Source organism: Vombatus ursinus, unplaced genomic scaffold, assembly GCF_900497805.2.
Source record: "Vombatus ursinus unplaced genomic scaffold, bare-nosed wombat genome assembly UNPS02000577.1, whole genome shotgun sequence".
Taxonomy (NCBI): domain Eukaryota; kingdom Metazoa; phylum Chordata; class Mammalia; order Diprotodontia; family Vombatidae; genus Vombatus; species Vombatus ursinus.
In genome coordinates this window covers 23,440,438-23,584,616 of record NW_020940355.1, presented here as the reverse complement: position 1 = coordinate 23,584,616, position 144,179 = coordinate 23,440,438, and the positions used below count along the sequence as shown (strand labels likewise).

Here is a 144,179-nt window from a genome sequence, read left to right as displayed (position 1 = left end):
ACTCTGCATTCCTGGAGCAAATCCAACCTGGAGAGTCTACATAATCTTTTAAATATACTGTTGAAGCCTCTTTGCTATTATTTTATGCCCTATATTCTTTCGGTATATTGGTCTACAGTCTTGTTTCTCTTTGCTTTACTTGTCCCTGGACTGGGTATGAGGACCACATTTGTTTCATAGAAGGATAATAGTAGGATATCTTGTTTCTCTATTTTTGCAAATAATTATGTAATAATGAAATTATCCTTTGAATGATTTATAAATAATCTGGCCAAGTTATTTTATCTTTGGGAGTTCCTTTATGGATTATTTGATTTCTTTTTCTGGGATTGTTTTCTATTTGTTCTGCTAATTTAGACATTTTATATTTTTGTAAATATTCATCTATTTTATTTATCAGGTTTTTTTTGTCACACAACTGGGCAAAACAGTTTTGGAATACCCAAGAGTTTATTAGGGTTTGGGGGAAAACTGTTACACTGTTTTGCTTATCAGTTCAAAGGGTTTATTTTTAATTTTATCTCTTTGAATTTTAGAATGTTTTCTGTGTGTTCAAATTAGGGTTTTAGGATATATTGCTTTTCTACTTTTTTTTTAGTTGCACACTAAATTCATTGATCAACTGTTTACTTATTTGCTGATGAAAGTGCTTAAGAGATATGAATTTTTCCCTTAATAATATTAGGTTGCATCCAAATGTTTTGTTCTGTTGTTGCACCATTGTTCTCCTTGAGGAAATTATCTATTGTTTTTTATAATTTGTTCTTAGAGTCATCAATTCTTTTTTGTTTAAACAATTCTGTTTTTATAAAGGTATCACACACAGCCGAGAAATACTAATATTCCTTTCTATTCTCATTTTGCAATCAACCATGATCTGCCACATCTAGCTTTTCCAAGATTCTATTCAGGACCTTATTTGTTTTTTGGCTGCCTTTTTCTCCTTATAATTTAGTTTTTCTTTAAAGTATTTAGATATTATGACATTTGTTGCATATATATTAAGTATTATCTATGGTGCTTTAAGCCTAACATAGTTTCCCTGTTTATCTCTTTTAACCATTTCTATTTTTCCTGTTGCTTTGTCTAAGATCATGATGGGTACACCGGCTTTTCTCAGTTTCCCTCAAGTATAATAATTCTTCTCTGGTTATTCATTTTTTTTTCATTAGGCTATGGGGTTAAGTGACTTACCCAGGGTCACACAGCTAGTAAGTGTCAAGTGTCTGAGGCCAGATTTGAACTCACGTTCTCCTGACTCCAAGGCCAGTGCTCTATCCACTGCGCCACCTAGCTGCCCCCATGGTCATTCATTTTCACTCTGTGTGACTAACTCCATGTGTTTTAAAATTTTCTTGTAAATTCATCATTAGATGCTGCCTTCTAGTCTGTTGCTAACCTCATCTGCTTTATGGGTGAGTACATTCATAGTTATAACTATTAATTGTGTGTTTTACTCCATTATGTCCTCTTATAATCTTTTTCAAATTAGGGATAAAATTCCAAATACATTCAGATTCCTGTAATTGTGACAGATCTTAAATCTTGCACAAAAAGGACAGAAATTCTGATTCATAAATTATCTAATGCCTCTTCTCTGCTAGGCATTAGCTTTTCTCAGATATTACATTAAATAAAACTGTATTACATTTTTGTGAATTTTCTGCCTAATTCATAAGTTAACTCTCACACACAAACATGCACACACCCCCACACACAAGTGTGTGTGTGTATTAGATATATATCTATCTATAGATACATATATATATATATTTGTACCAAACTATCTGAACTGTGAAACTGTTCAAATTATGAAATTGCTCTTAGGCTTTTGGAAAAATTAAAGTTTAAAAGTAGAATTGGTAGAAACATCATTACAAGAAAGTCAATACAGAAAACATAAAAATTATCTTTCCCTTACACATGGAACAAAAGTTCTTTAAAAATATCTTTTCCATAATCACCCCATCTTACAGCAAGTAGCATAGTATAGCCAACTTCAAACATTTCACTTTATTATAGGAAAATCATAACCCTTTAGTTACTCATTTTAGTATTTTTAGAGGACACAGCTTTAGGGGAAAGCAATGAGAATGAAGATTACAGCTGTGAAAACAACAGAAAGCGTATTCTCTTAAAATAGAGAAAATTTTCTAATAACATAAACTGTCATGCATAGTTCACTAAACTAATAATTTTGCTACTGGTGTAACATACATATATGACTGGCCCTCTTATCTCTTCTTGTTTCGAACACAAAGACTCTTGACTCTTACTTTACTTATTTTTTTCCTTGAAAAATGAGAAATTTGCAAACTTACCTACTATATGAACAAAGCTGGCATTTGTAGGGCCTTTCCCGTGTGTGGGTTCTAAAATGTCTGCGCAGGGAACTGGCATCAATTGAGGCATAGGAGCAAATTTCACACTTAAAAGGTTTTTCACCTATTGAGACATGTAAAGCCACAAATGGAGAGGTCAATTACATACAAAATATCAGCTCTTTAATATGGAAATAATATATTGCATTCTAGGATTTTAGAGGATCAGAACTGGAAGCAAGTTTAAGTGGTTTAGCTCTTACTGGCCATTGCTGCAAAATAATTCTAAAAGGAAGAAAAGGGAAGGAAGGAAGGAAGATGGAAGGAAAGAAGGAAGGGATGGATTCCTAAATGGCCACACTATCTTTTTGGGCAAGTGCTATCAATACTATTAGAAACTCAGATGTCTTGAATAAGTCAGTTCCACGAACTTTTTCTATTTATTTTTCAAGGAAGTAAAACAATTTAGTATAGCTTAATCACTTGGGAATTAAGTTGATGATACTTCTGATCACCATAAATCTAAAGATAAAAACATCAAGAATACACTCAAAATGACTATTAGTTAAAATCATTCTGTGATATTAAGGATTTTGCCTTGAATTTTATTTTTACACATATCCAAATATAGGCCACATTTAGCTTCTGAAAAGCAGGTCAGATTTGGACAAAATGAGTTTGACATTATGGTAAGCTAATAAAATAGAAATATTTTATAAGCAAGCTGAAAACACCCAAACTGGAAGCTGGAGGAAAAGATTGCTAGAGATGAAAATCTGAATATCACTGATAAAGAGGTGAGAGTTGAAGTAAAAGGTATGTTGAAGTAAAAGGTATGGACTGATCCCTGGGAAGACACTTACAATTAGAGACAGGGATAGGAAGAGAGGTTGAAGGAAAGTTAGTATGGCACTAAAGTCAAAGTAGGAAACAGTTTCAAGAAAAAGGTAGTTTTAAAATTCTGAATGACACCAAAAGATCTAGGAAAATGAGACTTTCAAAGGCCAATTTATTGTTCAAAGAGCAATTTCAATAGCACTAGGAGTGGAAACCTCATTTTAGAGGATTAGATAGACATGGAGGCAGTAGTTATAGTCCAGTCACTCAAGATGTTTGATAATAAAAGATAGAGAAACAGCAGTTAGAGAGCAGTAGGACCAAGAGATTTTTAATTTTTTTTTAAGGAAAGGTAGATCTACATGTGTTTAAAGACACAGGAGAAAGGGAAAGATTCAAAATAAGGAGATGAAAGATGAGAAGAGGTGATCTAGAAGTGGGAAGGAATAAAATCTAAAGCAAAGGTAAAGTCAAGGAGGATTGCTTTGAATCAATTTAAAACTTTAAACCTTTAAAACCATAAAATGAAATTTATTAAGGAGTCACATGTACAAAAATATTTATAGCAGCTCTTTTTGTGGTGGCAAAGAATTGGAAATTGAGAGGATGCCCATCAATTGGGGAATGGCTGAACAAGTTGTGGTATATGAATGTAATGGAATACTATTGTGCTATAAGAAATGATGAGCAGGCAGACTTCAGAAACACCTGGAAAGACTTGTATGGACTGATGCTGAGTGAAGTGAGCAGAACCAGGAAAACATTGTACACAATAACACTAACACTGTGTGATGATCAACTATGATTGACTTAGCTCTTCTTAGCAATGCAATGATCCAAGACAATTCCAGAAGACTCCTGATGGAAAATGCCATCTACATCCAGAGAAAGAACTGATAAAGTCTGAATGCAGATCAAGGCATATTATTCTCATTTTCTTCATGTTTTTTTTTTCCTTTTGTTCTGTTTCTTCTTTCACAACGTGACTAATGTAGAAATGTTTTACATTATTGCACATGTATAACCTATATCAGATTGCTTGCCACCTTGGGGAGGGGGGAGAAAAAAGAGGAATGGAGAAAAATTTGGAATTCAAATCTTTCAAAAAATGAATGTTGAAAATTGTGTTTACATCTAATTGGAAAAATTAAAATATTATTAATTTTTAAAAATTGTAAATGAAATGTATTTAATGGGTCATCATGGCCAAAGAAGTAATTACCATGTGATCAACCCACACAGGTTCTCTTAATTTAAAAAAAAAGGGTTTAGCATTTATTATGCAAACAAAGGCAACAAGAAACATCATTCCGTGGGATATTTGGTTATTGTATATTGCATTACTGAATAAGTATTTACAAAAATACCACTATGAAAATCATAGTTTATGCATCATTATCTGATATTGAGGATGAAGAGGTACACAAATTCTATAAAGTACTCAAAATCCTTCAAATTAAATCAGCATATTGATATTACGATAATCATAACTTCAACACAAAGGCAAGAATAGGTAAAAATGGTGGAAAATAACTTTAAAAATAGGAATCTGAAATAAGTAATGAGTCACAAGTTACACAGAAACTTCACTCACGTTATAAATAATTTCTTTGAGAAAATGAAAGGTGCTAGATGAGGTGAGCACCTAATAACATTACAAAAAAGTGAACATGATTATACTGATAGGAAACTACTCATTATAAATGTGGGTGTCATTTTTTAATAAGCAGTGTGTAGGGGGCAGCTAGGTGGCGCAGTGGATACAGCACCGGCCCTGAAGTCAGGAGGACCTGAGTTCAAATCTGGCCTCAGGCCAAACACTTGACACTTACTAGCTGTGTGACCCTGGGCAAGTCACTTAACCCCAATTGCCTAACCAAAAAAAAAAAAAAAAAAGAAAAAGAAAAAGAAGTGTGTATACAGTTAAGTCCACCAATTTGATCACCGTACAAAAAATGGAATATGAAAATAAGAAGGGACTTAGATACTGAGGGAATTGAGGAGACTGGAGCAAGTGGTGGTGGGAATTGAGTGAACCACACGGACACAACTCTAGAGATCGCTCAGTTCCCTTTCTATTCAATTATGGATCTACTCCAATTTCTGTCTTGTGAGAAAACTTTATTCAACTGTGGGAACTGTGAGAAGACTTTATTGCACTGTTTGAACCCAGCCTTATATGACTGGGAAACTGGACCACCTCTACTTGCTGCTTAGAGACCCTTAACTAAGGATCTAGGTTACGCTGATCAGAAACCTGGTCAGATCCAAAGACTGATACAAGGAATTTTCTCACAACTATACATCTCAAGCAAACCATATTTCATATCTGAAAACTAGACCCATATCAATCAATTAGTTTTGACTGTTCAGACATTTGGGGGAAGCGGGACAACTTTTTTTCTGATTTCAGGGAATTGTACCTGTTTGTTCTCCCCCTCCCAACTTGGAAAGTCCCTAATCTTTCCTCCAATTAGAAATCAGATTAACCTAATGTTGTATTCTGGTGTTTTCTTTTAATTAATTGGTCTTTGATTAATTGCTTTTAATATATAAGAGTCTGTCTCCCCCTGTATTTGGGATCCAATGCCAAAGCTGAGAAAGGCGACTGGTACTGATTTGTCATGTAATTGGCATGCACTGCTTAAGAAATCAATATGCTTGGAAGCTCAAACCTTTGTTTCCTCACACATTTCATCTTTTACCCACTACAATCTCAATTACAATAATGTCACATGGAAATCTAAACTGAAATAAATTGCCATGGCAAGGGTATCAAAGAGCCTAAACACCATTTCAAACAGCAACACTTGACTTACTTGCCTAGAGGAGAGATATAGCAGCCAATGGCAACAACAATTTAGAAGAGAATTCTACTTATCTATAAAATCTTATGGAGATGAATGGCAAAAGATTTTCAGTAGTATCATCTCATAAAGCAGAGAAGAGCAATGATAGATTTAAAAAAAATTTTTTTAAAGAAATCTGGCAAGAGACTCAACTAACCAGTCATTCCAAGGGCATTTAGGGATAAAGATGGGGCAGAGTCAAGATGGCAGAGTAGAGGCAACAAGTCAGGTGAACTCTCCCAACATTCAACTCCAAATAACTTTAAAATCATGCCTCAAATTGAATTCTGAAGTGGCAGAGCAAACAAAAGATCAGGGTGAGATCACACCACCTTGGAAGCACTGGAAACTTGCAGACCTCCAGAACTAACTCTGAAAACTGCTGCAATGAAGAAGCCTCATAGAACAATGCTGATTGGACCCAACCCAACAAGAAACCCTAGAAGAGTAAAAGAGAGAATGGCAGAGGAAATGTTGGGAAAAGAAATTTCTGGCACAAATGCCAGTACTAAGTCTGTATCCCAAAGAGATCAAAGGAAAAGGAAAAGGTCCTATTTGTACAAAAATATTTATAGCAGCTCTTTTTATGATGGCAAAGAATCGGAAATTGAGGGGATGCCATCAGTTGGGGAATGGCTGAACAAGTTGTGGTATATGATTGTGACGGCATACTATTGTACGATAAAGAAATGATGAGCAGATGGTTTCAGAAAAACCTGGTAATAATTATATGATACAAAGTGAAATGAGCAGAACCAGGGGGATAATTACATGCTTTGTAGTGGATGGGGGAGAGCTAGAGAGAGAATCTGGAACTCAAAAAAATGTTTTAAAAGAATGTTATAAATAATACTCTTTTTTTAAAAAAGGATAAAAATGGAAAAAAGACAATAAACAGATGAAAGATGGAAAATATCTATAAAGATTTTTATAACAAACTTGTCTCGCCATGAAAAAAAAGCAGAGCCATTACACCTTGGACTCTAAAATCATTGTTCTGGATATGTTTATATAGAAAGTAAATATGGAGCTAGAAAAAACAAAGATGGGAAAAGTCACTAGATTAAATCATAAATAGATGAGATCTGTGACAGGATTGTGATGGCATCGAGGAATTGATTTACAGATAATAGAATATGTATCAGAAGGTGGGTGATGTCAGTCCCTAAGTTCCTCCCTCAGCCTATTCCCCAATCCTGTTCTCTTACCCCTAGAAAGCAGTGGGAACAACACCTATGGCCTCTGCGTGGGCTTATGGAACTACAGTGTGAGATGCCAGTGGAAAAATGTAGTCTAGTTTGTGAGCCCAAGGATGAACTCTGGGATAGATGAAACTGTTTCTAGCAGAATATAAAAAAGAGGGGAAAGCCAGGTGGTGCAGTGGATAGAGCACCGGCCTTGGATTCAAAAGGACCCGAGTTCAAATCCAGCCTCAGACACATAACACTTACTAGCTGTGTGACCCTGGGCAAGTCACTTAACCCCATTGCCTAGCTAAAAATATATACACACAAAAGAGGAGCCACTGCATATTATCAGCAGCAGCACAGAGATTGTTCAGAGTTCTGTCTTCAAATGTGATTTCCAGGCTGAGACAAAGAAGTTTTTGGACATCATTATTTAGTCATTGTATTAAAGAAAAGGAAGTATTTATATAAGAATTGATCTCCAAAACTAGTAATACCTTGGAAAAACTGTCATAAGTTTTTTCAAAAGACCAAAGACAGCCAGAAATATAGATTCACTTGCAGAAAGACACTGATAAATGCAACATCATAAACCAGGTCTTAAACAGGAACACCAAGGTCCACAACAATCATAGTTTTGCTGTCTTTCTCCATGCAATTTGATTGGCATTTCCATTAGAAACTCGAATGATGGGCCAGTTGGTGCATGTGCATTGAGTACTTATGTTGTTTTATTGTCTACGGTATATGGTTTCCCTGTTTTATCTTTTCTATTTCTATTTTTGCTGTTGTTACTTTGGGATCATAACCGTCACCTTTTTTAAGATACTCTAGTTTTTTAGCTATATAGAGAGTTTATAGAATTCATTCTTCAGAATGAATACAAACATATAATATATGCTAGATAAACACTGCAAATAGAAAAGTTGGGTACATAATTAAACAGGAAGAGCAAAGCAAGCTTGACTGACTATGGAAAATTAGAGCACCTCTTTCATGAACTCAAATTTCTTGGTAGAATGAAAACCTATCTTTTAAATGCCAATATTCTATCAGTACTGTAGAACTGTTACTAACAGTCTAACACTACATTCTCCAAAGAATTAAGATTGAGGATCTCTCAGAAGCCAATGGAAAGAACAATGGTGGGTATGAACAGGTTGCAACCCATAACAAACAAGGAACTACAAAGAAGATGTAAGAAGAGCAAAGAAATAACTAATGGATATCCCGTGTGTTTCACTGGTTATCTTTGACATTTCAAGAGAAATCAAAGACAATTCTAGTGTGCGGGGCGGAACCACTGTAGCAAATTTATGGAAGGACATATAGGAGTGGACAGAATGGACAGCATTGATGAGCTGCAATCTATATCATTGAAGAAAACACACAAAAAAGTGACCAGATACAGTTGAGAATTTGTGCAAAAAAATACAATTGCTCTGGCCAAAGCTATTTACATACTAATAACACACATATCTAAAGGTTTTTTATATGTTTATTAAAATAGGAGTCTAAAATGAGGGACTTGGCTGGACTTCAAGGTGTGGGTGATCAACTACACAGGGTGGAAAAATAGATTACATCTTATCCTCCCAATTTCCTGTATCCACCACATCTACACTACCCTGTTCTTCTTCCTCGCACAGTTGGCCTTCCATGGCCGCACTAGTCATGAAGTATTCAGGGCAGGAAGGATATAACCTAACCTGACCTAAGTATTATAAAGCACAGGCAAATTCCTGCCACTACATGTCACTGTATAATGTCTCTTTGATCATGACAGCCATGGGAGCACTGCTTATCTCCATGATCTATATATCCAACCCTAATTTCTCTCCAAACCCATCCCTCTTTAAAATTTTCCTATCATTGTCAAGGACACTACAACCTCTAGTCACCCAGGTTCTTAACCTTGGAGTCCTCTTTAATGACTCATTTTCTCTTATATCCAATCAATTATCAAATCTTGTCATTTCTACCTTCAAAACATCTTTCTCATCTGACCCCTTCTGTCTACTAACAGCCCCATACTCATTTGAGTCCTCATTACCTCTCACCTGGGCTACTGGAATAGCCAACGATCACCAAGAACATGAACTATTAGGGAAAGAACACTCTCTTTGACAAGAATTTATGATAAAATTGTAAAGTAGTTTGGCAGAAATTAAGTTTAGACTCAAATCATACACAACAATAAACTCCAAATGGATACATACTACCTAAATATAATAATTCTCTTAATTGGTCTCTTTACCTCAAGCCTCTTCCCACTCCAATCCATCCTCCACACAGCTTGCCAAAGTGATTATCCTAAAGTACATTTTGACTGTCACTTCCCTACTAAAATTCCAGTGTCTCCCTATTGACACTAGAACAAAATATTTCATTTTTATATCATTAAAATTTTTTATTATTTTTTAATGTACACAATTACTGGTACAGTAATCCGACAGGAAGTAATCAGAGCTAAGAAAATATCATACACAGGGACTATAACAATGTAAGTGAAAAGAACAACCAATACAAAACAATCAAAAGTGAATGCTGCAAAATTATAAAGAAGCAGCATAGTTCCAAAAAAGAGATATGAGAAGACAATTCCACTCCAGTCCTTTACAGAGGTGGGAGGTCCACGGGTGTAGAATATTGCACACATTTTCATACTTTTTCCAATTTACTGATCAGTTTTGCTTATCTTTTTTCTTTTATTCCTTTTTTTCTTTAAAAAAAAATTCTGTTACATAAAATTGTTCTCTGGGAGAAGGTATGAGGAAAGCTACAGGGTAAAATTCTGGTGGGGTAAAAAATAGAAGATAGAAATAAAATGTACTTAAAAATAAAAAAGTACCTTTGCTCATTATTCTCTACTAATACAAAATATTTTTATTAACTGAAGAATATTTTGGTCAGGACTTTTTCAGATACCTTACTATCTGTTTAAGTATATAAATGTTGCCTGAAGTGGCTAATTAGTGTTATATGCATCAGAAAAAACTATACCATAAGAGGAATTAAATTCAGAGCACATTATAGAAATATTTGTTCAAATTAGGCTTAGGTCAGTCATTAATAGAAGACAACCTCTTATTCACTTTATATCATCCAACACCATGTCTTTTAACACGGCGATATTCTTTTTTTTTTTAAATTTATTTATTTTTAGTTTTCAACATTCATTTCCGTAAGATTCAGAGTTTTAAATTTTCTCCCCCTCCCATTTCTTCCCCTCCACTCCTGATGGTGTACAATCCAGTATAGGCTCTACATATACATTCATGTTAAATGTTAAATTTTTAAAATACATTCATATTTTCCCATTAGTCATGATGTAAAGAACAATTAGAACTAATGGGAGGAACCAGGAGAATGAAGCAATGAAACAAAACAACAAAGGAAAAGGAGAGCAAACAGTATGCTTCCATCTGCATTCAGACTCCATATTTCTTTCTCTGGGTGTGAATCACGATATTCTTTAAAAGAGAAAAATGAAAATGGCCAGTGCCTGGAATGTCCAAAAATCCCATATGAAGCTAAATTAAAAAGCCACTGTACTGTGTGGTAATCCAAGAACTCTATGACTCTGCCACTTCTTTTCATCAGGAGGAAGGAAGTGGGTGTAACCATGGAAATGTTTCCATAAACATAAATCTCAAACAATCCCCCAAACCCAGCAACACCAATGAAACAGAGTCCCGGCTCTCTAACAGAGAACTCAGCATTATGTGAAACAAAGCAAATGAAAAGAAACCTGTTCCTGAAATGAAAAGTTCTTCAAAAGATCCAACCTCATACTTCTTAAACTGAGGCAGATGCCTTTTATCTGGGGAAATAAATCATAGTTATACTCTGATACTTCAGCTGTTGGGTGGATTTAGCTATTTCTGTTCTGTTTGCTGATATGAGAAAGGTGTGTAGAAAAGTTAATAACATACCTTAATCTAAACCTACTTTGAAGCACCTGGAACCCAGGCAAATTCATGTAAGCTGGCACTTTGTTGTGCCAAGGTGGCTGGCTGTCATGTCAGAACTTACTTTTTCCTTTCAACCAAACCACTATGATAAGGAAGAAAACAAGATGCTCTTTCTCAGGACCATTTGAGAATGGGGCTTAAAGAGTATTCCTCGTGGGCCAAAAGTGGGCAAGAAGAATTCACAGAAGAAGTGAATAAGTAACTTAACTCGTTCACTTTTTGAGTCACTATGGACTTTCCAAAAAGCTGTTATTCTTTTAAAGCCTAGTATACACCATCATATAGATGGTTAAATGAACACTAAAAAGTGCCTAGTGACAAATAATAATAATTCATATTTTGAAAGGCACTGTGGTATGCAAGAAAGAGCACTGAATGTGGAGTCAAGAGATAGAGCTATATAAATAGATATATCATTGCTAGTAGAAAGGAAGAAGGGATTATCTATAATGGCTGTCAAAAGCTACCAGCACTACAATTCTATTACTCCTTATCTTCAGACAAACAAGTTTACTAGCTAAGTAAGTGAAGGTTCTCCAAAGACACAAAAGATAAATGAATGAAAAAAAAATTTATTAAGTGCTTGTTTTTGTGAAAAATGCAGAGGATACTAAGAAATGAGCAAGATGTCATCACTTTATATGTGTATAAAGCTTACAAGTTTTTAAACTTTCACATCCATTATTTCTGACCTCATTTTAATTTTAGAGAGCAGAAGACCAGCCTTTTTCAGAGTAGAAAGAAATAATTTGCTAGCAAGGTAGAAATGGTTAATTTGGGTAAAGTTGGCCCATAGGATTTATGCTAAAACTACTGATATTTCCACTTTAGGCAGAAAAATTTTAAAACAAAAAATCAACTCTTCAAAGCTAAGCTTTTGGAGGAGCATGGGAGAAGAGAAAGGACCAGAATATTAGTACTTTTCTGCAACTCTCTTAACTACTCTAGACAACAACAAAATAATCATAACTTAATGCTTCAAAATTATAAGGATTGACTGAGCCTGGCCTCAAAAAAGAGATATGAGAAGGTACCTCCCCCTATATCTTTGCAGAGGTGAGGACTGTAGGTGTGGAATACTGCATACAACTTTTTAAATATGTTGGTTAGTTTTACTGGATTTTTCTTCCTCTTTTTTATTCTTTAAGGGATGGCTCTCTAGAAGGGAGAGAGAAGAGGGACACAATGGAAATTGTAGATAATATAAAAACAAAACATATCGATAAATTTTATGGTGGCACAGTAGCACCAGCCCTGGAGTCAGGAGGACCTGAGTTCAAATCTGGTCTCAGACCAGATACTTGACACTTACTAGCTGTAGGACCCTGAGTAAGTCACTTAACCCCAATTGCCTTGCCAAAAAAAAAAAAAAAAAAAAAAAACCACCAACAAAAAACCAACACAATCTTTCTGGGCCTTAGCTTCTTCATTTATAAAATGAGTGGTTTGGATTAGAGCTGCTAACATCCCTCCCAGCACTAACACAATGTTAATTTCCCCTGTGAGAGTAAAGGACAAGAGAGTTAGAAGAGCAAAAATTGGAAAGGAGATACTAGCCACCACAAATAAGCCTTTAGGATTTATAGGTCTGTATGAAAAGGGAAAGAAAGACCCTTGATCCTAGGGTCTGGGGCAGAACTCAAGAATCAGAATTTAAAAGCTAAAGCTCTTAAGTAATTTCACTTGGGCTCCTACCTACAGCAAAGGCAAGATTTAGATAGCTGTCAGAGGTAGGGAAATAAAGGAAAAGAGAAAAATAGAAAAGAACCTTTCAAAGTACCCAGCTGTTGCTCCCCTAGGCAAAACCATAAACTCTATCATGTCACTGCATTAAAGAGAAAGAACAAAAAGAAAAAAAAAACAAAATAAGGAAAAAAAGAAGCCTGTTCTAAGAACTATAAGATAGCACAAGAGCACCACCTACTGTAAAAGGACTGGCTCACTATAGAAAACCATGACTTAAGGAAAGGATTTAAAGGACTACTGTTGTTGAAAGGCAGCTCAAGCAGGCAGATGAAAACTACTGGCTTACCAGTATGGATCCGCATATGTTGTATCAATGAAGCCTTCAGTCTTGTTTTATAGTCACAGTGCTGGCAATGGAAAGGCTTAACTCCCGCGTGTATACCCATATGTCTCTGCAAGGCCAATTTGGAAGAACATTTCCTATTTGAAAGGAAGCAAGGTTTGTCAAAACTTAGTAAAATAAGGTCTTAGTTCCTCCTCTTTAAAATGGAGGGGTTAATCTAGGTGAACTCGAAAGTATCTTCTAGTTCTAAATCCATGATGCTAACATATTAAGGCTGTTTCTCACTTTAGTAAAGAACATGAATCTAAAGATATGGCTGCTATTTAAAAAAAAAAATCACCTGGGAAAATATCAAAATACCACTGCAAATGTTACTTTTCTAATCTAAATGTCTACCAAGAGGATTCTTTAATTAGTGCACCACAGAAAGTAACTAGTAGGTGGTAGAGTGAATACAGCACTGGACTTAAAGTCAGGAAGACCAAACTTCAAATACTATCTCAGAGACTTCCTAGCTGTGTGACCCTGGGCAAGTCACTTAAGCTCTCTGTGCCTCAGTTTCCTCATCTACAAAATTAGAGGGTTGGACCTGATAACCAGTAAGTTCCTTTTTGGCTCTGAGTCCATGATCCTATCATCTCACGACCTCTAATGATTTTTTAGCTTTCACATATGAGTGAGCACTATCAGAAATGCTTATCAAGTGGTCAGACTGCCAATTTGTCATGGAATCTTGTTTAAAGTATTAACTCAGAACAGATCCTGTTACAGGAAACAACTTATTGACAAGCAAAGCATATTCAATTGAACAAGCATTTATTAAGCACCTACTATGTGCTAGTTGGCATAGCATGGTGGAGACAGTGTCAGATTTAGTGTCAGGAAGACTTGGGTTCAAGTTTTACCTTTGACTAATACAGCTATGTGACCAGGGGAAAGTCAATTAACCTTTCAGTGTCCTATGAACTTCTCAAAGACTAGAAATTATAGATCAGTATCTGATCTGTAACAAAGAAGGAAGTTCCTGTATCAAGTATTCATTAGAACCAAATTATAGTTATGCCCCCCAATTTTTTTGCCCTCAGGCAGTTTACATTTGCGTAAAGTGGTGACAGTAAAAAGACTGTATGGACGATACAGTATTATTGATTAGTTTTAAGTTTCAAATTTATTTATGTTTATAAGAGCAGAGTAGAGAAATGATAGCAGAAGAGCATCAGAAACAATAAAAATTATGCTAAAAAGCTTTTGTCATTCAGTTGTGTCTAACTCTTCATGAATCTGCGGACCAAAGCACACCAATGCTGTCCATAGGGTTTTCCTGGCTAATAAACTGAAGTGGTTTGCCATTTCCTTTTCCAGTGTATTAAGGCAAATAGAGGTTAAGCGACTGGCCCCGGGTCACACAGCTGTCTGAGGACAGATTGGAACTTAGGTCTTCCTGACTCCAGGCCTGGTGGTCTCTCTAACTGAGCCACCTAGCTGCCTCCGAGTCACCGACTAAACTTCAAATTGGAGAAGCTCAAAATCTTCCAGAATTTTTATGAAATCCCATATGATATAATTCTAGTGCTTATAAACTAGAAAAAGATAAGCAGCCAAAAAATTCTACTAACTTAGCAAATTGACAAAATTTAAGAGCAAACACTAACTAAAAGTATTCAGCCTTATGTACTGACTGAAATTCCAATGCAACTACTATGGCAACGTCATGTATTTAAACAGTGGCTTTTATGTGACAATCTAAAGAGCTAAACCAGATGTCCTTTAAGGTCCCTTCCAGCTCCACAGCTATGATCCTATCTATACATATGTATAGTACATGACTTGATGAATACAACTAGCATCTATGACTAACCCTAGCTTCCTATCCTCCTGTGTTGTTCCCCTTCCTTTTTTTAGTCAACTTCTATTGTACATGGGGCAGCCAGTTGGTGCAGTGGATAGACTGCCGGGACTAGAGACAGGAAGACTTGAGTTCAAATCTGACTTCAGACACTTACTAGCTATGTGACCTTGGGTAAGTGACTTAACCCTGTTTGCCTCAGTTTCCTCATCTGTAAAATGAGCTGGAGAAGGAAATGGTAAACCATTCTAGTATCTTTGCCAAGAAAACCCCAAATGGGGTCATGAAGAGTTAGACATGACTCAAACAAATGAAGAACATTTGTTGCACACAATACCCTACTAATCATTTCATGACTAGCACTGAGCAGGGAAGGGCTAGAGTGTATTGGGGTTATATAATGGCTGTTATATTTGCTAAGTGAAGTTATTAGATCCCTCCATAAGATGAATGCTTCTCCTGACAATATCACTAAATCCCTGTGCTTGTTTCTTCATCTGTAAAATGGAGATAACATCCACAGCTTTACAGTAAAATCTTGCCAAATTAACCTTTACAACATCTCTCCCATCAGTCATTTCTCTCTACTCACAGTTACCATCCTAATTTATAACCTCACTTACCTCTCACCAAGACTACTGCACTAGCCTCCTAATTATCCTCCCCTTCTCCAATTCTTATTGGTCTTCCTAAAGCACAGGTCAAACCATGTCTCTCCCATACTTAAGACACTTCAGAGGTTCCCCTTTTTCTCTAGAAAAATATGCCAACTCTTTGGTTTTTCAAGCTCTTTACAATCTCGCTCCAGCCTACCTTTCCAGACTTGATGTACATCATTCTCTTTCATGTATACTGTATGGCACAGACTGGCCAGCTTGTTGTTTTGTTGCATGGACTTTCCCCATGTCCAGAATGCACTCACTCCTCATCTCCACCTCACAAAATCCCTAGCATCTTACTCTGACTTCAGCTCAAGTTCCGTCTATATAAGGAGCCTATCTTGATCCTGCCCTATCCCTAACCCCTAGAAGTAATGCCTTCCCCCTTCAGAAATTGTATGTTATATAAATATAAACAGGTTACATGTATTATACACATAAATTATGTATGTGTTGTTTTTCCCCACTTAAATGTAAGCTCCTTAAGAGAAGGTACTAGTTTTTTCCTTGTATTCCTAGCACTTGGCATAGTGCCAGGCACATAAGTAGATCTTTCTAATAAATGCTTGTTGATCTGAACTGAACTGGATATCAGAAATGATTTCAACTTTGACATTTTTTAAAAGCTCCTTCTGAAAACTTACAATGAAGTTTCCTACAAGAAAATTAGTATATTCTCATAAAAGTGGAAGCCTTTTCATGTCCACTTTTTAAAAAAATAGTTTTATTTTTAAGTAACTATAAAATTAGCTGGGTTCAAATCTGTCATCTGTTAAATTATGCCATTTCCTACTTAAGTGACCTTGGGCAATTCACATAACCATCCTGAGCCTTCTATATCTACAAAATGAGGGAGTTTGACTTTATGACTTTGTAAGTCCCTTCCAACTATAGGTTTATGATACTATGAAAGCTTGAACAGCTTAAAGACTCACTACATAAAGGAAAGGAAAGTGCTTACAAGACTTGCAGCTAGCATAAAGAAAAAGATCCAAGAGGATTTAAACTCAAGGAGAAGAAACTCTTTCCAATAACTCTAGGCTCCAATACCAAAATCACAAAGGGGACTAGAGAGACATTGTGAATGGCTACAATATTTAAAGTTCAATCCCACCACTGGAAAACAAGAGAGCCCAACTACATATGTAGTAACATAACCTTCCTGGAAGAATTACAAAGAGATAAAAGGAAAATCACAAAAAACAAAGAAATGAAAGAAAATATAAGAACTACCAAAATACTGCATAATAGCTTTGAGTATCTCATCTAAGCACAAGAACACAAAGTTACAGCAGATGAGTCTCATTTAATTGAGGAAAATGGATTTCCTTGTTGGTACTTTTCACTCTGCAATCAAAATATGATTTTGAATAGCTCAAGTGGTTCTGATACTGAATGTATCATTATTTGAGCTATCTACATTAGTTACTGCACAACCACAAAATACTGGTGATGCAGTAGAAAGACTTCATGGCTCCTTTTAGAGCTGGAAAATAATCATGAGACTGCTGCAAACATGAATTTGTTTTCATCTGTGGAGAGCCTTGCTATCAAGAAGCACTGGAGTATTTGCTGAATGAATGATATTTTCAAAGTGTAGCTTCTTGGTTTAGATAGTGAACTCATGTTACTTTTGAACTTAAAGATAAACATCCCTTGTTCTATTCAAGAAGAATGGTTGGCTATCCAAAACCAAAAAGGGTGAGGAGACAGAGCTCCACAAGTAGGAAATAAAAGTGCTACTTGGGGAAAGCAGGTGAAAAACTACGTATTTTCTTCACAAGTTACTTCTATGAGAAGTATTTGTTCCTTAGTTCCTGAAGCCTACTTCTAGTGACAGAAACAGACATAATAAAAATCAAAATAAAGAGTATCTTAATCAAACCACATGTTTAAAAAAAATAAAAAGAATAGGATCCTAGAACACCCACAATTCTAGAAAAAAAAGGAGGGGCCCCATTAAGAAAACCAATTTAACCTCTTACCATAAAGAATCATTTATGGATAACAACTTATTAACCCATTATTTTAGAAAATTATGTCCAGCCACAGCACAACTTCCATTAAAACCTGGGCACAGAAAAATTTAAATGGTGAAAACTGTTAATATTGACTGCATATTTTCCTTTATACAATATAAGATTGATACTAAAAAAAATGGAGCAATCATAGTAACAAAAACCTTAGAAACAAAAATATAACATATCCAGCATGAAAATGTTACGTGATACAAAAGATTTTATTGGATTGAGAGCTGACATTGAGTCCTGGACTTGCCATCAAAAGACCAGAATTCTTAGGATCATAGAACTAGAGTTAGATGGGTCCTTACAGATTATCTAGTTCAACCTCTTCATTTTATAGATGAGGAAATCGAGGTAGGAAAGGTTAAGTAACGTGCCCAAGGAACACTAGCAGAGCCATGTCTTGAACTCATACCCTCTGACTCCAAAACTAACATTCTCCCCATACCCCAACACTACCCCCCCATCCACATCTGCTACTTCCAAGCTGCAAGACTCTGCACAAGGGCACCTATTAGATACAGGGCACCTCTCTAAACCAGTGTCTTCACATATAAAATGGGAATAATACTTATAATAGTGACTTCATTCAAACGGTTGTGGTGAGGTACAAATGAGAGTTTATATAAGAAGTCACCATAACTATTCACTGTTACACAGTTTTTTAAAACTGTGTGTAATTTATACAATAGGATTATAGATTCCTGTGATGGTCTTTCTACTTTTTCAGTGATAGCCGGTGGCAATTACAGAAAAAGAAGCTCAAAATTACAGTTTTTAGATTGTCTATAAATACTAAGTTAGTTGCTGGTCCTCTAAACAAAAGATTAAAAGTTGAAGCCAAATAGGATAGCTTACGAGTTCCCCTCAGAGAAACAAATAGAGGTGCTGGCAGAACGGGCTTTATTGTACATCAAAATATGTGAATATTTCACAAAACCCTTGGTCATTTTGTATTGTAGTGCTCTTCCTATAGCGCATTTGCAAAATTCCACCATGAAAATAATCACATCCTAAGTTCCAGTATTTGTTGAAATTATAGAAAGAGAAATCTTACAAAGAACTCAATTAGTACCTTCTGATCCTTCCCCAAATTAAATTAACATACACTGTGATATTTAGTTATTTTGGGGCAATGACGGGCACAGGTGGTTCAGAAGAAATGAGAGAGGCCAAAGGTTTGCAGATTACACTGAAATCATACCCTATATATCATGAATATGAGGATGAAGTCAGAAGGCATTGAATACAGCAAGTGCCAAACAACAGAACAAAAAAACTGAACTGATTATATTTTAATATATGGTAAATTACTGGTTAAAATATAGCAATCTTTTCCAAATCATGCTGTCAGACCACTAACTTGTTATTGAAACAAGATCAATATTCAGTTTTAAGGACACTGAACAATTGGTTCTAGAAGACAGCTGAAAGACAGAAAGATACCTAGAGCTTGGGAAAAAAATCATGTGCCTTCAGACAATCAGGAGAGCTTGGAAAGCTACAGGTTTATCTTACATACCTAAAAATAAAAGCAAGCTGTACATAACAAAGATTTTCAATTTCATGTATAATCCTCTTTTTCTCTTCCACTATGTATCCATTACGTGAGATGTGCAAATTTAGAGCCATCTCCACTCCAAATATTCATATGGACTATTTGTGCCCAACCTGTGGTAGAGCCTTCTAAGCTTGTATTGATTGGTCTGACCTGTCAAAGCTGGCCACACTGTACCCTGACTCCAACATACTGATGTCATTTTGGTCCTCTTTGAGAAAGAAAGACAACAACTATATAGAGGCAAATGCCTGTTCGATTTAGCATTTGAGTTCAGGAAGAATAAAAATTATTTTAAGAACTGTAGACCTTATTTTTAATCCAGCCCCCTCCTCGCCTCCAAGGCAAAAAAAAAAAATATATATATATATATATATATATATATATATATATATATATAAAAATATAAATACTGAGCCATGTGCCCTTTGCATCTCTTTATGACAATAATACCAAATCTGTAAGACATTAATCTACAAATACATTGACATCACTATTAATGAAGTTTTAAGACGAGACTAGGAAGCCTTTCAAGAATATTAATATGTGCCTTGCCCATAAGAGATACTTAATAAATGTTTGATAACTTGAATGCCATCTCAATAAGCTGTTATGTGTACTTCAAGGGCCTTTTGTCCTTTGGAGATTTGAGAATAGGAAAGAAGAGGAAGAAGTATTTTCATATTATGTTTTAATTATTTTTTAATTGACTTTTCTTTTTCATAAACTAAAATTATGAATATATTAGTATAAGGAATTCTCAGCAAGGAAATTCCCTCTAACATTTCAGGCTGGCATCTCCCCTGCAACATGTAGTCTTTTTGAGAGGTCTTTTTCCTTTTTTTTAATTTATTATATATTTACAGCATTCTTTTTTTTAAAATTGAGTTCTAAATTCTTCCCATTCCTCTAGTCCCTCCCCCACCCATTAAGAAAGCAAGCAATATGCTATCAATTACACATATAAAATCATGCAAAACATAATTCCCTATTAGCCATGTGCAGCATGTAGTCTTAACTTCCTGGAACACTGACTGCACTGAGAGATTGAGTGACTGTCATGAAAATTTAGAGGAGAGTTCCAATAAAAGGAACATAGCAACTCTAGGATGGGTCAAAATGGTTTACTGATACTCAAAGCCAAGCATGGCATAGGAGGATATAGACAGATGGACAACAATTCAGTCAAGGATAGAGTCATACGCCATCTACCTTTCCTCCATCCTCCCATGGGGCAGCAGACAGAGTGACAGCCCCAGTGAGCTGTGATATGGGCACTTGCTGAGGACCTGGGTTTACATGGGGTTTTCAAACAAAAGGCTTACTACGGTAGCTGTCACACTGCCAGTGGGGTAATGGGGTCATGAAAGACAGACCACAGCAAAAGACCAGGTCTCTGAAGATTAAACAGGAAGACCAGGATGTGGAAGGTGAAATCATAACTGTGCCACACCAACAATTTGAGGAAGAGTCTAGCAGATAGTTCTAACTACAATTGAGTGTGGTGAAGCCTTAAGCATACCAGTAACCTTATAAGAATAGCAGACTTAGAAGAATGGGCTTATAGACTCCTCTGGCTATTAAGTTACTTCCACAGGATCAATCAGTGTATGTCAGATATGGGATTTGAACCTAGGCTATCCTGACTCCTAAACCAATTATTTATCCTTTACATTGAAGTACCTCTTGGAACAAAAATTTGTTTCTTTCTGTTTGAAGGCAATTTTATAGGGAATATGATTTTCCTACCTCATCCAAAAACTTAAACCTCAATCTATGAGCATCTATTAAATAACTAAATGGCAGAGCTAGGAGTCAAACTCAGGTCCTTTGACTTCAAATCCAGTGTTCTTTCCATTATCAAGTCAAACAAGCATTACGCATCTACTGTGTACCAGGCACTGTACTAAGCACTGGGGAAACAAAGAAAGTAAAGATAGTCCCTGCTCCCAGGGAATTCAGTCTAATGGATGGAACAGTATACAAGCAACTATGGCACAAACAAGATTCATACGAGATAAACTGAAGAGAAGCAATAGAGGGAAGGCACTGGCATTAAGGGGGAATAGGAAAAGTTTCCCAATTCTGTGAAGGTAGGAACTTGAAGGAAGTCAAAGAAATTAAGAGATGGAGATGAGAAGGGAGAGAATATCAGACAAAGGAGGATAATGAGTCAAAATGCACCAAGTCAGGAGAAGAAATGTTGTGTGCAAGGTATAGCAAAGAGGCTATTGTGGCTGGATTTCAGAGCACTTGGAAGGGAATATGGTGTAAGAAGCCCGGAAAGGCAGGAAAGGGCAAGGCTATGAAGAGATGATCTTGGAGGTAACAAGGAGGTACTAGAGTTTATAAACAATGTATGTCTATATGGAGGGAATATGTGTGACATGGTCAGATTTACTCTTGAAGAAGATCAATTTGACTGATAACTGGAAGATGGACTAGAGTGGGGAAGAGCCTAGAGGCAGGGAGACCAACTTGAAGGTTATTGCAATAGTACAGGCATGAAGTGATAAGGATAGTGGCAGTATTGAGGACAGGAGCAGCATATGAAGAGATGTTACAAGAGTAGAATTGATAGGACTTGGAAACTGATTGGATATGGTGGGGGTGGGGGGTGGGAATGAAGAATGAAGGGGAAGCCTAGTGATTAAAAGAGTCAGTAATTTCAGTATGGGAATTAGGAAGAGGGGAGGGCTTGGGGGGAAAAGATAATGAGTTTGGTTTTGGACATGTTTAAGATACCTACATAACATCCTAAAGGTTAACAGATATCTTAAGATGTCTATTAAATACAAAATGTCCAATAGGCAGTTGAAATGTGAGAGGAGGTCAGAAGAGAGGTTAATGTTGGATAAGTAGATCTGAGAATTATCAGCAGATAGATAATTGAATCCATAATGAGATGGACAAGGGCGCAGTGGATAGAGCACTGGCCCTGGAGTCAGGACGACCTGAGTTCAAATCTGGCCTCAGACCAAACACTTGACACTTACTAGCTGTGTGACCCTGGGCAAGTCACTTAACCCCAATTGCCTAAAAAAAAAAAAATGGACAAGACAGAAACTGATAAGATTACCAAGAAAAAACTGTATATAGAAGGAAAAGAGAAGGTGGTACAGGACAGACATTTGGAGCTACATAAACAGATAGTTTGACTTTGCCTCCCTGTTAGGCAAGGAGTTATTTTTAGCAAAGACAAGAGACTGTAGGGTTTCTACAAATCTTTGTGTTGTTTATAGATGGCTTATTCCTATTTCAAAGTCAAAAAAGCCAATACTGTAGGTAAAATTCTAGTGAATTGTACACTTTCTGGATGCCAAGGGAAAGTTAAAATCTTAAAGTCACAAATCTATGTGAACCACTTTGTTCATAATGATAGCCATCAAAGTGTAAAGAGGCCACAGATGTCCCACCCACCTAGTTCTCTTTATGTCATCTTTCTGGCTGAGATTTTATAGTTTGTTTTAGGCTGAGATTTTACAGTTTGTTTGGTCATAAAACATAAAAAGTGTTAAATTTATGTTTCATGGTTCAAAGGTTTATTTTGAATTTATAGTTTATTCCTTGAGGTTTGCTGAGGTCAGGAGTGGGGAATTATTTTTTAAGGGAGGGCTTTTATCGATAGAGAAATAAATCAATTATTAAAAGCAAGTTAATTTAGGTTGGTTTTAAAAAGTTTTGGAGAATAAGAACTATAAATATTTTACCTACCTGGTTTAAAATTAAGACCAGGATTCACGAGAAGAAGTATGGATTAGCAGATAGGAAAATGGATTTGGAATCAGGAATTAATGGAAAATATAAAAATATATGGAGTCTGATATTACAGTATTTCAAACTATATTACAAAGTATTAATTATTTTTAAAAATGGTACTGGGAGAAGTAGATCCAGGAATCAGATTAGACAAGCAAGATCTAAAAGAAAATTAACAATATTGCTCAATGTTTCATAATTTCAAGAACAAACTAGGAAAGTACTCCATTTCACAAGAATGACTAGCAAAACCAGAAAGTAGTTCAGCAGAAAATAACTTTAGGCCAGCATCTTATGCTTCTATCACAACTGCTAAACTATGACTACTGTAATTCAATCCATAATGTCTTATTTGAGGATACTATAATCTTTCCTATAATGATATTTTTACAATTTAGGATTTTTGTAACAGCAAATACCCTCCTCCTTTTCTCATCAGCATGTAAATAAGCTGACAAGAAAAATGAGTAAATTTTGTACAATAAAACCACAGAATAAGAAGGAAAGGGTGATTTTTTTTGTTGTTTTTTTTTTTGTTTTCTGCTGAGAGAGAGAAACAGAGAGAGACAGACATTCAGACAGGCAGACAGACAGACAAGAGATAGAGACAGAAACAGAGAGAAGAAATAAGTTCAGCATACATGCCTAAGCTCAGCCAAGGATGATTAAGACATAATATATGATCCTAGAGGGCAAGAGTTATTTCACTTTTTGTCTTCATACCCCCAGTGTCTGGCACATAGAGGGTGCTTAATGTTTATTGGATTTATTATGTAACTTGTAGCAAGTCATATAAGCAGTAGTTGTTGGAGTCAGGATTTGACTTGGATTCCAAAGACAGTACTTTTTCTAAGATAACAGCTATGACTGAAAGTGTTAAATAAAAAAATTTGGGCATGTAGGTACAGCTTTATTTTTAATTATAAAACTTAGTAATAATTTGAACATATACAAATGAATAAGATAAAGCCACAAAAGCTCAACTATTCATATATTTAAAGGAATTTGAAACCAGAATAACCACTTATTTGAAGTCTTCCTGTGATCTGCTTGAACTGTATTTAAAATTACATATACATATAAAATATTATAAATAACGTATATGATTTTTAAATTTTTTATCTATTCCTCTGCCTCATCTTCCACATTTCTTTATATTCTTATGACATTCTTATATTCCATTACATTGTTATACCACAATTAATTTTCATATCCCAATTGTTAGGCATATTAGTTCTTTCCAGTTTTTAACAACTATATATGTTGTTGTGTCGTTGTGTATTAATACATGACAGTTCTTCCTTTTTTTTTAACAGCTTAACCTGTATAACCTCTGAATTTTTAAAAAAGTTTTTATTTATATTTTCTGCTTCTTAAACTGTCATAATTATCCCAGGTATCCTTGTACCCCCTTGTCTTCCCCAAAGAGTTATCCCATATGACAAATAGTATCTTTTAGAGAGAAAGAAAATCAGCTCAACTGATCATAGAAAAATTCTGAAAACATATGCAATACATATTATCTGTCGATCTCCCACCTCCATGAAGGGGTGGGTACAAATAAGTCTTAATTTCAACCTTAGGATATAGCTCTTTAATAGGATCATTGAATAGAAGATACAAATGTGTGTGTGTGGCAGTCATTCCCCAATTGATAAGTAATCAAAGGATATGAACAAACAGCTCTCTGCAAAGTGTTAAGAACCACATGAAAACATGCTTGAAATCACTAATAATGGTGGAAATATATATCAAAATAACCCTGAGATTTTACCACACACCCTGCAAAATGGCAAAAATGACAAAACATGGCAATAGTAAATGTTGGAGGAGTTGTGGAATGATAAGCATACTAATACAATGTTGGTGGAGCTATAAAATGGTAAAATAGAAAGCAATTTGGAATTATGCAAATAAAGTAACTAAAATATCCATAGACCTTGGACCAGAGACTCTATTACTGGGTTTATATCTCAAGGAAGCCATAGATTAGAAATCCTCATAAATTCCAAAATATTTATAGTAGCACTTTTTGCGATAGCAAAGAAGTAGGAACAAAGTAGATTCCCATCAACTGGGGAATGGCTAAACAAATTGTGGTATATGAATTAATAGCAATAGAATATTACTGTGATGTGTGAAAAAATGACTGTGATGACTATAGATAAGCAGAAAATAATATACAGAACTACAACTCTGTAAATGGAAAGAACAGCTAAATACCAAAATAACATAAAATAAAAAGTAAATGTAACAAAATTATAAAGGTCAAGCAGGACTCTAATAAAGAGATATGATTGAACTCTTCCAACCCACTCCTTCATAGAGATGGGAGAATGACAGATCTAATACACTGCATGTGTTTTCAGAATTTTTCTATGTATTGATCTGATGTATTGATTGTATGCTGATTTTTTTCTCTCTCTAAAAGATACTATTTGTCATATGGGATGGCTTTTTTGGGGGAGGAGAGAAAGGGGGCACAGGGATACCTAGAATAATTATGATGATATAAGAAACAAAAAATATCAATAAAAACTTATTTTTTAAAAAGTCAGGGTAGATGAGGTTAAACTGTTAAAAAAAAAAAAGAAAAGAAAAAGAAAAAGAAAAGAAAAAATAAAAGCAAAAAATAAGTTCATAGAACCCAGGTTAAGAATCTCTGCTGCAGTCTATTCCCCTCCTTTTATAAATGAGGAAACTGAGGTCTGGAGAGATTAAGTGACTTACCCAAGGTCACACAGGTAGCTAGTAACAGAAATGGAATTTGAACCTAGGTCCAGTGGACTTCAGATCTAGTGCCCTTTTCACTGTACCATGTCTTCAACCTATAATGTGATCAATTTTATAACTAGCATCATATATTATCAGACAACATGTTCTCCAAAAAGACTGTGCCAATTTATATATCCACTAATAATGTAATAGAATGCTTATTTACCATTAGACACACCAACAATGAATTTTATCATTTCAAATTACTTTTCCCCAATTTTATGGGAATGCCCCAGTTTTAATTTGCATTTTCCTCCTCTCTGCCCTCTTAGCTGAGTACTTTGTCTCATATTTTACTGAAAAAATTGAGGCCATTCACTGAGAAGCCTTCTCTCCTCATATTACTTCTACTCTCTCATCTCATATTACTCATGTGCCTTCTGTCACTATCTTCTTCATTAATGTCTCACCTGAAGAGGTGGCCCTACTCCTTGCTAAGCAAGCGACTCCATTCTATCCCATCTCCTCTGGCAGATTGCTCCCTCTATCATCCCCACTCTTTCACTTCTCTTTAATCTCTCCCTATCTACTGGCTGCTTCCCTACAGCCTATGAACATCTCCCTCATTCTCAAAAAAACCTTCATTTGATTCTCTCAACCCCATAGAATATCATCCCATATCTCTTCTGCCATTTGTGGCTAAACTTGAGCAAGCTATCTACAATAGAAGATTCCACTTCCTCTCTTCTTACTCTTCTTAATTCTCTGTAACCTGACATTTGACCACATCACTCAACCAAAACTTCCCTCTCCAAAGTTCTCTTGACTTTTAAAACCAAAAATCTCTTCACAAATCTCATCCTTTGACCTCTCTCTAGCCTTTGACACAGTTGATCACACTCCTCTCTCTAATATTCTTAGAATTTCCATCTCCTTTACTGAGTCTTCATTAAGTCATGTCCATAGGGCTCGGTCCTGGGCCTTCTTTTCTCCTTCTATACTACTTTACTTGGTGACCTCAGTTCTCAAGGACATAATTATCTATCTTCTCTATGCTAATTATTCTCCAATTTAATTAAACTTCCCTCTTACTATCAAGGGCTCCACCATCCTCACATAAGACACTACATCTTCCTTCTCCATGCTTTTGCACTAGTTGTCTCCCATACCAATAATGCTCTGCTTCCTCACCTCAGTCTCTTAGTTTCCCTGGCTTCCTTCAAAATTCAGCTCAAATATCACCATCTGCTGGAAGCCCTTCCTAATACCCTCTGCCCACTCCTACTCCACACTAGTGTTTTCCCTCTATGATTACATCCTCTCTACTCTGTATATATCCTTTATATTCATAGTTGTTTGCATGCAGTCTTCCTCATTAGACTATGAGCTCCTTGAGGTCAGAGACAGCGTTTTTGCTTTACTTTGTGTCCTCAACACTTAGCAAAGTGGTTGGCACAGAAGAGCTTAATGAATGCTTTTTCAATTTAGTGAAGTAAATAGGAATGAGAAAGACTGGCATATGGTAGCATTTAACAGAGGTTTTTAAAATTGAAATGAAATGTATTCTCCTGCAGCCCAAAAGCTTAAAATTTGTTGAGAAAGTAACACCCACTTAGAACAAATACACAGTAACTTATGAACAAGTGTAAAATAACATAGCAAAAATTACATTTTGATCAAAAAATAGACTGGTAGAAAGGAGATGATTACAGTTTAAGTAAAATTAACATGCATGAAGGTCCAAAAGATTGAACTGGCAAATTAAGACACAGAATGGAAAGCAGATTGCCAGCTACTACAGAACTATGCTTCATAACAAGAAGAAAATTAGATCCAAAAGACAGATTAGGGAGTCAATTTTGTTATCTCAAACTACATTACCAAAGAGAAACACAGGGGCACAATGACATTTTATATGACTTTTGTTTTAAATTTAAGTTTTTGAAATTTAAAATTTTATACAAGAGGAAAAGTAGATATACTACAGCGGATTTTTGAATAGAGGGATAACTTTTAGGTTTTCATTTACACTTGTAGTTGTTGGTCAAATGTGATGGAGTAGAAAAAGATTGGCTATATGACTGGCCTACAAGGCTTTTATGATAGACCAAGCATGGCATAGTAAGGGCTTAGACTGGGTTGGCTAGTGTAGTAATGAAGGTCAATTCTGAGAGACATCACTGGGGAAATGTGGGAGATAAACATAAGAAAGAAATGTAAAAGATATCAAGCCTAGAAAAGAAAATGAAGTAATCATTGATGGCAAAGGAGAAGCTGGGGGGGTGTCATCTATTTGGGAAAGGCAAGAAGCATAACTACATTTTTTGTAACACATCAGTGGATAGTTGATTATCATACCTTTTTCTTCTGCTTTTCTAAACTAAGTCAAATGATGATCTACATATTTCAGACAACAGGTATAGTTAATGAATTACAGGGTCAGTGCTTGAGCTAATCTGTATATTAGAAGGGTATTTATTAATGTAAAATGCTACTAAATCCCAGAAGTTAATGCTAAAAAAATGCTTTTTATGTTAGTGACAAAAATATGTATAGGAATCATCACTCTACTATGGACAGGAAAGTTGTATAACAGTTGCCAAATATCAAGCCAATATATGAAGGAATAAGCAGCATGTTATATTCAACAGGTGACAAATATAACACACGAAAGATTTATTTTTTAAAGGGCTTATAATCTGACTATATAGAAATTCAAAAATGATAACCCTGGGTGAGAAGCTAGTTCAACCACAACAATCCAGTCTTGGATAAGAACCGAATCCAGATGCATTCTCATAAACTATTTCATGAAATGTGTGAACAACAAAAAAGCTTTTACCACTTAGAAAATGTGGAAGAGTGAAGGGATCCTAATGAAGTAATACCTGATCAGTATAGTACTTCTAAGTCTGTCAAGTGGTAAAGAGTCTTCTTTTTGCCCACAAAACTTCTATTCAAAGTACATAAAATCCCAGAATTCTGTGGAACATCTCACTACAGATCTGAAGATAAAGCTTAACACAGATACAAAGTAACTAATGTAGCATTAAATGAGCAATGATTTAATTCAAAAATAGACAAAAAATATCAAGAAATAAATGCCTCAATGCTGGTGACAGTTACCATATCTAACCATAATTATCTAACTTTAACAAGTCATACCTGTTGCAAATTTTGCAGGTAAATTCATCAGCATTTTTCCTGGTTCTGGCTGTGGCTTCTGTGCCTGAATAAATGAGGCTAACCTCTGCTTTCTTTCTTTTTTTTCTCTCTTTTATTTTCAGTTTCTGATGCACATGCTTATGATGCCTGCTCAATTGACGTCTGTATTTGAATGTCTGGTCACATAATGAACAAAGAAAGGCCCTGGCTTTCTTGTGTTTGGACATATGCATCTTCAAATCTGTTCTATACAAATAGGAAGGAAAAAACCAATAATCAAAATAGAAGAATTCATAGCTAAAATAAATTTCAACAAGAAGTGCAGTTCCATTTATACTAAAAACTGCTAAAACAAAAACCTTATGCTTTGGATACAAAATAACAGGCCCACTAACTAGTACCTCATCCAAGCTATGAGGAGACTAATTTAATATCGAACATATTTATGCTGAACAAAATTCAATAAAAAGTTCTCCAAGATAGCTTCAAGCAATCAAAATTGAATGCTAAAATAAAGACACAACACTATACTATGTAATGCTTTTCATTCAAGAGCAATTTACAATTAGATTGATTTTTATGGATATTAAAACAAAAGTCTAGAGTGGCTTAATAATGATTAACAAAATAATTCATTAAAAACTGGAAGATATCTGGTCCTACATGCTATCTTCTAAAGACATACAATCCTGTTCCTTATCATTGTAAAAATCTATTTTGTTCTTGACCACAGAATTAAGAGTAGCAACTCAGTATGAAGACGTAATCATGTTTAAGTAACTATCTACTAGGTATTTCATTAACTGGTGAAGATGATCTTAAAAAGCAGATTGGCAATGAAACATCATGCTCATTTGCATTTCCACTAAAATTATTCAATGAGCAGCAGTTTCAGGTTAACCAAAGATGTAGGGAGTAGCAGTACTCCTGTGATGTCTTCCTTTCACTGGGAACAGAGTTAGACAAAGAATATGAATGGACTATATGATGTTGTTAGACTCCTAGCTAGAGAGGGACAACATCCCTGGTCTGCTGGACAATTATACAATATGATATTGTACTAAATCATGCAATACTACTACAACTTCCTGAAATGAAGGGACTAGAAAAAAGTAGGCAAGATAATATGTTTATGTGAAAGATCACTTTCTAAAGTTCAAAAATTGCTTTAAATAGCTCATTCTGAAAAACTGAAAATTCAAAATCTTTATGTCAATTGGTCCTTTAAATAACATAAAATATTGGCACTGACACACTGTGGAGTATGCCAAATGGTTAGAAAGAAAAAGAGAAAAATGAGGGTAATAAAATGCCTTTAATCTCTGGAAAAATCCTGAAATGAAAATCCAGAGTAATGTCCTAAGAAATGAATGAGAAGGTAGCTTCTGAAATTAAATGATTAAATGAGCATATGAATCATTTAAATGGTTTTCACGGTTTCCCAAAGATCAGAGAATTTTTCTGGAGAAATTATATTACCATCATAGAAAAGAATATAAAAGACTCTGTGATACCATACATGCTATCAGATGTAATCTACATGATCTGAAAGACAACTATAGTAACTATACCAAACATTTCTTAGATTTTACCAAAAATAAGGTGACTTACACTAAATTCTTTGCATTATTAGAGTATTAAGAATATTGCCAATCTACCTATAAAAACATACTAACCGAGAAACAGGTTAATAACTTGATTTTTTTAAAAGCTCTAGTTTTTGTTTTATCCTAAATTCAGTCTGTATTCATTTAAAACAACAAAAACCTCTTTTACCAGGACTCCCAGTATACTACCATCTCCTTCAACTACTCTACTTTCAATTTCCCCACCTGCTCTTAACCCTTGAAATTTCAAACAAATTAGTTTTGTAAGAGAGTTGTGATAAAGGTTACCTACATTCTGAAGAACTTTTTTTCACACTCAGTACATGGATGTGGGTTGGCATTATAGTCATGGGTACTACTCAGATGTTTGTGGACTTTAGGCCAATCGCTATCTGTTTTAAAGATTTAAAAAACAAGAACAAAAATATATGTATTTAGAGGAACTATTAAATTACATTTTTTGGCATAATTTAATATTAGTAGCTACCAGAAAATTCTTTTATTGTGACCATATACAGTACATGTACTGCACGTATAGTTTTAAAATTACATTATAGAATTATCTCCACTAAAGTTCTCCTTGGATGACACATTATGGCATAGAGCGGATTTTGAATTCTCAAAGCCTATGTCAGTGGGAGTGGCAAGTTCTAGGAGCTTCTAACAAGCAAGAAAATCTTCAAATACAGTACTGATAATTATTTTGTATGTCTTGTTTAAACACCACCCTGGCTGAGTTCAGTGAGATCACCAAGAAACTGGTTACCAGATGAAGTTTTTAGTAACAATTCATGAAAAGTGCCTGAGATATGAAGGGGTTGTAATCTACAAAGAGTGAGGAAATCAAATCAACAATCTTTTCTGATGTATTTACACAGGTACATTACTAGGTACCAAATAGTCTAGTGCTATCAGAAATAAAGTGTAGTTCAAGCAACAAAGCATCATAAATCCAGCTTCTAATACTAGCAAAGCTTCTCCCTTAAAGTCTCTATAATGTCTTTCTTGCACATCAGCCTTGCTCCTCTATTTTGCTATTCTGCTTACCTTCAATCCGTGCTTCTCTTTTAGGAGAGCAGTTCACTTCATCCAGAAATGATCACTAACACATATAAAAAAACTGTGGTTTGTTCTCAATGTCTTCTGGGTGGTCTGTGGCTAATCTCTTATGGCAATAAAGTGACAATGTCTGTATTTTTGTTCCTGGCAAATTTGCTGATAGGAACTTTTTAACAAATTACAAACTCCCAAATGTTCATCCAAAAGTGTTCTCATTCACTCCAGTGAAATCATAGAATCATATCTCTAGAGCTGGAAAAGATCTCAAAAGCCAACAAATTCTTTTGTGGAAACTGATAGTTGTGAGCAGTCAGCAGGGTTTGTTTGTTTGTTTGTTTGTTTGTTTTTTCCCCAACATAAACTACTACAGTAAAAGAAAAACACTAACCTGACAGAAACATCAAGAAGGAAGAAATATTAATAAAAACTGTAAATGAACTTTCTCAAAACATAATAGAATTTGTTTGGGGATTTTTGATTTAACCTTGTCCTTGGGGCTCTGATAGTCCTTGAGTAAAGTTGGCATAGGAATCACTGCATGGAAATTGACCAAGAATATCTATTTACCATATAAACTCACTGCTATGGAATTTATATTTTTATTGAGTTGGATCACCTTAAAAAAACAAAAAGGAAACTTGAAAGCATTTTTTACAATTAAAATGAGAATTTACTGTGTTTCTTAAAGAAAAAGACAGACCTAACAACTCAATACCTGTCTATGACAAGATCTAAAAATGTATAGAAAGAAAAGTGCACCAAACTGAACATTGGCAGTAGAGTCACTGAATTAAAAGTACAAATATCAGTATATAGGTAGAGGTGAAATCTCTTTAACCAAATCCTACATGTTGAACCAAAAACATGGATATAGAGAGAATAAAATTAAAGGCATTTAAGTTGCAGAAGTTACAGATTAATGGGAGAAGAAAATGTAAACTGCACCAAAAAGTCATTTTCTATACACATATTTCCATTAGAACTTATTTATATGAAATTGCCCTGTAATTACCACAAGCTGCAAGAAGCTGATAGTAAAATCATGTGTATTAGGAAACCACGGGTGCATCACTGTTGAAGCCCAACACAGAGACCTCCACGGGTTAATGACGAGCATAAGTGTTGAAGGCAACTCTTCAGAACTCACCAATAAAATCACAGTGAGGGCATTTAAATAAACCCTCGTGAAGGCAGGCCAAATGGAGGTTTTCTGCTGGTTCTGTCTCACAAAGGGCCTTGCCCTCCGAGTGCTGAACAGCACCTCTCCTCCCACGGTGACTCTTCTTGTGCACCTTCCAGGCACTTTGGGTCATAAAAACCTTCTCACATTTTAGGCACTGGTAGTTCCTCTTCACCTGCTTATGAGATTTTAAGTGTTTCTCCATTAAGTTCCACTCAGTCACATTGAAATTACAGTAAAGACATTGGAATCCTTGATTTCCATTATGGCATCTATCATGTATTTCAAGGGCATCTTTGGATGTGAACTGCTGGTCACAAGAGGCACACAGATGTCTTTTGTCACCACTTTTTAGGGAGTAAATATCTTTCAATGGTTGAGATGAGTTACTTATGTCAGTTGTGTTTCTTTTATGACTTCTACCCATTTCTTGTTTTGTGCCTAATTTGGGTACCTTTTGTTGCACGCCTAGAGATTTCACACTAGAAATGCGGCACAAGCCAAGAGACATTAGATGCTCAGATTGGGCTTCCTCATCTTCCTTGCTTTTTTTAGATTCACAGAGGTCTGGTGAATAGGACAGTGGATTAGATACCATAGAACAGGGTTCCCCCAGATGGAACTGTCCAGATTCTTCTTCAAAGAGTGTGTTTACATCACATGTGTTGGGTGTATGGGTACTGTCACTATGATTATCTAGGTTTATGTCACAGCATTCAGGGCTCATGTTATGAAGCATTCTGTACATGGGCAACAGGAAAGACATTTTCTCCAGATTCTCTTCATTCTCTTTGTTTTCTTGACTTATTTCATCTCCAATACTGTAGGAATCATTTTCATCTGGATCTGTACTCATTTCTTGGCATTCAGAACTGCGATGGCATCCATCCTGTTCATGAATATTAAATACATGTGTCTTGATTTTATTTTTTATGCTGCTGGTGAACTGGCAAAGCTTACACCTGTACACCTCTACAAGAAACATTTCTACCAGACTTGCAATTTTGGCTTCAAAGCCCTCCACAGAGGAGGAAGATAGCTTGGATGTGGTGATTTCCTCAGGCAAATGCACAGTCACAGGTGGTATGTATTGATATTTAAATTTAAATTCATTCATTTTCCAAAGGTAAAGCTTAGGTGGACCTACAAATAAAAAGAGAAGTTAAAAGGTGTTACACAATTTTGCAAAGTTAGCCTAATGAGGATTTAGGTAGCTGATGACTTAGCCTAGGTCTCTTAAAATGTGACCTTCTATTGCTGTTGTTAATTGTGGGCTATGAGAGATAGTAAGGCATAGTGCCACCTACTATTTGGAAAGCTGGAGGAAATGGAATGTTCAACTTAATTACATTTTTCAAATAGATTAATTCCCGGAGTAGAAAAGACTCATTTATCAATATGGAGACATTATCTTTTAATCTTTATTTTTTTAATAAAATAAAAATTCCTTTGAAAGAGGTTGCATAAAATATGAAATTCAATTCAAGTGAATATTTTCATAAATCTTATTCATTTTTACATCATTTTCATTTCTAAATATATCTTGTCTCTCTTCCATCCCCAGACAACCATCCCTAGTGACAAAGAAAAAAGAAAAGTAATTCAGCCAAATTAACCAAGCCATCACCCAAACCTGCCAGTACATTCTGGGTCCCTCATATCTGCAAACAAATAAGGTGTATTTTCTTCTCCCTTGGACAGAGTCAAACTTGAGCATTGCAATTACACAGTATCCACTTTCTTTCTTCTTGTTCTTTCTATTTACATTGTTGTCTCAACAGAACATTTATTAACTTCTTACCATATGTAAACTGCCAGATACAAAGACAAAACTCAAATAATCTATTCCTCTAGGAACCTAATAGTCAACCGGGCAGAAATGTGTACACAAATAAATACAAAGTTATTTCAAAAGGAGGAGAGTAAAAATACTCGGGGGGGGGGGGGGTGTGCAAATCTGGAAAGGCTTCCTAGAAAGGTGGCACCAAAACTGTGCTTTGAATGATGTGGAGACTTTAAGAAGTAGAAGTGGAAAGAGAATGTTTTCCCCAGATGTGGAAGACCACTTAAGCAAAGGCATAGACAGGAAATGGCACAATGTTGTGTATAGGGAATAGCTACATCAGTTTGACTAGAACTGAGAGTGCAGGAAGATGGAATAATAATACTGGAAAGGTAAGTGGCAGCCAGACTGTATTGGGCTTTTAAATGCCCACCTTAAACAGTTTATTTTTTTTTTTTTTTTTTTACCTCTGGAAGCAACAGGGAGCCATGAAACATTCTTGACATGCTTAAGTATATATTTTAGAAATATCAGTTTGACTGAGTACAGATTGAAGCATATTTTTTAACTTTATTTTTCTGTGCGTATTTTCTTTTGCAACATGACTAATATGAAAACATGTTTTACATGACTTCACATGTACCACCAATATTATACTCCTTGCCCTCTCAAGAGGTGAGGAGGGAGAGAATTTGGAACTCAAAATTTTAAAAAGTGAATATTAAAAAGTATTACATATAATTGGGAAATATTTAATGAATAAAAATATTTTAAAATACCAATTTGATAGCTGTGTGGAAGATGGAATGGAATAGTGGAAACAATTAGAATAATTAAGAAGTATTTCAATTAGTCAAGAAAGAGGGGTCTGGGGACAGCTAGGTGGCGCAGTGGATAAAGTACCAGCCCTAGGGTCAAGAGGTCCTGAGTTCAAATGCAACCTCAGACACATAATACTTAGTGGCTATGTGACTCTGGGCAAATCACTTAACCCCAAATGCCTCACACAAAAAAAAAAGAAAGAAAGAAAAGAAAAGAAAAAGAAAGAAGAGTCTGAACTGTGGTAGAGGTTTTGTGAGTAGATAGGAAGGGTAAGATAACAGAAATGTTGTGGAGACAGGACTGACAACTCTTGTAAACTGATTGGATATTAGAGCTGAGAAAGAGGAAGAGTCAAGAATGACGCCAATATTGTAAACCTGGATAATACAGTCATCCACCTTCAATATCATAGGGCACTTGGAATCAGAGATCATACATCCCCTTCCAGGGTGAATTAACCAATTCAAGCTGGAACTCCCTCTGAAGCTTGTTTGGCCAGGATGTGCAAACTGGCATAAAGTACCTCTAGTTAGCCCCAGACCATGATCCATATCCATACATTCTAGACATGTTGCTATCTGCTCTGCTGCCATGCATGCTGTCCCATCTCCTGCTTTCCACCTCTTGCTCTGGGAACACTAATCAAATCAATACTATTGACCACTTTTAGAAAGTGCACAGTAATGAACTGACCTATGGCTTCGATATCCGTTGTCATGACGCCCCTCCCCCATTTGAATGTAAGCTCCTAGAGGAAAGAGTTTCTCACTTTTTGTCTTGGTATCACCAGTACCCAGGAAGTATTTTAATAAAATCTTTTTCACTCATTTATTCAAAAGGAGGGTGATCTTCAATAGAAATTGGAAAGTTTAGAGGAGAGATGTGTTTGGGGAAGAAATATAAATTCTGTATTAGGCTGGATTTTGCTTTAGGGTACCTGGGTTCAAATTCTGGAAGCTCTGCTTACTTTAGTCAAATCACTTCATCTCTTAGGGCAGAGGCAGGGAACCTCAGGCCTTGAGGCCACATGTGGTCCTCTAGGTCCTCAAGTTTGGCCCTTTGACTGAAGCCAAACAACACATCTTAAGGCCTGTTTCCTTATTTGGAAAATAAGGGGGTTGGAGTAGATGACCTTTAAGGTCCAGTCTGGCTCTAAAACTATGATTCTATATTGCTTTTGAGATACCTACAAGAACAACATGCAGATGGAAATGCCCAGCAGGCAGCTGATAATAAAATACAATTGAGAGTGACATAATTTGAAGTAATCTGGACAGAGAAAAATAACAACATAATAATTGATTCCATCTCCATATCAGCTGCCTTATCTGCCTAAGGAGTAAGATTTAGCCCTTGATCTCTGACAAGAACCTCCATGTCTTGAGGAGCCCTCGCCATGCTGCCTGTTTCTCTAGTCTGTTCCACTTCCGTATCAGACGCCTCCTCACCCATCCCCAGGCTTTCCAGCTCCCCCTTATGTTTTGTCCTCCCCTATGAGAATCTAAACTCCTTAAGAATAGAGACTGTCTTGTTTTTCCTGTTTTGTATACTTAACAAGATGTCTGGAACATAGCAAGCACTTAAATGTTCTTCAACTACCTACCTAAGTATGGGAGCTGATGAGACCAATAAGAAAGAGAGAAGAAAGGCCAGGGCAGAAACCAGAGGGACTTGCCACATTTAGAGTGTGAGATGAAGATGACAATCCAGACAAAGAGGACTGAAAAGAAATGATCAGAACCAAGATAGAGCAGTTCCACAGAAGCCAAGAGTGAAGAAAATGTCCAGCAGGGATTGGTTAACAATGCCAAAAGCTACAAAAGACAAGCAGAATAAGAACTGAGAAAAGACCACTGGATTTATCAGTTAAGAGATGATTACTCTGCAAAGCTGAGTATAATTCTACAGGTTAAAGAATGGTCCTTTAAAAAAAAAAAAAAAGAATGGTCCTTTAACAGAATAGAGGGCTTTCAAGCATCCCTCAAGAAAAGAACAGAGCAAAAACAAAAACAAAAACAAAAAAACAAGAAATGAACAGAGCTAAGTGTAATCTTTAAAATATAAGCATAGGAGGCAAAAGAAACTTAGGCAAATACATTTTTAGCATTGGGAATAGATTAAATGATAATTAAATGCTTGTATTCTAGTTTCTCATCAGTAAAATGAAGATTAAAACAATAGCACCTACCACACAGGGTTGTAGTAAGGATCATTAAGAACTATATAAATGCTACCTTTATTATTCTTATTACAAAGTGGAGAAGAGATAAGGGTCCCATCTTAAAACTCCACTACCTTCAGTGTCATAGAGGAAGTAAAGAAATACACAAAGCCTGAAATACAGCTTGGCTCCATATTATTTGTTTTATGAGAAGAAAGAGGAAGGAAAGGAGAAAGGTTTACTAGAGATGAAGAGTGGAAGAAGGGGGATAGGTTTGCTATTTTTCATAACTGAGATATGCCAAGAAGAGTATATATAAAAGTGAAAAAAGGAATAGAAGGAGAGGGCTCCTCATGAACCTCCCTATTATATGAACTGAGAGAAAGAGGGTTGAAACACACACAAAAAAGTTTAATATAAAAAGATACTGAACTCATCAGAGTAATAGCTAGTGACAGAGAGAGGAATGTTTAGGGGAGATCTAGTCAGGGAAGAAACAGTCACAAGCAAAACAAACTATAGAGAATTGAGTGTAAAGGGGAGATCAAAAGGAGAGAAAGTATGAGTATCAATAATCAGGAACTAGGAGCAGCTAGGTGGTGCAGTGGATGGAACACCAGCCCTGGAGTCAGGAGGACCTGAGTTCAAATTTGACTTCAGACATGTAACACTCACTAGCTGTGTAACTCCGGGCAAGTCACTTAACCCCAACTGCCTCACCAAAAAATAATAATGATAATAATAATAATAATAATCAGGAACTAGACTAGGTAAAGAAAAGAGAGGAAAAAGGTTGGGATGAGAAATTTAAAATACAGATTACCAGTATGGTTCATATTCCTTTCTTTCACTACCTTCTTTGTTGTAAAGTGGGAAGTAAGGAGGGGGTAAAACATAAGAATATATGACACAGTTAAGCACAATTATCAACCACAAATTCATTGGAAAAGACCCTGATGTTGGGAGAGATTGAAGGCAAAAGGAAAAGGGGACAGCAGAGGATGAGATAGAAGATAGTGTCATGGAAACAATGAACATGAACTTGGACAGACTTTGAAAGATATTGGAGGGCAGAAGGGCCTGGCATGCTATGGTCCACGGCGTCATGAAGAGTTGGACACAACTGAATGACTGAACAACAACAAAGGAATGGATTAGAAAGCAGAATTGAAAAATGTTGTTCACACAACATGTGAAACAAAAAAAAAATTCACAAAAAGCTAAAAGAGGCTGACATAGAATGCTATTAAACTTCAAGAGATTTTTTGTTTTTAAAGTAAGGGTGGCAATCAGATAAGGCAACAGTAAAAAAGACATAAGCAGGCAAACTATGCTATGCTTAAAGGCACCTTAGATAATGAAACGTCAATGTTTGATAAACATGCACTAAACGAATGCATCTATGCATCTATGTCTTTAAAAAAAGTTCAATGATTTGTGGTAAAATAGATAGCAAAAGAGTAATAGTTAGGGACCTCTATATGTCCCTTTTCAAGCCTAAACAAATCTAACAAAAAGATAAACAAGAAACAAACTAAGGACTTAAACAGAATTTTATTAAAAAGTTAGATGTCTTAACTTCTCTGGTGGTTGGTGAAAGGGAATAGAAAGGATCATACATTTCTTGCCAAACTGGTAAGACTTATATGAATTGATGCAGAGTGAAGTGAGCAGAACCAGAACCATTTATACAGTAATAACAATATCAGAGAGACAAAACTTTGAAAGACTTAAAAACTTTGTTCAATGCGATGACCAACTATGATTCCAAAGGACTGATGAAGCATGCTACTCACTTACAGAGTGTGACAGATTCAAGATTTAGAGTGTTATACGTTTTCAGAAATAGCCAACATAGGAATTTGTTTTGCTTGACTACAAAGCGTTTGTTTTTCTCTTTTCTTAATTAGGGAGTGGCAAGAAGTAGAGGGGGAAGAGAGTAGCTAGGGATAAGGTTGCTCAAAAGAAAAAAAAATAATAGAACATTAAAACATGTCTATGAAATATAGAGAAGCCAAAAGGAATCTGAACAGGATAGCTTTGAAAGTAGCATACTGAATTAATTATACTTTAAAAGAAAAGCCAGCTATACATAACAGAGATTCATAGTTCCATATACATCCCTCCCCATTCTCCTAACATGAAAGTACTCATAGTTGATATTTGTTAAGTTTAGAACCATATGCCAATATCACTAATGAATATTAATGTAAAAAAATAAATAAAGCATTTAGCAAAGCAACTACACCAACACACTAAAAAGATTATACACCAAGAATAGGTTGGATTCATACCAGGGATGCAGGTAATATTATCAATAGTAGGGGAACTATAAACATGACTCCATATTAATAACATAAAATAATGGAAAATAATGTTCACACAAGCCAATATAACAAAAATGACAACACTACCTAAATTAATTTATTCAGTATTGATAGGGTTGGGACCTGGGCCCCAGAAAGGAAAAACCCTGGACTTTCCCACATGGCCAAAACTCTGGCGTTTGCCTGAGGCTATAATTCCATCAACTGGCCTTTCATTGTGGCTATGCCCAACCTCCAAATTCTGTTACCTTTAACCTAGCCTGGCCTTCCTTTGTTTTACCTCCCTATGTATGGCCCCCGGCCATTTCCAACCTTTAATCCCAGCTAGGCTCCATTCTCCCTTGGCCATGAGGTCCAGGTCCCAGGAGTTCTGTTCACCCCACTTTACTAGCCACTCCTAGGTCCCTCCCACAATCTTGCTGTATATAAGGTCCACCTTGTCTCCATTAAAATGCTCATTTTATTTCTCATAATATTTTATTTCTTATAATCTAGCCACACCTCAGATTCCTAAAGTCTAGCCACTGCTTAGATTCTTATAATCTTGCCAATAAGCCAATGGCTTACTAATGTTCAGACTTCTTAAGAGTCTGCCCAATATGATGATGTTCTAATAAACCTTGTCTTTGACCAAAAAAAGGCTTGGGCCGAATTCTTTTGGGCAGGACCCACGTGCTGTGATTTTGGGGTCCCAGCACCCCTAACCCTCTAAACTGCATCAGTACCATGCCAAAAAAAAAAAACCAAAGGATTATTTTATAGAATTAGACTGAATGGAATAATGAAAAGTGGTGGGAAGAAAGAGGGTCTAATAGTACCAGAGTTCCAACTACACAGCAAAACAATAATTATAAAAAATTATTTAGCCATACTTAAAAGTAGAAAAGCTAATCAGTGGTACAGACAAGGTACAGAAGATAGAGGCAAACTGAACATAATAGCATAGAATTCAATAAACACAAAGACACTAACTACAGGGATAAAAGACTTACTATATGACCCAAACTGCTGAGAAATCAGAAAATATTCCAGGAGAAATTCAGCTTATGACCATATATCATATCATATACTTTAATAATCTTCAAATAAATAACAACCTAGATATAAAGGTCTTATCATAAACAAATTAGAAGTGAAGATACCTTTTGCAGCTATGTGAAAGGGGCAGAGTTACTGACAAAACAAGGGACAGAAAGGTTCCCAGGAAATCAAATGGACAATTTGGTTAGATAAAATTGAAGTCTTCTGCACAAGGAAGAACAATGAGTCAGAACTGAAAGAAAAACAGTTAACTTTGCAGCAAGTTTCTCTAATAAAAGTATGATATCAAAGCTATGTAGGGTATACCAACTTAGTTTCAAGCTACTATAAAAGGTGTCCTTTATGAATATATAAAGCTTCACAATAAAGCTTTATTAGCTTAAAATTGAGTTAAGATTTCTGGGACAGCCTTACAAATATATAAGAGCTAGAGCCATTCCCTCAAAAAGCCATTCCTAAAGGATATAGCAAGTAATTTTCAAAGGAAGAAACCCAAGCTATCAACAACCATTTGGAAAAAAACATGCAAATTAAAACAACTCTGAGGTTCTATCTCACAACCATCATCAGACTGCCAAAGATGACAAAAAGGGAAAATGATGATTACTAGAGGAGCTGTGGGAGGGCAGATACACTGATGTTGGTAGACATGTGAAGTGGTCCAATAATTCTGGAAAGTGATTTGAATTATAATCTAAAAGTCATGAAACTGTTTCATACCCTTTGACCCAAGGATACCACTCATACTTCAAAGAGATTGAAGACATAGGGAAAGGACCCATATGTACAAAAATATTTATAGCAGTACCTTTAATTGTAGCAATGAATAGGAAACTAAAGGGGTGCCCCTTAATTGGTGAATGACTGAACATATTATTGTATATGAATGTAATAGAATACTACTGTGCTTTAAGAAATGATAAATTCAGAGAAACCTGAGAGGACTTGCATGAACTAACATAGAGTGAAGGAAGAAAAATAATGAAAACAGTGATTACAGCACTAAAAGACAACAATGCTGAAAGATGAAGAATTCTGAACAATTTAATAGCCAGTCACAACTTCAAAAGGCTGATGGAGTAACATGCTTTCCAATTCTTGACAATGAAGTGATAAACTGTAAATTAGATATAACATGAGACATAGATTTTGGAGCACAATCAACACAATGCAAATTTGTTTTGTTTGACTATATCTGTTACAAAGAAGGGTTTTATATAGGGACCAAGTGGTGGTGAGGAGAAGAGGGTAGTGATAGTGATATGGAAAAAAAAAGAAGAGTCAAAAGGTTTTCAACTACTCTGAAGAAAGGAGAAGAAAGTTCAGGATGGGACACAGATAAGGGCAGCATCAGTACTACCAATGGATTCCTACTTAAAAATGTAATCTATCCTTTAAAAAACAAGCTGTACATGGTAGATTCACTTTCATATGAAAGATATTTTCTGTCCTGTGCATAAGAAAATATTCAGGTTTGTTGGTTACTGTCAAGTTCATAATAGAACAATTTACCAAAAAAGAATTAGTCCTATAGATTCTATCAATAGGTTGGAAAATGTTCAAGTATAGGTCCAGCAAAGTTTATCTGTGGACCAATCTTGTTAAATATGAAAAACTCAAATCACTACAAGGCTAAAAGTTCCCCCTCTCCCTACCCTGGCCCTGGCCCTGGCCCTGGCCATGCAGCAACTATTAAATACAACCTTAAGATGTAGAGGAGTTGTGGTATGTGTCAGTGGAGGAAATACTCAAACCAACAAAACCAGATTTTTTTTTTACATACTATTCCCTTAAAAATAAGCAAAAGATTTTTTTTTAAGTTCCACAGTTACTTCAATAAAGAGATATGGATGTATGACAGGATATGGGCTCTGGACCCTCCACCCCTTTGAACTCTCCCAGGAATTTCAGGAACCCATCCCCTCAACCCACATAGGCCTGAGCTATCAGCTCTTCCCAGCATAATCTTTTCAACATCCTTTCATTGTGGCCTCAATGACCCAACCCAATCCTCAAATTCTGTTATCTCTGACCCAGCCCACTCCTTTATGGTCATTAACCTCCAGACTACTCCAATCTATTTCCCACCCTTAATCCTATCTAGACCCCTTCAGTTACCTCCAGGTGACCCCAAGTTATTGGCCACTCCTTGATCCCACCCAAATCTTCCACAATCTTTATCACTATAAAAAAGGTCAGTCTTCTCTACCAAATGGACAGATTCTTAAAATCCCACCTGCTTCTATTGGTGATATAATAAACCTTGTCTCTGACTGAAAGAAGGCTTGAGTGGTCGAATTCTTTCCAGGCAGACCCACACCTCTTGCCCTTGAATTTTGGGGTTCCCAACACTTCTAGATCACAACAGGTGTAGTTTGTAATGAGAATTACCTACCACTTATGTTCTTTTTTAAAAAAATTGAAACATGGTCATGAAAATCTTTCTGGGATCCATCATTAATAAATCCTTCTGCAAGAAAAATAATCTCTAAGGGAAATAATTTTAAAAGATAGGAATGAAGGGAGAATAGCATTTATAGGTCCCAAACTATATTATAAAGCAGCAGTCATTAAAAAAATTTGGTAGCCAAAATATATAAACTGACATATATAACCAAAAGCCATTTTCCAATAGATAAGTGCTCAAAGGATACAAACAGTTCATAAAAAAAACTGTAAATAATTTTTAATCATATGAAAGAATACTCCAAATCATTAATAATGAAATCCTAAGGGGTAGCTAGGTGGCACAGTGGATAGAGACAGATTCTGGAGTCAGGAAGACCTGAGTTCAAATCTGACCTCAGATACTTGATCACTTGATACTTCACTTGCTGTGTGACTCTAGGCAAGTCACTTAACCCCAAGTGACTCGCCAAAATAATAATAATGAAATCCTAATATGTGAATCAAAGAGCAAATCATTAAATAATTATGTAAAACAAAATTATAATGAAGAGACAACATACCAAGTTTCTGAGACATCCTTAAAACACCCCCAAAAAAATTATTTCCCTAAAAACATGTTAACAAAATAGAGTATTAATAAACTGAACACAGACTTTTAAAAATTAGAAACCGAGCAAATAAAAAAAAACTTTAAAAAAAGGAAAAAATCGTGGGTGGGTAGGTGTGAATTTTGAAGATTAGAGGAGAAACAGGTAATTGGAAAACCAAAAGACTATATAACTGATAAAAACTGGTTCTTTGAAAAGACTAACAAAAGTAGTAATCCTTGAGTGGACCTGATTAAAATGAAGAGGGCAGAAAATCAAATCAACAAAATAAAATTTAAAAAGTTAAACTATTAACAAAACCAGAATAAATAAAAAGCATGATAAGAAACTACTATCCAGGCATGGTGGCACACACCTGTAATCCCTGCTTCTGGGGAATGCTGAGAATGGCATATTTCTTGAATTTTAGTTGCAGCAGGACTAGGCTGATGCAATCGGTAAGCTCCTCTGGAGTGGGAGCCCCAAGGCTACCTAAAAAAGGGTGGAATGGCCCCTGGCAAAAATAGGCAAGTCAAAGTTCCTAAATTTATCAGTAGGGGGCCTATGAATAAATAGCCCTTGCACTTTCATTGAGGGGTGAGATAGGAAGACTTGTCTAAGGAAAAGGAAAGGGAAAATACATTTATGCCAACAAAACTGAAAACATAAAAAAAGAGAGGATTACCTGCAAAAATATAAGATAGCCATATAGAACACCTGATAAAAATCTTAAATGATCCTTTTTTTTTCCCCAGAAAAGGAAATAGAATTAGCTACAAAGGAATTAGCAAGGGAAAAATTCTGATCTTGAGAGATTTACAAGACAATTCTATCAAAATTTAAAGAACAAGTAATACTTATATTATACAAATTATCTTCCAAAATTGAGAAAACACTGGACCAAATGCCTTTTGAGAGACACATCTAGTCTCAAGTATAAAGCAAAAAAAGGTAAACCAAAGTAGAAACTATATAACAATATCATTAATGAATACCAATTCAAAAATTTTAAATATAATCCTATCAGACTACAATAATATAAGAAATCATTCATCATGACCAAGTTGGATTTACACAAGCAAGGCATGAATGGTTCACCATTAGTAAAACAATACAGGGGCAGCTAGGTGGTGCAGTGGATAGAGCACTGGCCCTGGATTCAGGAAGAGCTGAGTTCAAATCCTCCCTCAGACATATAACACTTACTAGCTGTGTGACCACTTAACCCCATTGCCTAGCCAAAAAAAAAAAAAAAGTAAAACAATATAATTAATCATATTAAAAATAAAACTATTCAAAACCATAAAATTAGCTCAACATATGCTGAAAGAGCCTTTTAATAAAGTAGAAGACTCATTTATGTTTAAAAAAAGAAACCCTATACAAAGTATAGGCAGAAAGGGATTTTTTTTTAATATGATAAAAAATACCTACCTAAAACCCAAACCAATCATCATGTACAATGGGAATACACTAGCTTACCCAATAACTATAGAAGCAAAGCAGGTGCCTTCTCACCCTACTATTATTTGATATAGTTCTAAAAATGCTAGCAATAAGAGAAGCAATTAAAGGCACAAAGACAGGCAAACAGGAGACAAAATTATTCCTATTTGTTGACTGCATGATGGTTTAATTAAAAACTGTGGTTCTTAACCTTTTTGGTGTCATAAACTGCCTGTCAAGTCTGATGAAGCCTATGGATCCCCTTCACAGAATAATGTTTTTAAATGCATAAAATTTGAAAAAAAAAAGATCTCAAAATAAAACAACCATGTTGAAATATAGTTATCAAAAACTTAAAAAAAAAAACAGACTAAGAACCTCTAACTTAGAAAACCCTAGGGAAAATAAGCAAGAGAAACTAGTTGGAACAATTAATAGCTTTAGCAGAGTTGAAGGCTACAAAATAAACTCAAAAAACATTAAGTAGTATTTCTATATAACAAATTCCAAAAGGCAATAATAGAAAGGGAAATCTCATTTACTTGATTTTACTTCACTGATAATACTTGATAACTGATTCAATTACAAAGTATTCCTTAAAGAAATAAAGGATTTAAATAGAGGACTATTCAGTGGTCATTTGTGGGCTATCATAATATTGTAAAAATTATAAAACTACTAAAGATAACTGACAGATTTAATTCCATGCCAAACCAAAGGGATACTTTTTACAGAGCTAGAAAAAAATTTAAACAAAATTCATTGGGAGAAAGATATAAAATATTAAGAGAAATAATGAAAAATATGCAGGAGGAAATAGCACTTCTATATCTCTCACTAGATTATAATACAGCAGCAATCATCAAAACCACTTTACAATGGTTTTTTAAAAACATAGAAGATCAATGAAACATACTATACAAGGGAGAATCAATAAGAATGGAACTTAACAATTCAGTGCTCAATAAACCCAAAAATATAAATTACCTAGGAAGTACTCCCTATCTGATAAGAACTTCTGAGAAAAAAATTAAAGCATTCTGGCAGGAATTAGTCTTCAACCAATACCTTACAACATATTCTACAATAATTCAAAAAGGCTATATAACCTGAATATTAAAAATCATACTATTAAAAAAATTAGAAGAGAGATTGGTAATTTGCAGCTATAGCTAGAAGACGTTAAGTGGTATAATGAAGAGTGCCGGACCTGGAGTAAAGAAGACCTGAGTCCAAATCCATGGCCAAACACTTACTAAGCTGTGTGATGACCCTGGGCAAGTTCCCTAACCTCTCTCTGCCTCAGTTTCCTCATCTATAAAGCACTGCCTTATCTATACAGCGCTGTCTCCCTAGGTTGTTAAAGGAAATGGGATATTTGAAAAGTGCCTTGAAAATCTTAAAGAGTTTTATAAATGATAGCTGGACTAGAAGGTATATTCTTTTTTTTTTTTTTTTAAGGCAATTGGGGTTAAGTGACTTGCCCAGGGTAGAAGATATATTCTTAACCTTACACGGGATATAGACAATCAGAAAAGATAAGTAATTTAATTACAGGAAACTAACAAGCTTTTGCACCGCCAAAATTAATATCAGAGGGGCTAGGAGAAAATAGGCATTAGTGCCTTGTCAGTCTGTAAATAAGCACAACCAATTTTGGAAAGCAATTTGCAAATAAAATGACTAAAATGTTCATGCCCTTTCCTACACACCTCAAAGTGATCAATAAGAAGAAAGCCCCCATATACACCAAAATATTTAGAATAGCACTTTTTGTAGTAGCAAAGAACCATTAACAAAGCAGATACTCGTCAACTGGGAAATGACTAAGTTGCAGTACATGAATTAAAAGGAATACTGCTATGCTAGGATTATAAATGATTAACACAGAAAAGTATGGAAAGTAAATGTTGCAAAATTACAAAAACTAACATTGCCCCAAAAAAGAGAAAGAAGACATACCCACCCCACTTCCTTTCCAGAGATAGGAGGTCCACAGGTGTAGAGTAATACATGTATCTCCAGACTATGTTGATGTATTCACCAGTTTTACTGATTCTTTTCCCTATTTTTTTCTTTAAAAAATTTTTTTTTGTTATATGGAATGATTTTCTGGGATGGGGGAGGCAAAACTACTATATCAATAAAAACTCATTTTATTTTATTTTATATCATAACTAGTTGTTCATTTTCTTTTTTTAAAAAAACTCATTTTAAAGAAAAAGAAAAAAGATCAAGAAGGGAAGAAGTCAGCTGGGATAGAAAATTTTTTGTTAAATATCTCATAAGGTCTTGATATCCAAGATATATAGACAACTAACAAATATATAAACATCATTCTCTAATAGGTAAGTGATCAAAAGATATGAAGTCTTCAAAACAACCTTGGGTTTTACATCATACCCAACAAATTGGTAAAGATGAACAAAATGAAATTAGTCCAATGTTAGCAGGATTGTGGAATGACAGGTATACTAATGTATTGCTGGTGGGGCCGTGAATTAGTAAAACTCTTCTAAAAAAAATGCTGCCTACAGTCCAGAGATTCAATGCTAGGCATATGCTCCCCCAAAATGATAGTAACAAAAATAAAGTCTCTACATACAGCAAAATAAAGCAGTACTCCTTATGGTAGCATACAACTGGAAATAAAATAGATTTCCACTGAATAAGGAATAGCAAGTCACTTAACCCCATTGCTTAGCCAAAAAAAAAAAAAAAGAGGGATGGTTCTTTGGGAGTGGTACTGGGTAAGATACAGTACAGGGAAAACCCAGGGATGTCAAGAAAAATTACTTTCAAAGTTTTTAATTTAAAAAATTTCAAACATTAAAACATGGCCACTAAAATCTTACTAGCACTAGTCTTATTTACACAAACCCTTTTTCTTTAGAATAAAACACAATTCAGTCAAACAAATACCAAATGATTAGAATCTAGCAAAATTGCAGCATGATGGAAAAGACCTATAATCCCTGATACAGAAAGAGCCTGGGGCTGGTGGATGGTTTAAACTCAAGAGTTTTGAGCAGTAGTAGTGCTTAAACCAATTGGGCATCCACACTAAGTCCTGAATCAATATGAGCAGCTGGGGAAGGGCTGGGTGGGTGTAGTCTCAAGGCAGTCTAAGGAAGGGCAAACCAGCCCAGGTAAGAAACAGAGGACAGAATTTCCAGACTAATAAGCAATGGAAGCAGGCCCATAAGCTGCCATTGCATTTCCTGCCTGAGGGAAATAGGAAAACTCAGTCTCAAAATAAGGAAAAGTCTAATTGAAGGTGTTCTATGATCTTAAACTAGGTTTGTTGGACACTTTATGCAGATGAATTTGTTTTTCCTTTAATGAAAAGTCTTGGGAAAGAAAGTTAAAACCTTAGGAGAAAGAAGAGGTGGTATCTTCCTAACTACTGATGACTGAAGGCAAATGCTTCAGAAAGGAGAGAAAAAGCACATTTGGGAAGAAAACAGCTAGTGGTCAAGAATATAGTATCTAAGAATGGAATTTAGATTTGTAGCCAAAAGCTTATGACATGGGAAAGACAGGCTTTTGGCCAAAGATAGACTATGTCAAAAAAGAGCTGGTGATTCTAAAATATATGGAGAATTAAGTCAAATTTATAAGAATACAAGTCATTCCCCAATTGATAAATGGTCAAAGGATATGAACAGGCAGTTCTCAGATGAAAAAATTAAAGTCATCTGTAGCCATATGAAAAAATGCTCTAAATTACTATTGATTAGAGAAATGCAAATCAAAACTCTGAGGCACCACATCACACCTACCAAATTGACCAACATGACAAAACAGGAAAATGATAAATGTTGGAGAAGATGTGGGAACACTAATGCATTGCTGGTGGAGTTGTGAAATGATCCAACCATTTTGTAGAGCTATTTGGAGCTATGCCCAAAGGGCTATAAAAGTGTGCATACCCTTTGACCCAGCAATAGCACTTCTAGGGTTGTATTCTGAAGCGATCATCAAAATGAGAAAAGGACCCACATTTACAAAATATTTATAGGAGTTATTTCCGTGGTGGCAAAGAACTGGAAATTGAGGGAATGCCCATCAACTGGGGAATGTCTAAACAAGTTTTGGTATATGAATGTAATGGAATACTATTGTGCTATAAGAAATGATGAGCAGGCAGACTTCAGCAAAACCTGGAAAGACTTGTATGGACTGATGCTGAATGAAGTGAGCAGAACCAGGAGAATGTTGTACACAGTAACAGCCACACTGTGCAATGACTAACGTTGACAGACTTAGCTCTTCTCAGCAATGCAAGGATCTAAGACATCTCCAAAGGTCTCATGATGGAAAATGATATCCACATTCAAAGAAAGAACTATGGAGTTTGAATGTAGATTGAAGCATACTATTTGCTCTTTTTTTCTTCGCTTTGTTTTGTTTTCTCTTTCTTGTGTGTCCTTCTATTGGTTCTAATTCTTCCTTACAACATACTAATGTGAAAATATGTTTAATAGGAATGTATATGTATAGCCTATATCAGATTGCACACCTTCTTGGGGAGGGAGATGGGGAGGGAGGGGGAGAAAAATTGAAAACTGAAAAACTTATAGAAGTGATTGTTGATAAAATAAATTAATAAAATTTTTTAAAAAGCCAGGTTCCCCCCCAAAAAAAAGAGCTGGTGAGACTCTATTTGCCTGGAGTCTTAGAAATCAAATCAAAGTCTTTAATAAACTGAAAAGGAAGATAAAGGAAGAAAATTACCCATATATATCAATCAAGCAAGATACCATGGAGAGCAGCTACCATGTAGGAAGAATGATAGAGACTGCCACCATCTCACATGAAAGAAATGCCAAGAAAGCACAAGGCAACAAAATGTATGCAAAAAGGAGTTACGAAAGCAAGGATGCAAATTTGAGTAAAATTGGGTAAAAATCATGGGTTACACTGATGTTCAATGGGATGGGTCTTAGGCCTGGAATATGATTCCGGAAGGCTACAACTTATCCAACAGCAACTGGACAGGAAAAAGGGTAGAGAAAGGCATAGAATAGCACTGGATAATAAGATATACTAGTGTTAAGAAACCCAGGAGGTAGATGTGGAAAGCGTAGTGAAGGTGACTTAGATGATATTCAACCTTAAGCCAGAAGCAGAACTGACTGTCATTAGAGCACACTACATACCACCATGCCACGAGTCCGATATGGAAGTATGATACAGTAATAATGGGGGAGGGGTTTGGTGGTAATTAGCCAAACATCTCCTAGAGTACTCTGCCAAAGGTAGCTAAATAATATGTCTTTATGATTTCCTCCTTCTCTTTTAATGGCAAAGTGGTGTAGTAGTGGTGTAGTGGTGTAGTGGACAGTGTGAAAAATTTGGGGGCAGCTAGGTGGATAGAGCACCAGCCCTTGTCAGGAGAACCTGAGTTCAAATATTGTCTCAGACACTTATAGCTGTGTGACTTTGGGCAAATGACTTAACCCTGATTGCCTCCAAAAACCAAAAACAAACAAAAAAAGAGTGAAAGATTTGGAATCAGTTTGAATCTTACCTCTGATAGTCATGTAACCCTGTGGTGTAGCTAGGTGTCAAAGTGAATAGAGTGCAGGGCCTCAAGTCAGGAACACTATCTTCCAAAATTCAAATCTGTCCTCAGACACTTACTGTGTGACCCCCCTAGGCAAGTCATTTAACCCTGTTTGACTTAGTTTCTTATTTGTAAAATGAGCTAGAGAAGGAAATGGCAAACCACTACAATATTTCTGCCAAGAAACCCCCAAATGGAGTCATAAAGATATGGACATGATTGAACAAGAATATATAAGCCTGTGTTAGTCACTTAACCTTTTTCAGCCTCAGTTTCCTCTTCTGTAAACTGAGGGGGCTGGGCTTGGTAAGAAATGGATCAGTAGAGTCATAGTTTTAGAACTGGAAAAGACCTTAGAGATGCTAAGTAGAAGCAAGTAGAAGCAGTAGAAGCAGGAACAGGTAATGGAAACTGTATATAAAAGTGTGCAAGGTCCTGGAGGAAATATTAGGAGCGCTTAAAATTCAAGATGAACCAAAGTAGTTCAATTCAATTCAATAAACATTTATGAAGCATCTACTATGCTAAGAGTACTGGGAATAGAAGTAATAAAAAGAAACAATCCCTACCCTCAAAGAGCTTACAATTTAATAAGGGACAACCACACACAAAAAGTAAGCTGGAAAGGGTGGGGAGAAGGACTAGTGAAGGCCACTACTTGTTCCATGGAGCTGAAACCAAGTAGAGCTGCAGATGGAAAGTGGAGAGAGCTTGAAAATCCAAAGTTTAGTGCTCAATCCTCCAGCCCTCCAATCAAGGAGGCTGAAAAGAGTCCTGTCCTTTATAGGGGGCAGAAATTGGACTTTGCTAACTCCACTCTGCAACAACTGCTCTACTGGGCTTCAGCTACCCAGGACAAGATGCCCCTCCCAAGATAAGCCAGATCACCTCTAATCTCATCACCATACAGCTAACTGAGCCTTCCCAGCAACTCCTTCAGTCTCTTCTCTCTAGATTATGATCTTTTTTGGTTGGTGGTTAAAGTTCTAAGGGGCAAAAGGTGTTCCTGAGGGCTAGATTCGAATTTTAAAAAATAGGAACTCTAATTCTGCTCCTGTGTGATCTTGGGCAGACTATTTCCTCCCTTTAGTCTTTTTTCTTCATCTGAAAAATGAGAATTGGAGAGTGCTGTTGTTGTCTAAAGTATTCTTCAGCTGAAAATTCTAAGAACTTCTGTGTACCACACTTATCTTTATATCCCCATCTTGTATGTAGTGGACAGCTAAATGATGTTGATTGCTAGGAACTAAAAAAAAAAAATGCTTCCCTATTTCTACCTGGAGTTTACCTAACACTAAAGTAACATAAATATAAGCATGGATAGTCTGAAAAAAATACTATAACAAAATCAAAGACATAAAAATTCCCCAGGAAATCAAGTCTTGTGCCTTTGAAATGAACTCACTTAGCCACTTGGCCTAGATGAGGAAGCCATCAATTCCTTCGAGGTAAGAAACTGAGGTCCAGGGAGGTGACCTGACATGCTCATTCAAGAGAACGCGAATTTATTGCGCAACTGCCAAGGACTCGGCTCCGTGCTAAGCCCGCGGGGGTAAGAAGACCGAAAACAAAAAACAAAACAACCGAGCCTTCGCCCGCCCTCAGGAGGCTTGCGTTCCTGCCAGCGCACCCGGTCACACGTCCAGGTGATAAGTGGCAAAGCCAGGACCCCGCGTCTCCAGAGCCTCCCCAGGGCAGAGCCTAGGAGGAGGAGAAGCAGCGCCCCTCGCACAATCGCATCAAACCAAACAACGGCGCGTGCTTCCCGGAGCGGTCAAAGAGCCGCCAACTGAGGCCGCTCCACCCAGTCCAGCTGCCGGTCGATCTGCGTCACCCGCTCCGGGCCCCGGGCTCGCCACCTGTAGGCGCCGGAGCCCAAGCCAAACTCACCTAGCAGATCGGCCGGGCCGGCGCGGCGGGCGGCATGCACCGGCCGTTAACAGTAACACCCGCCGCGGGGTCCGCGCGGGGCGCGCAGGGAGGGCTCCCGCAAGGGCCGGCTGGGACGGCGGCTGCGGCGGGAAGTCTCTCCGCCGGCCTCAGCTGGAGGGAGCCGAGCCTGGCCGATTCCGGGGGACCCAAGGCGGAACAGGGCTGGGGCTGCGCGGCTCCCCTTTTGAGGATAGCCCGGTTGCCGCTTCCCCGTCCGCTCGTCCACCTGTTCCTTGCTTCGGCGCGGCCTCTCCGACCCGCCCCCACGTGCGCGATTAGGCCGGCGCCTCCAAGCTGCTGCGACAGCGGCAGACGCCCCACTCCCTCCCGAGCTTGTGGCTCTCCTAGCTCCGCCCCCGCCTGGACAGCTCGGGACACCCCGCCCTCCTCCCCGCCCCTTCTCGGCCACGCCCCTTCAACGTATCCCTGCCGCCGCGCCCCCTCTCCCTCCCCCAGTCCCCCACTGCAGGACTTCCGGGGTCTCACGGGAGGGGCCTTGCCGGAGTTGCCGCGCGCGTTCTGCTCTGCCGCTAAACTCTCACTCCCTGTGTAAGCTCAGCAGAGGGGAGTGTGGATAGAAGAAGGCGGGCTTTCACCTGGGGGGCGGGGGGAGAACCGGGAGAGCCTAGCGTGGAATTAGAGAGTTAACAGTTCTCAAGGATCTGCAGGGAGTCGAACTGTTACACAACAAAACCTTTATTTTCAATTTACGATGGAAAGAAATTGTACTTGCTCTAATCCAGGCATGTCTCCTCCAGGTGTATAGCCCAAAGACACAGTAGCCTTCCGAGCTTCTTTCAAGTTTCAGCTAAAGCCCTGCCTCCTTCAGGGAGCCTTTTCGGGGCCTCCTTAATCTTAATGCCTTCTCTCTGAAATTATCTCCAGTTGATCCAGTCTATATCTTGTTTGTGCACAGTTGTTTACATGTTGTCTCCTTCATTAGACGTTGAGTTCCTTCTGAGCTTGGACAGTTTTCACATACCTGTTAAATTGTTTGATCAAAAGTCCTCACGTATTCATTCATTATCTTTCCTGTAATCCGCCCCTCTCCTCCCCGCCAACTTCCCTATTACTGTGGAGGGCAACACCATCTTCCCAGTCCTTCATGCTCACAAACTAGATATCACCATGGGTTCCTCATTATCGCTCGTTTACTTTTTCTCCCCCCACCCCCGTATCCAATCTGTTTCCAAGGCCTGTAGATTTGCCTTCACAACATTTCGCCAATATGCCTCTTCTCTCTTCTGACACTGCCAACACTCTAGTGCAGGCTCTCATCACCTCACATCTGACTGTTCCAATAGCCTTCTGGTGGGCCCTATCTCAAGTCTCCACGCACCCCAATCCATCTTCCATTTAGCCACTAAAGTGATTTCCCAAAAGTACTAGTCTGATCATGTCACACACCCCTGCCCCGCCCCTCACCGGCCCTCAAGAAAAACTGCACTGACTTCGCATCACTTCCAAGGATCACATGCAAAACCCTGTTTGATGTTCAAAGCCCATCATAACTTAGCCCCCTCCAACCTTTCCAGTCTTATCTCTTACTCCACAACCAGTACTCTTCCGACGAATGACTCTGGCCTCATTTGATCTTTCCACTTCTGGCATTTTTTCAGACTGTCCTTCATGCTCTCCCAACTCCTCTCCAACTATTGGCCTTTTTAGTTTGCTTTAAGTTCCAACTAAAATCTCTTCTTTTACTGGAAGTCTTCCCCAGCCCCTCTTAAGTCCAGTGCTTTCCCTCTGTTTAATTAATTCCTATTTTTCCTATATACAGCTTGCTTTGTATACACTTGTTTGCATATTGTCTCCCTCATTAGATTGTATGCTCCTTGAGAACAGGGGCTGCTTTTGCCTCTTTCTGTATCCCCAGTGCTTAGTTAGCTCAGTGCCAGGCACCTAATAAGTGTGCCTACTAGGTAGCAATGCTAATTGACTACCATTGGTTATATATGAAAATATACCTGCTCTTTTTATAGTAGAAAAAAACTGGAAACTAAAGGGGTACACATTAATGGGGGAATGGCTTGACAAATTATGGTAGGTGAATGTAATGGAATATGATTGCACCATAAGATATGACTAAAGGGTAAAGTCAGACAAACCCAGGAAGACTTGTATGTAACTTACTTATGACATACTTGTGAAGTAAGCAGAACCAGAACAGTTTATACTATAACAACAATGTAAAGAAAGGTAACTTTGAAAGATAGAAGGACTTTGAATAATGTAGTGATGAACTGACAATGATGGTGATGTACTTAGGATATAAAATAAGACATATCAGACTGTCAATACTGGACTTTGTTTTGACTATGAATTATTTCTTACAAAGTTTTTTTTCCCCCAGTGGGAAAGTATAATGGCTAGGAAAGGAATTGTGAGCCCATCTGGGTTTTCTTGGCAAAGATATTGGAATGGTTTGCTATTTCATTCCTTCTCCACTTTATTTTACAGATGAGGAAACTGAGGTAAACAGGGTTAAATCATTTGCCAAGGATCTCACAGCTAATAAATGTCAGACGACTGATTTGAACTTAGATCCTCTTGACTCCAGGCCCAAAACTCTATCCATTGTGCCCCTAACTGCTCTAGGAATATCGTAGTAAAACAAACAAACAAAACAAAAGGAAAGGAAGTAAAAGGTTAATTGAAGCAGCTATTTTTTAAACTGTAACACAGAAGGCCAGAAAGAAACACAGACCTCCCTCCCCACTCCCATGTACATTTTCAGCTTTCCTGATTTAAAATGTAAAATGCCTTGAGGGCAGCAAGGACTATTTGCTTTTAAACACTTAATAAATACTTATTGACTTGTTATGGTGAATTATTACATATATTTGAAAGAAAAGCAAGAAGAAATACTGTTTCATGCACAATCCTCTAATGTTATGCTATGTATATGAAAATATGCATTTGTTAATTTCAGAATAAAAAGATCACATAAAAAAGACTGAATTGGAATAAAGTCATACACATGGATTCAAACAATATCACCAATACAAGAAAGGAGGGTGGGGGGGACATGCCTAGATAGAAATTCATCTGAAAAATATCTGGGGGTTTTGAATAGAGTATCAAATATGAGACAATAGTGTGACATAGTAGTCAAGAATGCAATTAAAGATGCCAGGAGAGGAGGAAGAGAAGAGAAGCATTTCTCAGGGCTTTCCTGAAATAATGATTACGGGAGGCAGTCACCCATTGGGAGGCATAGGGAGAAGGGGGAGGGGAAAGCTAAGAGTGGAAGCTCCTCCTTAGTATCTGGTATAACATGGCTAGACTTGTGCCTTTGGAATATTATTTTGGCATCTGAGTGGATTACAGAGGGGAGAGACTAGAAACAAGGAGATCAAGTAGAAGATTATCCCATAGTTTTAAACAAGAAGATAAGTAGGGTGGTGGCATGTGAGTGGAGAGAAGGGAACAGATACAAGAGATGTTATGTAGGTAAAATCGATAGGACTTGGCAACTGATTGGATGTTGGGGAGATGGAAGAGTGGTAAATTGTGATAATTTAAAGAATGATGGTGCCTTCAACATTAATAGTTAAGTGTGAAAAGGGCAGGTTTAGAGGGGAACATAATAAATTCAGTTTTAGACAAATAATTTGAAGCGGTAACTTCAAACTGTTGTTTGTCCTTTGTGAGGCAGAGCTACAAAGTTAGCCTCACTCTCTCTTCCTGAGTCATTTGAGGTCCAGTGGCAAGACAAAAGTCTGACAACCAGTTATGTAGCCTGGGAAGCAGTGGGTGACCTTGGCATCTTCAATGTCTGACCAAACTCTAAGTACTTCACAGCACCTGCTTCAGCTGCCTTGATGGCCACTGGAACAAATTGTTCTCATCTGCCCATTCCTCTGGGGGAAGTCTTCACATGCTCCTGGTAGACATTCCTCTAAATCACTTACAGGTTTGAGGCATGTCAGTTACCTTCAACTTGGTTTAGCCCATCTGCCAAGATGGTTTACCAGGGTATGGCTTTCGAGTATGCTATAGCTTCATGGAACCACAGGTGAGAATTGAGTGAATCAGGTAAATGCCAAAGGTGGATGAGCAGCCCCAAAAAGGGCTTGGCAAGTCCTCACACCAGAGGCGCTAGACTTCCTGAACATTCCATACAGTAGATATATCTAGATATCTAATTAAAGCTATCTAACCATATGAAGTCGTGGTTCCTTTCGAGGCTGCTCTGCTGACTCTTTTCCACAGGACTTTCTCTACCATGCCCCCTTATTGCATACCTCCTTCCCCCTTTCAGCTCCTTTTTTATTATTGCTTTCCCTCATTAAAATGTAAGCAAGGACTACCTTTCTTGAATGACTGTCCAGCAGATAGTTGGTGATGGGGAACTTGAACTCTGGGGACTGATGAAGCCTGGATATATAGATTTGGGAGTATCAAACATGACACTTAAACACATAGTACCAGATGAGAACAGAAAAAGCCCAGGACAGAGTCCTGGAGGACAACGATACTGATGGTGTAGAGAAGTTGGATAATGATCCTGCAAAGAAGACTGAAAAAAAGGAGTCTGAGAGGAAGTTGGACAACCAAGAAAGATCAGTGTCATGGAAATCAAGAGGAGTATAAACTCCCCTTTTTTGGTTTTCATGAAATATATCTTGAATTCCTCTAGGCCATCCTTTTTCCAGATAATGGTCCCTCTTTAGCTTGATCAAAAGATTAAAACCTAAGAAATACCAAACTTTGTTAAAGGGTATGGGGAATGTCAAACTAAAAAAAGCAGTGATGTACTCTAAATATCTCTACTTTGCCTTTATGTCTTTTGGGATGTAAAAGTTTATCTAAAGCTTTCTCTGTCTTTTTTTTTTTAAAGCTTGAATGACTCTACCAAAAGGTGTTTTAGGAGTTGCTTCCCTTCCCCTCATCTTTTTATTCTCGGATTTGGTGGAAAAGTCGTTTTTCCTACCCATACCTTCCAATATTTCACAGGCATCTATTTTATTGCCTTCTTGGAGAGTCAATAGTACACACAATTCCACAAAAAATATTTTTGTCCCTGCCTCCCAATAATAAATTATGGATGAACCAACGTGCAAAGAATTTTATTTTCTTTATAAACTTAGCGTTGAGAGGTTGTTACATGGTTGAGAGACCTAGGCTTAAGTTTTACCAGTGAAACTTACTACTGTGTGGCTTTAGAGTGGTCGGCTAACTCCTCAGCCTTAGCAAACTGTCTCAAGTTTTAAAAATACTGGGGACAAAAAAAGGTTGAGATCTTCGAAGTTGCTACATAGCGCACCTACGAAATCACAGTTCCTTAACACCTGCCTGGAATTGGGGCATTTTGAATTGCTGGTCCAAATCTATACCAAAACATGGTAACTGAATTCTTGCTTTGGAGACAGTAAATTGGGGGATGGCCAGGAAAAACAGGACAAAGAAGGGATGCAAACAGTACGCCCTCTTTGTACGCTTATTTGTAAAAGCAAAATCCTTCGAGAATCTTTAGAAAGTTAGTTTTTAAAACTAATTAATTACTGCCCCAAATAATAACTAGGAACATTAACCTCCGTGGGAGATATGAACGTATCACGGCGCCTCGGAGCCTTCCGGAAGTGCATGTGGACGTCCTTACGCTCCACCCCCCGGATGAAGGGTTTCATATCCGGATTGTTATTGAGGACTCATTCCTCCTTTCATTCTTCTCCGAGCGGAGCGCATGCGCGACGATTCCCTTCCAACTACCACCTTCCCCTGTCCCGGCAGCCGCCGCCGCTGCCGCCAAGGAGTCGGGAAGTTCAAAATGGCCGCCGTGGAGTCTCAGCTGCCGCGGGAAGCGCCTCAGTAAGTGATAATTCTCGGGAACGTAACGGCGGGAAGGCCAAGGCCAGGGAGGAGAAGCACAGGGCTGATATGGCTGAACTGCATGGGGGGGAAGGGAAGTTGAGGCCTAAGAGCGAGAACCAAACTTTGCCTCTCTTTTTCTGTTATGCTGTGGGGAGTGGAGGACGCAGTGTCAGCGACAGGAGGACAGCGGTGAGTTGGCGGGCCGCTCGCAAGCCTCGCTCTGCAGCCCTCTTGCTCCGGTCGTGGCTGTTAGAACCCGAGGTGGCTGCGGCCTGACGCGCGTCGTTGCCCCGGGAGGCGCAGGCGCGAGCGGCCTCTACAGGTCCGGTGCGCGTGGCCGGTGCCTCCATCGCCCCTCCCTGGAGCCCCTCCGGAAGCGGGCTGGGGAGCTGCCTGCTGTGGCCTCGCGCTCGGAGTGGGTTCCAGGGGCGGACGTGTGGCTGTTTCCATGTGTACCCTGCCTTGCTTTTGTCACCCTATCCCCGTGTAATGAGATTTAGGATCGGGGAGGGGAGGGCAGCGCAGGCACTTTTTGATCGCTCAGTTTAAAACTTAAATCACAGACTATTTTTTTGGCAGATGGCGGCAGGGAGGAAGACCACCCAACTCCTTGAGCCACCCAGTACGTTTCCCCGCATTTATTGGCATTCTGATCACCAACAATTAAACTTAAGGTAGTAAGATAGTGGTACCTTACCGTATCAACGCCTTTAAGTTTGGCTCCAGATTGTACCCTTTATAAGAATGAGAGGACGAAGCAGTTAATCTAGTAAAAATGAGGATTGTCTGCAAAAAAGCTAATGTACTTAGTAACTTATAAAGATCCAAAAAACAGTATTGTTATGCTGTGCAAATATGTTTTTTGTCCATCGACTAAAAATAGTTTGTGATTCACACCCCTCAAAAGCTGCAAATAAGAAAGGTGTATAACTGCCTTTGGGGGGAAAATGTAGTTGGTATCATTGACATTTGTGAGTTGGAGACGAAAGTTTTTCAGCTGGAAGAACTGTAACTGAAGTTGCCTTTATATATTAGTACCCCAGTTCTGAGTCCCTAAAAATGAGCTTTCTACCTTTCCCAGCTATAATATTGAACAGTTTATAGTTAGCAGTCTTTTAAAACTCTCTCTAATCTAACACAGGAAATCAGATTTCCAAGTTGATGCCAAACCTATTTAACTTGTGGCACAACTGGAACTAGAAGAATGCTTTGTGCTAGAAGTTTATTTTTCTATTAACCAGTCCAAAAGCTTGCAATAACTAATTAAGGAAATGGATATTGAAAAAGTTTTGCAACTACTGTGAGATATCTGGATTGTTTTTCGAGGGGTTAAGATTTCTGTTTGAATCATTCAGCAATTATCTGAATACCAGTTAACAAGCCTTAAGTGCTTAACTCTGAGGAGTACAGAGAAAGTTCAGCACAGTTCTTGCCCTCAAGGAGCCCTCATTCTAAAGAGTATTGTATTTACAATGCCTAAATAACTAGGTACATATGTTATGTAGAGAATAGATAGATGGAAGGTAATCTGGACTGGTGGACGCCACTTGGCGAAATAGGGGCAATATAAAGATAAATAAGTTTTGTCCTTGCTCTCTAGGACCTTAATATAAAATAAAAGTAGGGCAAAAGCCTATGCCCTACTTTGAGTCCCTTAAACATTTCAGGGGAAAATTTGTACCTGGTGAACCAACAGATATTTAAAGTATCTAATTTAGTCTTAATATTAAGTAGTAGTATTATAGCATATAATAAAATCTGAGGGTTGCACATGGGTCAGCAGGATTTGAACCCCAGGTCTTCTGACTCAGACAAACTCTCTGTCCAGTAAATTCTTACAGAGAATTACTTTCCTCAAAATGAAATCCAAGATGTAAACACAAAAGAGGACATTATTCTTAAGTTTACAAGAAGCTATGGTTAAATTAACAGTATTTAATATTTTGATGGTCTTTCAGCTTTCCTACAGACTTTTCATACATTCCAGTGTCTTGAGATCTCACATCCTAGCATCTTACTAATTTTCCCACTGCCTGATTATTTTCTTCTGCTTCTGTTTTGAAAATAATGTCCTAAGTATTCCTGCATTGTAATGATCCTTGGATTTGAAACAGTAACATTGTGAATATTTATTGAGTAGTTTGAAAACTGTTCACCCAACTACAGTTTTAAATGTCAACAAATTAACTTGTTTAAATTTAGTTAAACATTTGTGTGCAGAGAATGCTTTATTAAATGTAGAGGGAGATAAAAAGATTCAAGGCCCCTGCCCTCTTGGAATTTACGGAATAATAAGGTGATAGGGCACACAGCAATAAGTAGGATATTTAATTAGGTCATAAAAGATCAAAATAATATTTCATAGGTGCCTGAAGAGATGGAAGCAAAGGTTGTATAAAAGGTCTGAGTAGAAAAGTAATCATTGATGGGGAAGGGAGTTCAAAGAAAACCTCCTGAAGGAGGTAACATCAGGGTTACGCTTTAAAACAGGAGTTCTTAACCTGGGGATCCATGATCTTGTTTTTGTTTGTTTGAAAAATATTTTTATAATTGTATTTCAATTTAATTGATTGCCTTAATAATCCTGTATATTTTATACATTTTAAAACATTCTGAGAAGTGGAACGTGACATTAAAAATGGTTAAAAAGCCCTGCTTTAGATGGGTGGGCAGGAGTTCAGGTAGAGAGGATGAAGAGAGTATTCTAGGCATAGGAAACACAGTAAGGCATGGAAACTAGAAAGTTAAGTAGTCAAGTTTATGTGGATCATAGAATATAAAGGGTTGATTAATGTGAGGTAACTCTAAAAAACGAGTTAGCTCTAGATTGTATGTTGAATGACAAGCTAAGGAAGTTGAACCTTTACTGATTAATCAGTGGGAATCTAGGAAAGATCTGGGACAGAGAACTTGCATGACTTTCTCTGCGTAATGTTTGACAGCGGTATGAAGGATGTTTTGAGTGATGGAGAGCTGAAAGCTAATTAGATACAGGAACTCCTGTTAGAAGCTACTTTCATAGTCGTTCACAATGAGAGCTTCTACCAACATAGTTGTTTTGGAAATTTAGAGAAGGGGATGAATGTGAGAAAGATTATAAGTGTAGAATTAATTCCTCCCTTAGCTCTCTTGTCCCAAAATAATTAAACCCTGGAAGGCTGAGCGAATGTTTATGCCCTTGATGGAAATTATGAGGTCATGAGGAGGAACTAGATTTGGGAGAAAAATTAAGTTTAGTTTTAAGATGTAACTTGGATGTACTAGTGGAGAGGTATAAGATACATAGTTGGAACAGTTCAGGTGGAGAGATACAGATTTGAAAATTGCCTAAAAGCAATAGTTGAAGCCCTGGGAGTAAAGTTCTCAGGGAAATCCAAAATAACTTATCTGAAGGATCCAAGTGATTAATTATATGAAGAAAAGAAAGTGAAGGACATACTTTGGAGGAATATTTAAAAGGTGTCTGGAAGAGGACTAGGAACTAGAAAGTGAAGGAAATTGAAGGATCTGTTTGAGAAATAGGAGAGCATTGTCTTTGATGCCAAGGGAAAAGAGAAGATCGTCCACAGTATCAAATACTAGAGAGTCCAAGGAGAATAAAGGTTTGGTGGTGAGGAAAATTATTCATAACCAAGAAGTTTGACCACGAAGGGGGAAGTCTTCAGAATTTGGGAAACTTGAGCATATTTATGGACAGATGGAGAAGAACCCATGAAGAGATAGAAGATTGAAGCCAGAAAAGAGCTAGCTATATCTCTTTATCTGAGCATTACCTCTGAGCTTGATACCTGTATTTTTTTTTTAAAGTTTTATTGGTCCTTTGGTTTTTTACACACTGTTATCTGCTTGTATGATATGACCACCTTTCCATTAGGAATTGAACACTCCTTTGTAACAAGGAAAAAAAAAAGTTTAGAAAAACAACTGGTTAGAGTAACCACATCAGGCAAACTTAGCAAAATTATGCCCTTCCCAAGTGTCTCCCTCGAACATCAGTCTTTAATCACTGAACATCTCTTCATCTCCAGCTTGGCATATACAAAGTGAAACTCATTTCCTCCTCCCAACTTCTGTAAAGTTTTATTTAAAATTTTTTTTCACTGTTATTTAATAATCATCAACAAATATATAATTCAATATTCAAAAAAAAAAGAACAAGTAGCTTACCTAAGAAACATTGAATCTTGATTATGGTTTTTTTCTTAAAGAAGTATGTATTACATATATGTGTAAGCATTCTGTATTTCAATTTAACAGGGTGGTAATAAACCTGCTCTGCTTGTTTCTTTCCTTTTAGAAGCTTTTTTCCTTTTCTGTGCTTTTAATAATGTTTTTATTAATTACACTTTTGGGGAGTATATTTATCTAACCCCTCAATTAGAAACCCTTATTTGTGACACATGTACATAATTCAGCAGAACAAACCAACATACTGACCATGTATAAGAATGCATCTTTCATTCTGCATCTTGAGTCAATTACTTATACTTGTCTTATATGACATCACCTGGACGTCTCAGGGACAACAAAAACCAGATCAGGAGGCAATAAACGCAAAACTCACTGTTCAAGATAAAGTATCTGTTTTTTTTTTTAAATATCAAACACTAAAGCAATTTGGTAACTACAGAAATAATGAATTTTCTTTTTTTTATAGTGGCTTAATTAGTGACAGCCTGAATTCAACTGTCCCCATCCAGTATTGAAACTTTTCACCATCACCATACAAACTTAGGAAGCTACATAGGAATATGGCCTGGCTTATTAGCACTGAAGAAACAAATCTCCTTTGACTTATCAGTGGCAACCTAGAACTAGTTTTTCAGCCAGTACAGGCCCTTTGTAGTTTATACAGACTTTTACATTCCTGACACTTCCAGAAAAACTAGGACCACCTGAAGGTTCTAAGTGCAGGCAAGGCATCTCCATGCCAGAAAAGGAAACCCCTTTGTTGCTGTGATATGATTGAGGGCTGTTATTATCTGCAGCATGGGTCATTCTTAGTTGGGGTAGATACTGCTTTACTAGGACTAAGGTTTATAAACAGGCTTAATTTCTGTTCTTGCCTCTTACTAGAACAGGGTTTAAGAGGCATCAGCAATATTGTGCAAAATTAAAAAAATTTGTCTAATAACAAAGCCAGACAGCCAATTAAGCTATATTAAATACAGGGGGGTAATTTTGCTTTAGGTCCTTTTTCTCAGGGAAAAAGGGATAATTTTTGCCCCTTGATGGTGCTTATTCACTGGAAAATTCCTGATTCCTCACCAGTACATCAAACTCAGAATAGACAGAAGTAAGCTTCTGTCTTAAAACCTTGCTCTTTCTGATAACTAGAGCAATGTCCCACAATTGGTGATAGGGGATGCAGTCAAGCTATAGGTAGAGAGAATTAATTTGAGCTAGGAGTAGGTTTACTCCCTTTTCTGAAATAAGAAAGGAGAGAAGAATGAATGATGATGCTCACAACTTTTGAGTAGAAAGAAGGAAATTGAAGAAACTTTCTTTCAAAGCCCTCAGTCTTTCAGTTATAGAGGAAGCTAAGTCAGCTGCTAAAACTAAGCTTGAAGAGAAAGGAATCCAAAGGGAATGAAAACAGGTGTCCCTAAGAGTTAAATAGGATTTCTGAGGAGCTTAGAAGGCAATGGTAAAGTGAATTGTCAACTTTACTAGCTCTTAAAACAACTTTACAGAAAAAAAGGGTCATTTGATTGGATCTGGATATTCTAGGAAGACGGCTACTTTTAACAGTATTTTCAAGATTTTCATGTTTGTTCTTATTGGGCAAGTCTTGTCAATGAATTTGGGCTTCCATGACTAGACTAAGCAAATGGTCTTACAACGAAAATACAAATTCAAATAGTGTTTTCTGAGAGAGAAAATAAAATCTGTGTAGAGTTAGATTCAGACTGTAATAGAGAAGAACACAGATGGCTTAATATGTTTACTTAAAAAGAATCCTTCCACTGAAGTCCTACTCTGCAGGGTCATGATACTCAGGTAACAGATTCCTCTCTCTTCCCTCCCCCACTCCTCAAGGTCTGTTAACTGCTAACAGAGCACAAGCTTTGGCCGGTTCTACCAAGCTGATGACATTTCAAGTATAGTCCCAGCAACAGATTGTTTGTCATCATAGGAACAGTGTAGCCCAGGGGCGGGGAACCTGTGGCCTGGAGGCCACATGTAGCCCTCTAGGTCCACAAGTGAAGCCCTTTGACTGAATTCAAATTTCAGAACAAATTCTATGAAGTTTGGATTCACTTAGAGGGCTACATGTGCCTTGAGGCTGCAGGTTCCCCACCTCTGAAGCCCCTGGTTGCTGCCACCTACTGATTTTTCACCTTACAAACACCATCTTCATAGAGTTGTTACCTATTATTTGTTTCAGTAGAGTTGTTATCTGTTATTTATTTCTATGGATGGAGTGTCTGCATGGATAATATCTTTGAAACACCGAAATAACTATCAGCTATAGAGTTATCCAGAACAAACAGATTAATTATATTACTATTTTAAACATATCAGCCTTATAGAATGTTAGTCTTGGAAGGGAACTTAAAGAGATAATCTTAGTTTCTTAGTGAGGACTCTTGATAACATTCCTAAAAAATGTTTATCCATCCTCTGTCTGAATACCTACCTTGAAGACAGTGTGGGAGATAGCTTATTTTCATTTTTTTTTTTAACAGTCAAACTGGCTAGAAAGTTCTTCCTTAGATTAAGATGAAATCTTCTGCTTCACTTCTGCCTGTTTGTGTTAGTTCTGCCCTTTTGGTCAGTATAAAAGTTTGTTCTCTCTTCCACATGACAGCTCTTGAAATATTTTTTGTCAGTGTCCCTATTGAAACAGGGCACCCAGAATTGAACACAACACTTGTCTGACCAGTGCAGGATACAGTGAATTATTGTCATCCATATATGGACACTGTATTTCAGTTAATATGGCATAAAATTACATTAAAATGCTTCTAGGTCTTTTTTTGGATAAATTTTTTTTAACCCGAATAGGATTTTTTAATCAGAAAAAATATTCAGCTCAACTGATAGCGCTGAAATAAATAAAATAGTCCTTGCCCTTATGGAACTTGTGGTATAAGAAAGGGCTCAGACAGAAAACCATCTATGTCTTTGCATGATATTACATAATTATGTACCTTGCTAAATATTTTTATCCTTATTAAATTTCATTTCGTTTGGTCTTAGAGTTATAGCACTATGAGATCTTCTTGAATCTTGATTTACTGAATGTTTTAGCTGCCCCTTCTCCCTTTGTGTTCATGGCAGATTTGAAAATCATAACTACATTGATAAAGTGTTGAACCATGTAGAGCCCTGTCATGCCACTGGAGACATCCTTCTAGATTGACATCAATCCATTGAGCTATAATATACTCTGGTTATGGTTGTTCAACCAGTTACAAATCTGTTTAATTAAATGTACTATAATCCAGTCCACATAGCTTCATTTTGTTTATAAAGATGTCCTGAGATTTTCTGAATCCCTTATTGAAATCAAGATACACTTGCTGAATAGACTTATTAGTCTAGTAATCCTATCCAAAAATTAGTGGTTTGTTTATAATATCATGTATGGGCTCACTGAATCTATTCTCACCCTAGATTAATGTTCATGACTTTAATAAACTGTTAAAAATTAAGTCTCAGTGGTTTGTAGTTTTACTCATTTTGAAGATTAGGATAACATTTGTTTATTTCTAGTCTCCTGGCATCACCTTAGTTCTTTAGGATTTTTCTTTTCCTCCCCCTCTCCCTACCAATTAGTTAAGAGTTTATAACGTTTCCCAGCTATCCTCCTTATATTTATCAAGGACTAAAATCTTTCTCCTTTGGAGCATGAACACCTTTCACATTAAGAGAGCCTGTACTGTTTTCTGTGGCAAGACCTACATAAGGTTGGAGAGAGACCTGCTTACAAGAGGAGAATGGTAGCAAGATACCAATTACTTGTTACCAGTTGTTTCCTTTTTATCAGGCAACTTTTTAAGAACTCATATACAGGGTTCCTGTAACTAGGGCATTAACTAGGAATATTTTCACTTCTGGCAAAAAGCAGCTCACAACAGACAGTAAGTGAAAGAGCAGGGATTTAAATCGAAGTCCACTGAATTCAAATCTAGATCTTAATACTACTGGCATACTACATTGCCTTATACCTCACCCTGCTGAATCCTAATTTTACTTGTCATCTTAGAGTGCTCCATCCTCTCCTCCTGTTGTTTAGAGTACTGCTCTCCTTCACTTAAATCCATTGACTTTCACATCATGGTATCACCTACCTGATGTCATGGTCCTCTTCAAGAATGAAGGACAAACAGCAGCAACAGATAATTGCTAGAAAAGAATCAATTGGGAGATATAATCCATCTCCTCTCAGACCTACATCATCTGAATAATTTGTTATGATAGTAGAGGGTAGGAGAATGGTAGCAAGATACCAATTCCTTGTTACCAGTTGTTCCTTTCTATCAGGCAACTTTTAAGAACTCGTATAACCCAGGCCAAAGAGGCAAGCACATATCAGCCTTTACTATGAACCAACTATATGCTTCTACAGGAAATCTTGATAATTACCATTGTCCTAGATGTTTTCTTTAAAAAGTTAATTCTCAGGTCTCAAGTCTACAAGGCAGCCATTAAAGGCTGGGATGGGAGTTGTGGGGTAAAAGGGAGGTATCCCTCCCCTTCACTCAAGCACATTTGTTTCATCCTCTCCAGGAAGGTAGAAGTGGAGAGGTAATAGTTTTTCATGATTTTTTTTTTGAAAGGGACTGATTTGTGATAACATTTGCAATCCTTACTCTCAAATATAATTCATTTGTGCGTAGAACATTATGTGTAGCAGCTGCATGGCACAGGGGATAGAGTACTGGGCCTGGAGTCAGGAAGACCTGAGTTCAGATTCAGCCTCAGATGCTTCTAGCTGTGTAATCCCTGGGAAAGTCATCTAACCTCTCTCTGCCTCTAGTTTCATCAGCTGTAAAATGGAGATACTAATAGCACCTACCTCTCAGGTTTGTTGTGGGGATCAAATGAGATAATATTTGTAAAGCATTTAGAATACTTTAAAATGCTATGTAAATGCTAGCTATTATAATGTTCTGAGAAGAATGCTAAATCATTAATACTTTGGTTTGATGGTATCTTTTAGTGCTTTTCAAAAATGTAATATCTAGAAATTATTTTAAAAATGAGTCATTTTATATAATTACATGATGGGATTTTTAAGCTTTTTATTTTATATATTTATAGGATGGAAGATGCAGATAATTCTGAAAAGAGCATAAATGAAGAAAATGGAGAAGTATCAGAGGAGGACCAATCTCAAAATAAGCACAGTCGACACAAAAAAAAGAAGCACAAACATAGAAACAAACACAAGAAACATAAACATTCTTCAGAAGATGACAAGGACAAAAAACATAAACATAAGCATAAACATAAGAAACATAAACGAAAAGAGGTTATTGATGCCTCTGACAAAGAAGGTGCATCTCCAGCAAAAAGAACTAAAATTGATGACTTAGCTTTGCTGGAAGACTTGGAGAAACAAAGAGCTTTGATTAAAGCTGAACTTGATAATGAGTTAATGGAAGGAAAAGTTCAGTCTGGGATGGGACTAATATTGCAGGGGTATGAGTCAGGCTCTGAAGAAGAGGGAGAAATACACGAGAAGGCAAGAAATGGGAATAGATCAACTGCTAGGTCATCAAACACTAAGGGGAAACTTGAACTTGTAGACAATAAAAATAGTTCAAAGAAACGAAGCAAAAGCAGATCAAAAGAACGGACTAGACATAGATCTGATAAAAAGAAAAGCAAGGGAAGTGTTGAAGGAGTTAAAGAAAAAACAACCAGAAGTAAGTCTAAAGAAAGAAAAAAGTCCAAAAGTCCATCTAAAAGAAGCAAATCTCAAGATCAAGCAAGAAAATCAAAATCGCCAGCACTTAAAAGGCGATCTCAGGAGAAAATTGGAAAGGCCAAATCCCCTATTGAGGATAAGATTAAATTAGAAGATAAAAGTAAATCAAAAGATCGAAAGAAATCCCCAATTGTAAATGAAAGCAAAAGTCGTGACCGTGGAAAAAAATCCAAATCTCCCATAGAACTAAGAAGCAAATCCAAAGACAGAAGGTCACGATCCAAAGATAGAAAATCCAAACGATCTGAGACTGATAAAGAAAAGAAGCCAATTAAATCTCCCTCTAAAGATGCTTCCTCTGGGAAAGAAAATAGGTCCCCAAGTAGAAGACCAGGTCGTAGTCCTAAAGGAAAAAGTTTATCTCCAAAACAGCGTGATAAATCAAGACGGAGTAGGTCCCCACTACTTAATGATCGGAGATCCAAGCAAAGTAAATCACCATCTCGAACTCTGTCTCCTGGTAGAAGAGCAAAGAGTCGATCAGTGGAAAGAAAACGGAGAGAACCAGAAAGGAGAAGGCTTTCTTCTCCGAGGTAATTTCATTAACATTTTAAAGCTCAATCCTTTTAATAAATTTACCAGTATTTAAAATTTGCCTTTTTGAATAATTTTAGTTAATACTTTGAACTATATGTTAAAGGATTAAGTGTAAACTGTCAGATTCATATAGTAAATGAATATTTGTTTTTTAACAGGTATGGAACTGGGTTAAGTAATGAAACTGCTCGCCATGAGATTGCTATTGGCTAGTTTTACACTTTGAAAAATTCTTGATTTAGGCCTGTGTTCACTTTTTAATTTAAAAAATTAATTTGTTTTCAGAAGCCAGTATAAGCCCAGTTATAAAAAGATTAATGAATTATGGGGGAAAGCTTTGTAGTCTGGAGAAACTTTTCTTTATTCTACTGTATAGAAAGATGTTTAAGATAAGTTATATTCTAACTTGAAAATATGCCTTCCTGTTTGCAGTGTGGGAAAGTGTGTTAGCCTTGGTTAGCATTGGTTAGCCTTAGATCATTATTTGGGATCATAAGATCATAGATTTGTAGTTGAAAAGGACCTTAGAGGTCATCTAATCCTACCCTCTTGTACAGATAAGGAAGCTGAGGCCAAGCCTAGGAGTCACACAGGTAGTAAATGGCATAGCCAGATTTTGACTCCAAAACTGGCAAGCTTTTCACTGTGTCATTCTACTTCTGAAAATCTTGAGGATTATTACATCTGGACCCAGATCTTAGTTTCCACAGCTATGTAAAGAGGGTTGGTCTAGCTGGTCTGTCAGAATCTCTTCTAGTTTTTAACCAATGATCTCTTGATTCTAAGTTTGATATAACACATCATTTCTAGGGTAAATGCAATCTTTTTGTTGTAACCTTAGTATTTACAGCCCTTATTCTATATTGAAGTCTTCCCAGTTGTAATCTCTTTGACATGGTAATGCATAGAGTAGGACTTCAGTGGAAAAATACATTTAGAGTATTTCTAAAGGATAAGATTATTATACTATGACTTTAGTGGAAGAATATTTTTATACTATTTCTAAAAGTATTCTTCTACTTAGTATTCTTTTGAAAGATTTTTAGAAGGTCAGTACATCAAGGAATCTTGTCAGTGCAGCCCACTTATGACTTAGTAAAACTGTTCTGGGGATTAATATAGAAAGACAGCATGGTTTAGAGCAAGGGTGGGGCACCTGGGGCCCTCTAGGTCCTCAGGTTCAGTCTTTTGACTGAATCCAAACTTCAAAGAACAAACCTGAACTTCAGATCAAACTTCATGTGAAGTTTGGATGCAGTCAGAGGGCCACACTTGAGGACCTAGAGGGCCACAGGTGGCCTCGAGGCCACAGGTTCCTCACCCCCTTCTAGAGGAGAGAATGCTGGAATTAGGGAGATCTGTGTTCACATTCCATCTGTTTTAGCACAGGCAAGGCATTTAATCTCCCTTGACCCCAGTTCTTCATCTGTCAAATGAGGGGTTTGGAGTAGATGGCTTCTAAGGACCTTTGAAGCTCTAAATCTATCATCTTATGACTGAGACTCAGGAAGGTTGTAACTTGTCCATGCCAGGACAGCTAGTAAATGGCAGAACCACATTCTGAACCAGGTCTTCTTTATTGCAAAGTTCAGCATTTGCTATTCCACGTTCCCTCTTGAGGAGAGTCAGTGGTGCAGTGGAAAGAATACTAAATCTGGAAGGGACCTTTGTTCTCCTGCTCATTCTACATGAGTGACTTTGGGTAAATCACTTTATCCATCTAGGCTCTTTAAGGGCCCCTCCTCTACCTAATCTGTGATCCTAATCTATGTATGAGAATTGATAAATTATGAGTATTAGAAGGTATAAACTTTCAGTGATAGATTTGATTTTGCAGTTATGTTAGAAAATACAATGATTTATTCATTCAAACTAAAAGCAGACACTTGATCATTTCCATCTGAAGTTAATTAGATATTTGGGATTTTCTTCACTGACTGAACATTTACTATAGGATTGAGGTTAGGGTGGTCTACATTTCTGTACTTGCTCTTTCTAAATCTCTATAAATGTAAGTTCATAATATAGGATTTTAGTTCATCAAAAGTTATTTAGTGTTATCCTTAATACTATACACTTAAAAATTAAATTTTTTGTAGACGTCAGAGTTTTAATGTAGCTTAAATTTAAACTACATACTTTTGTTTTGAAAAACTACATAGGCTTTTCTTTTAAATTTTCAAATATTTCAGTTTTTAAAATTAAATTTTCAAAAATCCTCTGACATGCACAGGTATAACTTACCTGTGTTGTAGAGAAAGCATTTTTATGTAGACAGCTTCTGTTGCTCTAATCTACTAGGTAAAGGTAGCAAAAGTCTAGTCCTTGACTTAATTTTATCAAGGTCATGGCATAAATACAAAAAACCGTATTTGTGCTTTGAGTTGTGAAAATTTAACAGCGCTTTAAGCGTCTTTAAAGGCATCATTTCCATTGCAGAGCTGAAATTTTATTCCGCAACAGTATTTTTCTCTTTTTTGTGTGTTCTCATTCTTTCTTTTGACAGTATATAATAGAAAAAAGTATTCATTTTTATTGTCTTGTATTTATTAAATGATTTTGTGTACCTTGTTCTTAATTCTAAAAGCAGAAAGTTGGAAAGTTTTTTTTTTCTATATCTTCCTTTTAAAAGTTAGGTTGAATTTTCCTACACTCATGTCCCTTACCTTCACCTCCATGACAATTAAAATTAAAATGTCTGTGTGCCTTAAATCTTTCCTATTGCCATCATAAAGAAGAATGAAAAAAGAGACTATTTCCGTAGTGAAGTAAGTGAAGGTGAACTGAGAACTCTACCTTTCTCCCATCATCTTTTCACAAGGAAATGGAAGCACCCAAAAGTGTTGAAGAGCTAAGGATAAAAACCCCTCTGGTCTCCCCTCTAGAGGGATCTGAATGTTTTCTTCCTTATAGTAAACAATACTCTCAGAAGAAATTCACTTTGTGAACTAGAGTGACAATCTCCAGTCTTTTTGGTCTTGGGGAGAATACATTTACTTGATTGAAAATTGCAAGTGATGTTTGAAAGTTTGAGGTAGGTAATATGAAAAATGTTTTTCTTGGAAGTTTTTTTTTTTCCCTGCTATAGTTTAGGTCAGCCTACTAATTAGAAGCTATCTTTGATTTCTGTCTTGTTTGCATATCTAATTACCATGACAGCTAGACATTACTGCATAGGTAAATATCCACCTTTAAAAGGATCATAGATTGAGATCTAAAAGGGACCTTTGAGGCCATTGAGTCCAGCTTCACCATTTTACTTGTGAGGAAACTGAGTCACTACACAGGTAAAGACTTGCCCAAGATCCTACATAATGTCTAAGGCAAGGTTTGGATCCAGGTCTTACTGACTGCAAGTCCAGTACCCAGTGGGTTTATAGTGATTTATCCAAACACTGTGAGCTCCTGTCAGAAACTTTTTCTGCCCCTTACGTATCTTGTTAGTGAGTTGCCTGGCAGCACTGAGAGGTTAAATGACTTGCCCAGAATCTTCTATTCAGTAAGTGTCAGAGGTTGAGTTCTCTATCTTAATTAAATAGTTGAATTTTATTTTAAACATTTAAAAAAAGAATCCTGATTTTTAACACATACATACTACAGGATGAAAAATACTATTATTTGGGTGACTTTTTAAAGCTTGTACATATTGTGTGTCACTTTAATGTAAATAGCATACATTATAAATGATTTTGCTTTGGGTCATGTCTGAATTAGAACATTTAAAAATTTTTATTTTTAATCAAATTAATTGAACTGCTAATTGAATACTGTATGGGAAATATCCTATTTTAATGAATGAAAAATAATTTATAAGTATCAAAAGCAGTACCGTACATACTACTAGTCTTTACATTGTGATTAGATTGTATGCATTAACATGCTTCAAAAGCTCTTGAAAGCAACGAGTTCTTTTAACTTTGCTATTATTCACTACCTTTTCTCTCATTAACACCTCTTTCCCCATTCAGTCAATCATGTAGATTCTGTCTTCACAGCCACTACCTACTTGATGCTCTCAACACCTTTTACCTAGACTATTGAAGTAGTCTTCTAATGGTCTTCCTGCCTCTAGTTTCTCCCCTTTCCCATCTAGCCCCTCTTTGACTATCAAATATTTCTAAAGGATAAGTCTATGTCATTCTTCTTAGGAACTTTCCATGACTCCCAGTTGCCACTAGGGTAAAACACAAACTTCTCAGTAGGACATTTAAAGTCCTCTGCCTTCTAGCTTTTTAGCATACCTCTCTTGGCTTATTTCTCATGCATGCTATGTTCCAACCAAATTGGCTTACTTTCTGGTCCTAGAATTCTATATTCCATCTCCTTCCTTTGTATTGGCCTTTGAACAGACTGGCAGCTGTATCTGAAATGTGCTTCATTCTCACCTCCACCCCTTAGAATGCCTGACTTCCTTCAACTTCATTTATCATTTCCTGTGGAAAGTGTTTATAGATTTCCTCTAGTTCAGCGCTTCTTAAACTGTGGGTCGTGAAATGTTGAGGGGGTCACAAGTGGAAAAAGTTTGAGAAGCCTTGCTATAGTTGATAATGTACTTAAATAATCATGTATATACTTAGTTTTTTGCATATTGTATATGCCCAGGAGAGTAAAAGTAAGCCTCTTGCAAGTTAGGGGGTGCTTAATAAAATGGTTTTGGGGTTGGTAAGCATTTTCCTGGAAATATTGTTTATGTCAGATTGCATATTCTTTTTCTGAGGTTGCCTGTTTACCTTGGTATAATTGTAAATTAGGGACATCACAATTGTAAATTTTCCAGTGCAAATACAGTATATATATCATATTGGGTCTTAATAAATGACCTTAGATGTAAAGCGTTCAGTTTATTAAGCAAGTGTCTACTATGTGCAGGAGATGCAAAGACAAAAATGAAACAGTTCCCTTCAAGTCGCATACGTTTTACAAAGCAGGTTATAACCTGTAAGTAAGCAATACAAGGTACGTACAAAGTAATTTCAAGAGGAAAAGAGTGCTAACAACAAGGGAGGTATTTGAAGAAAGACTTCAGGTAGGAAGTGACATCAAAACTGTACTTGAGATGCTGCTGAGATGAGATGAGAAAGGAGCCTCTTCTAGACACGAGGCCATTTATGCAATGCCACAGATACAGGTCGCGGAATTTTGTGTATAGGGAATAGGTTAGCAGGCTAATATGACTGTGATGGAGAGTTCAGAAAGGGGAAAATATAAAATAAAGATTGGAAAGATAGATAGGAGCCAAATTGAGAGAAGGCTTTAAATACTAGTTTGAGTTTGTATTTTATCCTTGAGAGAGTAAGGAGATTGAACAAAGGAGCATCATGGTTGGGCATATTCTTTAGAACGTCAATTTGGCAACCATGTGTGGAGGATGGATTGGAAGTAGGAGAGATTGGAGACAAGGAGATGAATTAGGAGATTATTGCAGTAGTATAGCTGACAGATGATGAGGACCTAAACTAGGGAAGAGGCTGTGTGATTTTTAGAATAGGGGTTAGATGCCAAACTTGTTTCTTGGTAACTGATTAGATAATGGAAGTTGAGAAAGAGTCAAGGATTAAAAGGTTACAAATCTGGATAATTAGATGATGGTGGTACCATCAACTATAAAGGAGAGTTTGGAGTAAGTAGAAGTGTGGAATGTGGAAATGTAATGAATTCGTTTATATTGCCTTTATATACCAGTGTTTTTTTTTTTCATTCATTCCTTAATCAGTGGATACATTTTGTTCTAGTTCTTTACTACCAAAATGTCTTGCTATGATTATTTTGATATATATGCACCTTTATTTTTTGTGTTTGTGTTTTGTAGTGTGTGTGTGTGTTTGTGTGTCCATCCAGATCATCTCCCTTATTAGAATTTAAGCTGAACACAAACTGTTTTGCTTTTGTCTTTCTGTCTCTAGCTCCTGGAATTGTGCCTGGTATAATGAGCACTTGATAAATGTTTGTCAATTGATAGGAATTTTGCTATTAAAGGGAGAAGATAGTTTTTAAAATGATAACTTCAAGGGAATGGTAGAGTTATGAGGTTGTTGTGTTTTTTGGGTTTTATATTTTTTAAAGAATGGGGGAAAACTAGACCTATAGTGGAAAAACTAGTGGATGAAGAGAAATTAAAGAAGAGAAATAGAATGGTTAGGGGAGCAAGTCATCATAGGAGAACTAAGGGGATGGATTTAGGGGAATGAGGGGTGGGGTCAGCCTTGGTAAGGAATTGTGCAGTCAGTTATAGTGTACCATTCTTTATACCATATGTTCTTCATGTTTCCTCAGTTATAGTATACCGTTCTTGGACCATATATGTCAGGCCCTTCTAGCTGTCCTCCACTATCTCTTACAGTCTGTCCAAGTTCACGAAGTTCCTTGTTTCCATGATATTGTCTATCCATTTCATCCTTTCCCATCCCCTTTTCCTTTTGCCTTCAATTTTCCCCATCAGAGTCTTTTCCAATGAGTCCTGTTTTCTCATTATGTGGCCAAAGTATTTAAGCTTCAGCTTCAGTATTTGACCTTCCAGTAAATAGTCTGAATTAATTTCTTTGTATATTGATTGATTTGACCTCCTTACTGTCAAAAGGACTCTCAAAAGTCTTCTGGCACCATAATTTGAAAGCATTGATTCTGTGGTGCTCAGCTTTCCTTGTAGTCCACCCCTCACAGCCATACATTGCTACTGTAAAAACCAGTTTTGACTATGTGGACCTTTGTCAGCAAGGTGATATCTCTGCTTTTTAGTTTGCTGTCCAGATTTGCCATAGCTTTCCTTCCAAGGAGCAAGTGTCTTTTAATTTTATGGCTGCAGTCATTGTCTGCAGTGATCTTTGAGCCCAAGAATATAAAATCTGATACTGCTTCCATTTCTTCTTCCTCTGTTTGCCAGGAAGTGATGGGACCAGTTGCCAAGATCTTAGTTTTTTGATGTTAAGCTCCATTTACACTCTCTTCTTTCGTCCTCATCAAGAGGCCCAGCTCTTAATCAGAGACTTAGCAAAGGAGTAGGGAATGGGAGATAATGAAGGGTTTTGAAGTATCAAATGGGAAAAGAGAAGTAGGAAGTGAGGGCCTCTGCTGAATAAGAACAGATGTAGGATGTATAGAAAGAATGCTTGAAAGAGCTGTTATGAGGAAGGTGATAAGGTGTTTGTTGTTTTGCATGTTGTATCCAACTCTGATCCTATTTAGGGTTTTCCTGGCAAAGATACTGGAGTGATTTGTTATTTCCATCTCCAGATCATTTTACAGATGAGGAAACTGAGGCAAACAGTGTTAAGTCACTTGCCCAGGGTCACACAGCTAGTAAATGTCTTGAGGCCAGATTTGAACTCAGAAAGATGGGTCTTGCTGACTTCAGGTCTGGTACTCTATCCACAGAGCTGCCTAGCTGCCCTTGATAATAAGGTACAGGGAAGAATAAAAGGATTTCTGTGCAGTATGCAGGGCCCATGAGATTAGATAGCATAAATTGAAATTAGATGCATAAATTTTCAATGAATACATTGATCCTGGCTGTATTACTTTCCTCAGCAGTGTTCAGCAGCACACGAATGGGAACAAAGAAGTTAGGTGATAGGGGTTATCCAGGATTGGAATTTGAAAAGCTGTGGCTGGCAGTAGAACTAGGGGACAAGGCATTCAGGGACAACTGATAGTGTACAGTTGAACTGGCCAACAGTACAGTCGAGACTGTTAAGTAAGGGAAGGGAGGCCAGAGCAGGGGTGATGCATGGGGAACTAAGAGGGATAGAGAGATTCTAGAGGTCACTGAAAAAAATAAGAATTCAAGACAATTCTCTTTAAAGATAAGTTTTTAAAAAAAATTTTTTGTTTTTGTTTTTGTTAGGCAATGGGGTTGAGTGACTTGCCCAGGGTCACACAGCTAGTAAATGTGAAGTATCTGAGGTCCAATTTGAACTCAGGTCCTCCTGACTCCAGGGCCGGTACTCTATCCACTTCGCCACCCAGTTGCCCCAAGTTTTTAAAATTGTAAAAGTGTATTTGATCAAGTGAAACACTGTTCCTTTCTCCTATGAATATTATGAGTAGAACATTCCTCTTTTGTAACTTTGTCTTGTGAAGCTTAACTTTGTAGTTTTAAATAATGTCTTAGCTCCTTCTTTGCTATTATTTACAGCTTCACCTAATTAACTGGCTCACCATAAGTTGTTTTGTAAAATGCAATAATAAAACATTTGTAATCTGTACTCAACAGGGTTTTCAAATATTGGTTTCATTGAGAACCTTCCACCTTCTCCTACTGTTCCATGCCTTTATGATGTCTCTTCATTAAACTCCTATGGATCATCACTTTGAACTCCAGGATCAAAAATAAACTTTTTAACATTTAGAGCTCTCCAGCCTGGTACCCTCCTACCTCTTCAGTCTTCTTGCACTTTTTTTCCTCTGTGATCCAGTGACACTAGCCTCCTTGGCTCTTGCTCCTAGCACAAGACAATTCCATCTCCAGAGTGGAGATTTCAATGACTCCTTCCTATGGCTGGAATGCTATTCCTCCTTACCTATGTCCCCTGGGTCCCCTGCCTTCAGATATCAGCTAAAATCCCATCTTCTCTGGGAAGCCTTTCTTGATCCCTGTTAATGTTAGTTGCCTTCCCTCTACCATTTCCAATTTTTGTTTTATCTGGGGTTGGTTTTTGTTTTGTTTTGTTTTTGTATGCTCTCTTTCCCATTAGACTCTAAGCTCCTTGAGGGCAGGGACTGTCTTTCACCTTTTTTATATCCCCAGATATTAGCACAAAGCCTGGCAAATAGAAGGCACTTAATTATTGACTGATTTTTCGGGAATGTCTTCCTGTTACCTGTTAGGCCCAGGTTTTGAAGTATCTGCAACAGAGCTAGGGTGTCAGGCAGCATCTACCTGCCTAAGCTTTGAGCTTAGAAAGGGACTCCTACCTAAGTAAGGATGTGCTCCACTTAAAGTACTATAAGGTAGGCTGTATTCTAAATCTTTGTTATTAAAAAAAAGTTTTATATTGAGGGGCTAGTATTCATCTCATTATATAAACAAACTTAATTTGCTAAAATGATTGGGAATTTTTTTGAAACTTTTCCCTCCTTTTTATTCCCCCATTTAAAAAGAAAATATATAATTGATGTAATTTGTCTTTACATCAGTCATTTCCGTTCTTGCTCCTCTAGATTGAATACTCCATTTGTGTCAAAGAAAAACAGTTTTAAACAAAAACATCTAAACAATAACCACATTTGACAATGTATCTAATATTTGCCCTAGTAATCCCCTGTCTTTACCACAAAGGCAAAGATATGTTTCATTACCTGTTCTGTGGGAATGATTTTTTGTGAACTTTTCATTTACTTATTATTATGTAGTTATTATGTATGTTATATTCTCCTTTCTACTTATTTCATTCTGCATCATTTTATACAAAGGTTTCTCTGAATTTTTCATATTCACCATTTCTTTCTGAAGAATAATATTCCATTTCATTTATTTGCCATAGTTTTTTTAGGCATTCCTTAATCAGTGGACACCCATTTTATTCTAGGATTATTTTGGTATATAGAGACCTTTTTAAAAAAAAAAAACTGCATTTATGTTGTAATCATTGTGTATATCATTCTCTTGGTTTTGTTTATTTTGCTCTCCATTAGTCCGTACCAATTTTCTCATGCTTCTCTGAATTCTTAGTATTTATTGTTTCTTATAGCACAATAATATTCCGTTCCATCAATGTACCACATTTTGTTTAGCCGTTTTTCCCAGTCAATAAGTTTGGCCATTTTTCCCAGTCAGTAGGTATTTACTTTATTTACGTTTCTTTGCTACCACAAAAAGTGCTATAGTGAATGTTGGTAGACCTTTCTATCTTTGACTTTGACTTCTTTGGAGTGGGCTACAGTTTACAATTCTTTTGAGAACTGATCATATTGTTTGGCCAGTAATGTATTAGGGAATAGTTCTTGGTGCTTTTTGTTTTGGAGATTTGAATGTTGATGTTTGGTGCAAAGAATTTTTCATTCTACAGTTTCACTTCTAATTTTACCTTCCTTGATCTTATTTATGCAAAAGCTTTTTAAATTTTACAGTTATCTTTTCTCTTGAAATCTTTTCCAATCTTTGTTGGGAATTCTCTACTTTGCTCTAGTTGTGTAAGGTACCTAAACTTTTCGAAATTTTAGGTGTTACCTTTTGTGTTTCTATTGAATATTCGTATTGATCATACTATGTTAACAGTATAAGATGTTGGGCTACACCTAATTTCTGCCAAATTGCTATCTAATTTTTTTCTTCCGGTTATTGTCAGAATGGGAATAGTTCCCTCAATAATTCATGTTTTGGGGTACATTAAATTTTAGGTTACTGTTGCTTTTTTACTGCTTTATAATTTCCTCTGTTATTTTCTTTGAGATTCTAGCTCATTTGTTCATTGTCAAGTTCTCAGAAGTATCCCTTTGGTATATGAATACACTAAAGCTACAAGACAATTTAGATAATCAATTCATTTTTACTATGCTAGCGTGGCCCAACTCTATTCAGTTAATCTCTCAAATTACTGAAGTCTTCCTGAATTTCTTTAAAGTGGGTTTGTTGTTGTTGTTGTTGTTGTATTTTATAGTAAATTTTGCATCTTCCTTGTTTTATGACTGCTTTTTTCCTAGGTTTTATCATTACTATACAGAAGTACTGGTGATTTTTGCAGATGTTTTTCATTCAACTGCCTTAAGTAATTTTATTTTAATTGTTTCATTATATTATATTCTTTAAATTATTTTAAGTAGTTTATTTGCTGATTTTCTAAGTATACCATCATATCATTTGCAAATAAAGAATATTTATGTCTTTTAATATCAGTGAATGCTAATTATTTTCCTGATGTTGAATCATCTGTGAATCCCTGGTATGAATCCATCTTGGTTATAGTGAATTATTTTCTGTTTTCTTTTTATTTCCTGAATTATGGCTATAATCTTGTGAGAATTTTATTTAAAATCCTAGTTGATTTGAATACATTCTTTAAAGTTCTAGTACTAGTAATAAGCACAAAAATCAGAACTAGAAATGATTAGATCTTGGTTTTGGATAATAACTCGATTCAAAAGCATTTATTTATTAAAACACTTGCTATGTGCCAGTCCACTGTGCTAGGCTCTGGGGATGCCAAAGATGCAAAATACTTACAAAGAAAAAAGGAGGAGAGAATCTGGTTCTTACTTGGGAATTGCTTTTTTTTTTCCCCAATCCTGCTTAACAAGTCTAATATAAAGTAACCTTTTAAAAATAAAAATAAGAAAAGTAACCTTTTAAAAATAAAATTTATTTAGCTGTAAAGCTTCTGCAGGTGGACCATAACACGCACACACACACGTGTGCGTGTGTGTGTGTGTGTGTAAATATTACATATGGAAACTTGAGGCACTTTTTCAGTATTCCTTTTATATCATTAGGCAGATATGTGTATGTGAGTTTTGTGGGCTTTTTTTCTTTTATGCTTAAATTTTTTTTTCTTGGTCTTTTGCCAGTATTTTAGGTAATAGAAGAAGTTTAATTTCTTTTTCTGCCAACTTTTCTTTTTTTGTCCTTTCAAGAACACGTCCTAGAGATGATATTCTTAGCAGACGAGAGAGATCAAAAGATGTCAGTCCTATTAGCAGATGGTCTCCAAGTAGAAGAAGATCAAGTAGGTCTCCTATCCGTAGGAGATCTCGTTCACCAATCAGGCGAAGCAGAACTCCAAGAAGGAGAAGCAGGTCTCCAAGAAGAAGGTAAAAATTCAGTTCAAAATAATTTCTTTCTCTGAAAATGGTAGCATACTAACTATATGTTATAGGAATGGATAAATTTTTACTTAATATAATCTTTGTAGAATATTTCCTATTGAAAGATTGTAACAGTTACTATCATTCTTTTCATGAGTATTCTTTGTTTTGTGTTTTAATTTAAAAAATTCTGTTAGAGTTCCTAGGTATGATAGCACAAATCTGTAATCCCAGGTACTAGGTAGACTGAGGATGATGGATCCCTTGACCTTGGGAGTACTGAGTTGCAGTAGCTATGCAGATTGGGTGTGCACTATTTGGTATTAATATAGGCAGCTAAGTTGCCCTGTGGATAGAATGCTACATCTGGAGTCAGGAAAACCTCAGTCCAAATTTGGCTTCATACACTTACTTAGTTGTGTGACCCTGGGCAAGTCACTTAACCTCCTCCTGCCTCAGTTTTTTTCTTTTGCAGAATAGGAATAATAATAGCACCTACCTCCCAGGATTGTTGTGAGAATAAAACAAGGTGTTTGTAAAGTACTTTATAAATGTTGACTATTAATATGGTGAGCTCCCAGGAGCAGGGAGCCACCAGGTTGTCTAAGGAGGGTCAAAGCAGAGCAGGTCAAAGCTCCTGTACCCATCATTAATGGAATCAGACTTACAAATAACTCCTGAACTTTTGCGGGTAAGATAGGGAGACCCAATCTTGAAAAAAATAAAATTAATCCATCACTCAGTTGTGCAGTAAAGCCTGATTGATTAAAAACTTTAAACAAGCATTTTTCCCCCTTCACTATATTTTAGGGGTTTATTCAGAAATGAAAACTTGTAAGATATGTTATTGAGTTAGTCATTCTTCATAGTCACTCTGCCTTGTGGCAGTGTGTCTGTCTCACTGTCATCAAATCATTTTACCACTTTAAGTCTTAGTTTCCTCATCTCTCAGAGGGGGCTGATAGCCTTGCTTGCAGTGCTGAGGTTCAAATGAGATGATATATATAAAGAACCTTATGAACTTTTAAAGTGGTAGTTAAGGTTTCGTTCTTAAAATATCACCAGCATTTACAATACTGTAGTAATGATGTTACTACAAGATCTGCAAGATCTTCAGTCATTAAAGAGTCAATGATGAATTAACCAGTATTTTTTAAGAAGCTATACTGTTATACAATTTAGATATAATAGAAGAATGTTGGGCACAAAGAGTTTACTGTCAAGTTGAGACACACTTGAAACAATTAGAGAACAGAATCATAAAGTACCACATTGTACTTATTTTCAAATGAATAAGTTGCCTATATTTTCTTTAATTATTTTTTCCTCAACAGAGATAGAGGTAGGCGGAGTAGATCTCGACTTCGACGGAGGTCTCGATCGAGGGGTGGTCGTAGGCGCAGAAGCAGAAGCAAAGTAAAGGAAGATAAATTTAAAGGAAGCCTTTCTGAAGGAATGAAAGTTGAACAGGAGTCATCATCTGATGATAAGTAAGGATGGAACTCTCCTGAAATTATCCTTTTTTATCAGAGTTTAAAGGAAATATTACTTGGTACACCAATTTCTTAGCAATCATTTTTGCTAACTGAACATGTCATGACCATGTTCTATGGGGTTTTTTTTTTGTGTGTGTGGATGGGTTTTTGTCTTTTTTTTTTTTTTTTTTGGCTCAACTTCAGAATTAGTCTTTTAAACATTTAATAAGCATAGCCTTTTTTATTTCCCTCTGTTAATGTCAGTGTGATGGTGGGGACAAGGGGTTTGCCTTTAATTTTTTTTTTCCTAATTAACAAAAGATTTCTCTTCACCTACCACCCCCCATTGTGAAGAAAAACAAAACCCTTGTAACATACATTGTGAAGCAAAATTCCTGTATTGATCATGTCCCAAAAATACACATCTCATTCTGCAACCTGAGTCCTCTGTCAGGTGGTGGGTAGCATTCTTCATCATTAGTCCTCTATGGTCTGGAGGATGGTCATTGCATCGATTAGAGTTCTTAAGTCTTTCCATGTTTGTCTTTTTAAAACATTGTTATTGTATAAGTTGTTCTCCTGGTTCTTCTCATTTAACTTTGTATCAGTTTATACAAATCTTCCCTAGTTTATGTGAAAAAAAATCTGATCATTTTTTGTGATACATTTTTTGTATTCTGTTACATTCATATGCCATAATTTGTTCAGCTGGTTCCAATTGATGGTCACCCACTTAGTTTTTATTCTTTGCTGCTGTTGCAAATATATGCATGTATACGTGTGTTCTTAGTGGTATCACAAAGGTATGCACAATTTAGTAACTTTGGGGGGCATAGTTCCAAATTGCTTTCTAGAATGACTGGATCAGTTCACTCTCCAACAGCAGTGCATTAATTTGCCTATTTCCCCCCCCCCCCATTTGTCAGTGTGGTTGGTGTAAGGTGAAACCTCTTTGCTTTAATTTGCATTTCCCTAATTATTAGTACTATAGGGCATTTTTTTCTATAGAGTTATTCTGATATAATTGCTAGAGAGAAGGCCTCAGAGTCAAGACGACCTGTAAATTGTGACTGTGGGGCACGTCCATTAACTTTAAGTGTTTAAAGCAAGAAACTAGCCCATAAATTGAGGGTAAACAGGTTAATATGTTCCTTCTGTTCTTTTAAACATTATTAGGGACACTTTTCTTTAATAGTCTATCTGCTGTGATTACTACTTATGAAAACAATTCATTTAAAATATCCTGAGCTTTGACATGCTGGATCAGGGGGCACATATTCTGTCCCTTATATGAGTAGCAAAGTAATGATGTGCTATCTAGATAGTTCCTAAAGTTCTTACTATATCAAGGTTCTAAACCTCTATTTTTGGACACTTTTCTTCTGATTTTCATCTTCTATTTAATCTATAGGGAAAGATTTTAATGATCTTGCAGCAAAGGTGGAAAACACATGGGATCTTTTTTGTTTTTTGTTTTTCTGAATAAAATGTGTGTGATCAGATGAACATGTAGAAGAACCATTTTCTTTAATACAGTTTGCTGAATCCTAACTAGGAAACTGGCTAACAGTAAAACCTATTATTACCAAGTAAAGTAAATACTGACTGATAGTTGTGTTAAAAATCATTTAAACCAACATGTTTGTATATTTGTCTCGAAACTTTTCAAATGAGCAAAATAACATAAGCTGTAATTAAAATGTTATACCTAAGAATTGTTTCTTATAATGTTTATGGGATTATAGAAGGGATTCAAAGATGGAAATCTGAAAGTTCCTTTTCATTTCTCCCTTAAGTCTAAAGCAAATTTAAAAAGACATCTGCCCCTTTTCCTTTGTGCCTCATCCAGGGTGCTGTAGCCAAACTAAAAGGCCACAGAAGCCCTCTAGCCACAAAAGTCCTACAAAGTAGAGATCTCTAAGAATAGGAACTTTTTTCAACTCTCTTAGTTTTGTAATTACCTCATTTTGTTGATAAGAAAATGGCAAACTATTTGTCATGAGCTTCCTCTTCTACTCTACATCTCATCCCTATGTCATCTCCCAGTCATTCAACCTTTGCTTCCTTTGAAGAGGAGTTGGCCTTCTATTTCCATAATCTCTCTTGGGATTTTCCACTCTTTCTACTCATGTCTTCTACCCTAGTCTAGGCCCTGATTGCCTCTCTGTCTTGGGCTATTGAAATAATTTCCTGAGTGGCCTGCAGTCTCTCTCCATTACATTCTGTCATTGGCAAATCTTAAGACATAGGTCTGACCTTGTCATTTCTCTGCTAAGAAATACTCTGTGGCTTCCTCTTGCCTATGGGACAAAATATAAACTCTTTATCATTGGCACTTAAAGCCTTCCACAATCTGTCTCCAGCTGATCTTTCCAGACTTATTTTTTACTCTATATCAAAGCTAGACTGGCACACTTGCATATAATTTCCTTTCCCATCTGTGCAAAGCCTGGGCTCTTGCCCTGGTTCTTTCCCATGTACTCCCTTCTAAATCTCCATTTCTTAGAATATTTGGTTTCTTTCAAAGCTCAGCTAGGATGCCACCTTGGGAAAATTTCTCCAAATTATGGTAAATATACTTATTTGTATCTGTGTTATAGATCTCTTCTTTCTATATTTGCCCCCCCCCCCAAAATATAATGCTTTGTTAATTTTTCCAAGATTTGTGAAGGCCACGCTTTAAAAATAATTAATAAGACACAAAATTATAAAATTTATTCTTTCAGCCTAGAAGACTTTGATGTTGAAGAAGAAGATGAAGAAGCCCTAATAGAGCAGAGAAGAATCCAAAGGCAGGCAATTGTTCAGGTATGTGCTTATGAATAAAACGGTATGTATGAAGAAGCCCAGGTAATTTCAAAAATTCAAGTAAATAAACATTCTTAAAGCACCTAGTATCTTTTAAATATAAGCTTCTACGTATTTAAAATTATCACTACCCTAAGAAACTGAAAATATTTATTTTGACAAAGCACTAATGTAGTAGCAATGTACAAACAGGGCTTTGAGTGGAGAAACCGACATTTTAAATTATGTTAGAGTTGTAATGTTTTCATTAGGTCTTTCTTTGAAGTTGGGATTTTTTTCCTTCAGATTTATACAATTCTAATCTGAGCCATCTACTCCACAATGAGTTACTTAAATTGATTCTCCCTAGTAAATCGCATAAGCTGCAGGTATTTCAGTTTTATTTTAAATTGCCTCCAAAAAGTCTCACAGGAATAAAAGAATATGCTAATTACTCAAAACTGATAATTTAACAAACAAAATGCCAACCTACTACAATGAGAAAGTTATGAAAGGTTTGCAGTTTAGTTACATTAAAAAATATTTTAGGGGGCATCTAGGTGGCACAGTGGATATAGAGAGCTCTGGCCTTGGAGTGTTGATGAACCTGAGTTCAAACCCAACCTCAGAACTTGACACTTACTAGCTGTGTGATCCTGGGCAAGTCACTTAACCCCAATTGCCTCACCCAAAAAAATTTTTTTTAGAAAAATTTAAGTAGTCTTATAACCTTTGCTGTCTTAAAGTAGAATGTCTCAAAAACTCTTAGAACTTTGGTCCAAATATAGGCCACACTTATTCTCTAGCATGTACCTTTGTACATGTACGTGAGTACAGCCAAAGGTAGAAAAGAAAATAACAATGAAATTGGTAGGTGTTTTCATGATAACAATCAATAAAACTTATTTATTTGAATTAAAAAAGAAAACTGAGCAAGTTTTAAAAGCCACATTTAAATACGGGTATTTGTATGCAATTGTTCTTCCTTTCTGAGAGAGCCAGTCTTTTGTAATATAAGCTATAATCAGAGCAGTAAAGCATTATAATTCCTTATATTACTGAGAAAATTGTGTGTCTCTGTATTTCACAATTATGCTGTGACCAGCAAGGGTTTGATGCCTTCATTAGTCACACTTTGCCAAGTACTATATTGAAATTAATTCCTAATCATAGGTGCTATGAAATGGTAATCCCCAAAAGAATGTTATGCCTTCTAGAGAATCCCTATTGATGCTGGCTTCTGGAGCGTCCTTTGTAAAATGTGGAAATGCCTTATCTTAAGGCCTGCTCGTGTGTAGTGTATAGCAGACGTGACAGAGGGCGTGTGGATGAAGGGTGAGCTTTAAAAAAGACTTAGACTAAAGTAAAAAAATGGAATTGAAAGAGGAAAGATCAGAGCAGTAATGACAATTCAACTACCACAGGGTCCAGCCACACCTGACCCAGGGTAGGATCGGGCTGTTGATTTAAAGTTGGGGTGGGGGGGTAGTGCTGGGAATTTGTGGTAGAAGAATTAGAGGGACACATTGGCAAAGGAAGAAAGAGTGATAGCACAGTGCATACAACCAGGAGTCTGGTATGTGTCTGTATAGGGCAGGAACAATGGGAGAAACTTCATTTACTAGTATAATACCTGTTACAGTGTTTGTGATAACTGGTATCTTCTTTTGTCTTTAGCCATAGTCATTAGCTGTAGTCATAGCTCTACAAATGATAGCAGAGACTTTTCTAACTTCATGTAAGACTTACTGGCTTAACTAATTTTCTAGGTTTGCAATTGTAAGAAATAAAGCTTAATATGTTCAATATCAAGCATACATTTTACTGAAAGTAACACATTGAATTCCTATTGCAGAAGTATAAATACCTTGCTGAGGATAGCAATATGTCTATGCCATCTGAGCCAAGCAGCCCTCAGAGTAGCACTCGAACACGTTCACCCTCCCCTGATGACATTTTAGAACGAGTTGCTGCTGATGTTAAAGAATATGAAAGGGAAAATGTTGATACATTTGAGGCTTCAGTAAAAGCCAAACACAATCTTATGACAGTTGAACAAAATAATGGTAAGTAAATAAAGTGGTATTTTTTAATCATGTAATTGAATTATTAATACCATTTAGTCATGAGAAAAGATTAATTTTAGAGCTTATGGGTGTGCAAAAAAAAGTTTTGACATTTCTTGCTCAATACTGCATTACTGTGAACATTTTTTAAAAATAATGTTATTGATAGCTTTTTGTTTTATTTATATTCACCTTTATTTCACCCTCTACTATTTAATGTGAGCCTGCCCTCATAACAGATTTAAAAAGAGAAAAAGAAATTAATCAGAACTCACCAACACATCAGCCAAATCTGACAGTATGTGTTCCACACAAATAGGTCCCTCACCTCTGCAAAGAGAGTGAGGTGCATTTTCTCATTCCTTCTTTGGGTCCAAACTTGATAATTATAACCACACAGTATTCAATTTCATTTGTTTTTTCCATTTACGTTGTTGTTATATATAATTTTCCTGGTTCTACTTCATGTTGTATCATTCATATTAAGCACAGTAATAATCATGTGCCACATTTTTTAATTCCTTTCCCCAGTCATTGGATGTCTCCTTTGTTTCCATATCTTTGCTCCCACAAAAAGCACTACTATGGATATTTTGGTATATATGGGACTTTCTTTTTGTCTTTGACCTCTTTAGGGCATATATCTAGCAGTGGAATCTCTGGGTCAAAGGGTATGAACATTTTAGTCACTTCTTATTCAATGTAATTTTAAGAAAAGAAACTTGTTCTATTAAAAATATTGCTTATTTAGTATCCAGCATATTAACTATTTTAAACAAGAAAATGATGAAAGTAAAGAACTTTCAAGGGAAATTGGTATGGGAAACCTGGATTATGACCATTATTCATTAGGGTTTTATGGGGTACATCTATAAAACACTTAAATAAAGATTTTGTATTCTCTTAAGTATTTAAAAAGATTTCAGAAATGCTGTATAGTGGAAGTCCTTTATTAGAATACATTTTGTATTGCCTTTAGGACAATTACTATTGAATTATGTGTTTTCCTTTTGTTATCTGTTCATGATAGTCCAAATGATTGTTATGAATTTCCATTAAGGTTCAACTCAAAAGAAGTTATTGGCTCCTGACATGTTCACCGAATCAGATGATATGTTTGCTGCATATTTTGATGTAGGTAATTTTAGAATTAGTTTGTTTTCCAGCTTATATTGATAGTACTGTTGCATATTGATTGATATGACTGCAAGAAAAAGTTGTGATAGGTTGATCACCAAATGAAAATTAATAGTGTAATAATGATAATATTAAAAAGCACAAGTCTAGGTTCTGAAAATGTAGTAGAGGTTTGTAAAGCAGCATGGTCAACATTTGGCTTGGACCTTTATTTTAAAAAGTGTTCAGTTTTTGCCTCTAGATTGTCATGTCCTTTATCCAAGTATTAGAGGCTAAATACGAAAATGTTTCACTATCTTATAAAACCAGGAACTGTAATTAAGAGTACCTTACAAAAGTATCTGGTGACAAGTAAAGATAAATATGAAGAATACCAAGATTTTGGAATCAAAATAGAAGGGCATAAGATGTCCCAATGCTGTTCAGGGACCCCAAACAGTAAATAGCTGAAATAATTAATCACTTAAAATTTTTTTTTGAAAGTAGTACATACATATTATAAAAATAGTTTGAATAAAAGTTAAATAATACAGGTAACAAATGCTCCTCATCTATTATTAATTTAGATGGCTATTGCTGGGTGACCATGGATGAAGAGTAAAAACTTGGTCATCTTCATTTTTCTTTTTCGCTAAGGCATATATAATCAGTGTGGCTCATAACACATGTGAAAAGGGAATTGTTGGAACAAAGGGTAATATATAATGCTACAATTTACAAAGTACTTTCCATACATTAATCTCATTTCAATCTCACAGTTTCTCTTTAAGGGAGGGAGTATAAGCATTAGCTCTGTTTAAAGATGAGGCAACTGAGGTACTTTGAAGTAAAATGACATACTTTACCATGATCACAAGTGGCATGGCTAGGATTTGAACCCTTGTCTTGAGACACCAAGATACAGTGTACTTTCCACTCTACCACATTAGTTCCCAAGAAGTACTTGACTCTGGAGTAAGAAATTTGAAATCAAGAGAAAATATCTTTCATATCAAATCTCTATTTACATTAACCAGTACTATTTTATCCAGTATGATGCCTGGCGCATAGTAGGTGTTTAATAAATATTGATTGATTGGTTTTTTTCCCCCATTCCTTTATTTGAAGAGTCTTAATAAATAAAACAGTGTAGAGAAGCTAATTAGATAACTGAGGTCGCTTTTAGTTTTAATATACTTGCCATGTATGTCTATCAAGAAGTCTGTCAATGACACAGTATGATTATCTGTCTTTACTGTCATCATTTCTTAATTGCTTTTGAAGATATTTAAATTGTCCCTTAGTTTAATTGTAGTGTTTTGCTAGGGGAGATTTTTCTTGTAAATATCTGCAGTATTAATCCATGGTCCATACCTACCACAAATGCCATGTTAATTTTAGCATTACTTTGAAAACTGTCACAGAGTAAAAAATCGAAGTCCATCTTATTCTGGGCTTTCTTAACGAAAATGCTAAAATGGTGTTATTTGGGAAGACTTCAATGACTCCTTTTTTTTTACTTATTCAGAAATGAGTTAGAGAGCTCATTGTCACCTATTCTTTCAGAGTGCTCGTCTTCGGGCTGCTGGCATTGGAAAAGATTTCAAAGAGAATCCCAATCTCAGGGATAACTGGACTGATGCAGAAGGCTATTATCGTAAGTGTATATTTCTTACTTTAGAGTTGTATGTATGGTTTTTGCCACTTTTAAAAGCATGTGTGTTGTATGCTAAAAACATTTTTTAAAGTCTCTGAAAATAATAACAGTGCTATTACTTAAAATGTGTGGTATATCCAGCAGCTACCTGAATCCAAACTATTCAGTTAAGCTGCTCAGAGGTGTGTCACAAATTGAAGTGAATTTAAACAGTTAATATGAAATTTAAAATCTATCCAAAGATATTTTCAGCCATAAGATCTACTTCCAGATGGAAAGGGTACATCCACATGCTTGTCTTGATCTGAAACTAAGAAATGCAACGTGCACGGAACTTGGATGCCAGTCATGCAGTATTTGCCATCAAGACTACCCTTGTAACTATTTCATTGAGCACATTTCTTCATTACTCAGTATTCAGAGTCATCAACAATGGCTCGAACATTTCATGGAATGGGCTGAAGTGGGCATGCAGCATCTAACTTCATTTATGAGTGTGTGACCAGTGGCAGCACAGTTTTGGTTCTTATTATTCCTCACAAAACCTAGTGTATAGCAGAGATGTGACACAATTTTTAAGTAACAGCATTGTGGTTTTTTATGTTATATTTTATTTGTTTATGAGTACTCTGTTATGATCAATTCAGTCCTAACAATTTGTCTTTTAGGTGTTAATATAGGTGAAGTCCTTGATAAACGTTATAATGTATATGGCTACACTGGCCAAGGTGTCTTCAGTAATGTAGTGAGAGCCAGAGATATGGCAAGAGCAAACCAGGAAGTGGCAGTGAAAATCATCAGGAACAATGAGCTTATGTAAGTTATTTTATAAGTTTACATTATGACGTGACAAAAACATTCAAGATTAAAACTGTTTATCCTCCATTTAGTCAGTTTTGGCTTTTGATTCAAATTTCACTAAATGTTTAGGATTTTGCTACACAGCAAATGAAACCCACTTTCCTTTTCTGGCTCAAGGAATTGGTTCATTTTACTTATTAAGAAACTTCTGTATACGTGGCACTTTGGGGTATGTAAGATATATTAGACATAATTTGTGATTTCAAAGCTTAGTCTGGTAAGCTGGAGCAGAAAAAAGATACAAATAATGATAATATAATGTAAGAGAATATAGATGTTACTGAATTCTAAGGTTGGACCTGATGCTTTAATCATATCCCAAATGAAGAAACACCCATCTTGATTACATAATGACTACTGGTAGGTTTTGTCTATATTTTGCCTGTTTTGCTATTCTAAGAATCAGTAGTGTTGAGAAAAGGCATTGATTGAAACTAAGATTTTATCTGTTAGTCATGAAAGTTTAATATGGTCAAGTTTGGAGGATTCATTATATTTGTTTTTGTATATATATTGTATATTTTATATGTAACCTTTCTACCAATACTGCAATTGATTAAATTAGCTATTCTCTTTTAATATATTACCTGCAAATATCAAGCAACAGATAGTACAAACAACATTTCAAAGAAAATAAACAGTGAAAAGAAAGAAAACTGATAGCAGGAAAGACATGAGGTAAAGGAAACATAGGTAATTTGATAAAAAATTGTAATTGAGATAGAAAGTAGGCAAAACTAATTTCTTACCCTAATATTTAGAGTGGACATTTCAGGTGAGGACAAAATATTGTTGTTACTATGTATAATAATATGATCTGTATGAAAATAGCGAAGCGTTAGGTGAATTATGAGTTCTCGTTGACATTAAGAAGCTGATATTCAGTGACAGATCAGAGCTGAGTAGGACAGTTATGAGTGGTCATAATTGTTATGGAAGAAGTCTGATTTCAAAAAGATGGCAGAAATACATTTTTCTCTTCTAATAAGTTTTTTGTGCCTTTTCATCTTTTAATCCAACTTCTAAAAAAATTACAAAGTGAATAATGTATTGTTTTTCCTGCCAAGTCTGATACCCTTAGTAATTTCTTCAAATACATAAAAATAACATCTGTAAGACATAACACAACCAAAACAAGACAGTTTTTTTGTTCACTAAATATGTTCCATTAAACATGTTATTTTATATTTTGTTTTTAGGCAAAAAACAGGTTTAAAAGAACTGGAATTTTTGAAAAAGCTTAATGATGCTGATCCAGATGACAAATTTCATTGTTTAAGGCTCTTCCGACACTTTTACCACAAGCAACATCTCTGCCTTGTATTTGAGCCTCTAAGGTAAAATGTCAAAATGTGTAAATTAAATAGAAATTTATGTAGCATCTTTTATTGGGCAGGACTTTTTGTTTTGTTTTTTAGTATACTGAATAGAGTAGTGAAATTTCCTTTCTTAATCTAAGCAGTTACATTTATGGTCAGCTCTTAATTTTTCTTAATTAAGAGCCCACAGTCTGGTTAGGTGATCCTTTGAAACCTAAATATTTAGCTAACTTCTAGAAAATATTTAAACCAGAAAGAACAAGAGCTAGGAATAGGATAGGAAAATGTTTTCTTCTGAATCAGGTCTTTAAAATGTGATTTTGTTCTGGAATTCATACACTTTTTCGAAGGATCTGTGATTTAGATAGTTAGAGGTACTTCCAGTTTCTCTGCTTGTTAGTAGATGATATTTACATCAGATGTCCCAAAAGCTTTAGTTTAAAACTTTACTAAGACTTTTAGGATACCCTAAATACCCTCCCTATCTGTCATGTTCAGGAGAGGTGAAATTCAAAACAAATGTCACTTGCCCCTAGTCACACAACAGAGCCAGGGTAATTTACTTCCTGGTATAGTGATATCTCCATTCCACTGTCACCTTTTTTCAAAAAATCATTTCAATAAAATGGGTATTAGTTCCTGTGATTGCACTCATTTAAGTGGCCTCAGTGCTCTGTATAGCATGTGACAGTATAACAACCTCTTGACTCTATCACCATTGCCTACTTGCTCACTCCTCAAACCCTAGGTTTCTGCTTTGCACTGTCTCCCTATCTCTGGGATAAAGCCCTTTGTTAATAAGCCTTAGAGCTGCAGAAAAGGGTCCAGTCTTCACCTTTCATACTGCCCACCTTTCTCCTGAAGCTGCTAAGTCCCTTGGCTTACTTTCATTTTATCCCTCAATGGTTTGCCTACTTTTCCCACCTTGTCATTGTACTGGTTTGTTATCCTCTTGCCCTCCCCAAAGTGGTTCTTTACCCAGGCCTTTGTTCTCTAAACCTTTCCTTGATAATCTCTTCTGTTAAAATTTTAGTTTTCACTCTATACATATGCCTACCGTATGTGTTTAAGTAGAGCCCTTCTCTTTCTGCTTTAGCTTCAGTCTATATTACCCACTAATTTTTGCCTATTTCCACCTAGATGTCAGACCAAATCCAGGTCATCTTCTAAAGCTGCTCCTCCTCCCAGAGTCACTCCTACTTTTGTCAACACTACCATTTTCTCAGTTGCTTGGCCTTGGAATTCTCCCCTCATCCTTCCCTCTCCTGTGTTGTCAGTTACCAAGTATTTGCCAGTCCTGCACAATTTTCTCACTTGACTCTTCTCTGCTTAGCCCTGCCTTGTGGAGGGTTGGTAACACTGCCTGCTTGTGCCTGTCATATAAGCAGCAGTCCCCCTCTCCCTCTCCAGGTCACAGGCTGCCAATACCATCTGTCTTTTGCCCAGATCTGACCATGTCACTCCTCTGATGAAAATCTTTCAGCATCTATTACTTGTAAAATACAAACACTTTCCTCAGTCAGACTTGAGTCCACTTTTCCAGCCTTATTTCTGTGTTCTGGCCAAAATATTCATCCATCTTAACCTGCCCTCTTAGGCCTTAGTGTATTTATGTAGGCAGTTCCCTGTACCTGCAATGATTAAAAAAAAACCACAACTTTTGTGTGACCCTGGACAAGTCACTTAACCCTGATTGCCTCACCAAAAAGAAAAGAAAAGGGGGGGAAAAAAAAACCTTGTGATGTTGGGTAGTACTTTTGACTATGAAAGATTTAGTAAACATATATGAGAGGAAGACAATGAATACTTTTCAGAATGGACAAAAGCTAAATTTTTGTAAACAAATGGTTCAGTTATCCCCAAAAGTCAAGCTTTTAAAAATTGGGCTAATCACTCAATTCTTCTCTAATATAGAATGAAATTCATTGCATAGAAGCACTTTCTTTTTAATCCAGTATTGCCATTGTAATTTTGAAAAGTGCTTACTTTTTTACATCACACATTTTATAACCTGCTTTTTCTCCCCTTTTGTTGTAAAAAGTATGAATTTACGAGAGGTCTTGAAAAAGTATGGAAAGGATGTTGGTCTCCATATTAAGGCTGTAAGATCCTATAGTCAGCAGTTGTTCTTGGCATTGAAACTTCTTAAAAGGTGCAACATCCTACATGCTGATATCAAGCCAGACAATATCTTGGTAAGTGAAATAACTTATATTTCAGTAAAAGTGGATTTACTGTTTTCATAATAAAACTTACTCTTGGACATATAATTATTGTATTGGGCAAAATATAGACTATGCCTCTAAAATAATCCCTTTTTGAAAGAAAAAAGTATAGATAAATACTGAAAAGTAATACTTATTATAGGCTACATTTGGGTTGTATGCAAATCATATTTTCTGATCAATGCAAATATTCTCAAAAAGTACAATATATAAAAGAATAAAAGTAAAATCTTGCTTGGTAAGAATGGATTTTCCAGAGAAGTGGAAATTCAGAATTAACTTCTAAATTATAATGAACAGATAATTTATCCTATTTGAATAATGAGATAAAAGAACATGATGTTGTTCCATGTTTATGAATTTAAAGTAGCACTTATTATGCCTCATCTTGGCTTGGGGGATGATCATAAGTTCAGAAAATCTATGCTTGTGTCATAATACATCCACCTGGCAGGTTTTACTGGGAAAGCTTCATTACAGATCCAGAGGCTATCATCATAGCTAAATGCAAAGAGGCTCATCTCTAAAAGCAGCCATGATGGCTTTCTGCAGATGTGTGAAGAGGGGTTATGAGTGGAAGGGAGTAGTCATAATGATGTAATGAAGTATCTGCAATTAGCCACAGACCTCAAGCATATGTAACAATAGCTACCATTTAAATAGTGCCTGCTATGTGCCTATTACTCACTGTGCTGAGTCCTTTAGAAAATTCTCATGATTCTCACAACAACCCTGGGAGGTGGGTTATTCTCCCCATTTTACAGTTCAGAAAACTGAAGCAAATAGCAGATAGGTGATTTGCTCAGTGTCACAGCTCGTAAGTTTCTGAAGATGGGTTTGAACTCATATCTTCTGGACTCCAGGCTCAGTATTATATCCACTGCACCACCTAACTACCTATACTTAGGCTACATTATAGCTGTTGTCTACGTCTGGCTGCCCAAATTACATTTTGTGGGGGGTTTTTTGTTTGTTTTTTGTTAAGGTAATAGATAATCATCAACTGACATGACTCATAGATAGAGCAAATAACATCAAAATCCTTATCCATGAGCTTTGTCCCACACTGTGGTTGCTCTGTGTTACTTAATTTAATTCAAAATAACCTGATGGGCAAGGGGAACCTAGAAACCATTTTTTGTTAGGTTCGCAAGTTAGTGTTTCCCAGGAATATTGCTTAGCTGCTCTACTGTTGCTGGTAAACTGTTTTTTTTTTTTTATTAAACATTGCATTTGAAAGGGATCAGTTCCTTTGGACCTGTGAGCAAGTCATTTCAGTTATCTAGGCTTTAATTAACCTCATCTGTAAAATGAGGGGTTTGGACTACATGACCTCTTGCAACTCTGTTAAATCTATTCGCCTGTAAAGATTTGTCTTGCTGATTTTCTTTTTCATTAATTTCAGTATTAGTATTGATTTAGTAGCCTTACATTACTATTTGCCCTACAGATTTATTTCTCAAAGAATGCTGTTCCTCAAGGGCCTGGGCTAGTAGCTTCCTCATTTCTAGTGCTAATTTCAAATTCCCACAATTTGAAGAGGTCTTCCCTACTGTGTTTAAAAGTTTGCCATTGTGTTCTCAGTACAAATTCCATGTCCTACAACTTTGTCTTTAAATATGTACCTTACTATACCATTCTATTTTCGTGATCCTTAAAGAAAGAAGTATTTTAAAGCATATTGTTTTGTGACCAGTTTTAATTGTCATAAAATAAGCTGGTAGGCACCTTAATATTTATTTAGAATTGAAATCAAAAGACATGCTTACATCCTACTTAGGTCAAAGTAATAAAGTAAACTCATCTATAGTTAACTATAATTCTATACAAATATTATTAACTATCATTTTAGTAGAGGAAAAACTTTCTTAAATATTAGATACTTGGGAAAATTTATAGTTGACTTAAGATTTTCTTTTTCCTACAAAATCTTCTTACTGTTATGAATCTTAACAATGAAAAGTAAAATAAAGTGCTATAGTACTAGGCATTTTTTAGATTAGAGATTTGCTTAGTCAACTTCAGTTCTGCTTTGCAGAATGTTCTTTGTGATCATCTGTTTTGGTGGACAAGCATGAGTTCTACCTTTCAAGCTTTCATATGAAATAATACCAAATATGGATTTCATTTGGGGTGGTTCCCTTTGTTTATTTTCCCTTCATTACTCCCAAGAAAGAAATCAGGCCTTAGAGAATGAGGATTATAATAAGGCAGTGAGTTCAGCAAAAGGTTTGTCATTTTGGGGAATGACTAATATATACAGAAAGGGAAGCTATGGCATATATCTCGACTTTAATGGTATCAAATGCCATGTGGTACTATATAATGTATACATCATATGCATTTATTTCAAGAAGTCTTAGCTATTCCAAGCAATTCACTGATGACTGATTGATTTGAAAATACTCTTTAGAAATTCATTTTAAGCCACTGACATTGCCATATTTTAATATCTCCTAGAAGTCAAATAAAATTGGTGCTTAAAAATACCCTTTGGCTTTTAGTGGCTTCCAGTTTCAGAAGAATTATTTGTACTTTGCCAGTAATCAAACTGATAGTCTCTTAAGTGAGTTTACTCTGGCATCATTTCTTGAACAACTAACTATATGCTGGTGAATAATTGGGCATTATATTTGTATGTCTTTGGGGTGGGGAAAGTAGCCTGAGTTCAAGTCCCAACTCAGAATTTGTGTGTGTCTTTTTTAAAGGGGGGAAGGGACTCTGGAATGTGAATTATCTTCACTTGTTAATCCTGATCATGCTTCTGACTCATGAGTGGCAGCAGTCATGGGAGCAACTTCCAGCCTTTCTCAGCAGATGTCACTGTTACTGTGTATGTTGAAATATTTGAAAAGGGAAGAAAACAAATGACTAATATAAAATTCATATTTATATTCTTAAATGTTTTCTATTTTCTTGACTAATATATGGGGGGAGGATGTTTTTCAAATTTATTCCATCTTTTCCCAAGTAATTTCTATAAATTTGAATATTCCAGCACCTTTGGATGAAGAATACATTTTGCCATGGTGTAATGATTCTGCCTTTACTTTCATTGAAGTTACATCAATAATTAATTTCTTATCCATTTAATATATAGCAACTACTAATTCAGGGAAAATTTAAAGACCTTAGTCTCTGGGTTTCTTCTTTCTTACATTTTACAGTATTTAGAAAAATGGAATTAAATAACTTTGCCCAGCATATCATCATTGAAAAAACCTCTCTTAATAAAATATAATCCAGCGATAAATGTTTCTTTTTAGATTATTCAATAGCAGCAAATATAAACTTAGTTTAAAATGAAGTTCTGTGAATGTGTCAGTCTAACTTTCCAGTGCTCATGTGTCATGTTTTGTTTTAGTTATCCATGGATCTAGCAACATTTCTTGATAATGTTTTGCAGGTTAATGAATCAAAAACTATTCTAAAGCTTTGTGATTTTGGATCGGCCTCACATGTTGCAGATAATGACATTACACCCTATCTCGTCAGTAGATTTTATCGGGCTCCTGAAATTAGTAAGTTTCTCCAAATGTCCTTTTGCTCTGGGGCCATCACATGCTGTGGAAACAGCATATTTAATTTCTAAGTACTGTTTTCCATCGTACTTCAGCAGCTGCTCGAGCTCATTCATGAGGAAGGGAACCGTAGCAAGTTCAACCTCCTCAGTTGGAATGATGGTAGTTGTGACAGGAGTCTTGATCATGTCGGGCAAGAGTAGCAAAACAATTGTGGAAAATCCTCGACTTTAGAAGACTGCTCTTGATTATTCAAGGTCTGATTATCAAATTTGTGGATTATCTGGGACCTTTGCTTTTTCTCCTCCCTCCTGTTGGCCTGTATTCTGACTTTATTGTTCATTAGCACCTCTGCCAGAGGTGGGAATGGAAAAGGAGGTGAAAACATATTTTCGCTGGGTTTTGTTTTCTTTTGTTTTTTGTTTTTTTTGTTTTGTTTTTTGTTTTTTTTAGGTTCTCTGTTAAAAAGGTTTGGTGGGAGAGAAGTTCAATCAAATTATTAAAATGAGTTTTGGGAGTTGTATGTCTTTATTTTCCCAGGCTAACCTTGATTAATATGAATGATTGAGTTGTATTTCATTATAATAATTATTATTACTATTATTACAACCACTACCTCATTGATTTTTAAACTTAATTTTATTAAAATTTCTTTCTGTTTCAGTTATAGGAAAAAGCTATGACTACGGTATAGATATGTGGTCTGTAGGCTGCACACTATATGAACTTTATACTGGAAAAATATTATTTCCTGGTAAAACCAATAATCATATGTTGAAACTTGCTATGGACCTCAAAGGAAAAATGCCAAATAAGGTAAGAAGTGAAATGTATTCTTTATTCTCTCCCACTTCCTTAAATGGTCCTCAGTAGTAATAACTTTAGCTCGTTCATGAAGAAAGACCTATGGTAGCTATAGCAAAATTTAGGTTGGACAAGTTAAGAGATTGAATCATATTTCTTTTCTGCTGCTCCCTTTTCTCTTCTCCCTTTTACCTTTGTTGTCTTTAAGTAGTAATTTTAATTAAATAGGAGAATGAGCAAGGATGAGATGGCTATTAATGCCAGAGTATCTATATATAGTTAACAGCTTATTTGTATTTATCCCCACACCTCTATTTTCTATCTGTCTACATTTTAATTGGTATATATATATCCCCTTCCTCTGGATTTCAGCTGAAAAAAAAGAACTAGCAAAGCATGTGATAGGCTGGGATCACATGTAATAAGAAGTGAAAGGACTTTGAGCCAGGGTTTGGAATGATTTGGGCACTGGGGAGAAAGAGTAGCAACAATTATATTTGGAGCTGGGTATGGTTACTAACTAATGGTAAAATACTTCAAAATTTGTTTCCTGTTTGTCTCTCCCTTTTCCTTTAAATTGTCACATGGTGATTTGTATTAATAATACAGTGAGAATGTAGAAGGGTGTCTAAAAGAAGGAATTGATGGATGTGCCTAGAAAGAAAATAAATTAATTTATTCAAGAGATGGGAATTATTTAGTTTTGAAAGATAACACCGAAAAAGTTTTGGTTAAGGAGAAATGGGAAGATGTTGCAGAGAGCCAGGTTTTGTCTTGATAGAAGGAAAAACTTCAAAACTGGAATTGGCTGACTTGCTACTTGTTATCACTAGAGGTTTTCACACAGCATCTGGATGAAAACTACTTAGTTGTCAGTGGTGTTACAGCAGGGAGTCCTCCTATTCATGTGTAGGTGGAACTTAGCTTAGATGGACTCACATTTTCTTCCAGTTCTAAGGTTCTGTGAATAAGGATGAAATGGTTGATTATGAAAATGATAACTTGATTGGAAAAGATTTAAAATGGCTGTTTCCCATTTCTTCATCCTCTGAGCTATAAACTAGTTCTAAGAGACTATCTTTATTTTTCTATTATAACAAGGATTGCTTGAAATAAATAGGCCTCTTAATGGACCTTGTATTTTTAATCTTGAAAGTAGCCTTGGTATTTGTTGCAGTGGAACTTGGCATATATCATGAGAGATGTTGGAGAACAATTTAGAAAGATTCAAAGATTTACTGGGTTTTTACATCTCTCTGGTCAGTAGACATTATAGAATATTCCTATGGTGTTCTAATATTTGAAATAATTGAATAAATGTACTGAGTAACAGTAGAAGCAGGTGCTTAAGGTTATATGTAAAGATGAATGACATGGTAACTGGCCTTAAGCACCATATAATAATATTAATATAATATAATATATATAATAATAATATAATCATAAAATATATTTTCTTTAAACAACTGGATGATAACAATAGAGAAACAGCAACCAACTTGATCTTGGGGAAACTAAGAATATGCATCGAGTTAATGGAATTTTTTTGTGTCCATTTGGTTTAGATATAGCGTTTATAATTAGTTTTTCAGAAGTCATATTAAATATTTTAGAACTAGAGATTAGAATTTAGAACCTAAGAGATTATCTAATCCAAGGACTTCTTAAACTGTGGGTTTAAACTCACAGTTTAAGAAGCGCTGATAGTCCAACCCAGCTCCTTTTACAGATGAGTGAGTAAGCTCAGAAGTAAAGTAATGGCAATCAGTGACTTGTAAAAGGTTAAAGTAGGTCTTTATCTCCTAATAGTCCAAATGTAATTTTTCTTTCAGATGATAAGAAAAGGTGTGTTCAAAGATCAACACTTTGATCAAAATCTCAACTTCATGTACATAGAAGTAGATAAAGTAACAGAAAGGGTAAGTATTTTAAATGTACTATGCTAAGCAGTAATCATTTCTAAATAATATTACTTGTATGTGAAACAGGATGCCAGGAATTATGACTAAAAGCAGCTGAAAAATTACATATCTGTCACATATGATAGTTATATTTGCATTCAGCCTGATTCCACATGAGTCATTCCTCTCTCTCTCTCTCTCTCTCACTCTCTCACACACACACACGCACACACACGCACACAGTGCTAAAACACTAGGGAGCTGTCTATGGCTTTCTAGAATAATTTTCCTTTTAACCACAGGCTATATATAGTACTTGACATACATTGTTTATTTGTTTCGCAACAAACAGCCATATGAAATTGATAATTTTGCATATTGTCCTCATTTTACAGATGAGAAAGTTGAGGCCCAGAGAGTTTAAGTAATTTGCTCATGATCCTATAGCTAGTGTCATAGGTGTACTCTAAGTTAGTTTGAGGTGTGAGGACTTTTAGTTTGCCTATCCCAGCATCACTACTTTTTGAAAGCATAATTCAACAGTCAGTAATATTTATTGTTTTTTTTTTTTACATCTTTCTGGTGAGTAGACATTATAGAATATTCCTTTTGGTGTTCTAATATTTGAAATAATTGAATAAATATGTACTGAGTGACAGTAGAACCAGGTGCTCAGGTTACATGTAAAAATGAATGACATGGTAACTGGCCTTAAATACCATACAAATCTAGTGGTTATAGAATAAACTTTTTTAAGATAAAGAATTTTTACTGTTGTACATTTAGAATATTAACTCTGCTTAATTGAGCTTTCCCATTTAAGTAGTTTTAATTCTTCATACTGCCTTTTTAAAAGAGTAAATAATAAAAAGGAGTAAACTGAAGGACGGTAGGGGGTATTTTTTAATATTTTGACTATGAAATAGTCTGCATTTCAGTGCAGAATTTTTTCAGTAATTTTGATGCAATTATAAATTTAACTGTTTTTAGGAGAAAGTTACTGTCATGAGCACCATTAATCCTACCAAGGACCTCTTGGCTGATTTGATTGGGTGCCAGCGACTTCCTGAAGACCAACGCAAAAAAGTACACCAGCTAAAGGACTTGTTGGACCAGATCTTAATGTTGGACCCAGCTAAACGAATTAGCATCAACCAGGCTCTACAGCATGCCTTCATCCAGGAAAAAATTTAAATGAGATGAAGAAGCTCAAAGGGTTTGAGTAATTAAAATACAAAGACTGAAGAAATTTCACAGCAGATTATTAATGTATATAAACTTATAAATATTTCCCCCGCAAATTGAGGAAGCATGATATATTTGAATTAACACCAAGGCTGATATTTCTTTTAGAAATGTTAGAGTAAATCTGTTTGTGTCTTATGTGAAAATTTTCACTGTAGAACTGTTTTAATTGCTGAGACTGCACACAAGTACAGTGCTAATGTAAATGGTTGCAGTTCACATCAAAAAGAAAAAAAATCTGTTATAAAATGAACAGTAATACTGGGTGGATGATTGGTTTTTTAGCAGACTTGGCTTCATTTTTGTCTTTAAAAAAAAAAAAAAAGGCCAGCATAAATGCTGTTTATATTCACGTTTTCCTAGGTGTGTGTGTGCAGGCCACAGCAGCATGCCCTTGGTGTAGTCAGTGCCGAAAGGGGTCTGTTCCTTCTTGAGCCTGCCTGCAGGGATGGTCTCCTCTTTTAAAGCAGGTTGTGTACAACTTTCAGTACACTGAAGGTAAGCTAAACCATCAACATCACTGGTGTTTTAAGATGTTATTTTACTGGAACAACTGGCAAATGAGGGACAGTAGCTTTGTGGCAGAATTCCCTGCATGTTCAATAATTGATCTTGTTTTATTTTTTGGCATCGCAACTGTGGCATAGTTACAACTTCTGTTCTGTTCATCACATTTAAAATTTGGAGAGTGCGCGCTTGATGGGTAAAGCGCCTTCAGTGTACTGTTTCCTATTACTTTAATTTTTTAAATCAACTTGCTATAGACTTTGTATACATTTTGTTAAATACAGTTCCCAATGACATAGTACCAATATTTACAGTTTTCATTTACTAATTATAAATGTTGGGGTCTAATTCTGAAAGTCCTCATTTAAAAGTTAGATAGACAACATAATGAAATTTTTAACTATTTGTATGTCATTTTGAAAGTGTACTGCTTTATGGTAAAAGTGTTTCATTTGTTCATTGTTTTCATTATTTGTGATCATGTTGTCTTTCAATACAGGCATAAACCTTCCACTCTTGAACAAAGCAGCTGCTTTTTAAAAGCGGTAATTGCTTCTTTACCTTTTATTTCTTTTGTAAATGAAGCTTTTCTTTAAGAAATGTGACTTTAAAGTGTTGTCTATTACATAAAACAGTTGACACTCACTTATTGTAAAGTGAAGATTGTTCTGCTGCATGTAAAGTGGACCATGCAGATTTCTGTATGTTTTCAGTATGCATCATTAGATAATAAAGTCTTTTGTGAACAAGGCATTTGTAGCCATTTTTAAAAGTTTTTGTCTTCACTGCTGGTAAGTCAGATAATCCATAAAAGTTGAAAGCAACCTTCCATTTTTCTATAAATCCTTTATCTAAAGGGATTAGTAAAGATGTGAATCTTGCCAAGTTCATGTGAGGCAAATAATTAGAATCCTAATTATTTTCATAAAATCCTACCAATACTGTGAGCTTTCATTGTAGTGCATTTTTTCCTGTAGGTTCTGGGGTTTAATTCAGGATATAACTAATGTTTCTGCTGTTTTCTCACTTTTCCTTTTGATGGTGCTGAAAGAGAAAAAAAGAAAGCGGGCCACAGGCCATTCAACGCCTTCTCCAGGGGGCCTGATTTGCTGAGACTCCAACTTCACCTTCTTAACAAGGTTATTTCTGACAGCATGTGTAGATAAACATTAGCAAAAAGTTAAAAGAAAATCATTTAAATCAGTTTGGCTTTTCAATACCAAGAAACAAGAACTTAGTAAAACTACCAAGTATAGTCTCCTTGTATTTGTTGAGCAATAAAAATAATTACTTGTTTACCTAACAAGTATGGAAAAAAATCACCTTTCTTAGTTTAAAATAGTTTAAGAAATAGTAAATGGGTTTTTTTTTTGTTCACTTAGGCACGTAATTACAACAAACATGCACATTTGGTGCATTCAAGGATGGAAAATCAGAACAGCAGGCATTCTGCTGGTGGGTTGTGCCCCATTAAGGACATGAAACTACAACAGGCAGGTGATGGGTGATGTAACATAATTGGAACCTACAACCTGTCTCTTCATAGTATAGTCTTTAAAAACATTTTTAATTTTTAAATTATGTCTTTTTAAGACAACCAAAAATGCAGCTTTTATATCAGGGACTACTAGCTGTAGTTCTTCCAGTGTCCTTTATTTTACATAGGTAATAACATGCTGCACATTTGAATTTTCTCATAACAATTCCCTACAGATATAATTTGATGCTTCTGCTGATTTCATAGCACCATTTTACATCATTATTTAGTAATGAAATGTGTTAACATCCACTAGAAACACTTCACCTTATACCTCAAAGCATATTAACTATTCCTTAAAAACATAAAGTTGCTTGTTTACTTGTTCTTTGTGTTGTAGGTGCAGCTCAAGGAAGATGATGACAACCAGAAGACATGAGCTAAGGTTTCTGTCCTATAAAAGATACAAAAAATACTCTCCATTTAGTTTTGTCTAATTTTTTAGTTTTCAGCATTCCGATTTAGGTTTCATGTTTTTGTATTCTTGATGATTCCTAGAATAGTACTACTATTGTGACATTCATCTGTAAGGTGTTCATGTTTGATGGTTGTGCTTTTTCTTTGTTTGGAATGAAGGAAGAGCATGAAATGGACCAGAATTGTGACCCCTAAGGTCCAGTTCTAAATCTGTGATTCTGTCATTTGAATTTTTTCATTTAAAGTCATTTACATTTTTTGCTTTTAAAAGGCAACCAGTAATGAAATTATTTGTGTAAATTACATATTTTAAAATAGTAACTTAAAAATTATTTTCTAAGAATTATTGGGGGGAGGGAAGGGAGAATCACTTACCAGAATCTATCTTTTCTTCGACTAGTCATCTTCAATCTTAACTTTTGTTAAATAGTTAAGCTAAGTGCAATGGAGATTAGCAGACCAGGAGACTTTCCCTCCTAGTAATACTTTATCTTTAATAGTCTTATTTTAAGAAAGCAGTCTATTAATGATCTTGAAATTTTCACACAGACAGGACTTTCAAGGGTTAATGTTTCTGTTCCTTCACAACTATAAATTCTAAATGGATAAGTAGTACTAGGTGTGAAGAACTTGGAGACAATGGACATCTTAAGCTTTTTTTATTTCCCTCAGGTCCCGAACTTAGTGATCACAGAGGGATTTAAATTAATAAAAATACTGAAGCCTCCATTTATGAAGATGTTGTCCATTTCAAGCTCCTGCCAATCCCTGTAGTTAGGCTTATTTTACATCTTCAATTATAGCTATGCTGACTTCCCAGTATCCTAATGATCCATTTTTCAGGCTAATTTTAAAAATCCCAGATTTTAGAAAATGATGTAATATATATCATCTAGCATGTTCTTTACAGTTAAATAGAGTTCAGGTTCTTGATGATTTCAGTAAATGGTCTTTGAACCTGGGGCAGTTTTATAGTACTGACAAATTAACCTGTTGAAATGTCATGTAGAAGACATAAAATTTGTTCTATTTCATTCCAACATTTGCTTTCCCCATACTCTGCTTTACTTGTACTTTATTTTCAGAGTACTTGATCAGAAGCACTGTGGCTGTGTAGACTAACAATGAAATTTCTGTCATAAAAAGAATCTTTTGCATAATACAAATTTAGGACAAGAAATATACTGTCCTTTTCATTGTTGGTGAAGAGATAAAACTGCTTCCTTTTTGAGGCATATCATATGAAATTAGAGATGTGTGAAGTACTACATTATACCAAGTGCCTAACCATACTCTCCACCTGCCAAAGGCATGATTTTTAAACTTTTACTTCTCCTGGATGGAATGTACTATTTTATTGGAATAATCACCAAGTTCATTTGTGTTTACTGTGTCATAATGTATTCTTAAGTTGATTTATAAGTACTCTGCAGTCATTTTTGTAGGTGAAATAGCATGCTATCCCTTTCTTAATCTCTCTTTTCCCTCCATGTATAGGGTAAGTGACTATTCTTCAGAAGAACCTTTTGCATTTAAATGATCAAGATATGGGAGCCTGTTCTCTGGAATGTTGAAGATACATCCTAACCATTTCATGACATATTGAACTGGAATAAGCATTAAGGAGCACATTTTCTTGACTTAGTTATTGGTCACTTAATGAAATGTGCCTCTTTTACTCTATAGTCTTTTTTCTCCTTCATTTTAGTTTGGTATTCTGTATGCCTTTACTTTAGAAGGATGATCTTCAAAAATAACATTTCCAAACTGGCAAGACATTGTCTTAAGTATTTGTTCTATGTTTTATTCCTTTAGATAATGCTATTAAAATACTTGATTGTTTCCCACAGTAGCAAAAACATATGCTGTAACTTTAAAATTATTACTTAATAAAATATTTAGGTGTTCAAATATTGCTGTTTAGCTTTTAGTGTCCCAAAATAGCTTGCAAAGATATACTAATTTTTTTTATAGACCCAAATCAAATCATTACAATTTTTTTAGCACAGTGGAAGATACAGTATAAATCTCAAATACAAAAGTAATGCACATTTCTTCCACTAAAGGATACTAATTTGGCAAGAGAAAGAAGATTGATTTCAGCACGCTTTTGCTTTTAACTCTATTGCTAACTTTGATCTTGAGGTTGATGTGTTTATTTTCCTGACTGGTCTTAAATACTAGGAGTGCCAGGGAAAATATTAATAATTATTCCTTTAGAAATTAGAAATGGACAGTTTACAGCCATGCTTGCTCAAAAAGCCCGTTATATGAAAGTTTGGGGATTGAAAAGGAACTTAATCTATGGTTTATTTACTACCTTCCACCCCAAGACTATAATGAACAAATTTCTCATAAAGTTTTTCAGAATTTTATGTACTTCAACTACAGTTAGAATTCACTACCTCTTAATTTAGAATTATTTGTTGTTTTCCAAATATTATATTGTAGTGGGCTACTGTAAAACTGTATCATGGTTATATAAAATTTGCCATGTTACTAACGTACTGTATCACTTGCCATAAATATTTTGAGGCATTTAATCTTGTATATTTTACAGCCTATAAGTTTTAAAATTAAGGTCCTCTGCTTCAGAAGGATGTATTTCATATCTGTAGTCTTGTTTGCATGCCACTGAAATGAATGAAAAAAAGCAGCTGCTTACATACAGTAACATGTAAGGCAAGTAGTGTAGGATATCAGATGGGAATGGAGACAGGTAAAATATTTCCAAGTTTTATAAGGATACTTATGAAGACCCACTAATTGGAGCCTCCCAAGGCTCTATTTAGTCTTGTTTTGAAATAGATTATCCAATCTTTATTTTCTAGATTTGGATTCATCTATTGTTTTTTCTTGGGTCATTGTGCTTATTTACTCTATAGCTAATCAGGTGACGGGCCTATGGGAGCACAATGTAAAAGCATTTTATATATATACTGTACTTGTATTAGAAAGAACTAGCTTTCAAGCAAGAATAATTTCAATTTTTTGGTCATTTAGCAAAATTTTGTATTTGTAAGGAAGAGTATTAACAAGAAAGTATAACTGAACTTTTTAAAATTTGAAGGACATGAAATGTATGTTCTTTGGAACCAAATAGTACAAATTTGATATTTCTGCTTATATCAGTTTGAATTGTATAACATGGTAAGAGTTTATGGATCCAACTCTAAATAAATATGCTTCTCCCTGAATATGCAGTTTGTTTGTTTTTAAGGGGTGTGGTTGATGATGGCGGGGGGTGGGGTGGGGGTGGGGGGGTTGTTTTTTGAGATTGAATCAAATGGGCTGAAGTTATTGCTCTTAAGTTTCAAAATCCTTTTTACCCTTTTCCATTGTTGACTTCTAATTATGCAGAGTGGGGTTGGATCTGTAGGGAAGGGAACTGAATGTAAAATAATTTCAGAATTTTAAATAGAATCATCACCTAAGCAGTTATTTGAAGTTTCCTTTCCATAGAGATCTCTTAAAGTGTCCTGCAGCATAGGACAACAGGCATCTATTTATGAGGAGGATATCAATTAGACATCAAGTGCTTATTTGTGTTAAGTACTGGGGATACAAAGATAAAACATCAGTCCCACTCTCCAAGGAGTTTATACTCTGAAAAGAAATTGACATCCACACTACAAATAATGCAGGGAGGAGTGTCTGAGAAGACTTTTAAAGTTGGGCTTTGATGGAAAACTGAAGAGAATTCAATGGCCATATCAGGGGTATTATGAGTCCTACTTAATGTGTATATTGTTTACATGAATCTAAACTATTACCATCTAGGAAACTTACATCTTTCAGAGAAATGTCAGAATATAACTTGCCCAACACATAGTCAACAAGCATTTATTAAGCAGCTAGGTAGCAACTAAGTAGTGCTGTGCCTACTTAGGAAGTCAGGAAGACTTCAGTTATATTCTGTCCTCAAACATAACTGTGAATATTTGTAAAGCGCTCTGCAAACATTAAAGGGCTAAATAAAATTGCTAACAGGGCCCATTCTCATTCTGATTGCCACAGAAGTTCTGACCTACTCCTTTCACCTGGGCCAGTTTGTCCCTCCCGAGGCAACCTAGTGAGCTCTGTTCCTGGGGACTTGCCATTACTAATACCTCACTTGGTGTGGACACCCAATCAATGATTGGATTAAGCCCTATAGAATCTCATACCTCGAGATCTGCCAGCCTCCACCTCCTTGGTAACAGGGTAATCCCTGGCATATGCATCATGCCCTGCTGGATGGCTACATGTAAATAAAGGAGAGTAGCATGTGGTAGTGCAGCCCAGAAGATTTGGGTTCCTAGTTCAGCTGATATTAGCTGTGATAGCAGTCCTATACCCTCAGCCCCAGGCAACTCTAAGACTTAAGTGAATTGCTAATGTGCTTTAGTTGAGGGATTTCACAGTCATGAAATTATAGGTCAAGACAAGACTACCTAAAATCCTACTCCAAAGTCTCATTGTGTCATGAAAGTAACTGGTTTCTTGAAGGCTCTGACAGGCCCAATTGGAAAGGCTAAATGGACCTAGATCACTGGCAGTGCCTAGACCTTGGGGTTAACAAAGGTTCATTATCAGTGTTGGCCAGAGCGACTTAATAAACAGTCCAATAAGGTATGTAGAGGGGCTACAGTGTGTGCTGTTGGGAGAGGTATCAGCATATCAGTTACATTTTAGAATGCAAAATAGGTTATGAAAATCATAACTTTGCCTCTATAGTAAAAATCATTTATTTTATACCTTTGGCTTTTGAAAATGTTTCATTGCAAAATATTTTGTTAGAAAATTTTTCCCTTCTCTCCCTATGTATGAAATACAGAAATTCCCATGTTTGAAGTCTTTATCCAAACTTCATCCAAAATTACTATAAAGTATTAACACATTACATTAGGAAATCTACTTCAAGAAAATTTCAGAAAGATTTTATTCTTTTAATTACAAAATCTCATTCAGTGCAGTTATCTCTTGTATTGCATTGCCTAATGGTACCTATATTCCTTATAGTCAAGACAAGGTAAGTTTTTCAAATTAAAATCGCTTAAGGCAATTTTGAAAGTCAATTGCTAAATTTTATAAATTATTTTAGTAATTTTGCTTAAGTGGGCATGATATTCCAAATGAAGGAGATATAAAAGCTAATAACTATCATCACTGATTACAAGGATAAGGACTTTGTCAGTGCTGCATTTTACGACTGGAAAAGACCCTTTGAGGCCTTCCAGTCTGACCTCTTTTATATGGCAAGAAGGCCTGCTACATCATCCCTCCTGCATCAAGGATGGCCATTCAATCTCATATTATGTACTTTTTTTGATAAAGATAATACCTTTGGAGGCATTTTTGTATAATTATGAACAGCATTCTATCTTACATTGTTCCAAAATCTGTCTCCTTATAACTTTGTACCCTTTGGGTCTTAGTTTTTAAGTTTAGAACAACCTAGGACAAATTTGCTCTCCTCTATATGATAGTTTCAAGTATTGAAAAAAGTTGAAGTCTAACTGCTGAGGTTTAACATGTAAATTCATATATGATCTGGTGGACTGATGTTTTATGTGCAGCAAAATAAACATCAGAAATAACCAGTCTGTAGGTTGGGGGTAGGAGGAATAGAATTCAATTCAACATTGCTTGAGCACCACGTATGTGCAAGACACTGCCAAGTACTATGGGAGATAAAAAATGAAATAAGACATGGTCAGGTATATTATTGAGGAAAAGTAGGATGGAGTGCCAGAACAAGGATGAAAACGTATGGAAATGAAGATGACTGGATAATGAATGTAAGTGAGGTTTGCCTGGGTGGAGAGGAAAGCAGAGATGGATGACCAGGTTATGAATAGAAACTGAAGGAATACAATGTCCCTTACAACTGACACATTAGATCCCTTGTCCATTGACAAAAGGAACTGACAGTGCTTTTTGCACTGAAGGGAGAGAGGAAAAGGGGTGCTATGCTATAGCTGGCCTTTCTGCAGTTCTTTTTTTCCTGATGACATCATGCAGTAGTCACCTTTCAACTCCCCTCACCTTTCCTTTTTTGAAATATTACAACCACTTGAACTTTCTAGCTGTCCATCAAAACCAAAGCATATAGGAGATAAAAAGATGTCCAAAAAGCATGGATGAATGCATAATGACTCGAATTTTCCCCATTAGGTTCTCTTTTTTTTCTACCCATTAATTCACTAATTTATTACAGAAAAGAGCATTAGATGTTCCATCCTTAGTTTCTATAGCATGGGAATATATTTCCAGCAACGTTAAGAACAACGTATATCATCTGAACAATCCTCATACTATAGTGGGTGCAAAGTTGTAGATAAAGGAGGACTGGTGTCTTTATTTGATTTGTTAAAAGTGGAATTTGGCTTAGCACATTTTGCTCTACACTTGACATTTTCAAACCAGTACATTACCATTTGAACCAGTGTATGCATATACTGAGTTTCATTTGTGTAGGAAAATGACCAGTATTACATTGTTATTTCATGCTTCTATCTTCTCTATAGAAGCAGTCAGGAGTAATGGAAATCCTGCCTCTGAGAATTAACTAGCTGTGTGACGCTAGGCAAATCACTCAACTTCTATGTCCTTCAGTCAACTCTATAGGACTTACCTACAAAGTTATTGAACAGCATTGGTGGAAGAATGAAAGTGGATAATTTCCCACAATGACTAAGTCACAGATAGTTTCTTATTCCTAATGTCTCTATAAAACAAGTGAACCTAATCTCAGATCTTTTTGATTCATCATCTAGCATCCTTTTTTAAAAATACCTGACAAGGCATGGGGAAATAGTTTTCAAAGGGTCTAAGAAGTAGAGGCATTATTAATTTATCCCATGAGTTGGTAACCTCTTTAGCTGTAAGTGCTAATATGAATCACCTGAACTCCATTAATGCATGGACAAAAGAAATTTATGGGAGAATGGAGGATCAAAAGGAGTAAGCAGGTAATTGGAATAAGGAAGGAGAGAAAAAGAAAGATGCAGTCAAGGGGAATGGTAGAGTGCCACCAAAAACTGCAATTATAACACCAGTATATATTGCATATAATACTCTTTTTCAATTATAAAGCAAATGAGTATTCCAATGAAATTAAATACTACAGAATTAAAGTCAATTATCCAATTTATTGATGTTTGATGTAATTACATTAGAAAACAGTCACAGCAAAAGGACAGTCTTTAGAATTTGGTTTACTCAGTGAAAATGTTTCTTGGTGAGGAAACACAAAAGGTTTATCAAATCTGTCATCATCATAAAAACTCCCAGATTTATATGAAGTACAAAGTAGGAATTTTCACAAGATTTATTTCACATCACTTCAAATAATCTTTGGGGTTTTTTGTTTTGTTTTGAAATACCTGTAACTGGGAGTGATAAATCAGATTTCAACTGGTTTAGTGGGCTAGATTTAGTCCCAATGAGAATTAAGACAGAAAAAAAAAATGGTTATTTTTGGTCAATGTGTGAGCACTTCTCACATTTAGCTGTAAATGAAGGAGATAAACATTGCCTTTTCTGAACATGGAGTGGTCTATTTACAGCTATATTTTTCTGATAAAGTTTCTTTTTGCTTCTTGATGGTTTGCTTTCTTGTGGTTCGGGCAAACAAAGAGATACGGATGATATAGGTATTGAAGACTTTGGCTGAAGACATCTTGTTGAAACCATTTTAACCAATGGATGAGTTGTTTGAGCAATGGAGTGACTTGAAGTAGGTCTGGATGAAACTTCTTGGCATGAATTTAAAGAGGAACTTTTGGAAATTTTAAAGTCATCATAAGTAGCAATGATTTGTTTTGTGGCAGAAGAGCTTCTGATAGATGGTGGTCTGGAATTCCTCTTATTTTTACCAGCATTGTTCCAACTGCATTTTGAAGTATTCTGCTCAAGTTTGCAAGAATTAGAGTTGCTTTTTGTTTTTTCTCTACTTTTATCTACACATACTGTCTGAAGGGGCAGAGATTCAGGATATCTTGATGGCTTCTGTTTGGATGAGCCTTTGGATGAACTGGGCCGTTCAGTAATGACTTGAGTAGAGCAGCTGATTGGTATCTTTGGCCTCTCCTTTTGTATAGTCAGATGTTGTATTCTTTCCATCTCCAATAAACGACCTATCAACTGCTCAATGGAGCTTTCCATAGGATCTAATGCCACTTTCCAATTTTCAGATTTTGAGAAGGCCAGTTTGTGCAAGTCTAGAGTATTAAAAGGTGGAGGGAGAAAATCAGGATATGAAAATACTTCACTTGACTGTTCCAAGAAAGATTCTTCAAAGTCTTCTATTACTTCTGGCTTTAAGTTCAGGTCCATTTTTTTAAAGTAAGTGAGTAATGTATCATTTACTTTTTCATTTTCTGATAAATCACTTTCATCAGTAAGATTTTCTTCCTTGCTGCTGTTCCCATATTTTGTATTCCAATTTGAAGCAGATAAAATTTCACCATTGTTGCTTTCTATAGCTGAATAAGAGTTACTCTGAGGCTCACTTCTATCTTTACAAAAGTCTCCATCAGCATAAGGCCAGCAGAGACTTAATGGCATCTGTTGTCGCAATCCAGGGTAAGAACCAGTTTGTTTGTCAACTGAAGCACCTGTTAGTGAGTGGTTCAGAGTGAAGAGCCTTAGAGGATTATTATTTACATTAAAGCCAGTTTCCGTTGAAGATTTCTGGAAATCCCTTTAAAAAAATTAATGTTAGATTTATTTACTAGAGTTAGAATGTTTTAGAAATGAACACAATAATATGGATAAGTAACCAAAGTTAAAGACTGACAAATATCAATTCTGGATGTTGCATAGACACAGAACTCTATATACAGAGAAATGTTAACTTTCAGAATACTTAATAATTGTCTGTGAACTAAATAACCAAGTACTATTACAGCCAAATTTTATTTAAAGGCCAGGATTCTATTATTTTGCATAAACGTGCAAAGTAAAATTATTTTCTATTATAAATAAACCTGATATTCAAGGCATGATAAATTATTTTTAAATTAATAAATTTAAGTTCATCCTAGATTAGGACAGATTAGAGATACCAAAAGTCTATATACCCTAAAGCACCATAACCAGACCTACCACCCTATCTATTGTTTGCACATAATAATAATAGCTCACATTTATATAGTGCTCCAAGATTTATAAATCCCAAGAGGTAGGGGATATAACTATTATCCCTATTTTCCAAATGAGGACACTAAACCTCAGAAATGGCTTGCCCAGCTTCACACAGCTACTAAGTGTCATAGTTGGAACTAAAAATCCCAGGTTTTCTGATTCTAAAACCAGTATTTTTTTCCCAACACCAAGCCACCTTTATAAATTGCTATATAAATGTCAGCTATTTTTTATTAGAAGGGGTAATATCACATTTCATATCTAATCCAAATTCCTGTCTGATCATAAAGGCCCCTATAGCCATTCCCCTGTGCCCCCAAACTCCCCAATTTCATCAACTTAATTTTTTGTTGTTTACTGACACACATGTCCATTACAGCCATTGACATTTGCTGGTTGCCCTAGAATCACAGAATGTTAAGAGCTTGGAAGATATATCAGAAGTCATATAGTATACTCTCTAATAGCTAATACAGGAATCCCCTACATAATAACCCTGGTAAGTGATCAGCTAACTTGGGCTTAAAGATTTCCTCCCAAAGCAGCCCATTCAACTTTTAGATAGCTCTGGTTGTAAGCAAGATTTTCCATACATTGAGCAGAAACTTGCCTCTCTAACTTTCACCTACTGATTCTTGTTCTGCATTCCAGGGATGCATAATACAAGTCTTTCTAATACCTGAATCTTTTCACTAGGTTTAACATTCCCAGTACTTTCAAACGACATCCATATGACATGGTTTTGAATATATCCTCACCTTGGTCACTCTTCTTTAATGTCCTTGGGAGAGTCCTCCCAAAATGTGACAGCCAGAATGAAACTCCAAAGATATGGCCTGACCAGGGCTATAATCCTCTCTGGAGCATGGTAGAGCTTTGCATCTGGTCCTTTGCACAAGCTATTATTTCTCTCAGCAGAATGCAGAATTCCCTCTTTTTACCTGTTGAGTCTCCATCATTCAAAATCTAGCTCAAGTAGAAGGTATTCCCTAACTAATTTTGTCTTATTTCAATCACTTTTAAATGCTGCATATGCTCACCCCTAAAGTACAATTGATTACGTACACCTTACTATATCAAGATAGAATATGATGCTTCTAAAGTATTTTAAGACTTTCCTCTGTGCATGCACTTTTATGTATTTGCACATACACACACCCCTCCCTATGCACTTAATTCCCACTTCAGTTTTAATATCTAAATCACATTATTTAGAGCTGGAAAGCACTTCAGTGAGCCTAAGCAGCATGGAATAAAGGAAATAGTACTGGACTTGAAATCAAAATAGGTTCATTCAAGTCCTAACTCTGACATTTACTAGCTACATGATCATGAGAAGGTCACTTAACTTCTCCAAGCCTCAATTCCCTCATCGGTGAAATGTGAATAATTCCTATACTATCTACTCCACAGAGCTGTTATGACTAAAGTGTTTAAGTATGAACTATTATTATTTAGTCCAACCCTCTCACATACAGATGAGGAAAGGAAGTTATAGGTTACTCAACCAAAGTTATACAGCATGTTAATCCCAGAGACAAAACTACAACCCAGATCAGGGATTTTTTAAATATACTAACCTACATTTATGTAGGTTATCTGCTTTACTAATCCCAGAAAAAGTATAAGCGTAGGTTTTAGAAAACATCAAGAAGAGAGGAACTAAAGTAATGTATCATATAATCATAATTAAGAAAAATAGGGTATAGCATTCAAAAAATTTCTTGGTAAAAATGGCATTATGTCACTACTGCCAACTAAAAGTAGAGGCTTCAGAAAGGCAGATGCAGGAAATGAAAAGCTTCTTGAGAAAACTAGATGAGAATAGGATACAGAGTTCTGGAAAATGACTGAAAATATTTAAAATGACTTAAAACAGGTCAACAAACACTGATGAAATACATATTTTCCCTTTATTTGAATGGCTTTAAACTGGAAAAAGCAGTGAGGAGCCAGAAAACAGCAAATACAATACTGGAATAGAATATTAGAGAAGCCCAATATTCAAAAGAATCTATATCCAAGAAAAGAACTGACAATGAAACCCATAGCCTTAGCTATTTATAAGTGAATGCAAAAAATATGAGTAATGAACAGGGTGAACTAGAAACCCTGATGGAGACAAATTCAAACATACATATGCTACCCTTAAGACTGAATGGGATTAGACTTATTATTGTAATATGACTATGGAAGATAATAAATTCTTCTGTAGTCATATATCTAGACCTTACTACAATGTTTTGCACACTGTGGGCACCAATGAATTGAATATCTAATTCAAAAGGAATAAAACAAAAGGGACCATAAACTAGCACTGTATAAGAAAACAAATGCAAGTGAGGAAATCCAGGAACTAGAGAAAAGAGGGAAAAATGGAAAAAAGAGATAAGGTGGAAAGATCAAGAGAGAGAGAAACAGAAATAATACTGTTGTGGTAGTATATTACAGATTCCTTGGGAAAGAAGGAAACAGACAAGGAATTCAGGAAACATCATAAACCTGATACTAACCTGGCATATTTTAGTGAAGGAAAACTTTAATGAATTGTACATCTGCTAGAGCAATCACTTCACAAAAACAGAAACTTAATGGTAATTTAATTCTTCAAAACGTAGAGGAAGGAATAAAAGAAGTTACAATGCTGAATCTGAATCTGACCAATAAGGAAGAACTGATTACTGATATCAAAATTATGGCAACTTTCAAAGGGAGTTGACCACTTCATCTTAGAAACTCTGATGGAAGAGAAGAAAGTTAGACATAGTCTGACATGCACTATAGATTTATGGAAGAGCAGATTTCAAACAGTTCAGAGAAAAGATAGGTAAGTTCCTTTAGTCTAATATTACATCAGTCCAAGGATGAGAAACTCAAGAATTAAATGTTTATGAAACAAATGATTCTGAGGGAAAAAGGGACAACTGTCTAAAAAAACAAATGTACGTAGATAAAAAGTTCAGCAATTAGCTTTTTTTGGGGGGCGGGCTAGGCAACTGGGGTTAAGTGACTTGCCCAGGGTCACACAGCTAGTACATGTTGTGTGTCTGAGACCAGATTTGAACTCAGGTCCTCTTGACTTCAAGACTGGAGCTCTATCCACTTCGCCACCTAGCTGCCCCAATCAGCTAAAATTTTAAAAAGACATAGAGGTAGCGGGGGCAGGTAAAGAAATCTGAATACAAAATATGGCAAGGCCCCATAAGAATAGTATCTGGAGTACCAAGTCGCAGAATAAATTGAGGCTGGTGAGGAAGACTAAGACCAATAAAAAAGTTCTAAAAGTTATGTTAGAGACTAAAGGAAGATCAAAGAAAAGCTAGGACTGCAAATGAGTGGGTGGGTCAATGACAGACAGTGGTGAGAGAACACTCTTATTTTCACTACCAAAGAAAAAGAATAAAAATGGTTAACAGGAAGTTGAAACCCCAAGATAAGTGAGACGATAAGAGTGCATCTAGCCACCTTCAATGACTTCAAGTCACCAGGCCCCAGTGAACTAAAATATAATATTGAAAGACCTGGCAGATATGGTTGCTGAGTCACTGTCAATGACCTTTGTTTCCAATATGGCTTTATAGCATATCACAGATTTAAAACTGGAAAAAAATCTCAAAGGCCATTTAGTCTAATCCTCTCATTTTATAGATAAGGAATTAAGGCACAGAGAAGTTAAGTGATTTGCTCATGATCACAGTGGAAGAAGCAGTATTTGCACCCAAATCTGTTGACTCAAAATCCAGCATTCTTTATGCCACACCACACAGCCTGTACTTTCTAGCAATGATCTCTGAAATACTGTGAAAACTCTATTTTGTAGAGGTGGAGTACGACTTGTGTGGAATATTGAAAATACTGTCAGAAATCACAGTCTATGTTTTCTCATCATTTAAAAATTCACAATTCAGAATGATTAAAACAAAACAGAAGCAGTCTTCACATAGTATTTAGATAATTAGTCCCTATGTATTCTTTCCTAGCTTGAAAAATCATGAAAGTCTTGCTTTTTAAACATGTGAGCTGAAAGAACCAATCTACAAAAGCCCACTGAGATTCAATTTTGCTAAAATCTAGCTCTTAGAAGAATGCTTGACACGTAGTAAACATTTAATAAATGTTTATTGATTGAACAATTGACTAAAATAGAACAGCAAAGTACTGAGATGTCCTTCCTTGTCAAGCTTGACTCTGTGATATCTAAGAATAAGAACCATCCACATTACTCTTCAATGACTGAGCTGTCCCAGTCAAATAGTGATTGTTGCATCTAAAATTTTAAATTGTAAGCCATCACTAAGAAGTATTTGCATCATGGTTTATGAATATGAACAAATTTTCATGGAAGAAAATTAACTGATGTATTGACTGGTTTTGCTGAACTGCTTTTTAAAAAATCATAATAGAGAGGATTCTGGGAAGATGGCGGAGTAGGTCAGAAAATTTCAAGCTCTCAAGATTTTCCTCCACAAAAGAGATAAAATAGCCTCTGGATGAACACAGAGCCATAAAAACAAATAAAAGTAGAACAGGAGTCCTCACAGTACAATTGCAGAAGGTCTGAAGAAAAATCCCAGGACCAGATTTCCTTCCTGTGAAAAGTAAACCCCTCCAGGCTAGGGTCCTCTTAAACAGGAAGCAAGCCCTGAGGTTAGTTGGCTTGGGAAGCTGCCCCGACCCAGCTACAAGAACTTTTACCCCCAGGGCAGTTGGGCGTCTGAGCTGGGAAAGAATGAGGGAAGCTCTGCTGACAAGGAACACCAGACCCAGCTGTGTTGTGGAGAGCAGTGGGGAGAAAAGGAACCAGCACACATCTGGTGAGTGCAGAAGCAGTGGGGTGGGATATCACTGGTTGTGGGCACTCACAGGAGGCTGGAGGGCTTGGTTTGAGTTCAAGGTCAGAAGAGAAAACTGAAGAGGATCAGAGGCCAGAGGCACCATCCTCCATACCCCAGGGCTAGAGGTGATTATAAAAACTAAATTATTACCAAAAAGAAAAAAAATACACAGGCAAAGGAGAAAGAAAGAGAGCTACTACGGGAATAGAGAAAATTGGGGAGGATACTGAAGCAAAGAAACCCTTTTCTACCCCAAAGAGTAACATCAAATGGTTATCTGCCTAAAAAGAATTCATTGAAGAACTTAAAAAAGACTTTAAAAATAAAACGAGAGAGATTGAGGAAAAACCAAAAAGAAAAATAAGAATAATACAAGAAAAATAAGAAAATTATGAAAAGAAAGTCAATCAATTAGAAAAGGAGACTCCTTGAAAATTGGAATTGGGGAGCTAGTAAAGTTATAAGAGATGAAGAAATTTAAAAAATAAATAAAAAATAAAAAATAGGAAAGAATGTTGGAACATCTCATAAGAAAAACAATGGATCTAGAGAACAGATCAAGAAGAGAAAACCTAAGAATAACTGGACTACCTGAAAGTTCTGATCAAAAAAAGAATCTTGAATACAAGAAATAATTAAAGAAAATGTCCCGAAGCGTTAGAACAGGAGGGGAAAGTAGAAATAGAAAAAAATCCATCGATCACCACCTGAAAGAGATGCTATGAGGAAAACTAAGGAATATTATAGTCAAATTTCAAAACTCCCAGTCAAGGACAAAATATTATGAACAACAGGAAAAAAACAATTTACATATGGCGGTAACACAATTAGAATTACACAAGACCTAGTGGTGGTGACATTAAAAGATCACAGGTCTTAGAACACTGTATGTCAAACAGCAAAAGAACTGAGCTTCCAGCCAAAAATATCACACCCAGCGAAGCTAAGTATAATTCTGAATGAAAAAAAAAAAATGGACATTTGATCAATTGTCAGACTTTCAAGACTGTTAAAAAAAACCCTGAACTCAATAGAAGATTTGACATACAAGGGTCAAGAAAAATATAAGGTACATACCAATGGCCAATTACAAGGGACTGAGTAAGGATAGAATGTTTACTTTTATGTATGGAAAATGTAAAACCTATGTCTAAGATTATTACTAGTAATTTGGTAACTTATAAGAAAGATTGGGGTAGACCTAAGTATGATATGACTTCAAAGAGCAAAACCATTCAAGAACAGCTAAATCAGTTAATTATCTTTTACAAATAAGGTGATGGAAGAAGAACCCAATTCAAAGGAATTAAATGGGGGAGGGAGGCTGTTAGTTCTGGAAATCTACTTTCATTGGGAATGGGTTTAAGAGGGGAAAATACACACATTTAGAAGAGTATAAAAGTCTTCTAAATTTAAAAATAAATAAAACTCTAAGGGGAGAGGATAAAAGAGGGATCTTTAGAGGGGACGGTGAGGGAATAGATTAAAAAAGGAATATAGAAGAGGCTTTAGATTTTGGAGAATGGGAGGATTACTGGAATGGGGAGGATGACTGAGCTGTCCCAGCTCAAGTAATAGGAGAACAAGGTAGCATGTAGAAGTAGAGGAGTTAGGAGAGAGGAAAAAAGATAAGCATAAACATAAAAAACAAAAATTAGGAATAGAATCTCTTAGGGAAAGTATATGTTTATATATGTATGTATGTTTGTATGTATGTTTATATGTACATGTATGAATATATCAATACCTATATATAAATATATCTATGCTCAATTATAGCCTTGGGGTGGTAGGTAGTGGGGAAGAAGGGGAAAAAAGAACAAATAAAAAAGTGTACAACAGAGAACAAAAGAAAACCTACAAGGAAGCAAAGAAAAGACGGACAGTTTTCAATAAAACACACAGTATTTAATATATAGGCTTTCCTGAAATGAGAAGTTATTACTATATATTTTGAATCCTCTCCTATGTTCTGCTGTGCACATATTTTTTTTCTTTTCTCATTTTATATTTAAGTTTAACACTTAAGTTTATAATGTTTCTTTCTCTTTTATTATGTATTTGAGTTTTAGTATTTGTCTAAAATAAATTTTTTTTAAATCATAAGGGATTGTTCATTGGGTAGAGGAGTAGAGAGGATATATAACATAGAAAAGAATACACATAAAGGTGATATAAAAGCAAGAGATAACGTCAAATTCTTATTTTAGTGTAGGACTTAACCCTTATCTAAGACTACTGACTATTGATTAGGATAATGATACTGAAGCAACTTTATATTAGCCTGTGTATACTTTGAGGAAAGCCAGATACTGACTAGGTATAAAGGAAGGAAGATAAAGTGGCAACTGAGTTGTATGAGCTGTCTGAAATTGTGGGGCAACTAAAGAAATACTATCAAAGAGTTTACTTGGCAACTAGTTACTAACTCTCTCACTAATAACTAATGAACAGGAGCTGATGAACAAGTTAAAACTGAGGAAAGTTTGGAGTGAGGATGACTTTAAAGTCTTGCTGAGGTTAAAGTGGTGATGACTCCACAGTGACCCATACTTTTTTGGTAGCTAATAACCCAGTGTCATAGCTGGCATTAGCTAGACTTGGTGCTGAATGTCACTCTACCAGTATTGTTACAAGGAATTCAATATAGAAAGTTACAATATTTTCCAGAAGTGTGTTCCTTACAACAAGGAAAAAGCTATTCCAGTCCTGGCTAGGACACAGCACATAAAAAATGCAAGAGTAGCAGGGCGCTACTAAGAAGAAATAGGAGACTAAGGCAGAGTCTCAGGGGACCTGCTTTTGACTGCATACTGTGCAATCCTCCAAGATGCACAGCTCTGAGGTCCTGGTGCTGGAATGTTTGCAAATGGTGGACAGCCAATTTGATAACACAAGAGTTGGGTACTGAGTTAACTATATCAAGTTCCTGATTACCATGAAAGAGAAGGGAGAAAAGATCTTTAACTCTGTTATGGTTGGAAAGGCTGCTCTAGGAAAGGGGCAGTGCCTACAGAACTGATGAACTGATGAACTGATGAACAATGTTAGATTGACTGAGAAGACCAGGGGATTGGTATATGATGAAACCCTTTTGATTGTACCTATCAATGAATAAACAGTGAATTATTTAGAGCTGATATACTTGGTTAGGAGTATAGAGGAAAGGATGTGGACACAGAAAGCGGCAGAAATTTAAAAAAAAAAGTACTCCCATACGAGTCCAGGAAAATGGCTACAAATGTAAGTTACAGAGAACAAAAAAGAGGTCACTTCTGTTCTATTAGACTTCACTGAAAGAGCTCAGGCCAAGACTGATGTAAGATGACCCCTTGAGCAAAGGCACCCCTCCTAGGGGCTTGGGACCAGAGGTCAAGGTGAATCACTTTGGAAATAGGACCAACAGAACACAGCGAAAGAGGCTAAACTACCTTCTGGAATAACTGTGGGTATTACAATATGGATACAATTGAAAGAGGAAAATGAACTAGTTTATCAGAAGCTGAATTCTACTGGTCTAGCACTGGGAAACAGACAAGGCCAGGGAAGGACACTATACTAGGCCCCAAAGACAATAACCGCAGTCTTATAAACCTTTCCTAGGTTTTTCCCACTAGAGTATAGGACCTATACAGTAATGCTGGCAAAATATTGAAGATGCTGAATATCAAGTAGATCTCAAGTGTCAATTTTATTTTATGAAGAATACTGTAATTATATAGCTTATACAGTGACTAGACCTCTGCAGACTGAGTGAAAAAGACTACTTATATCTAGGACACAGTGAACTTCAAAATCCCTAAAGAATTCCTAGGTTCTAGTTAGGACATGGATACCATGACTGGCCTAGACCCATAAAACATCCCAGGAGTGTCATTGTTAACTGGAATCAGGTTCAGCCTATTTCTAAGTCCTAGACAAGAACTTGAGGCAATGAAAGAAGCTCAGCATATGAACAACCTGATAGTTCATGGCTCTTGTGCTAAAGCCTGCAAGAAGATAGAATATGATGCTGGACAAGACCATCAAAGAAATACTGAACCCTTCAACCCCATTATGGATCCAGAAAAATTCAATTTTGGGAATTCTCCAGTGGCTAAAGAAAGTATGACTTGAAGAAGAAATTCAGCATGAGAGCTGTTGTGTTCTCACCATATTAATGAAATATGGGATATGCCCATGGAGAATGTACACAATCAACATCAATGACTCCCAACCTTTCCAAGAGTGGACTTGAAAAATTGCTCTTCTGAGATGATGGAAGACCCCAGGAACCAACTAAAGTCAACTGCATTCATGAAGTCCTACAATCACTGTCACCTATGGTAGCAGTATGTAGAAGATTGGTTTTTTTGTGGACTACTGAACTTTGAATAAGAGATAAGTGAATTTGTATGTCAAGCCAATCCAAGATGCCCTAGACAATCTGATAAGCAGCCAGTTTTCAGTTTTGGATTTAAGCAGATGGTACCCTAGCAAAAGATGATCCCCATCCGGGATCATCCCCCACTAGGTTTCTACCAGTTTGAGAACATGCCCCAAGGGATTTCTGGGATCCCTGCTACTTTTCAAAGGCAGATGGAAAAAGTCACTGGGTAATTTTGGAGAAAGTAGTTTCAGACAAGTGATGGTTGAGACATGAATGAAAAGAAAGGAAGTGGGAATAACAAGTGTAAGACAACTTTGACTATAAATTTAGAAAGAGAGGAGGACACTGGACAACAGCTTGAGGGGAAAGTTGATTCAGTTAAAGATTTTTTTGTAAAGATTTTTTCAGGGGAGACACTGGCATGTTTGTAGGCAACAGGGAAGGATCTTTCCAAGGAGAGATTAAAGAGGGAGTGGAATGACTGCCAAAGTGGGTAGAGGGGGTAGAGACAAGAGAGCAAGTATACTGAAAGCCTTTGTTGGGAAAAGTCACCTCTTGCTCAGAGACTTGAGCAAAGGAAGAAAGAATATGGGATAATATTAAAGGGTATTGAGATGGAGAACAGGGAAGAGGAGGCTTATAATGAATGCCCTCTGTTTTTTCAGTAAAGTATGCAGCAAGGTCTTCAGCTAAGTGGAAGGAGATAACAAGTGGCGTAAGAGGCTTTAGCAGATACAAGGAAGTCTGGAACAACTACTATGGAGAGTAGGATAGATTCAGTTAGGCCTCAGGGGTGGGGAACCTGAAGAAATTGTTCTGTGTAGTTTGGATTCAGTCAAAGGATTGCATTTGAGGATCTAGAGGGCTACATGTGGCCTCGGGGCCACAAGTTCCCCACCTCCAAGTTAGGAGAATGAGGTCCTATTTGAGATTAACACAAATCTGTAATGGGCCCAGACAGTATTATTATGTGACCTTTTCCAATTCAGTATCACATGAATAGAAGCAGAGGGAGGAGAAAGAGTGTATGGCAGGGGAGATGGGGGGGCAGTGGAAGAGACACAAGTGGTGAGAGGATTCAAGGGTTTGGATCTGGCAAAGCATGAACAACAAATGATAGAGGGAACAAAGGATTCAAGAGTAGAGGACGATTAATTAAACTAATTAATAACAGAGTAGATTAGGAAGGAAAGAAAGTAAAACCAGAACAGAGTGATAACCTGGGAGAATAATAAGGGATGAGGGAACTAAGTCAGAGCATGGATGAAAAATAAGTTTAAGAGTAAAGCAGAGAGACAGAAAGAAGGGTATGGTCAGATAGAGAAAATTCAGAGTTCTTAATCATGGAAGTAGACTATTCCTGTGCATGAGTGAGGTGAAGAGAAGGTGTAGGATATGGGAGATTAGGGGTTGATGAATATGGTATTTGAACATCAATATGTACACTGAAATCCCCAAGTACAAGGGAGGGTATTAGGGTAGAAAGGAAGATACAGAGCCAGGTACAGGACTACTTGAGAAAGGAAGAATACTGAGAGTTTAACAGATAACTGTCAAACTCAATATACTAATATACCTGAATGGAACAAATCTCAAAGGAGAGGTTGCTAAGTGATGGTGGCAGACAGAAAGTCTGGAAATGGCAGTCAGGAGCAAAAAGTAAGCTTATTCTCTTTCTGGCCTACTGAGTACAGGAACATTAGAGAAGGTGAATCCAGTACTGAAAATCATAGCCAAGGATTCAGTGTCTAGAGGGAGCCAGGATTCCCTGAGTGCCACAAAATGGAAGGCAGATAGAGATGTGGTACACTGAGTCAGATAGGGATGAGAAAATGGGTAAAAGGAGAGGGTTGGTTCTTTCTTAGGCATCCGAGGATTCTTCATGGCACAGACTAGGAAAGGAAGAAATAGGAGTTTGTTAACCATAGGATATAGACATCATACCTTTTGACTGGGCCTCCCACCCAAGTCCTGTGAATGGAAGAAGACAGTGGCATTTCTCTTTCAAACACTAGAGAATAAGGAAGATTGGACCCATCAGCAAATGGCGGGCTCTTCTTGGAGATGGGGTGCTGGCAGCAAAAGGTCTGGTATTTGAATCTTTGATTTTAGGACAGATCCTGGAAGCAAAGACCAAAGTCCAAGGCTCTGATCCTGGAGGTTCTAGTCTTTAAGGTGAGTTGTCCTCATTTCTCTCCAAAGTTACAGTCCACCAACTGTCAACTAACTGGACATTTTAAACTAGAAGATCTAAAGGCATTCCCAATTCGACATGTCCAAACCACAGCTCATTATCTTTCCCCTAAAACCTACTCCTCCTACATAGTTTCATATTTCATATTTCATTCATATATCAGTATCTTTTCAGTCACCCAGGTTTACAACTTCAATGTCATTCTTGACTCCTCAATTCTCCTTCACATCCCAGGGATCCAATCAGTAGTCACTTCTATCTCCACAACATCTCTCCAATCTATTTCCCCCTCTTTACCTAGACAACCAAAATCCTAGTTCACACCCTCATCACTCCTCAACTGGCCTAACACAATAATATACAAATTGGTGTCTCTGTCATGTTTTTGCCCGCTCCAATCTATCCTCCACACAGCTACCAAAGCAATTTTTCTAAAACAGTGTCATTCCCTGTTCAGCAAACTCCAGTAGCTCCTTGATCCAGTAGATCAAACACAAGCTTCTTGGTTTGGCACTTAAAGCCCTCCATAACCTGGCCAACCTCTTTCTTTCAAGGCTTATTAGATAATACTCTACTTCATGCACCACTTCAGAAAAAGACAAACAGGCCTTCTTTCAGTTCCTGTCATACAACACTTCATCTCCTATCTCTATGCCTTTGCACAATCCATTCCCCATGCCTGAAATGGCCTCTCCTCACCTCGACCTTTTAAAATCCTTAGTTTTCTTTAAAACTCAGCTCAAGCACTACCTGATAGGAAATCCTTCCTGATCCCTTTGGCTGACAAGTGCCCCCCTCCCCACCAATTACTTTGTATTTATTTTATATATACACATTTGCATACATACATATATACATACATGTTTTACTCATAGAACGAAAGCTTCTTGAGAGCTGGGATTGTTTCATTGTTTGTCTTTGTTATCCCCATTTTTTGCACAGTGTCTGGCACAGGGTAGGTGCTTGTTGATTATCCGAAGCTCAAGTCCTGGGTTGGGTCTCAGAAGTGAGAATACTAGTATCTGATGTCCTGTTCCTTAACTAGGTCTAGTTCAGCAACAATCTTTACCCTATCCCAGCTAGGCAGTAATACACAGCCAGCTTGGAGGGCAATAGACAGAGGTATGCTGGTAAATATTTAACAACCTATTCTCCAAAAAATAAATGACATGCTTTTAAGCTTAATTTGCATTAACATTTTCTCCATTATACTCTTAAATCTAGACAATTGATAAAATAATAAATCAAACCCAACTTATACAGTTTGCCAGGTTCTGAGATATAAATGCTCACACAGCAAACTTGTTCAGGATTCAGGATCAAATTCAGGAAGGCTACAACATCCTCCCTCCCCTCCCCCTTTACAGCTCTGTTGCAGTGAGCTGAGACAGGGCAGCAGCAGACTCCAGGGCAGTCGTTTTGTGGAAAGAGGCTAAAGGAACTGTTCCTTATGCACAATGACATCATCCTGACTGTGCTAATGATGCCTAATTCCGGTGACAGTTGCTGGTCTAGATCTCCTATGGTTTCCCCTCTATTTTATTCTTTTTTCAAAGTTTGTATTTCCTGACACAAATTCCTTATCCAGGTATAAAACTCCCACAATTCTGATATCCTGAAGCTTCCCCTAGTAAACATAAGTTCTCAAAGCACGGAAGCCAGGAAAGAGCACAAATGGGCAAATGTCCATATTGCAGAAGGAATAACTTCCCAACAATTAATGTTGGCCAAGGTAGAATAGGCTACCTTGAGAGGCAGGTAGATTACATTCCTTCCTTTCTCTTTACTGGAGGTCTTCAAGATGGATAACTACTTATTAGGGATATTGTAGAGTTCCTGTCCTAAGGGCTTCACTAGATACCCTTTGAGGTTCCTTCCAACTCTTAAGATTATGTGATTCTATAACTGTTCTGTTCTTGTGCCATGACCTTTAACAATCTAGAATCTAGTTACTCAAACTTACATAACTACAGGTTACCTTCCTAGAGTATGCTAATTCTTCTGCTAAAAAGTATAGCAGCAACCACAGAAATAGCTTCTAATCACCAGATCAAATCTCACTTCTACTTGGTCTTCAAAAAAATAAAAAACAACAACAACAACAACAACAACAACAAAAAAACAACTGGCTAAGTCTTGATTCAAACAGCCTGACTTTCCTACAAAATGAATGTTCTATAAAATAACCAAGTAGCCAAGAGTTTGGCATTGGTATTACTTGTTTTAAATAAATCTGCTTTATAGAATTTTTGAGTTAACGAATAAGTGAAGTAGGGAATTTATTTTACGTAACTCAAAATCTATTTAAAGGTTAACATGGCATAATGAAAAGAATGCTAGACTCAAAAGAGACACAAATTCAAATCTTGCCTCAGATACTTATAAGCTATGTGACAATAGTCAAGTCACTTAGTTTCTCACATCTCAAGTTTTTCCTCATCTGTAAAAATAATGCATGCTGCCATAAGAGGTTTCATGCAGAAAACACTTGGCAAGTGTTGAAGAACTCTATAAATATGAGTTATTATTAATAAATTTTCAGGTTGGTAAAATTCATATTGTCAGTCTAATCAAAAAGAAAGGACGTTATGTTCCAAAAGTAAAGACATTCTTAGCCATGAAAGGAAATCACAGGGTCTAAAAATAAGAGTAAGAGTCTAGATGAAGGGTGGTGCTAAAACATTCCTAAGTCATTTTGAAAGTAGAATCAATATGCTACGAAGATGGATAACATCTTAACTTTTTCTTTGCCAAAATTTTTCACCTCGACTTATTGGGAGATTAATTCTGTGGGAATGTACCTTTATTTTATAATGCAGTTGCTTTACAGTTAAGAATGCATCTTTTACAAAAGATTAAAGACAATAGTAGCGGAAAGCCTTTGTTTTACATATCTTTCTAACAGTATAAACTTTTATTATTTTAATTCTTTCTGTAAAGCAAATATTTGAATATCACTAATGACACATAACAACAAGAATAATTACAAGCTGACTATCACAAGTTAATGATAAAGGCTCCCTTGTATGTCCTTCCAGAACTAAAATATACTCTTGTGAACTGTTTGATATTAAAAGCTTCCAATTATAGTCAATATTGCCTGATCTGCAAATAAATGATTCATAAACAAAATGTTAGTTGGTGCAAACTTAAAGTGCCTTAATGTAAGTAATTATAGAAATAATTTGCCATTAGAACAAAAGCAGCTAATTATACTCACTTCCCTCCCCCATTACCATATATAAACATAATACTTCAACTACTATATCTGAAAAGGACTAGTTCAAATTGAAGACACTTTGAAAATTTTACCTTATTTGTCCAGAATGAAAGACAAGGAAGCTCTTATAAGAAGTAATTGATATCATTTAATCATGTTTCCAGTTATGCCAATATGTGATTTTTTAAAAATTTAAAAAAAAATTTTTTTTTTTTTGCCCTTTGGTGAGGCAATTGGGGTTAAGTGACTTGCCCAGGGTCATACAGCTAGTTAAGTGTCAAGTGTTTGCTCTGAGGCCGGATTTGAACTCAGGTCCTCCTGACTTCAGGGCCAGTGTGCTATCCACTGTGCCACCTAGCTGCCCCCCAATATGTGATTTTAAAAAAGTATTCTGACAAACATTAGGAAGTTTAAAAAGAAAGCCAAAAGTTTATAGAAAAATTCAAAACAAAATATCAGCCTCTACCCAACAAAAATGTTTTCAGGAATAACCAACCACCTACTCGTTAGTTGCTGTAATTTCATTTTTAAAGTAACACTGATAATAAAATGAAAGCAACAAAAGACTGTGTGACAGAATCTTGAGATTAATGTGGGGAATAAGTATGGTCACGTTGGCTTTTCTACTTACCAAGCTAGTTAGAAATACTGATATTACATGAATTCTTCATCTACCAATATGCAGTGATAGCATTTTCTTGCTGTTTATAAATCCAGCTTCCCTGAACCTAACATAACACATTTACAGCAGTCCTGTCTGAAATCTTTAAAAATACTACTTTTCTATTGAAAACGGAGAAAAAAGTATTATTTTTTGGACACATAAGTCAGTTGTTATGTTGATCTAATCTCAGAAAAACAAGTACTGAACAGTTATTTTAAACATTCTATAAAGTTTAATTGTCAACTGCTATTAGGTGTGCAGAAGAAGAAAGAATTCTTAAGCACTGACCCTCTCGCAATGAAACTTGTCTTTCTGTAATATCATTACCTCTCCCTTCCTTTCCACGGCAAAGACAATAAATTACACTTCTCTATTCCCAGAACAAAGTTCAACTTTTGGAACATTTCATTATAAGACACTTTAAGCCTCTCTACAACGAAAATTCTTATCCATCAATAAGCCCCACTGCCTTAAAAGTAGCCCTTCCTAACCCCTAATAGGATCTCTACCTCTTGGGCACACATACCACCAAACTCCTTTTAATTGTCACCACAAGTTCCAATGTGACAGCAACAGAGTACTTACTGCAGATTACCCTTTGTCAGGTAGTTCCAATGCCATCCACTGGCCACAAAGGAAGATAAATTATTTAGACAGCTGTTAACTATGGAGATGCCACTTTTTCAAAACCAATGAAGCTTCTGAAATAAACCTTTTTCCCCTAAAATATTCCTCTTGAAATGATATCTTTTCTTCTCTGCACACACACATATGTATATATATACATGTATGTATGCTTATATGTGTATAAATGAAAGAACACAGATTATTGTCCATTACAAGAAAGTCAATTCATGAGTTGTATTGTTTAGTTTTCTATTTCTAGAAACAGAAATTTAAATAGTACTTTCATTTAAGCATCATTTAAACAGTACTTCTGTCTTGATAGGACTCTTAAAAGGTTTGAATTTCACAGGTCTTTCATTTCACACTAGAGTTAAAACACAGCTTTGACAGCAGAAAGATAAACAAAACATCAGATGCACACAAAACATCCAGTAATGCCGAGATTCAAATGGAGGCAATAAGTGAGCTGAAAAATGTAAGACAGAGATAGTGAAATAGCACTAGTCAGTGACACAGTCAGAAGAATAACCTGACCTATCTACATGGATCAGTCAGAATGTGAAAGAGAGAAGAGCCAGAGCACAACTGTGCAGCAAATCAAATCCTGTCAAACACACATGAAAACATTATACTTGATAGTCAATTCTTAATTATCCACACATGGAGTATTTACATAACTTTCCTATTATTGAAAGGAACATTTTTCAATAATGTTCTATTGGAAAGGGAAGATTTGAGTCAGGAGATCTGAATTTCAGTCCCACAAAGTCACAACCTCTCTGAGCCTCAGTTTTCTCATCTGTAAAATGGGGGCAGCACCTACTTCACAGTATTGTTTTAGAAAATATTCTGTGTACCTTAAAATGCCTTATAAATATGAGCTATTATTTTTATCCATGCCAACATGCTTTCCTCCTCCAGTTCAAAAGTTAGTAATCATTAGAAAGCCTTGAAATATTACTGATCTTGAAGATTTCATATTTAATTAGCTACCTCATCTAAAAAGTAATGTTGCTTCATTTGCTTTATCTTTGAATAATAAAATTTCTCTTACCTATTCTCCATAGTTATTGCTTCATTATGAGGGTAGCTCCAGAATTGAAACATCCCTGGTTTACTATTGTTCTGATAACCCAAAAAAATAGTATTTTACAAAGAGCTAAAATACAAAACAATATTAAATCATGTTCTTTAGTTTATGTTGAACATATCTTACCTGTGATTTTTTCTGTGAGTTCTCTGACAAACTAAGTTCTATCAGTTGTTCTACTGGAATTTCCAAATGACTCTATAAAGCAGAACAACATTTTAAAAAAAGAATAATAGAATGTATCTCAGATCCCTACTCATGTTCTATTTTAAGGAACACATAGTAAAACCCTGAGACAGGTCTTTCTTACATACACATAAATAATTCCTACTGATTCTAGCAGAAATAATCAATATATGCTGAAAAGAGAATTAGATCTGTTTGCTGTCTTTAAACTTCTGCAATAAAAGCATCAATGAAATATTAACTGATGAACTCTAATAAACAGATCTAAAGTTTGCCCTCATTTTAATAACATTTTAGGTTTAATATTCTAATCAAAATTAAAAGGGTATTTTTTACAACTTCATAATGAATTATTGACAATCTCAAACTTTCACAGAATTTACAAGGCTATTTGCTCTTTTGAAAATAACTATAAAATGTGCTCTTTTATTATTAATGCTAACTTCCTCTTATAGGATTGTTGTACCTAATAAAAATTTAACATATCAATCAAGCCTCAGTTACAATGACTAGTCTGCAGCCTCACTAAGTCCATCAATAGTTCTAACATGTAAGAATTCTGCAGAACTGAAATTTAAAACAATATATTCAGATAAAAAGATGTCTTAAAATACACTGTATTACTTATTAAAATATACTTTGTATGTTATTTTACAACCAAACTTATTTATCCTTACCTTTTTCAGCTTACCTGAAAGAACACGTATGAGAAAATGACAGTTAGTCTTTACACAAGTTTGGTGATACATTAAAAATAAACCCTCTTTAAAATGAGTTATTTTCCAAGAGAAGTATGCACAACTAGGGTTGCTTACCACCTGCTGCACTCTCCCTTCCAGGTGGGAGGTTTTTACTTTCAGGAGTGAAGACATCAGATTCCAAATTCCAGTGAGGTAAATTCTATAACAATATTTGTTTTAGAACAGACTTAACGCTAAGTACTGAAGAAGCTCAGCTACATTTTCTTAATGTAATTTTTATTATTCACTAAATATGCCAATATAGAAATTGTATACTCTACTAAGCAATAATGCTTCAATACTTCCTTTGCCCTCTGCTTATTATATTCATTGTGGTTCATTACTATGGTTGGAGAGCTGACAAATATTGTTATCAATCCAATACGAACCTGAAACACTTGATGCAAGCTTTTAATCCAAAGGAAAGAGATAGGGACTGGACCTGTGATTTCACTGATGTAGAGAACTTCCAGATGAAGAAATTCCTTCTACCATTGCAAGATGGCACCTTCTCTGCAATTTATAGTCTTAAATAGTTGCCTAGCACACTGAGGGGTTAAATTACTTGCCCAGGGTCACACAGCCAGAATAGGTCAAAGGTGGAACTTGAACCCAGGTCTTCCTAGTTCAGAAGCCAGATCTTTCTTTCTCTACTATGCCATACTTCCTTTTAAGCCAAAGGAAAACAGGTTTTTAAAGGGGCTTATGTTTTAATTAATACAGTTGTATCACAAATAGTTTCATTTCCCTCAACACCCTGGCACTTAATTGCATGTTCACTAAACCTTCTGGGGACCATTATCAGATCTGAGATGCCACAAAATCCTTACCATATTTAAGCCCATTATTCCTACTATATTCAGCACTGGTTACACCCTTACTAGTACTGGACTCCATAACTTGAGAATAACTTATGAAAAGTTCAAAAACGAATTAGAAAATTGATTAAAAAATTAAGGAATAAAATCCTTGAAAAAGAGTAAAAACAAGTGGAATGATTCATTCTAGTGAAATGAGAAATGAGATGTGATATTAAAAAACATATGGAAAATTATTTTATTAAGGATCAGGACCAACTGTCCTTCATCTCCACTGAATATGAATGGGATAAAACAGCTTCAAAACAGAATAAAGCACTTAGGTAAATGACAAGAAAAAAATGTCCAGATAGAAGAGTTAGTTGTTCAACAATGGAATGGAACAAGAAAAGGACTACTGAACGTGTTCCCCTTTACTGACTTAAGACCTTTGTTTCTATTTGGGATAATATGTGATTGTGACTATGACTTTTCAAAGTAACTTTCAACTTAGGGATTTTATTATTACTCTAGAGCACTACCAGCATGGGCAGCAGAAAACTTTACATAAAAGGAAGTTTGTGGACTGTGTTGTTGCAATCAGATGGGAACCTTTTCAACAAAACCCAGTTTTGACTTCTATTAACAGCCAGTAGGGTTGGCTCATCAATCAACCATCATATCCTATAGTATTATAATATATCATGTCAACCAGATTGTATTATGGTAGTTTGATAATAAAGGTAAGAACTGCCTTATCCCTATACAGTATCTTGCAGATACTAGGTGCTCAAAAAAAATTGATTTGTTGCCTGACTTAAGTCCTTTGTTGTGAAGAGTGAAACAAGAAAAAGAACACTGCCTAACCACTTTAGTGAAATCTTAATTACAATTAGAAATATGTTTAGAGCACAAGAAAAAACTGATAGCACTTTGTGTGAAGTAAGAAATTATTATATTTCCACGTAAGGAAATTGAGAGGAAAGTAGCTCTGGGTCAGGAGCTTCAAGAACCAGCTAAAATTGGGTGAAACTGGTTGTTTGATTAAAGAGGCTGGAAGTAGGGCAAAGGTTAGGCTTTACTTGGCCGGTGCAAGCTTGATAGGCTCATGAATACTAGCTTCTCCACCTCTGGGTGGAGTTAAGATGCCATTTTCTAAACATGTGATATACGAAGAAGCGGGGTGGGACACGATGACATACCAAGGGGAACATGTGGTGCTCATTTTGGGAAGTCTGCAACCTGTGTTGACTTCTACCAATGAAAGTCGGCTAGGAGGGATATAAGGTTTGCTCTCGCTTCTGTAGGATGTGTATGCTCGAGCTCCACAGCATATTAAAGGTTTCAACTGCTTCACTCATCCTGAGTCTGTCTAACTTACTGTGCCTATTTGGGCAACAGAGGTTATTTCCAATAAATAACTTGATTTACAAATCCACCAAGTGGAAATTTGATTACACCTAGGAATGAAATAAGAAAGGATTCTTAACAGTATGACTCAATTCCACTTGGCAATAGGAGTCGCTATTCTTACAAAGTATTTTAAGTTACAATTGATGTCATACCTCATGAGGGATGTTTGAGATAGGAAGATGACTGCCACTGATCCCACCAAACGAATTTCTTTTCCCCATTATGTTGAAGTTGCTCCTCTGTTTCCTCAAAATCCTCCTATACAAGTGTAGGACAGGTACATTTAAGTAAGTGTTGTCTTACCCATAAAACTAAAGCATAGGCTTCACTCCCTGTGAAAGGATCCTCTCTTTTGGAGAGGATAAGGAAGTATTAAGAAGGCAAAACAGTTGGGATGCCAAGTTGATACTGTAAGGAACCAACCAGTGAAAGAAGATTAATAGTAGTAAGGAGACACTTTGAAGATAGGTAGAAGCAAATAGGAAAGGTCAGGCTGACAAAAGATCAAAAGAGGAAAGGGAGAGATGATAAATTCTGGAAAAAGAGGCAAAACGGGGTGAGTTATTTGGAACTGATAAAAATCATGGGCTTTGCTTCCCCAAAGTCCATTATGATCTACATAGGTCATAAAATCAGAAAACAGGGCAGGCACCACCTACTCAATGCAATATGAGGGGTACTCAAGGTCCACCTACCCAAAGATCTCTCCCCTTTTAAGAATTCTAATAAAGAGCAATTTTGTTCATACCTCTCATGCACTTGTCATCATCTATTTTGTGTTATGGTAATTTGTTACCTCCTAGGTTGTAAACTCCCTAGTAAACTTATCACTGTGAGGTAATTGATAAAAGTATTGTTATGCTCATCTTAACAGATGAGGAAACTGAGGGAAAATAAATACTCAAACTAGTAAGGGGGTGAAGAATTAACCCAAGTTTCCTGAATCCAACTTTGGCATTACAAGACCCAACTTCTACTCAATCTCTGAGGAAGGAATCATGTCCTCTTTCATTGTATTCCTCCAAAAGCACCTAGTACAGTGCCTAGCACAATGCCTGGAACACAGGAGGCATTGGATAAATGTGGATGAAAGAATTCCCCACCCCAACTGGTCTCACACTGCCAAAAATTCCCAGCCTTCTTTAATGATATTTTGTAAACATGCCTATAAATTGAGAGCACCTGATAGATTTAGAATTGCTTTTAAAACACTACAAGTGCCACACTAAAAAGTTAACCTATGGCCTTCAGAAACCATGAAATGAGTGGATTCTGGTGCAACATGAACATGGAATTTTGTATTAACTATTAAGTATATAACTAGTGTCACCTAGTAGAAAGCCCAATGCATTGGAGTGGACCACTGGACAGGTTCCTATTGCTAGAGATGAAAGGTGAGCACGGCGGGCGGGGCAGGTTAAGAGTCGCAAGGGCTTGGGGGGTGGGGGGTTAGAAGATAAAGGCCCATAGGAAAGGGCCCTGGGCAAGAGCAGGGGTCAGTCCTGGGGGAGCCAGAGAAGCCAGTTTGGCATGGTCAAGGTCTGAGCACCAAACACTGGCATCCTGCCTCGGACTTGGTCGACAACGACGCCCGGGGCTGGCTAAGTGGGTGCCCCTGGGCAGGGGGCTGCTTGAGAGATAGGGGTGATGGAGGCTCCTCAAGGCGCTTCCTGCCCGGACGGGCGCAGAGCACGAAGGCGACAAGGGGCTGGCTTGGAGGGGGGAGGAGGGGTTTCCCGGGGGTCGAGCCCCTTTTACCCCACGCTGCTCCGGGCCCACGCGCCGTCCCCGACTTCCTCGGCCGCTCCTCTGCCCGCCTTGGGGCCGGCCGCCTCCAGGTGCACTAGGAAGGCCCCGGAACACACGCCCGCCTCGGCCATCCTGGGGGAGCAGCGTGCGGAGGTGCACGGGGCCGCGTCGTCATAGATGGACATGTGCGCCCCGCAGCCCGGCGCGGTCGAGGGCGCCGGGCAGAACCATGGGCCTGGGGAGGTGACTTCTGGCCTGTGACGCGGAGGCGGCGGCGGCTCCCGAGGGATTTTCTGGGCCTGGGTCGCTAGGCAACCACAATTGCCCCTAGCCTCCTTCTCCTCAACGCCCCCGTTCCACCAGCACGGGGAGCATTCGCCCTGCCAGATCCCGGAGCTCAAGGCCGGAAGGGCCGTCACTATTACCTCGGGCGACGGGAGGAGCCGCGAGGAGGCAGGTGCAGGCCTGGGGCTCAGAGGAGGAGGAGCCTCAGTTTCCCACCTCTGGAACAACTCTGCGGGGCGACGGCCAGACAGAGGCCTCGCCGGCTCTCGAGGGTGGGGGAGGCCCCACACCTCTTCTGGGGGCGGGCGCCCCCGCGGGGCCCCTGCTGACCGCCCTACCCGAGCCAGCCTGGCGTGAGCGAGGGCTCCCCGCTGAGATCCAGCGCCCCGCTGCTCCTGGCCAGGGGCAGCCCTACTGGCTGCCTGTGGGAGGCCCAGTCACAGTCACGGGCTGGTTCCCAGTCAGTTCCCTGGGGTGCCCAATCACCACGTGCTCCCGTCACCGTGGGCCCCCCCACACGTGCTCCAGGCTCCCGAACCACGTGCTCCCAGTCACTGTGAGCGCCCACGCACCACCTGCCCCCAAGGCTCGAAGAGGGCTCCCAGTGACTTAAGGCCAGGTTGGGGTCTCCTGCCTGTGCTAGTTCGTGCTCCCCCAGTCACCGTGTGCTCTCCATCACTCTGCTCTCAGTAACTCAGAGGTGCTCCAAGCTGTGGGCTCGCTGCTTCCAGCAACTCGGCCTTCAGCAACTAGACACTCCCAAGGCACTCAGCTCCCAGTGTACTAACTGTATTATGCTGTCAGTTTTGTCAGGGCCTGGGGTTGGACAGACGTGAGTTCAAATGCAGCCCAGAGACTTGCTGGCCTTAACCTTCTATCTGCCTCGCTTTCTTGAACTCTAAAATGGAGAGCATAATAGCACCTACCTATGCACTGCGCCCCCTGGCTGCCCATATAATATAAGCACTCTACTTCCACTTCCTCGTCTCCCATTAACTACACTCTTAGGCGTTAAGCTTGCTGGTGCTTTGCTTTCATGCTGTGCTTCCCACTCTCTGGGATTGTCCTCCCTGGCACTGTGGTCCCACACTACCACCCTTCCAGTGCCTAATGCTCCTAGCTATTCTCCTCTCAGTGACTGTATTTCCAGGTACTTCTTCCATTTTCATCATTAAATGCTACATGTTTTCAGATGATTTTACTCAGTTGGGTTTCCTGCCAATCTTTCTTTAAGCTTGTTTTTTCCTTTCGCTGCTTCTTGATGTTTTTATGAGGTAATAATTGACCATAATCTTCTAGCATCAAACAATTTTATGATCTTTTTAAAACATTTTTATTATGAACCTGACAAACATCAACAAAAAATATTTCCTTATAAAAAGAACAGGAAAAGAGGGTTGTATGTGACATAATCTCTATTACTTAAAGGCTTGTAAATGAATGTTATTTATTTTTATTTTTATTCTGAACATAACAAGTGCCCCCAAAATGAACATTTTTATATACAAAGTATATGATGAATTTAACACATTACATTTAAAGCTCTCCTGCTTGCCTAATGTTTCTTTGGGCTTCTTTCTATTCTGGGTTTTGTTTTGTTTTGTTTTTTTTCAGTGAGGCAATTAGGGTTAAATGACTTGCCCAAAGTCATACAACTAGTAAGTATCAAGTGTCTGAGGCACATATGAACTCAGGTCCTCCTGACTCCAAGGCCACAGCTCTATCTACTGCACCCCCTATTCCATCCATTTTTAAATACCTTCAATGACCCTCTTTTCTTTCTTCTTTTATTTTAGCAACAGTATTTCTAGATGCCCTCTCCTATCCAAATCCAGCTCTCACCCCCAAACAAATAAAAGAAAATACAATCTTTCTAACAAATATAGTAAAGCAAAACAAATCCACATGATTGCTATGTCCAAAGATGTCTCATTCTATACTTTGAGTCCATTATATGTCAGAAATGTGTAGAATGCTTCATCTTTGGTCTTGAGTCATGTTTGGTCATTGTACTCATCATAGTTCTGAAGTCTTTCAAAGTATTTTTTCTTCACAATGTTACTATACAAATTATTCTCCTGGTTCTTCTAAATTTACTCTGTAGCAGTTCATACAAATCTTCCAGGTTTCTCTGAAAGGGTCCATTGATCATTTGGAACTATTGAATTACTCAATAATATTTCATGGGGTGTTCAAGGAGGAATAGCACTTCTGCTGTGAGGGCTTGCCAAGCTCTTTTCAGGGCTCCTCATTTGCCTTTGGTGTCTACCTGGTTCAGCTTTTACCTGTGCCTCCAAGAAGTTATAGCATGAGCAGTGGCCACACCCCAGGAAATCTTCTTGGATAGGCTTCAAACCCATCGATGAGTTAGGGGGGTGTGTACCCCAAGCATGTGAAGACTTCCCTGGGTGGAATGAGAGGATGAGAACAATTTGTTTCAGCCATGAAGGTGGCTGAAGCAGGTGCTGTGGAGCACTTAAGAGTTTGGTCATTCATCAAAGATGCCAAATTCATCCATTTCATCCCCAGACCATCACCAGTCATCTTGACTTTCGTCTTGTCACTGGATTTTGATGACTCTGGAAGAAAGAGTGAGACTGACAACTTTGTGCAACCCTGCCTCACTTAAATCCAATTCATGAATGAGTCAAGACATCACCCTGTGATGTCATCAGTCCTCTTTGAAAAGGAAGGACAAACAACAACACCATCTCATAATTAATTCAGCCATTTCCCAAATAATGGACATACTTCCTTAGTTTCTAGTTCCTTGCAACTTCAAAAAAGAGTTGCTATAAATGTACTTATACATATGGGTCCTTTTTCTCTTTCTTTGATCCCTTTGGCTGTGGGTCTAGTATTATATCACAGGGTTAAAGGGAAAACACACTTTGGTGACTTTGAAGGGATAGTTCCAAACTACTTTCTAGGATGGCTAGACTAATCCATAGCTCTACCAATTGTATGCTAGTATGTATGTTTTCCCATGCCCTTCCAACAATTGTCATTTTTCCTTTATTATATATTATTACATATATGCATCTTTGCCAATCTGATAGATGAGGTGGAACCTCAGAGTTGTTTTAATTTGCATTTCATTAATTATTAGAGATTTGGTTCATTTTTTCATGTAACACTTAGTTGATAGTTTAGACTTTTTTTCCTCTGAGAATTGCATGTTCATATCCTGTGATCATTAATCTATTGGGGAATGGCTATTATTTTTATCATTTATGTTAGTGGTAGTACCAGATCTCAAACTGGAAAGAGGTTCTTTAAAAAAATAATTTAATACTGGTTAAAAAATGAAGAGGTTGATCAGTGGAACAGATTGGGTTTGCAACATACAGAAGCAAGTGAACCTAATATAGAACTATGTATTGTCATCGTAGTAGTAGAAATCATATGGTGCTTTAAGATTTGCAGAGCACTTTGGATTTCTTAACTTAATTGATCCTCATAACAACCCTGTGAAATGCTGCAATAAGCTCCAAGTGGACACATAATCTAGATATATATTGTCACATTGTGTATAGGGGAAGACTTCATGACCAAACAAGGGATTAGAGAGGATCAGAGATGATAAAATGGACAATTTTATATACATAAAAGTAATTTTTTTTGCATGAACAAATCCAGAGCATCTAGATTAAAAGAGAAAGTTGACTGAGAAAAAAAAAACCTGTACAGAGAAAGTTTCTCTGATAATTTCTGACTTATTCCTAGACATTTAAGGAACAGATTCAAATTTGTAAGAAAAAGAGCCATTCCCCATTTCATAATTAGTAAAAAGATATGAACAGGCAGTTCTCAGGGGAAGAAATCCAAGTTATCTATAGCCATATGAAAAATACTCCAAATTACTAATAATTAGAGAAATGAGAATGGATTAAATTTTAGAGAATAAAGCAACTCTGAGGTTCCATATCAGACCTAGCAGACTGGCAAAGATAACAAAAAAAAATGGCAGGTATTGTAGGTAGAGGGTGAAGACAGCCACACTAGTGCACTATTGGTTAAACTATGTATTAGTATATTCATTATGGAAAATAGTTTGGAACTATGCCAAATGTGCGTATCCTTTGACCCAGCATACCACTATTAAAACTATACCTTAGAGTTTGGGGGAAGAAGCAAAAGGTCCTATATGCTCAAAAATATTTATAGCAGTTCTTTTTGTGATGGCGAAGAACTGGAATCTAAGGGTGTCTATCAATTCAGGAATTGCTGAACAAATAATGACATATGAATACAATGGAATATGATTGTGCTGTAAGAAATGATGAAGGGGACAGTTGTAAAAAAAAAAAAAACAAAAACAAAACCTGGGAAGACTTGTATGAATCAATGCAGATCAAAGTGAGCAGAACCAGGATAACAATTTATATGATAGCATTATGGTAAAAAATAACAGTTTTGAAAGACTTAAGAACTCTGGTTAATGGAATGATCAACCAATGACTTCAGAGGCTCAGTGATACTACTCATTGCCTGTCAGATGATGGACTAAATATGCAGAAGGAGATAGAGTTTTGGACATATCCAAGATGGGATTTATTTTACATCACTGTATATATTTATTATGAGTTCTTTTTTTTTTCTTCTTTCCATTGGAGTGTGAGGGAGGTGGAAGGAGAGAAAATAAATGATTGTTAATTGAGAGGTGGAAGGACAGAAAGTAAATGTTGATTGAAAAAAATAAAAAAAACAATAAAATGAAATGTCACAGTTTGTGGAGTACTAGACATGAAAATTAGTATGAGGTCTGGATTCTACTTCCCTCAAATGAAGTCATTTAGAAACTCTCAAAAATAATTTTAATTAGTTACTTATGTATTTTGGATATCAGATCTTTATCGTAAAAATTACTGCATTTTCCCAGTAACTCTTCTGCTTATAATAATAACTACATTGATTTTGCTTGTCGAAAAACTTTTCAATTTTATGTGATATAACTTGTTCCAATTTATCTTCTGTGATCTTCTCTATTACTTGCCTGGTCATGAACGTTTTCCCTATGCATAGTTGCAAAGGGTATTTTCTTCCTTAGTCTTCTAATTTTTTTTAAAATTATGTGAGCTTTCATATCTAGCCTATGCATTTATTTGGAGCTTTTTGTGGTATATGATGGGAAGTGTTAGTCTAGACCCATTTTTTTCCCAGACTGTTTTTCAGTTTTCCCAGAAGTTTTGTTGAAGTGAATCCTTATCCTAGAATTAAGAACTTTGGGTTTACTAAACACTTTGTTACTATGTTCATTTATATATTTATTCATACTCATATTATGTATGTTAAATACTTAATCTGTTTCATGGATCAACTTTTCTATGTTTTAACTGGTACCAATAGTTTTGATGAATAATATTTTGATGTATAGTTTGAAATCTGATACTGACAGGCCCTCTTCCTTCCTATTTTCCCCCATTATTTCCCTTGAATGTTGACTTTTTGCTCTTCCAAATGGATGCTGTCATTTTTTTTTCTAGCTCTCTAAAATAATCCTTTGGTAGTTTGATTAGTATAGCATTGAATAAGTAAATTAATTTAGGTAGTATTGTCATTTTTAATATTTATAAATTGTCAGCAATATAGGTCCATTTACTTAAATGTGTCTTTATTTCTATAAAGAGTATTTCGTAATTGTTTTCTTAGAGTTCTTATGTGAATTTCAATAAATAGATTCCCAAATATTATACATTCTTTAATGATTTTGAATGTCATTTATCTTTCTATCTCTTCCTACTGAGTTTTGTTGGTAATACATAGAAAGGCTGATGATTTGTGTGCTTATTTTATAACCTGATACTTTGCTGAAGTTATTATTTCAGTTAATTTTAAATTAAATCTCTCAGTTTCTCTAATAATAATATCATCAGCAAAAGGAAATAATTTAGTTTTATTTTTTCTATACTTATTCCCTCAATTTTGTCTCATTGCTGTAGTTAGCATTTCTAGTACTATGTCAAATATAGTGGTAATAATCGACACTGTTGGTTCTAATGGTCTTCTTGGAAAGGCGTTGGTAGTAGATCTATCTTAGATACAAGTCTGGCTCTTGGTTTTAGATAACAGTACTATATACTATATTAGAGATCCATTTATTCCTGTGCTTTCTGATGTTTTTTTTTTAAACAGAAATGAGTGTTCTATTTTTGTAAAAAAAAAATTGCATCTGTTAGTAATTTAATTTTGATTATTTTTGTTATTAACATTTTCCTAATAATTGAAACAATCTTGCATTATTGGCATAAATTATTATTTGGTCATAATATACAGTCTTTTTGATGTATAGCTCTCTGCTAATGTGAGCTAATTAGTTCTACTGCTCTTCCTTTATTTTTCCCCTCTGGCATATTCCTTTTTCCTTCTCTTTTCTTTTTTCTCTTAAGATCATCAAAATGTAATAAAATTGTTTCCAGGCTCTTTGTTTTATTTACTTTCTCTAGGGAGCAGCTAGGTGGCTCAGTGGATAGAGCACTGGCCCTGAAATCAGGAGGACCTGAGTTCAAATGCGGCCTCAGACTAAACACTTGAGACACTAACTAGCTGTGTGACCCTGGGCAAGTCACTTAACCCCAATTGCCTAAAAAAGAAAAAATATAGATATATATGTATATCTATATTTTTCTTCCTCTATCATCCTTGAAAATATAGTTTTAACAAGATGCTTGTTTCTTCTCCCCTTGTTACAATACAAACATCATCATCATATAGTTAATTGCTCAGATGTGTTTACTTTTTTATGGTGTTGATTCCTGTGTTTACATTCCGATGTATGTATTCAGCTGTGTATTCTTCATCATGAATGCTTAGAAACCTTATATTTCACTAAAACTCTATTTTTTTCTCCTATAAGGTTAGATTCAGTTTTACTGTGTAAATTATTCTTACTCTTAAGTCTGTATCTTCTGGAATGATGTCTTCCCCCCTTTATAATATCAAGTCGGTGTGATCCTGTGGTTCCTTGGTGCATGAATTCCTTCTTGCTAAATGCTTACAGTCCTTTTTCTTTGACCTGAAAATTCTGTATTTAGGCTATGACATTCCTGGGATTTTTCATTTTGGTGTTTCTTTCATGAGATGATTAATCACTAGATTCTGTTTTCACCTTCTAATAGGTCTGGACAATTTTCTCCTGATTTCTTGAAATATGGTATCTGGGGTTTGTTTGTTTGTTTGTTTGTTTTAGTGGTTGAAGTAGTCTAATGATTCTTACATTCTCATTTGTTTTTAATAGGAGATAACTTATATTCTTCTAATTTTTTTTCAAGATTTTAATTTATTTTGTTCTACCATTTTGTTGTCTCATGGAATCACTGATCTATGTCTAGTCCAAATTAATTTCCAAGAGTGTTGCTTGCATCAGGTTTTGTGTCTCTTGTGCTAAGCTGCTTATTTTCCTTCCAGTTCTTTCCTCAGGAGTTTTCTTTCCTTTCCCATGTTTTCCAGTGAGTTTTTGTTTTATTTATAATATTGTTTTTTAATTCTTGCTCCATTTTTTTCTGGCAAATTTGTGCTTTTCTTTGCGTCTTTGCTTCTAGATGATGTAGAATTTTTCTCTTCTGGGTTTGTGTCTTGGTCATACTGACTCCATAATATTTCTTTATCTTCAATTTTTTTTCTGTTTACTCTCTCTCTTATTCCCCTACCCTGGAAATTTACTTCCTGAATTGAGACTTTGTGTCAGAGACAACCTTTTTGTATTTATGGAAGGAATAGGAGGATCTTGTCTGGTTCACAATTTGTAACATCTGGAGTCTGGGTAATGACCACTGTATCTTTCAAGGTCTTGCCTCTGGAGCTGTGCTGATGTGGTCTGATCTAAGCTATTCCCTGATAGTTGCCCTCTTACTCAAAGCCCTGTCGGCTGGATTCCCAAGCTCAAATTCAGGGTCATGATGACACAGCTGAAGGTTCCAGGTGTCCCTGAGTAGACCCTGGTGGAGGCTTCTGTCTCCCCACTCTTAGTACAGAGCCACAGGCTTTAGACTCTCTAGTGTTGCTGGTCCCTGAACTAGCCTTTTGTGAGCTGTATTTCTGGTCCAGACTTTTCTGACTGGACTCCTTTTCTGATCACCAAAAGCTTCTGGATGACTCTTTATGTGGATGTGGGCTGGAAAAATATGCTCCCACTGTAGGTTCTCCTTAGGTTGCTAGATCACTAATAGTCTAGTATTCTCTCTTTCTTTTTAGTGCTTGTTGGAGTAGTTGTGATAGAGCTGTATTGCTCTAATTCCATTCATTCTATCATCTTGAGGAGCTCCAAAGTTTACCTTCCAAAACAATGATTCCTTTAGCTCTCTGATTGAAATACCATGTGTTTGCTGACTAAGTTGGGTTTTTGGGAGGTTTCTCATTTTCCAATACAAAAAAAAAAATTTACAGCAAAAATATGAATTGACACAATCTACTCCCAAATACTGACATATAATAAAAGAGAAACCAAAAATCATCGTGCCGTTTTTTACAAGGGGAATCATAGCATCCAGTATTATAGCACCCAGAGCCAATGAGATATGTGTAAAGCACTTAGTATAGTGCTTAGTCTTCCCATCCGCCTGTGTGTT

At 36.4% G+C, this 144,179-nt stretch overlaps 3 protein-coding genes across 4 annotated transcripts in view; 1 reads left to right on the top strand and 2 right to left on the bottom strand.

The window, feature by feature from the left end:
* LOC114050100 (oocyte zinc finger protein XlCOF6-like) overlaps positions 1 to 52,865 on the bottom strand; it is a 56,018-nt gene extending 3,153 nt beyond the window's left edge. Inside the window, exons 1-6 of the mRNA XM_027871700.1 lie at positions 52,805 to 52,865; positions 32,737 to 33,912; positions 30,823 to 30,922; positions 28,924 to 29,169; positions 13,201 to 13,334; positions 2,322 to 2,445 (exon numbers count right to left, since the gene is read on the bottom strand). Of these exons, the coding sequence (XP_027727501.1) occupies positions 2,322 to 2,445; positions 13,201 to 13,334; positions 28,924 to 29,169; positions 30,823 to 30,922; positions 32,737 to 33,886 (1,754 nt within the window). The 5' untranslated portion in view covers positions 33,887 to 33,912; positions 52,805 to 52,865. The remainder of the gene's footprint in view (positions 1 to 2,321; positions 2,446 to 13,200; positions 13,335 to 28,923; positions 29,170 to 30,822; positions 30,923 to 32,736; positions 33,913 to 52,804) is intronic.
* A 5,646-nt stretch (positions 52,866 to 58,511) lies between these two features.
* On the top strand, positions 58,512 to 107,511 carry PRPF4B (pre-mRNA processing factor 4B). Of its 2 annotated transcripts, XM_027839185.1 has the most exons (19): positions 58,512 to 58,660; positions 67,934 to 69,136; positions 80,706 to 80,882; positions 82,211 to 82,366; positions 85,078 to 85,159; positions 86,994 to 87,204; positions 88,265 to 88,338; positions 89,887 to 89,977; positions 90,646 to 90,793; positions 92,038 to 92,175; positions 94,199 to 94,352; positions 97,789 to 97,903; positions 98,568 to 98,719; positions 100,540 to 100,626; positions 101,599 to 102,351; positions 102,860 to 102,905; positions 103,412 to 103,499; positions 104,238 to 104,282; positions 105,812 to 107,511. In XM_027839185.1, the coding sequence occupies exons 1-15, from the start codon at positions 58,536 to 58,538 to the stop codon at positions 101,800 to 101,802; spliced, it is 3,117 nt and encodes a 1,038-aa protein (XP_027694986.1). In that variant the 5' UTR covers positions 58,512 to 58,535; the 3' UTR covers positions 101,803 to 102,351; positions 102,860 to 102,905; positions 103,412 to 103,499; positions 104,238 to 104,282; positions 105,812 to 107,511. The 2 variants fall into 2 exon arrangements, with proteins under 2 accessions (XP_027694986.1, XP_027695070.1); XM_027839269.1 differs by lacking the exon at positions 102,860 to 102,905.
* Positions 107,512 to 111,769: 4,258 nt separating this feature from the next.
* Positions 111,770 to 137,972, bottom strand: FAM217A (family with sequence similarity 217 member A). Its single transcript, XM_027868734.1, has 9 exons — positions 137,898 to 137,972; positions 136,115 to 136,246; positions 135,337 to 136,034; positions 135,128 to 135,290; positions 131,444 to 131,528; positions 131,306 to 131,319; positions 130,569 to 130,640; positions 130,407 to 130,477; positions 111,770 to 113,000 (listed from the first exon to the last, which is right to left on the bottom strand). Exons 1-9 carry the CDS (start codon positions 137,970 to 137,972, stop codon positions 111,770 to 111,772), a joined length of 2,541 nt encoding a protein of 846 aa, XP_027724535.1.
* Between the last annotated feature and the right edge of the window lie 6,207 nt (positions 137,973 to 144,179).

What these genes read in the sequence shown, in the direction of transcription:
- PRPF4B (XM_027839269.1), top strand. Translation starts at nt 58,536, where the DNA reads ATGCGCGACGATTCCCTTCCAACTACCACCTTCCCCTGTCCCGGCAGC. An exon ending in AGCAGGTCTCCAAGAAGAAG is followed by an intron (nt 80,883 to 82,210) that starts GTAAAAATTCAG and finishes TTTCCTCAACAG; the next exon opens with AGATAGAGGTAGGCGGAGTA. An exon ending in TGTTTGCTGCATATTTTGAT is followed by an intron (nt 88,339 to 89,886) that starts GTAGGTAATTTT and finishes CTATTCTTTCAG; the next exon opens with AGTGCTCGTCTTCGGGCTGC.
- FAM217A (XM_027868734.1), bottom strand. Translation starts at nt 137,972, where the DNA reads ATGGGTTTGAAGCCTATCCAAGAAGATTTCCTGGGGTGTGGCCACTGC. An exon ending in ATAACTTCTTGGAGGCACAG is followed by an intron (nt 136,247 to 137,897) that starts GTAAAAGCTGAA and finishes GAACTAGCACAG; the next exon opens with GCAGGAGACCCCAACCTGGC. An exon ending in GCAATAACTATGGAGAATAG is followed by an intron (nt 113,001 to 130,406) that starts GTAAGAGAAATT and finishes ATTTTTTTAAAG; the next exon opens with GGATTTCCAGAAATCTTCAA.